Consider the following 144,179-nt stretch of genomic DNA (forward strand, 5'->3'; position numbering starts at 1 on the left):
TCTTAAAGGACCATTTCCTAAGGTTAATTACATTTCATCATCTTGCTTAAGGTATTATTTCCCTGGCATTAAAAAAGCAAATCTTTTTTTAAACAAAGGCAGTACAATTTCTTTACATGTCAGTGCTATATGGGAGAGACAGAGCCTCTGCCTTCTGAATAGACAGAGTTCCAGTTTGCTCTGTACTGAGAAAGAACTCCTCTGTTGTTGTTTTGTATGTTGAGAGTAAAAAAAAAAAGTTCTTTTTTTCATTCTTATTCAGTTCTGCTGTCTGAAGTGATTTTTTTGTTTAGTGCTAATGTGCCGTTAAAATATTCTGGCAGGCTTATGTTCAGTGGAAAAATAAGTATAAATATGGAACGTGGTTAATTTAAAACCAATATGGTGAACGAAGTATGCTGAATTAAAGTTGTTTTTTTCTCAGATGTTAATAATGGTCAAAACAGCAATATTACCTTGGCTGCTTATGCTGGGTTTTATGGAAAAAAAAATTAAAACCTTTTAAATCACCCTTCCTAAGGAAATCCGATAAATAAAATTCACTGAAGAAATGAAAGGTGAAAAACATTGAGAAGATTAAAGTTATATTTAAATGTACAAAAAGTTCACAATTTAAAACAAAATTTAATATTTTAAACTTATTGGTTAAAGAACTGTTTTTATATCGAGCTGGATATCTTTACTTTTAGATGTGATGCAAACTAACATTTTTAAATTACTTTAATGAGATACTGATGGAAAAAATGTTGCATAATTCTTACTCTGGCTTCCACTACAGATTTCTCTTTTCTCCTTAACAAAACGATTATTGTAGTTCAATATTTGGAGGATACAATATCACTGTATTATAATTGAGTTCATCAGATCTCAATTCAATTAAAAGTGATTAAGAAACAACTGATTAATGTTACTTTTTCTGTACTGCTAATTATAGATCATGTATAAATACAGTCTACATTTTCAATAAGTCACTGTTCTAATCTCACTCAGCTGTGTATGATGCAAAACTGTGTATTCACTTGCAAATAAAAGGCTTACAGACCACATTATTTACAGTAGCCAAAGCGTCAGTAAGCCGATACAACTGTACATTTTTACCAAAAAAAAAATTGATTATTCCCAATATACGCACTCTATTTCAGCTTGCTCTTGAGTACAAGTCAGGAAATATTTAGAGGATACAAATATGAAACTTTATTTTGAAGAAACACTACAAGGCAATCTTTTCAGTATCAGTCTAACTTTGAAACCTGTGCTAAAATGTATTTTCTTAGCAAATAACTTCCAAAAAATATGAGCGAACAAAGGGAAGATACTGTACATTTCTGTATATGACTAGTAAGAAGATAAACAATTAATTTAGTTTATGGAAAAGCTTTTGAAATACACATGGTACAGCAGTGGAACAGTTGCTAAGATATGGTGAATCCAAACTTTATTACTCAACACAGGTGCTTTAATACAAAACATGTGTTTCCACTGAATCCCCACTGATAGCTGAGAATCTATTCCCATAGGTGTGCTTGGAGTTCAAAGGCTTTCCCTGACCACTTTTTCAGATGGTGCTTCATCATCTTTTTAAAGAGCATCCCAGGGGATTGTGGGAACAGAAGCAGCTGTTACTACAGACGAAAAAAATTAAAAGCCACATGCTCGATTTAAAGATGGATCTGGTTTGGAACCCAAAGATTTAGAAAATCAGGTAAGATGGCAATTTGAGTACATTCACAGCATAAAATCTATTTTTCCCATTAAAACATGTCAGCAACTGACAGGTCATATATCTTGATGTACAGTGCAAATTAATGTACAAAAAGGAATGTTAGGTTTGCTTTAAAAATACTAAAGGTCAAAATCAGGTGTTTTTTTAAACTTTTAACCACTCTTTATAGAAAGTGTTCAGTGTAATTTTTTAATTGGTTATCTATGACTTTCTAACCTTAAGGATGTACTGTAGATGCCCATGTTTTCTAGAGAGGTTTTAATCATAATTGGATTCCCCATTTAAATTTTCAGTTTGTGTCATGCATAAGCTTGTATTTGAAAAGAGTCGCTGTTTATTCACAGGATGAAAAGCACAAATACACAAGTCTTTTGTGTATTTCACAAGAAGTTTGAATAAGTCCTGTCACGCTATCTATCTGAAAGCTACAAACATCATGCACAAAGGCAATAATTTTGAAGTAATATACTAGTCTTGAATAGTTTGCTCTCTTTAATGTGGAATTGAGAAGGTGATCTGTGAAGAAAATTTGTTTGATGTCTCATGATTTGAAAAAGATCACCTAAAAAGTCACTACAAAGCCAAGGTTTGCATTAATTTTAAGCAATAATCATCTATGAAGAATATCGCCAAAAATTAATAAGGCATAATTTTGTGCTCTGAAGACTTATGAAGAAGGTAAGGCAGACATGCAGGTATCTGAAGCACTGCATTTAATGGAAAACAGACATACACTGTACCAGACATCTGATATAGGGATTTAGACCCAGAGCACAGAATTAACAAGGCAAAATCTAAGGCAAAAGCCATAGATCCTATTTTCACTGCAGTTAACTCCAGCGGCTGAAGCATGCTTATCTTTGACCAAACTGAAATCAACAAGCACTTCTATGAAGTTTAAAACTCATCTTGCAGCAATTAGCAACATTAAAAGCAACTGTTATCCTTTCTCAGATTCACTGCCTGTACTTTTAAGGGTATTTTTACAGGTTTACATGTGTCTGTAAGTCAAGATAAAGTTTAAAAATAAACATCATATTAGCAAAGAAATACACCTGTACGTCTTTACTACTACTTTACTGTACTAAACAAACTCTGATATCTTTTGCTTTATGTAAATATGTACAGTATGCCAGCATTTGATAAAAAAAATATTGTAATATTTTCAGATATTAGGCAGTGTTCTTCACTAAAGCTCTAAAATAAAGTGACAATATGGCAATCAGCCATTGGATGCATAGCTGCTAGTTAATGGTTTATGGAAAACAGGCATTGTATACAACTAATTCTGAGAAATAGACTTTGTAGAAAATCCATTAAGTACTGTTCCCTCTTGTCAGTGAAAGAGAAAATTGTGTTAGACGCCGAAATTAAAAGACATCCATGAAACTTTGCTTCTCTTTGTCCAAATAATACTTTGGTGGAGTTTTTCGGAAAAAAACAAATTTGGTGTAAGGCGACCTGAGAACGAAAATCAATTACAGTAGCGCTACTCATACAGAAATAAGACAGATTTTAAGACTAATAATGGAAAAACCAAGGGAAATTTCCAGACAATATCATATACATGGCTGTATGCTAAATACGTATTTCACTCGTGTTAATTTAATAAAAAGTAAACAACATTGCTCAGGCAACAGAAGTATATGCTCCTATATTAACATAAAAAGATATGTGTTTTTGAATGTTAAAATCACAAGATTAATAACCAATTGTACTTGAGGCAACAAGAGATGCTATTCATAAGCAACTGAAACTAATCTTCCAGCAGTTGCACAAATAGGCATAGTACCCATGGATTAGAGATATGCTACTGTAGTACCCATCCATAATTAGGATGACAAAACTGGGTCAAATAATTATAAACTCTTGGGTGCGACTTGTGTTACATGCAAATATTAATTAGAACTAAAAAAGAGGGTCAGATCATCTAAAGAGGTATAAGATCCTAGTAGGTCTTGCTTATCTAATCATCTAATAAAGTTGCTCAATTAATTCTGAAACTACAAATGCATGGATTGAGAATTGGTTTATACAGTGAGTTGGAAAAGAAAATTGCCCCCTTCCAATGATCTCCCATTTTATTTGAGCTCAGTCTCAAATTCTGTTAGAAAGCCATTTCTACAGCAAGGTTATGAGAATGTATCAGTGTTCAAGCCCTTCAACACTTATGAATTCCTTCAGAACAGCTTAGTTTGCTGCGGTTTTTGAAGAATGTAGAGTGTGTTCAAGGTCTTTTCCCAAAGCTGCTTAGTATTAAGGTTAATCTCAAAAAGATACAGCACCACAACATGAATGGGGTCATAAATTTGAACTTGGAAAGGACATTTGCAACAGCTTTTGCATCTAAATGTGGTGTATAACCATTTGGTCCAGCTAAGGTAGTATCATCCATAATGGAAATTATGAACTGAAGTTTAGGAGGGATAACAACAAGTAAATATCGAACAGCTGCACCTACTGCGATCACCATCACTACCAAACTAGCTACATAAACTAAATTCAAATGCATTCATCTTAAGCATCCCTCCTCCAACCCATTTCCATTTTGCAGCTGCCCAGGAGGCTACCCATTAACAAAGCCAAACTCCTCTCACCAAGTATTCTTAGCATTCGCAAGCATTCAATCCTTGGATGTTGTTGTCTCTAGTGAAATGTCATTTAGGGCATCCTAAATTATATAGACGTTTTCTAGTTCATCGCAAAGAGGCTTCAGATCAATAGTTATTTACAACAACAACTAAACAGCACCCACATTACACAAGATACAACATAAAAGATCTGTAACCTAAAATCCTCTATAAATACAAATTCAGAAACAGTTTCTTCCCCCAAGCAGTCCGTGTCATAATCAGCACCTGCACTTTAAGGTACTGCACTGTTTGCACTATGTCCTGTCGCAGCTGTATTTTAATGTCTTTTGTCTAAATTTATTGTCCTTGTCTGTTTATCATTTGTGCCTATTTTTTTTCTCTAATGTTACTGGGTACAGTTGAATGAGTAAGAAGTCCAATACACTTATTGTATATGGCAAATAAAGAAATCTTGAATCTTGACATCTTAAATGGGCCAACAAGAGGAACACCTGGCATCCTAAACAAACAGTATACAACCCATTCCCAGATCTCCCTTCCTATAATCCTGGGTGTCCAGAAGTGAAAGGGACTTAATCTCCCTGTTCTAAATAAAACACCACCAAATCCAAAACTATAACAAGGTCAACTCACCTACTGCTTCTCCTTTCTGTTAACTCCATCTCCTTTGCCTGACCTTTCTCTCTCCTGTGTCTTTTTATGATGTCTTTCTGTATGTTAAATGTTTATTCTTCAGTTTTTATTAACCAGAGTAGAAACTTTCTTTTGATCCTCTGTCTCTCACAGCCCACCCACAGCTAGGTAAATAGCTCAGTTTCAACATATTGTTTTTTTATATATTATGACCTTTAAGGTTGTGACTACATTAATAAATATTTCATGACAATTTAATGACAAAGGCCCTCATTTCTTACACATAGGCCAGTTACAAGAAGAAAAGTTCACAATTACACAGCCCGATATAGCTATAGGTTAATAACACTTAAAGATACCTTCATTTTGGATGTCTAAATCTGAAAACTGCTAAATTGTATTACCGCTCTAGGGTAATGACACAGGCAGCAGTGGGGAAGAGGAGAGACAAAGCACGCAGTGACATTGAAATTCATGTTTTATGGTCTTGTTCGCTTACTGGACACATTCAATTAATGAACAACTAATAAATTCTCAGGAATATACTGAATAGGAACTAATTAGAATTAATATTCTATCCTTTCTCACACTTGAATTGAAATAATTACATCATCCTTATTTTATTTTGTAGTTTTGAAATATTTTAATTTAGTAAATAGTTTAAATACATTTTTTAAACTATCCCCTCAAATTTGGTGCCACATTTAACTCAGTGTCCTAGGTGACTGCTTAGTGCTGAGCTCAAAGGGATGTGGTCTTCTGACAAGCTAAATGAACTAAATCTTTTTACTCTTGAAAAGAGGAGACTGTAAGTATATAGCCAATAGTGTTAAAGGGCAGTGGGATGGCTGTGTGGCTACTGTAGCTCCCTCACAGTGTTGGGTCCGTGGGTTCAGTTCCTAGGGTGCTATCTGCATGGAGATTGTATGTTCTCCCCATGTTCGTATGGGTTTCTTTCCAGATGCGGCGGTTTCCTCCCACAGTCCAAAGACATACTGGTAGGTAAACGGGCATGGGGGAAAATTGACTTTGTTGTGAGAATCTGCGTTTGTGTCTGTGTGCCTGCCCTGCCCATCCAGGGTGTATCCTGTCTTGTTCCCAATGCTGGCTGGGATAAGCTCCGGCTCCCTGTGACCCCCATATTGGATAAAGCAGTTTGAAAGTGGATAGATGGAATAGTATTTTAAGACTACTGTGTAAAAATTGTACCTCTTAATATAATTCTGAATCAAGGTATTGGAACTGTGAAGCAGATGATGCAAATTAATAAATCAGAAGCACTCGTTTCATATTTGAAGTGGGCTGTCAAATTACCTTCAGATTAATTCTTTATCGACTGAGCCTCCCAAGCGGAGTTTCTGAGAAATTGTGCTGCAAAAGGGGACACTACAGTTGATATACAGTACAAGTTTAACAACAACAAAAAAACAGAACTATAGCGAAGAGTGATCAAATACCAGCACTAAAACTATTTTTGTCCTCTACAATCTTCAGCATGTTTACTAGCAGCATTTAAATGGGATAACATTGCAGCCAGCTGGTCACTGGGCAGCCTTGGCAGACATGCATGCTATCTCAAGTTATTTCAAAATGCCTTTTGGACATATTGCCCATACTTATGGGACAGTCACTGAGGTGACAGGGGGGTCACTATGATGGCCATAGCCAAGAAGAACTATTACTGTGATCTAAAATTAATTTAATCTTCCTCTATCATCACAATTGGTTTATTAAAAACTATTAGATATGGTTAATAGTTATTTGTATTCCTATTTAGTTTCCCAGAATCTAAAATGCCCCAGTGATGATCTGTTTCTTCCTCTTTATGATTATTTTACATTAATGGGTATTTGCAGTGGCATCCAGAGGACATTGCAGTATATGCTTAAGCCTTATGTTTTGGAGGGGGAACCAAATATATTTAATAGAAAATAAAATGCTCTCAAAGTCAATGCCTAATATGGTGACTAGCTCATCTGTATGTAATCCAGCAAAGCTAGCCTAGTTCATAATTTCTTTGGGTAAATCTGTTGCAGGACCCATTATTTCTTTACAAAATAGCATTTCTTCAATAAAATCGTCCTCCCCGCTATACGGAATGAAGCAGGCTAAGAGGCTTTTACCATCAATGTCGGTTTATTCATCCAGCTGAGGTAATTATTTACTTTCTTTAATCTAAAATTCTAAAAATAATTCTAAAATCAATCTCAAAATATAAATGGCTAAATACAGTGAGGAGATTGTTTTGATCCTCGACGTATTTACTGTATGTGGCAGACCTGTTACAAAAAAGATTGAAACTTGAGCTGGCTACACAGATTCTAATTGCTTGTAAATAGCCGGACTAGAGGGGAATTTGTTAATTATTAGTAAAATGGTTAAGGGTTTAGAAATGCACATTGTCACATGGGTGGTTTGATATTTAAAGGGTGATTCCTAGAGTTTATATTCACAAAATGTACAATGACTCCAAAAAGGAAACATACAGGAAACTTTATTGTAGGCCTTGGTGAAGATGTTAGACATTACTTCAGCAACTGAGTTCAAGGGGAACTTTACGGAGCACAGATTGAGCAAGCCCAAATTGGAATTTAGCCAAAACGCTCCTGGTCTTTTGAACAGTGTCAAAGAATTAAAGACCTCAGTTTAACATCTCATCCAAAGTAAGACATCTCCTACAGCACAGTGTTACCAGTCACAGGTCCAACTCTGGTCCAAAAAGAACACTGTTACTACTGGTCCAGTAATAACACTTATAGTGGCAAAATCTGTTCCAGTAGGGCATATTATTTTCTATGTCATGAAAAAAAATCCATGCCTTAAACACATAGATGGAATTACTGCAATGTACACCAGCAGCAAATTTACAATTGTGTTCAGTGAACTAAATTGAAACCTATCAACAGTTCCATACATGTGGTTACAAAGGCAGAAGAATCCACTTTTAAATACGTATGTATGTTTCCACTAGATGGCAACAGTATCCTGGGTGAATTCACACAATTTATAAGCTAGGATTAATCTTCTAACCTCCAAAAGGGAACTGATGGCTCTGTTAAGTATTTATGGCCAAAACTACTAGTGGCATGAGTGGAAATCAGGCATACCTCATACCGACAAACACATTAATTACTTTAACATTTTTTGGGATTAACACAGATCACTAAAACTGGAGGCCCCTATTATTTTTAAGTTTCTTTGTTGAAAGCCTATTATACATACACTAAAAGGTAAACCCTCACATATCTTCTACAATTCTGTAGCAAAATTCTCCAGAATTGGGCCCTCAGAACCTGGTGGTTGTGATGAAAACGAAGCTCTTGAGAACATAAAACGTAATACAGTTGTTTTAAATTTCACTTTGAAATATTTCGACTTTGATGGCAATTGTACTGTAACTTCAATGTCTTCTTTTATTATAATACTATCAAGTACTACGTTAAGAAAAGATAACCCTTTGTATTGTCTATGAAACAAAATTGAATACCTCAATTAACACCTAAATTCATATTTGAATAAAGCCACAGGTGTGAGAACATTAATAATGACAAAATATAGATTTAAAGAACATCTACAAGGATAAAAAAGTTGGAGTTTCTTTCATTCCAACTTCCATTGATCAAAAATCTTCCATTGATCAAAAATTATGTAATGTGTGTGTCTGTTCCCACTTTTTATTTCCACCTGCTCTATGTAAGCTGTAGTATTAATGATCGGTTTCTTCACGTTAGTGAACCAGTCCTGGTACTTTAGCCACAATGTAGGTTTAACTCACCTGGCCACTGACTTCCCATTCCATGCACTTCCTGTGTAAGATGACGAGCACAATCTAACCTGTCTGCTGACTGAAATTAGCATCTTTATATCTTGGAAGGGGCATAAAATACCACCTCAATGTTGCACCTTGTTATAATAAAGACATTTCACTCATAACTTTGGTGTAAAGTATATTCCTAGAGCCGTGTTTCACATCTTAACTATGTTCTTTAACATTCCAATAGCTAAAAGACCAAATGGCCACTCAAACCATTACTTATGTCACAGTTTCCTCCTTTGCTGCTATTTCCTTTGGTATTTATGGGGCCAGTTTTAAAGGCTTTGATGTTTTAAATTTGGAATTGTTAATTGTTTTCTTTTTGTACCCACCCAAAACTGAGAATTTAACCCTCTAATCCACATTGGTATACATCATAAGAATATCAAAACATATTTACCTATATGTGATTATTTAATGGTTGGGTATTAATCTAATTGAGCATTTCTGGCACGGTAATTCAAGGAGATGCTGGTAGAAAGTGAGTTCAAATTCCCAAATAATGGAAAACAGTTAAGAGTACCCTTTAAAAAAAGGCTGTTTCAGAAAACTACAACAAGTAACGTGTAAAGGTAAAGCATAATCATGGACTCAAATTATTAGTAATATCTTAGCACTTACTTAACATTAGCAATTGATGGAGCTTGTTTTATTAGATTTAACAGTAGAGCATACTGGAAAAATGAAATACAAGATGAGCCATATTTATAAAAAAACAAAACATAGCTGTTAACTTCTAGGAGGTATTAAAAAAAGATTTTTACATATCACAGTAAGGACTGCAACACTCAAAATACTTTAGGTTACATGAGACTACATAAATAAATTAAATGAGTAACCTCTACTTTAAAACATTTAAACAAAAACATCTCTGAACAAAACCAAAAAGCATAATACTTAAAGTCAACATAATCATTCTCACATCCATATGATATGACATCCTGTATATTATAAGAGTTTTGATCAGTCTAAGATAGGAAAATATTTCTATTATAGATGTGGTTAGTGCCAGTATTATCCAGAAAAATATAATGCTTTTTATTTTTACAAAAAATCATAATTTCATTTTATATTTCTAAATTACACCTATAATACAGTAGTTATATACACTTCCCAAGGCATTATGGGATAGAAAAACAGATTCTTCAGAAGAGAAGAATAAATTAATGGGTAGAAAATAATGCTTCCTGAAGGTAGTGGAAGGACTGCCCATATTATTTAATTTGCCAACCAAACATTTCAGACGAGTCCAACGGTTCTCCACTGAAACCCGTCCATCCATTTACTCTTGTGTTCTGCTTCAAACAGATGAGCAGTGGAGCTGGGAGTCTAGTATAGCTCTAACGTCAATGTGTGAGCAAATACTGTCAATACGAGAGTAAAGAATGACAAAGTAGAAGACGAGGCAGAATTCAGGCATGTCCTGATGTGACTGGATCTCCCATATCCCCGAGGTGGGGGCTGGACTGTGATGTATCCATTTATAATTCGGACCAGTGGAGGAGGAGGAGGTGCAACAGTAGTGCTGAAAGACAAAACAAGGATAAAGGACAATTAGGCCCATTGTACTGTATGATGGGCGACTGCTAGGCTATATGCTTTTTTTAAACTGGTGGTTCTTAGAACATGTCCTACAGTATCCCCTTATCCTCACATTTCCTTTTTTGGGGGGCACCTAATTATTTTGAAGAACCGATCCATTTAATTTACACTCTCGCTTGATTAGATCTTTTTAACCTGTTTTTGCACTTAGTGCTTGGTTTCAAGAATACCCAGCTGCAGGTGTGTCGTTGCCATGAAATGTAGTAAAGAATTCCTTTTATTATCCGCAAAACTGCTTATTAAACGTTTACTCCCCTCATGTCTTTCTAAACACCTCTCGGTAGACGACCCTGGTGATGAAGTGCAGGAGTGGGGGAGAAAAGCACATTATCCAAGTCCCATTACTCTGAATCCACACATCTGAGAGAATGGAATCCTGTGCAAATGCAACTCTAAAAGTGCAATAGGCTCAATACTAATCACTGGGATTTGAAAGCAGTTTTATTAAAAAATCTAAATAAGCAAGTACAGCTCAGTTAACCTCAGTGATTAAGAGTTCCGCTGGCATGAAGACCAGAAACAGACAATTGCAGCACTACTGCTCTAAACCATTCGGAAATTTTAGACATAAAGGTGTTTTTGTCCTCGAATTTTCTTTTTGTCCTCAATTTTGTATTTCCTAGAACCTACTTGACAAAATCACATAGGTGATGTACTTACATTTCCCTTTTGACAGAGCAAGGCTATGGACTGAGTGGTAATTGCTGCTCTCAGTGGTGATTAAGCACAGCGTTAAATCGCTGTGCTTTCCCCCACTGAACTGCTCACACGTGCTACATCCCCATCTGCCAGAAAGGTCACTGCAAACACTTTCCTGTTTGGATTGTAGATTCCTGGCAAGGGCAGACATGGCAGATTCTGACTTTCTTTTAGAAAGTCAATTTATTATACAAGACTGACAGAACCTTCACAGGCTACTAGCGACAGCCCTTCAGTTGAAACAGCTCACCGCTCCACTAAGCAAATGTTGTGCATCTGAACAGCCAACAGATATGAACCCTGCTGTGCCTGTGTGGTCTTTCCTTCACTGTTCCATGCTTAAACGGCAGAGCAAATTCACCTACTGGGATTTCTTGATAAATGTTCTGCACTAGGAGTTGGCTGCAATCCCATTGTTCAAAGTTGCTGATCTCACCCATGCTACAAATAGGCTTTCTGTTAGCCTGCACAACAAGGCGGGAGAAAAATGAATCACCAACATCTACCACATTTCCTTTGTAAAATGTGTGTGAAACGAAGTTGGATTTCGTTGTTTATTGTGTCTAATGCAATATGAAACACATTTGAAATATTGCCACTGATCCCCCAAAACCCTTTTTCTGGGAGCTGCTAGAGTTCACCTTATCTGCCAAAAATGTCTACATTCCTCTGGGATTGTAAAGCACGCACAATTTGGATGTTACAGTACAAATGGCTAGATCTTGCCCAAGAAACCATGTTTTTTTCTGAGCCTGAAGCACTAGCAAAAGATGCTGGTCTTTAAAAAAAAATTGTGGAAATAATAATGTGCTTGAAGCAAAAAGATACCTTCAAGAGCGCCACAGACAATTAAATGAGGTTTTGCTGAGACGTAAGTGTGTGCAGCATGAGATTTGGTCAAGGAGTGGAAACGTGCCAACTGGCTCTAGTGCTAAAGACCTGGAAGAGGGATGGCAAATGAATACAGGAGAGTAGGCCTCAGTCAATCCACCAAGCCTGCTGAGAATTAACATTAAATCATTTCAGCTAGGCCTTTTGATGTTCATACTTCCAAACCAGAGCAGTTGTGACTGGAACTAGGCCAGTGAAAACAAACTGACAGGTTCTTATGCTGTGACTGGCCAATGACAAAGACACAGAGAACCCAATTGCAAGCTAAAATGCATCTGACCCAATAATACGTTAAATAATTTAATGCAAAGATTATTTTTTTAAAAAAAAAGAAAGTTGGGTGGTATGCTATTGCAACGGCTGACCTGAACCTGAAATTAGCTTGCATATTTAATCAGCATGAAATCCAAATGTTTTCATCACTACCATATGTTTTTCATTAATAATATTTACTTTTCATTGATTGGTCTTGGCTGCAAAACTTGGATATGTCCCTAGATTTTCCACTTATTTTAGAAGTTAGAATTCAGAACGGTTGCTCATTTTTCTCTCACTGTTCTTTAAGTTCCAACACTGTAAGCCTGTTTATTTTTGTTTAACTTGCATCACAAGGCTTCGTTCTCTGGCAGCAAAATCAGACACATAAGGTGTAATACAGAATGATGTGTCAGCATGTGGTACCACATAAAGAGTAACAAGAAAATCTTTATATTTTCTTATGCTGGAAGGGATCATAATATACACTTCAAGAAGTGTTTTGACTACCAAAACATAAAATAATATTTGAAAAAAATATTTGGTACCATTATCTGGGCATTCTGTCATAACTTTAGTGAGGTTATGTTTTGTTTGGGAGGCTGCAGACAACATGATCTATTTTAAAAAAAATATATGATGTGTCCCAGCTGGTTAAGCAAAATCTGTGTTTTTCCATTATTGTCAAATATCAGGAACTCTAGGTGAAATTTTTAATCTTTAAACCTTTGAAATAGATGAACAGGCAATTTCTCAGAACACAATTAAAAAATAACATTTGGAGTTAAATAAATTGCTTTAATATTTTCCCTTGTAAATGACACTTTCTTCCTATGTCTGTGCCAATATTGTCTACTAAAGATGGATGTCAAACTCCTGGCTTCTAGTCACTTATACGTTTTTTAAACCACATTTCCCTTGACTGATTGTTCTTAACCCATATTCATTATCCACAGTCAAACACTTATCAAAGTGAAAAGACTGGGAAATAAGTATCAGGGGTATCTTTGCCTTTTCACTGCCAAGAAGCCCAGAAGCTGGGCCTGTCTGGAAATGCATCATTGACGTCTTTTCAATGATGCACCATTGTAAATAAAAGGGAATTAATAATGCTGACTTTCTTTGATATTCAAGTACATTTCCTTTGGTAAAGCACCAAAATGTACTTTTAAAAGAAAACATTCCCCTCTTACTATTGAAGAAACTTACCTATACATAAACTTTCAAAGGCTGCATTCAATAAAAAGATTTGCCCACTATATGGTCATTTTAAATTTTCTCTAGAAACGTAGCTTCTAATTAACTGATATGATTAAACTATACATTAGCTGGCCTTTCAAATCGGTTCTGTTTTCAGACTGGCTACATTTTTTAACCAAATGCCTTTTTTCTTCTAAATATGCATTCAGCATATCCACCGTACTAAAGAATTAATGAGCAGGTTTTAACAGAATCCTACAGTGATGGGACTAGAGGAAGCCGAATACTGAATTAGCAAAAAAGGATGTGAGGTGATGTGTGCTTGCCTCTGGCAGACCTACTGGAGCAGGTCTAGATCATACAGATAACAGAGGCTAGAGATTGCCGAGACTTGAAAATGAAACGTCATACCTGGAACTCAATTCAGAACCCAGCTGCAGCAGTTAGATAAACCTCAGGGAGGATCTCATAAGCTGTGCAATTTTAGCATTCTTAAGATCACTGATTAGTTAAGTTTGGCATATTTCCATTTTTCAACAGAGCTCCACTAGAAAAATTGGAATTGAAACAATCTCAAAAAAGAAGTACAGTTAAGATTCTCATTTTTGCGTTTCATACAGTCAACTTAGGCATGTTATGTCGACTGACAGGTTTCAAAAAGCAGAACAATCCTGTTCACCTTTTTGCTCCAATCAATAATGCCAAATTTTACGCTCCTGACAAATCACAGCTTGCTGGCTTACCAAACACAGCCCCATTTTTAGTTAATATATGTAATACAATATATTTAATTAAATACATTATAAATAATTAAAAATTATTTAAATACATTTAAATAATTGAAGTTGATATGCATTTCCAGTACAGTACATTGCTGTTGTAATAATGCTATTCTATAAACGTGTTTAAGAGTGCTGCTACATTGCTGGAGTTAATCGGTGCGTCAGTGCTCCACCCGTGCACTACCTCTCCTCGATGCGGACCCACAGGTCGTTGAACTGGCGGAGGCGCTGCTTCTTCTGCTTGTTCTTGCGCTTCTTCTTCAGCTTGCGCTCCACCTTCTCCAGCAGGTCCAGGCTGTCTGGGAGGAGCATGTGGGGCAGCAGCTCCTCCTCCTCGTGCTGGGGCTGCTGGTGCTCATGGAGAAAGGGCTCCAGGTGGGAGGCAGGCTCCAGCTCCTGGCCGGGGGAGTACGGCGTGTGCAGAGGGAAAGAGGGCGCCTTCGCCTTCGCACTGAGGGAAATGGGAGGAAAACAAAGCTGTGAGGGAGAGGGCGGCACCGTAGGATCCTAGGAACTACACCAAAAGTGGCCGAGGGTTCAGAACATGTTAAACAGAATTATAAATGGCTTCTGCCTTTGTAGCTCAGGCCATATATTCTAATTTGGGGGCGAAAGAAGAAAGCAAGTTGTATATAACATATATATTTTTTACATGGATGGCATGGTGTTGGAGTGGTTTGCATTGCTGCCTCACAGTGCTGGGGCCCTAGGTTCGCTTGCAGAACTGGGGTGCTGTCTTTGTGGGGTTTGTAAGTTCTTCCTGTGTTTGTGCTCCAGTTTCCTCCCATAGTCCAAACACAAGCATGTTGGTTAACTGGGTTCTGGGAAAATTTGCCCTGGTACGTGTGCCCTGTCTTGCACCCGTTGCTTGCCAGCATAGGCTCCAACTCTCCTGTGGGGCCTATACTGGCAATGTATTGAATGAAGCAATCAGAAATAAAGATATAGTTTAGGTGCTAATGAGAATTTCTCAAATTTCTATGTTCAGCAGCAATGTAATATGATACAGCTTAGGGAGCTCTGTAAAGAGTCTCATTCATAAAATTTGTCCTTTTAAATCAACAATTTTAAAGAAGTCTTTAAAAAAAATTTAATTGGCGTATGCCATACCCTTTTCTAGTATTGTACCACTGGCTATGTATAAGAAATTAGTTAGGACCTAGACTAAAAAGAAAACATATCCCAAGAAGAATGTTTCACAAATCTGAACTTATTTAGAAAAACGTATGTTTTTCAGTTGGACAGTATCCACGTACATACATAAAAATAATAGACTCCATATCAAGATAATTAAATCCGTCTGAACACTGGAGCACAAACTGGATTTAGGAAAATAATTTGGAATTGTCATTTCTCTTCTTTTAATAAACTCCTTAAGGTTGGGATAACCAGTTTTCAATCACCTCAGATCACCCCTACATCTCTCATGCTTCCCAAATATCCACTGTCAAGAGCCTTTCACCTGGTCTCTAATTCTGAGCCCTTAAGCAGCCACAATTAAGCATCATTAAAAGTTCTGATTCAGCTCTCCCTAAAAATTTAAGGTTACTGGCACCTTAAACACAGGGGTAAAAACCTTTTTTTTTACTCTACTGTTACTGGGTACAGCTGAATGAAAAAGCATTCCAATAAAAAATCTTGAATCTTGCACAGGAAGTGGGATAACTGGATTGACTCGATGAACAGATTGAACACCTTCAACAGTTTTTGTCCTCGGCTAACTGTACACAGTGGCTAGGGGACTCCCATTACAGTAACTTTCCTTCTAGTTTTAATAAAATAATAACCTCTAAAGAGACAATGTAAAAGCTTGTTCACAATTTTCCCTGCTACTTGCTACTTTGCAGGAAGTTTGGGAATTTTCTTTGGTTTATGGAGACACCTTTTCCCCTTGAACGTGCTAACCATTTTTAAAATGGCTCAGATACACATAGTGTGTATGTGTGTAGTGTTCAGAGCCTTGCAGAAATGAGAATGTAAAGCAGCTTTATTGCAAATAGTTTGAAAGCCAAAACCCTAGTTTCTCTCGCACAATTTCAGTAGTCAACAGCCTTTAGCTTGGTAGTATCTTCGTCAATCTGGGGTCGCATCTATTTTGTCACATGGAGATGATAAAAACAGGCCTACTCACACAAGGAATTTCTCCCGCATTCGCTGAGAAAGGAGTTAGAGGGATTTTTTTGTATGAACATATTTTTTCAGATAAATGATGTTTGCTCCATCAAGATGCCTGTCTCCTGTTCCTCAAGAGAACCGGAAGGCCAGGATGAGGGCAGATATAGACAAGGAGATGGATATACCGATAACAGAAAGATTGCCTCCTGGCCAGATTGGCGATGCATAGCTCCAGTTTACCCTGAATATGCACCACAATGCAAGTTTAGAATTTTAATTATGTACTGTATTTCTACTTGTGTCATTCTGTTTCAAAACCACAAAAAGGCAAATAAGTAAACATTTTATCAAATGTTTTGCATCAAATGATTAAGGGGTGCAGAGAAAGAACGATTTAAACTTTGTATTTCCTCAGTATAAGGATATAACTTCTAACACTGCTCTGGTGAAGTTCAGAGAATCTTAAGCTGACAGCTGAATAGAAATAATGGTATAAAGGACTAGGTGGTGCAGTGGGTTTTTTCACAAGCCTTTCAAGTATTTAAGCTTTAAATGCCTGGGTTCCAATGCAGATTAAGTCACAAGTGTAAACCTAGAACCAAGTGAACATCTGACTGTTACAAAAGTAGCATATAATTTGGCTAAACAAAACCTCATGGAAGCAAGCACAATAGGAGAGTCCAGGAATTGATGAAGATACTCTTTCATCCCCATTGAGGGTATTGCTCTAGGGCTGAGCTGAGGAAGAGTCACAGTGGAAACACACATGTGGTAGCTTCTCTACACAGAAATTTAGACTTTCCATTGCCCCGGATACAGCACCTATCATCACTTAAATAAAATAGTCAATAAAATAATCTCTGAAAGTCACAAGAGCCTATGTGTTGCATAATATTTAGGCCTTACCCAAAACAGAGAGAAGTCTGTGAGGCAATATAAAATGCAATGGAACCACTTCATTTTCTCACAATGAGCTTGAACCTAGATATATAAAATACAATTGAGGATATATAAATTCAAGCCTGATGTCTTCTTGACCGCCTTGGTTATGAGCTTAGCTTCAGTTTTCTATCACAAATCAAAAACGTTGAATTTATGTGGAAAACAGGGTTCCAGCTGTGCTTTACGATAATTGTGCTGTAATAAGTTTGGTTGAGGCCCTGTTGCCCACAAGGAGGCATTCTTATACAATAAAAAACAGAACCAAAGGTTTTCCCTTATAAGCACAGTTAGAACAGTCTGATTTTCAGGACAGACCCTGCCTGTACAAGTGGAATTCTCTGCTTTCGATGCTAGCACTGTGGGTATCAGTGAGCTAATTGGAAAGATAACATTACCCTACCATATCCTAGTTGGCTGTATATTTTCTTTTCAAAATCTAATAATAGAAATTAGAAAGAAGTTACATTAATCATTTGTTTATGAGTGATTGCAAACTGTAAAACTGCAAATGCTAATTTACTTCTTTGACTGTTTGAGAGATAGCAATGGGACAAACATTTATGCATCGAATAATGAGCTGTCAACATATTCATCTTGCAATAAACAAGGCCTCAAAAGAACAGAAAGACAAATTATTGGTTAATGTTTTACATTATCTGCAGAAGGTACATTTTTTTGCAATAATTTAAGCATAACTGAACATCTGTTTTTGGTCTGTGGTAAAATTACACAAACTAAGGGTGTGCTTACTTGGAAAATGATTTCCATTTGAAATCTAGTCAGTAAAAAAAAAAAGGCAAAAATAAATATCACACAGCCCTCGGGCTGAAGCTGCACTACAAGGGACTGAACGGCATATGTAACCTTATGCCAGTTTAAGTGATAAAATATGGTCTGCCAATTATACAGAGCCATGTTTTAAGAAGAAAGTATAATATGTAACAAATCTGCGGTCAAATAAGATGTCTGGGTTTTGACTCCAGGCTGAACACTGCCAATGGAATCTTCCAAAGATGAAGTTCTGTTTATAAAATGGCAGGTTATTCTAAATTACTGTAAGAAACATCTTAAAATTTCCAGTGTCTTATACTTTCTAAAACATTAACTGAAAATGGCAAACATGGATAGCCATTAGACCCCCAGAAAGTCACAACGAACCCTATAAGTACATTGTGAGTAATCTATGCACAAAAATGATTTCATTACTTTCAAAATTATAAACCACAACAGAGTGACCGAAAGGCTTCTGAATGTCACAGATTCAGACTGAGAAGATACAAAACTTGGTGATTGTGCCCATAGCTTGTTTTTCCCTCACAGAAACAAATCAAATCAAGGACATTATGAATCTGATTTCTCTTTGATGATGATAAAACAGAAGAAGAACTCACATCATATTTTTTCTATCTTTATTTTTACAGCAGCCATATCAACCTCCTGGGAAAGTTAAGATTGCGGCTCGAAGAACTGTCAGTGGGTCCAGTAGGGGGCGCTCACCGTGTGGTCTGTGTGGGTCCTAATTCTCCAGTACAGTGATGGCGATACAATACTGTAAAAAGGCCCTGTCCTTCAGATGAGACCTAAAACTTTGGTCCTGATTCTCTATGCTCATTAAAAATCCCAGAGTGTTTCTAGATAAGAATAGGGGTGTAACCCCAGTATCCTGGCCAAATTTCTCCACTCAAAGCGCTTTACAGGTAATGGGGTCTCCCCTCCACCACCACCAATGTGCAGCATCCACCTGGATGATGCGACGGCAGCCATAGTGCGCCAGAACGCTCACCACACATCAGCTATTAGTGGGGAGGAGAGCAGAGAGTTATGAAGCCAATTCATAGAGGCTTTACTGATCATGGCCTCCTTATAATCCCCACCTATAAATTGGCTTCATCACTCTGCTCTCCTCCCTCCTGATAGCTGAAGTGTGGTGAGTGTACTAGTGCACAATGACTGCCTTCGCATCATCCAGGTTGAAGCTGCACATTGGTGGTGGAGATGAGTCCCCATTACTGTAAAGTGCTTTGAGTGGAGTGTCCAGAAAACTTCTATATAGTGTAAGTGTAAGGAAGGCTACTTTACACCGACACACTGACAGCTGTGAAGGGAGGAGGGAACAGATTCGAAGAGTTAAGATATAAAAAAAAAAAGGAATATAACAATTTAAAGAGAGCACTTAGTTATTTTTACCTGTGAATGCGCTGCCCGGCAGGTGTGTGCTCCACTTCATAGCCTTGACTCCGTAACACGTCAATCACTGTGTTGTTTCCCAGGAAGTGACCTGCAATACAAGACAATTCAACTTGCTGTCTAGTTGGACACCAGGGAACCACAGCGGTATGGATCGGCACTCATTGAAGACATGTGGTGTAGCACCAACCTTCCCGTTCAGAGCATTGCACGATTTCGTGCAGGCTGCCCTCTCAAGAAATCTGCCACGGTGTACATTGTTTAGTCTTGCCTGCTTTGAACAATCACATCCTTATCAGATAAAAATGAATAGCCCTAACAAGGAGATAGTACAATTATGACACAACAGCCGGTGCCAAGAGGCGGCAGTCACAGTCACATCCAAACCTCGACACACTGCTAATATCCATACCACACCTGCAACAGTGAGATGGGGAATTATTAAATTTTCTCTGAGATGTCATGTGTAACATGGTAGGATTCTGTAAAAATGAAATGCACGAAACTGTGTCAAACCCCACAAGCCTAGAAGCACACGAGAGTTAAGCTCAAGGGTTCTCAGTGGTCAGGCTGATTGTTAAACAATGGAGAGTTGTAAATACCATCAACTGAGAGGTCTCACTGTGGCAGAAACATTCTTACTCTAAAATTGGACTAAAATAGGCCTGAAGAGCACGACTGAGAATTGGCTTCTGTCACCTGTTCCTATTCTTTAGCCCGTGTGCGCCCCTGTGACCTGGAAAGAAAAGGCCTGCACTTTGAGCTGCTGAACTCCCTCACAGCTCCTCATTTTCCCTCATAGTGAGGTGAAATGATGCATTGAGGGGTCGGGTTGCTATGTCAGGGGTCTCCATTCTTCTCCACTCATTCACAAAGGAAATGGGATCCCATTGTGTGCACTAGCTCAGCCATGTACCATATCGATGTGCAAACAAAGGCTAGGCCTTTAATCTATGCCTAATGGAAGGAGAGGAACACTTAGGCAAGATAATGCACTGATAGAGAGGCTTTCTCCTCCAAGATAACCAAAACTGTAAAAGAACTGCCCAGAGAATATCCCAGACCATAGGCTCAGTGCTACACTCATTGAGACTGAAGTACTCTTTGGCACAGTAAACAAATGTGATTCTCACATAAGTGAATTTCTAAAACAATAATATGAGGCTTAGAGACATGATTTGAAAGAATAAATGTTGGAAACTAATCTACTATGGTAATAAAAACACATAAAACATAAGACATATTGGATGTATACTTCCATAATAGCTGGAATGCTACATGTATTGCTAACGCAATGCATTGGCACCTATACAATCAGATGACATCACCCAAACCCTGTTTCTTATATTGCTCATTAGCAGCACAGAGCACTATAGATGGTATACCTTAGCAGTCCAATCTGTGCTGTTAGTATATGAATCATACATGTTGTGATTCAAATAATTATGATGAAGCTTAAAGTAATGGCAGTAATAAACGACTTCAAAGTTTTTTTTTAACTGCATAAAATTACAGCCATTTTGAGTCAATATTTACATAATAGCAATTTTTTACACTGGAATGTTAAAAATTGAGTTTTGTGAAGATTAAATTCGCTAGAACACCACCAAGTAAAATGGTTTTAGTGCTGTAATTGCATTTTTGCTCAAAATAATGAGCAGGCACGGAAAATGCTTTCTTGTCACATAAGAAATATTAAACAGTTCAACAATGTCCCCTTTGGCCAGTTCTTGAACTTTGTATTGAATATGTATATTTTTTAAAATTTATAACAGGAAGCTTGCAGTCCAGACAGAGATCACATATCCACTCAGTACCTTTTTTTTTTCACTGAACACATTAAATTTTGCGACGTGGGAGTGATAGTGAAACCCATAGCTTGCCAAACCTACAGAGAAACTAAAAGACCTGGAGATATTTTTTTGTTTTGTTTTGCAGATGTATTATACAATTAACATTAGTCTTTTTCTTATGATCTAAAATTAACTGTGTTTTATTGTATTGTATATATATTTCCTAAAACAGAAGACATGAAATGACCAAATAAGGAAAAGGTCAGTTGGTATACATTTATATTGTTTCATTTTTGCAAAGAACCATAAACAGAACAGATTCCCTTGACCTGACTGGGTGAAGTTTTGACCTTACTTTTAAAAGAAATGGGTAGATAAGCAGGTTGAGAAAACTCCAGAAAATGAATAATGTTTCTTCAGTTGCTTTTTTCTCTCCTGGAATTATTGAATTTTTTTCCCCAAAACATTCCCAGGAGAAACTTTCTCAGCAAGGAGTTCCATGAGGAAGAAAGAGCAAAGAGCAGAGTTAGGAAACTGATGCCACAATGATTTATAAGACTGGCGTTAATGAGGTAATTTAGGTACGACAAATGGAAGTGTTAGCACAATGAAACACACCTCTGGGAAATGGACATCAAAAGGAGACCCACAAACTGTTTCAGGCGGTATAGCAGTTAAGTACTGGGTTATGTTAGAAGTAGACAGTGCTTTGAATTAGCTATAGACTTATTTAATTCTCTTTTCGGGGCAGATCACTGTGCATCTCAGTGCAATCCAGTGCTTAATGTATTGTATTACATTTTTTTTTTAAGTTTGAATTATTATAGAGAGTACAGCAAACGAAAAAGTAGCATATGCAAATTGAATGTTGCTGCTGAAATTGTACTTACATATTTTAAGTAAATTAATACAAAGACCGACTGAGCAATTTTTATATAGTCTCAGAATCGGCAAAAGCCCCAAATCTGGAGATTTTAAACTGTAATAAAATTAGTTGAAAACCACTTGTTACCACACACATGGATCAAGTTTATCTTGACCAAATAACACACATGGATCAAGTTGATCTTGACCAAATAAGATAAGAATAATAAAATGTCACAAAAGGTTCCTTGGTAACAGAAATATGAGAAATATTTTTTATCAGAAATATGAAAGGATACATGTAGATTAAAAACTGACTTAAAAATCTCACTTTAATCCAACAGCATTACAAACTGTCTGAGAGGACTATAAAAAGGCAATTTCCCTTTTGAAGAGGAGAACCATGTTTAGCAACATACCATCAATGATTCTTTTTCTGACTGTTTTGCCACACTGTACCACATAGGCAATGCTAAATTACAGCTGGTATGCATGACTGCATCAGTTCTGGTAATAGTTCATCTCAAACACTCTGTTTATGTCAGTGTTTTCAGTGTACAATCGATGGAAGATTAATGCTATAAAGATGCTGGCACTCATAGAAGGTTGCCCAACCAACAAGAAAGTTATAATATGTACATGCATTATACACCTCACCATATAATAAAACCCATTTTAAAGCAAAAATTGACATTCCTCTATCTATTTTAACATCTGGCGTGCAAACTCCATTTTTTCAGTTTTATATTTTGGCAAAACAAAAGAAAAAAACAGTACATAAAAAATCCAAAACAACGCTGGGCTTAAACGCTCCTTCTTTTCTATATTAGAAACTAATATCTATATTAGAAACTTTTGGCCAGTTTGCTTTAATTTCAATAGCGTAACCATGGACAAGATGTGTTCTTAGAACGAACAATCCTACCAAACACTGCTTGTGTTTTAGAAACAAGAAAGAACTAGTATAATCTGTATGAATTCAATGGAAGGAAGGAAAAGGAAATGTTCCTTGCTTAGTATTAATTTTCATTGTACACAAATAAGAAAATACTGGTTTTATCATTTCCAGTGTTATTTTTTAAATAATGATTGGTATATCTGAGAAATTAGTCAGTTGTGTGCACTACATCTGGTCTATTCACACAGTCCCCTAAATAGAAATTCTATGCCTTTCATATATTTTGACAGTAAACCAAGACAGCTTCCATTACCTAATAGTAGGAAGAAATGTACCTCAAATACATACATAAAAGTAATGCATCCTGAAAATTAAATCTGGTTATCTATGGCATGTTTTTTTTTTTTAATGGAAGATTTTGGAGTTTCACCGTAGTACAGTGTGCTGTAGAAGAATAAAAAAACACAAGCACAAATGTGTATGGATTTGGAAACCACCTAACAGATTGTTAGCTTTCTATATTTAAGAAATTTGTGTAATTATGTTAAACCAGTCACCCTGACTTCATCTTCTTAGACCAGTTCAACTTCTGCCACATTAAACAATGGTACAAAAAATGTTCAAGCTATTTGTAGAAAATGAACTGTAATTTTTACTGTCTTCAAAACCAATAGCAAGCTTTCCAAAGGTTTACTGTGGTATGTCATTTTGAAAGCAGCCTAAAGCGTAGTACAGAACAATGTAAATACTGGAAGAAGTATGGTAAAGTGGGGATCTTGTCTGTGCTATGATCTAGGCAAAGTAAAACTATAGAAAACAAGGAAAAACTTTTCGGAAAATGTTTTATTTAGAAATGGTAACTGTCTTAGTACTAAATAACAGTCACCTTTAAAACCACCTATCTCCCATTTCACTCTTGAAGCAAAGACATCAAAGTTGCTCATTAAAAGACTTCATAATTACATGCACTAGGATTCTATATCTCCTGTATGTTATTGCCAAACCTGAATGTCTGGATTGCGAGATACTAAATAGTATCTTGAAGCCTACAATACACTGGACTTTCTCAAACCATGGACATTGTAACATCAATGTTCCAAAATATTTTCTCTCCAGTACAAAAATTGTGAAGCAGTCTAAATAGTGAGAATTTTTTTTGAACATGTATTCACATACACATGCATAAAATATCATCACTTGAATACAAGAATCCCACTTGCCTTCATAAATGCATAACAGGTGTTGATCCACAACACTTTCATTGTAACCTATAATTTAGTAAACACCAAGACCTTGATCTGTGGATGGCTTATAGGTCTCCCTGTTAAAAATGGGGTGAATTATGACAAAAGCAAAAGCAGATGGGGCTCCCAACTAGGGTAAAGAGTCCTAAGTGATTGCTGGTTTGAGTCCAGTCTGTATCACTAGTCAATTAGCATCCACAATTCCCCAAAGGCTTGGCACACTCTTGGGCAGACTGGGTAGATTTGAAGTCAGCAAAGTTTTTTCTTGGGTTCATGGGTGCATATGAGCCTTCAGTGCTCTCAATGAGAGTCATCAGTCTTTTATCTGGTACCTTGCTGTGCTATTGGCTTGCAGTATGTAAGAACTGGTGTCTGGGTTGTTCGGATTTAGAAGACGGATATACAGTAGGTTATCTTCACTTCTACTCTGTTTGTAGAGCACTGTTAGAGTAAACCCAACTAAGTATTATATGTTAATTCCCATCTTAAGGCATCTAAACAAGAAAAAAACACTACAAACTACTTTACAAAATCAAAAAATAATAAGCAGCGACTGTACACTTTAAGCAAAATGTAGTTAATTTCAGCCATATTGGCTCATCATGCCAGAATGTATCCTGTTTTTGTGGCATTGAGGAAATGAGAGAGCGCCCCCTTTATCATAAAAACCTCCTTAAAATCCTTTCTAGAAATGCATAATGTATCTGTATAGAACACTGACTGGCCATATACTAAGGGCAGTGCTTCCTGTGTGCAGAGGCATGCTTTTATGTAGCAGAAAGGTTTCTGGTCTGCTGTAAAATCAGAAGAAGCCATGTATACAAAGTGTAAATCATGACTTTCATGATGCTCCTTCCAGTACTGACCCGACCATTAAAGTTATATTCACTGAAGGGAGGCACAATATCATAGTGGTTAGCATTTTTGCCTCACAGCTCTGGGATGCTGGGATGAATTCCGGTGGTGCTTTCTGTATAGAGATTGTATGTTGTTCCGGTGTTTGCAGAGATTTCCTTCAAGTGCTCGGGTTGAGGTGCTCCTACAGTCCAAAGACATGCTGGTAGGTTAACTGGCATCCATAAACAACAAAAAAATTGGCCTGTGTGTGCATGTTTGTTCCTGTGTGTTCCCTGCACTGGACTTGGCATCCTGCGCCCACAGCTTCCCAGGATAGGCTCCAGGCCACCATGACTCTGAACTGGATCAGCGGTTATTGAAAGTGCTGGGATGATCTGATGTTCATTGAAATGGGCTCACATTTCACATTGGAACTCCAGTGAGAAAGACCAAACAGAGTGTTTCATCATTAAACATGTTGCCTATTTAGTCTCTAGTCAAAAAATTGTAGTCTTGAAAAAAATGTTTTTCTTGCAGTATTAGTGCCGTTGGTTTGAGATCCCACACTTTTCACGTCAAACCAAGTGATGTTAAATGTGTTCTGCGAGATTAAAATCTTTTTGGAAACACTGCATTTGGAACCCTTACTAGACATTCTTTGCGCATGGTTTATTTTGGATGGACCAAAACCACTGATGATCCTATTCATCAAGTGCCAAACTTTCTCTTGCCTATTGCTTTGTACACGGAGAGTCAACATTCATTTTGTACTGCACCACAGCAGCCCCTCCCTCCCACACACTTCCCTGTTGGGGGACGATTTCTGTGTTTGAAAACATTTAGTTTGAAACTCAGAGAGTGCGTTTTCCTTTTTATGACAGTATTTCCTCAGACAGCTGAAAATGTTCGGCGGCAGCCCGGATATTATGATCTAGTTCTACCACCCAATTGCAGTGGCATTTGGAAGTGAAACACACTTGAGAAAACTGTTAAGAGAGCATTTAAGAATATAGGACGATATGCCATACTGTATACTGGGTCTGTTGATTAGTCTCAATCTTTGGGCTTTTTAGTCTCACACTGTCTGTCATTTGTTTCAACGTCTCCTGTCTCAAAGACACTAAAGATCTGCTTGGGGCGGAGCGGTGGTTCTGTGGCTAAGGATCTGCACCTGTGGCTGGAAGGTTGCCGGTTCAAATCCCATAGCCGCCAGAGGAATCCTACTCCGTTGGGCTCCTGAGCAAGGCCCTTAACCCCAACTGTTCCAGGGGCGCCGTACAATGGCAGACCCTGCGCTCTGACCCCAGGATCTCTCCCTGTCTGTGTGTCTCATGGAGAGCAAGCTGGGGTATGTGAAAAGATAATTCCTAATGCAAGAAATTGTAAAGGGTTAATAAAGTGATGTTATATCTTATATCTTATATCATTAAAACAAACACTTGTCATTTTCAGGAACAGCTTTGATTCTAGAACTACACAGTCTATCATATTTGGACATTTGGAGTCCACTCCAGAATTTCCAAACCAGTGTGCCGGTATGGTGCTGTTCTGCTGGAAGTGCAGGAGCATGAACCCATTTGTCCTGACTAAATTCCACTCCGGGCTTGCACATTCTGGGATAGCTTAAAAAAAACATAAAAAGGTTACAAATGAGAGGAGGCCACTTGGCCCATCTTAACAGTGTGATTGTTAGCAGTGATGTGATGCAAGGAGCTCATCCAGATGTTTCTTGAAGAAGCCAGGGTATCGGCTTCAACAACATGGCTGGGCGGCTTGTTCCACACTCCCACACCTATTCTGTTTTACTCAAAACGTCTATAAATGTACTATTAAATCTAGTTTCATCTATATTATATACAAATGACATAGGAAGAGATGTTAGGATACAGTATTTTAATTTAATGAGCACTAAATTAATTTATAACACCTTTTCGGATCATTTCTGAGAAACTCTTGCAAACCCATCACATGGTCCAGTAAAAAAGGATTACACTGCTAATGCACTTCAATAAGAGTTAATTCCAAAGTAATTTAGGCAAAACACAGCCTATTAGCAGCATTAAAGGAGGAAACAGATGTTATGCATCAGCCACTTTCAACCTCCAAACCTAATATTTGTACAACTTCAGTGCTGAACATACAAAACAGCACACATGAACCACAAAAAGTCATGAGTTCTTAAGGCAAAAGTAAACCATGTATGGAGTCACCATTTGGGGTGACAATTTGAAAACCTCAGTTAGGTCTGCATGAACCTTCCAGGCTAAAAGGCTTTAGTTCTTTTAATATATATATATACATTTACAAATGTATTAATATTTTTGTCACCCTGCTCTGCAGTCTTTCCAATATATAATCTTTTTGATAATTTGCTCATCTTGAGCTAAATCTTGTATACATTTTTTCTGATTTAAAAACAAAAGGTAATTATTATTTTGGAGCTTCTGGTGTCGTTCTTGACTTGTGCAAAATTTGGGCTCCTTAGAGAGTTTGGCAAGAGAGTCTATCTTCACCATCTTGACTACGTCCTTGAACAGTAGTTGTTTCTCCAAGCACCGATTTACTGGAATAGTTTTGTATTACTTTGGCATACACCTTTTCCCCTAAACCTTGAGTTCACTAAATTAAAAAATAAGATTGAACGGTATAACAAATTATTTGGCTAGAGGATATAAAAAAGGAAGATATGTTTGAACAATTATATTACACTTGGAACCTACAGTATTAGATCTATCTTTGGCATCTGCAGTCCAATGTAGCTCAAGAGACTTGAGATTACCCATGACAATTCAGTCTGGAAACAGTAGCCTGCTGAACTAATTTGCTCTGCTGACCTGTAGAAAATACCATAGCATCTGTCTGGAGCCAGAAAATAGACCTGTGGTTTGTTTTTCTTCTTGAATGACTGGCCTGCCCTAAGGCATAGCAAAGTGTCTACTAATTAACACTGAAATGGGAGCTTTTGGGAGGAGTTTGGTCTCAATCTTACAAATTCTTAAGCTTTTCATTGCTTTTTCATTTTCATTGAATCGTCTAATGATGCACGAAGCGGCTGCAATGTTTAGACTCCAAAAAACACTTTAGCCAGATCACACATCTTATACTTTCTGATAGAAACCTACAAACCTTTTATAGATTTCCATAGATGTTATTGCACTATGCAGCAAATATGTGTAAATATAATAACTATTATATATATAATATTGTATATTCATAAATATAATCTATCTGCACGTATACACACAGTACAAAGCAAACCAAAATTAATAATTCCAATATTTCACAACATTTAAAAAAAAAACATTTTCATTTATTCTAATTCAAACAGTGAAAAACATATGATTTCGCCTTCTCTTAACTTTTTAACTATGTTAAAATGCTGTATTCATTACGGACATAATGCCTTACTTATCGTCTCCAGACTTTTTAAGAGAAACCTTTAAGGAAGTGTTTCTTAACCCCTTTTAGCAACAACCATGATGAAACAAGGTGCAAAGACCCCCAAGATGGTCACCACTAAATAGGAAGCTCTTTATTCAGTTTTCCCTAGTTAAAAGACAGTTTCATCATCAGTCTTAACTAGAAGACAGAAACTTGTGCAGCCTACTGCTGGGTTTGATACAATGGCTCTCAATCCTGTCACCTGTAATGAAACTATTTAATTATTTTGTTACTTTTTAAATAAAATATTTTATATCTATCCACTACAGAAGACTGTCATTATAAGAAAGATTCATAGTAAGAGTGATTACTAAGTAATAGATATTTAAGTTTTAAAAACAGTACAATCTTACTATCAGGCATTTTGAAATAAAAGTACCATAACTCTTTACATATCATTTATGTTATTTTAAATCATCTGAAAAAAAACTTTAAGAAAATAAATTCAAGAAAAGTTTTAAGCTTTAAGTAATTTAAAGCTTTAATTAAATGATAAATTGAATCTTATAAAGCAACGCAATACAGGTTTATGATTCACAATTGTCAGATTTTTCTTCAAAAACCTCAAGTATCATCAACTGGTAATGCAAGCTTTTCTGATTACAATTACACAACAGATTAAATTAAAAAAATTAAGTTTAATACACAAGTACTGTACTCATTAAATAATCAACCCATGAATTTATAGGAATAACTAAAGACAATTATCATAAGCTCTGATTCAGATACACTTTTAGATGTGTACTGTACTCGGTTCTGGATAAATATCAGGTTACATAATGCATCACAACTTTCTACTGGGCCAAATGGCCTCCTGTTGTTTGCAAACTTTATGCTCTTATGTACTTTCTCAGAGCTCTCAGCTAAAAGTTAATTGAATCTGGTCTGCTAAATGGAAATGGTGTCAAACTTGAAAGGGAATCCAACGGCTTGAGCTCGGGGCTTGCCTAATAAATACGCAGTAGGTGACTACTTTCTCCGATTTGTTCAAAAGCTGAGCTGCTTGCCTTCACAAGTCAGGGGGAACTCTTGTCTGAACTAGCGCCAAACTCTACATCCACACTCCCCTGGCTAACATGCAGGGTAAAACCCAACTCTCTCTTGACATTATCTTGGGGGGGGGTACTGCCTTCCAGCCTTCCTGCACTTTTAACATGATTAACAGCAAACCTGAGCAATTATCCGCATTACTCATGCTATTCACCTGTATTCCAGCAGCCCCCCAGAGGAATGGAAAGAAGCCAGACAGCAGAAACATACGTTTATCCTGCTGCTGTATGTTCTTGTTTCTGGCAAACGGAGTCCCTGAAATGCATTTGACAGCAATTTACTGCACGCCGATTCCCACACACTATATTGCAAATGTAACAATCTCTAGAACTCAATCCATCTTGCAACTCAAGACCAAGGACGAGTGGAATATTCCAATGGCTTACTTTTCCTGGCTGTGTAAAGTCATTAAGCAACATTAGCATCCCCAAGTTAAACTTCAGACATGCTTGGCCAACCTGCTAATCAAATCCAAGTAAGCAGTGCAGATGCTACATACGTCTTAGCAACCATACGTGAAATTGTATAAAAAAAGACAGATCACAGCTATTTGTTAAATCAGTCAGAACAGCCCTTACTGAACAGGCACAGAGGCATTAACCCTTGTTCTAGGCCTGTAAAGCTTGACAACACCTGTGTAATTAACTCAGTAAAGGACAAAATGGATCATAATAGTCTCTCACTTTTGTTTCATAGGACTTCAGCAAAGCCTGACTAAACAAAGACTTAACAAATTTGAGGCACAACAGCTAGAACAATTAGAACTGTAATATCTAATGGTGAGAGACTCATTACACATGCAATGCTATAACAGTTTAGGGTACTAACCAACATAACATTCTCTTGAATATTATGCATTGTTCCCAACTAATATACTGTAATTCCTACTTGTGTTGTGTTGTGTGATACAAGCATCAGTAACTACCCTCAGGCCCAGTGAGGGTAGTTACAATGAGGGAACATTTGAACTTAAATAAAGGATAATTATTTTATGTTGTTCCAAACTCTGAACTTTCAAGCTTATTTTCAGTATTATATACCACAAGTAAAAACCATCCAGAGCTAGCTAAGAGACAGCACACTAATGTAACATTATGCAACCCTTCTTATCAGTAGCAATGATGTCCTTTCAACATCTGCTTTTGTCTTTCATTTACATCAAAAAAGTTTTGACGGATGTAAAAAAAAGCATCTTCAAACATGCACTGCCCATCAATAAAAACTTAACTGCTTTTAGCTTAATAGGACAATACTTTTCTTTTTTTCTGTAATCATCTAATCAGTATCTTACAAGCTTTTCTCTTTTGCAGGCAACCCAAGCCACTGTGCTTGCAAGTATCCATTAAAACATACTTTTTGAAACAATTTATACATTTGTTGCTCTTTAACTTTTCCACTTCTGACAGGATACCCCTATTGTTAATGGTTTCCATAGATATGGATTTATAAATATAATCATTAAAAAGCTAGAGTACTGGAGCCAATACAGGGTGTTGCATTATTAATTCCTCTCCTTACGATACAAAACAGACACTCATTCAAGAATAATAAAAACTCAATGTAGAACATATAAAAAGTGTGGAAAAAAACCCTCCATATTTACAGTCCATCATTCTAGTTAGTAGAATGCATGGTGCATAAGTAAAAAAGCTCATGGTGCAATATTTACATTAGGTATCACAGCCGAGGCTGGGTAACAGTTACCAAAACATTGCACAAACCAAATAAATAAATGACAGAAAGATGTTCAGAGGCATCAAGCCTGCCAACACAGCTGTGTGTGTATGTGTGTGTACATCCTCTTCGTACACTGAATTCCTGACAGTCCATAATCTTCCCAGCTTGCTAGAATTAAGCTTGGCAAGAGGAAAATAAACTGCAATCTTCCGTCTCTTAAATTCCAATAAACACTAGGCCCCATATGCTAATACCTTTGTGTATTGTTGAGTTCATTACAGTCTATGCCTTACGTGAAGCAAACAGATTTCATCTCCCTTTGCTGAGACACATGTAATTAAGCAGCAATTAAGACTTTACGATAATACACCCGGTACCCTTTGCTCTAGGGAGTACAAACAGCGGGGAGACGCTTTTCCTACCAATATTCTGAGAAGGCAGCTTGCCTGGTGGTTTGTTGTCTGGGGATAACGTCAGGTCAAAATGTCAACAAGTGCCCCAAGCTCTAGGCCCTTGACAACTGTGTAAACAAGCATGCCTGTGTACAGCCTCTCTCGTCTACCAATCTTTCCTGCACAGGATTCAGTGCATTGAGCCCATTGAAGATTAAGCAGAGTTACGCCGACCAGAGAATACTTATTTAGTTTTTAAGAAGTATTTTTTTTTCTTAGTCACTTTATTTAACACGGATAAAACTGAGTTTCTAGGGAAGCCCTATATATGATTTCTTTGACAAAAAAATGGGGCATAGCAGTATGCTGGATATACAGATACACACAGAAGGAATTAAAGAGTACACTGTAACAATTAAGTCATGATGAAGTGGTGACTTTCATGAATTTCTTTTCAAGTGAATTTCTGCATGTGAACAGCTACTGTACATTCCATCGGCTTCTTGCAGGTGCTACTACAAAATGACTGATAAGCATCATCTTTGGGGTTAAAGAAAAAACAAAATGCATTTGACTGTTTTTTTGGAAGGAATAATGTCACTTAAACATGATATTGTTCTCTGATTGATCCCAGTGAAAGAAACAAATGAAAGAGTCATACTTGATTTCAAGTGAAATTAAATGAAAAGAGCTACAAAATACAGGAAGGTAAACAACAAAAAATCAACAAAAACAAAAGGTCTCTTGAAAAACATCCTGCAGAATCCTAAGTGAAAGTCGCCAAGCTTTTCAAACATCCAAAGTCTTTTCCGGAAATTCAATACAAAGTGTCAAATGACATTGACATGGTCACGAACTGATGGAGACAAGTACAACAACTTGCATAAAAATTACTTTTTTCCTAAAAGAAAAAGAAGAAAAGACGACATAACTATTCATAAACAGTTATAAACCTAATCACAATCTTCAGGTGGGTAGCTGAGTCAGCATGTGTAAGTCTGCAAATCATTCAGGATCAGGATCACACCTGAAGAAGGCTTCACAGCCGAAATGTTGTGTTTTCTCTCTTCTCTTTTCAGCATGGAATAAAACGTATTACTTGTTCATAATCACAGTCTTTCCTTCAGTCTTTCCTCCTGGTGTAGACAGGGTGCTTAATGGTTTAAAATTTAATTTGAAAACAATGAATGTTTTGTGTTTACTCTTTGTACCTATTACGCGAATCCCAAAAATGTTATAAACCGTATTTGCAGAAGTGAAATTAATTAGTTACTACCATCTGGTGTAATCCACAAGAATACTTCAAGATGGTGCAGGTTTGGCATGCACAGCACACACAAACTGCAACATGAAACTCACAAGCATTCATTTCAAGAATAAATTAATTTGATAAGCAAGCCTGTGTTTAGTGGCCAAGAATCAAACGCCTGTGTGCAACTCACCGGTAACATAGCAAAACTTCCTGTAATATGCTGGCATTTGGCATTAAAGTAAAACCCGTAGCTTTTAAACTGCTTAACAAAAAGCAAGCAGACAAAAAAATATGTCGGCATCATTCATTTAGCTTCCAAGTCCCAAAACAACTTGTGAGAGACACCACCCACATAGACCTCACAGTAACTAGCCATTTTCCATTTAACTGCATCTCAGGTCAGCTATTTAACATGATTAGTTAGGTTATAATAAATCAAGGTGAAATTTTAGTTCAGTCTTTAGTTACTGTGTTAAACAACACAGGCTGAAAGCTTTGTCAATTATCTAGCACTAAACTATTTCTATGACTATTGTTACACTGTCATATTAAATGCAAGAAAGAACACAGTGAATGATGTATCAAAATTGCGCTTTGAAATTGAACTGAATTGAGCATGTTTCTAGTGGTCAGAAAGGAACAATATTGACTAAGTTAATTTCTTATCTGTGGGGAGCAGCATACTCAGACAAAGGGAATTCCACGTTTTTTTTTTTCAGAAAGGATGACCAAGCCAATTCATTGGATTTTTCCAGGATTTGTTATGATACAAGGCAGGTGAAAAATAGGATATTGAGCATTAAGCATAATTAACAAGACAATGGACATGGAAGAACAAGAATGATGAAACCAATTCATAGAATGGGGGATTATTAGGAGGCCACGATTGGCAAGGGCCAATGGGAAATTTGTCCAGGACACCAGAGTTACACCCCTACTCGTCCCAACACGCCCTGGGATGTTTAATGACGACAGAGAATCATGACCTCGGTTTTTTACGTCTCATCCAAAGGACGGCACCTGTTTACAGTACAGTGTACCCATCACTATACTAGGGCATTAGGACCCACATGGACCGCAGGGTGAGCACCCCCTGCTGGCCCCACTAACACCTCTTCCAGCAGTATCCTTAGTTTTTCCCAGGAGGTCTCCCATCCAGGTACTGACCAGGCTCACACCTGCTTAGCTTCAGTGGTTTGCAGAGTGATATGGCTGCTGGCCATCGGTGGTACAATAGAAAAGATTTTCAGTTCTGTGCTTCTAAGAAAATGAAAGATGCTCGTAAAGCTTAACTTGAAAGGGTACAAAGTATTGGCCCTGTTTTCTGAATGTATTATTTGTTACACTTGGGACAAAAAATGAATTTGAAATAAGCATTTAAATAGTCATTTGAATAGTATTTTAAATAGTATATGAAAACAAATCTCTAAAAACATCTGCAGAATGTTTACACCATTGTTGAACTTATCACAGTTTACAAAAACTGTTCTGAATCTGAAAAAATAGATTAATAAATAGATTTTTTAAATAGAGGAGTGCCTTTTCTAGTTGTCTCCAACTCCAAGGCCACATTAATGGAAAGGGTCTCTCACTTTTCACAAGGTTTTACTTTAACTACATTGTTAACTGTTAACTGTTATTTTCAAAAGGCACTTAATAACTCCTTATGGTATTCTTGGAGCTCAAAACACCAAGTGAACTGCTCATAAAAGGGCAACAAATGTAAATCCAGGGCCAGGAAAAATGCAAATGGCTTTTTTTTTCATAATTTTCAACACATTTGAAAAGACAAGTTGACAGTCCCACCAAAGAAGCAGCCATCATCGTACACTAGGGATCTGTCAATTGCGTTTAGCAGATGGGTTGAAGTTCTGACTGAATTCAGACCTGTATTATATAAAGAAAATTATGAGATTTTCATTTCAAAGAGCTTCACAACCATCCATTGCTCGAGAGCAGCACCCATCTGGGTGATGTGCGGCTATCAGTATGTGCTACATAGCAGAACTGGGGGAAAAGTTTGAAATTACCCTAATTAAGGGGGCAGGCCAGATTGTACAATGTCAAAGTATAATTTAGCCAGGACACCGTGGCAACACCATTAATAATAAGAAGAGTTCCTTATACTTATATAGAGCTTTTTTTGGACACTCCACTCAAAGAGTTTTACAGCCAATGTGCAGCCAAACTGGATGATATGATGGCAGCCATAGTACACCAGTACGTTCACCACACATCAGCTATCAGTGGGAAGGAGAACACAGTGATGAAGCCAATTAATAAATGGGGATTATTAGGAGGCCATGATTAGTAAAAGCCAGGAGGAAATTAGGCCAAGGCACTGGGATAACGCCCCTACTCTTTCTGAGAAATGCCCTGGGATTTTTAATGACCACAGAGAGTCCCCACTTACACCTCTTTTAGCAGCAACCTCAGTATTTCCCAGGAGCTCTACCATCCAGGTACTGACCAGGGTCACACCCGCTGAGCTTCAGTGGGTTGGAAGTTGTGACTTTCAGGGTGATATGGCTGCTGACATTACTCTTACAGTTTCAAGAGATCAAAAAGTCTGGACCTCAGTTTAACATCTCATCCAAAGGATGGCACCTCCCTTGGCACCATTCTGGGACTTTGGTTCAAAACATCTCATCCAGAGGCAAAAGTGCCACATTCTAGTCTTCACTGTAGTATTAACCAAACCCAGCTTTGCCTTGTTGGCCTAGTTTGGCGTCCGAGATCTGATGAGAGAATGCTAGGAGGTGGCTGGATTATTACCAGTATAACTGCAATATCCTTTGTATTACATTAACTCTGATGTTTATTGATGTTTATTGTCTTGCAGCTGTTTGTTTTGAAGAGTAACGACATTGGCACACAAGGGTCAATATTATGCTGGGCACAGAGATAGCTAAGAGGTGGCACTGGGGGGAGGGCACTTGTGAGAGTTTGTGTGTGTTTAACTTTGAGATTTAAGGTCCAGAGCACCACTTCACTGTCTGGCCCCCACAGTGACCCTTCAGTGAACTGCAGGAGCACCAGTGAAGGCAAACGCAAGGCATCACTGTCGTGGGCCGTTGTTTTATTAGGAGCAAGCTGCTGCGGGTCAGCTCAGAGGCTAGATGCAGAGACGTGTGGCTACACTCATGTCTGCCAGCGCGGTCTGTCCTAAGAGCCCATCAGGAAGAGCTTTTGTTCAGCTCCATTTACAGGTCTCCCCTTCTGCTGTCTCCAACCCCCTGCTTTCCTGAGTCTGGGGGTCATCATGCCTGCCTTTCTACTCAGGACAACCTGTTGTAGTCACTCATTTTTGTATTATTTCCCCCATCCTTTTGTCATGATACAGATTTCTCTTACTTTCTATTTTTCACCTATCCTTTCCTCTGAAACTACGTCATCTTGTCCCCCATTGTAGTTTAACAAAGGCTTTCTACTTTTTTTGCAGCAGTTTATCTCTCTAAATCAACAAGGATACAGAAAAATGCCTAGCAAATCTATATAGTGATTTTAAAGCTGCACTATCTTAAAGACAGCTTTTAGTCCGGCTGCTAAAATGTAGCAAAGCAGAAGTGAATACATTGTATAAAAGCAAATAACTGCAAGAGCTCAGCTGGAAGAAAATGTAAGGGGAAGAACAGTGCAAAGTGCAAAGCACTTTCACAAGCTTGTAAGAATGAGGTTTTCTAAGTAGGAATGGTGACAATTAGAGCTTGTGGGTGGTAGCAGCTGATGGAGTCACATCAAAGGTGGAACTACTAAGCCAAAACCAGTCATTAAATAAACATAAACAACCCCTGAATCTGCTGTACGGTTTCCAAGCCCATTGTCTGGCAGGAGGGGCTGTACAGGTTGAGTATGTGTGGGTGTGGGTGCACGCGTGTGTGTTTCTGTTTGTATACCTTGATATGTTCAAACAGCAGCACAGTTTACAGTGCAAGGAAGACCACCTGTCTGGAATATCCCAGCTGAAAGGGAATGCTATGAAATCAGGAAAACATGGCTTACAATGTGACAACAAATTAATGTTCTGCCTCCGAATCTGAAAACTTTGGCTACATCCTATTACATACGTTCCTATCTTAGTCTGTAGGTACTGGTTTTTAGAACAGATATAGTTCAGTTGTTTTTCTTTTTCTAAATCATACAGTTTTTGTGAAACTTCCACTGATGATGAAAAAACAAAGAAAGATGTCAGAAAGCCAACATGCGTGTAGTCTAGACTTTTGACGCAAGGAAAGTCTCTGTGTGCCAATTAACACAGTTTATGTATCAAATTCCAATTGTTTGAAGCAATATTCTTCCAACAGAATTCCATTTGCTTCTTGGCTTAACATATGCTGAATAGTCATCAATTATCATCATCATCATCATCATCGATTACTGAAACTAGAACACTTCAGTGTTTATTAGTGCTTCAGTTCATACCTAAAGGCTCATCAGGCTTCGGAGTTCTTCCAGCTTTTAAGATTTTAGCAGACTAAGAGTGAATGACGCCGCCCCCCTGCTCTCCAGGTGGGATGCTTGTCCTCCAGCAATGCACATATCTACACAATTGGGTGAATTGGAGCAACTGGGAGTAAAGTACATTGCTTGATGATACACCAGTGTCTGCAGTAAGGAATTCACTTACAACCAGTTATGAGTCTAGAGCTGTAATATCTATTTTAGTCTACTCTGTTTTACAAATATTTCTAAGCAGTCAAAAGGCAAATATCTTTTGTTATTAGGGCTGCAACATGTGAAAGTAAAATATACACGCAGTCTTACATACATATGGTACATCCATCTTATTGACCTTATTATTGGAAGATTTACTTTAGTTTAACCTTATTGTTGAAATAAGCAATAGCAAAATTACTAATGAAAAAATGAGGACAAGGTTTGCCTGTTTTCGAACCCAGAGCAATATGAATACAAAGTCAAAAAGAACTCTTTTTGCAATCAAGAGTGGTACATCTTAAAAAACAGGAAAGTGTATACATTTGAGAATATGCAATAGCCTATTCAAGCAGAACACAAAATGTGATTTTGTAGTAATATTGTGATTTAAAAATCACAGGAGGTTTCTGCTGGCAGGAAGCCTTGAAATGGAATGCTTTGCAATGTGAAATAATTAAAGGATTACAGATTTCCATTTTATAAGCCCACATTTTATTTAATCTATATAATCCTACATTTATCTATTAAGTGGTAATCTAAAACATTAATCAGAAGTTGCACAAAGGGTTTATCTCAAATTACAGAAGGAATACAAAAAGAGAAAACCTAATGCTCCAGAAAAAAAGACAAATACCAATATCTTCAAATATATGATTTAAAAAAAATTTTTTTTGAACTACGACCTTGCAGGAAAATTAATTCAGCCTAGGTTTGCCTCAATACTAAAAAAATGTACCCATTTTTAAGAAGCAAATTTCGATTATATTATAAATGTCGGCTATGAGAGTAAACATGGGAGTGGAGCATTCAAAAACTTTATCAAAGTTCTGCTTCAGCACCCTTTAACGTGCTGATACAACATGGGATGCTGCCACTACTTGCCTCCGGATCTCAGCCTTCACACTTTCTCAGCAGCAGAATACTGTGCCCCTGTCAGGTCAAGAACATCATGTACTTACAGACCAGACATCATCACTTGAACCCCACACTCCAGCCCACCCCCCTGACTCCCAGCCCTAGCAAACACACATCCGGCGACCCACTAAATGCTTAAAAATGTCCAAAACGCTCCTCACATGCTACTTCATGTAGACATATTTAACCCATCAAAGACACATCTGTCTTCAAGAAAGCCAGTCTGAAAAAAGCCCAGCAAGACTCCAACTGGGCATCAATGAACTTATCAAACAAGCATCTCATTACAGTAGTCCACTCTGAACCACTTTAGGACTGCTCATGGTCCATGTCTTGCCATTCTCTGTAGACGGGGAATCTGTGCAAACCCACTTTTGTTCCTGTGGGATGGAGCAAACTATCCAGCACATCATAGTGGACTGTCCACTCCACAGACTCAGCGGAGGACTACACACCCTCAACACAGCTGGACCAGAAGCTATTGCTTGGCTCTGAGACTTTGCATTCACTAAATAAATAAAATAAATACATAGACAGGTGTCAGATTGGGCATGCATCCTTACCTGGTCCGCACTGTTTGCCAGGTTAGGTTAAGGCTCAGTAGGTTCCTGCATTGGACTAATTAATACTCTGTAAATTACTGGATGTATTAACCTGTATTGTATAGTCATTGAGACTGGATGGATGGTAGATGGCTTCAGCTAATGATCTGTAAATCAACATTATTTCACGAACAGTCAGTAGAAGAGTAATAGGACCTTCAGATAATTTCAGACGAAGGCAATAAAAAAGGATGTCAATGACAATAGAAGAATTTGGTTATAAAATGCTTTTCTGTGAAATTTCAAATAAAAAAAAGCTCTGCTAAAAGGCATCTGATTTAAAAAGAGACTTCATAAAGACCACATAGACTTTACACGGGCAAGCTTTCAAGTGTGCTAAGCAATACACTGTGCCAGACTGGCTTTACAAGTATAAACTGTCATCTCATATTGCATTTCTACAGAGCAAATAGCTCCCTCTGAGGGTCCAGTCTAACCTCTGAACTGCAGTAACTACAGTGATTGTGAAGTCTGTTAACCTTTAAGGACATCTGTATATGAATAAGGGATATAGGTACAAATAATAATGGAAAATATTTGGGACTTCAAGTACTATTGATTGTCTCTAGGTACAATTCAAGAGATTGGCAAAACACTCACCTTTACTGGACATAGCTATTTTAAAAATTACATTTTAACCTTGAGCATGCTGATATATAAAATGCCACTGATTTCTAAAAAACTGAGCAGAGAAGGAGCTGTATAAAACGAACGTTTACAACTAAGTCAAAGGTTGGGTATATGGGTATTGGGTATCGTTACATTTGTTCATAATCTAAAAGGGTTGCCTTTTTGAAGCATCCTATCAAAGTTTAACAAACACAAAAGAGGAGACATTTTACAAAGACCGCAAACTATGTAAAGACCACATTTGAATCAGCTGTTATATATCACATTCTTCCACACAATGTTTCTACCCAAAACGTTACTCACGACCCATAATTTCAGTTTTAGAACAAAAAAATCTTGTATTGCATACATTGACACAAGGAATAAACTGTCAGTTATAATGATGGACATGTGCATCTTATTTACAACTCTACTGAGCAATAAATTTATCAAAAGCAAGACAGGTGGTAAAACAGATAAAAAAGTTAATCTCAGAAAAAAACATATTTGCTCACAGTGTAAAAAAGCGTATACAGTGTACATATTAAATATTTTACTGGTAGAAATTTTTAAAACAGAAATGGTGTATGAAAAACAAACATATAATCAGCCAAACCTTTAATATTAGGCCCTTAAGCAGCAATACAGACTATGTCTGGTGTAGGCCTTGGCACTCCTTATACTGCCAATGAAAGCAAAGGAAAATTATGATTTTCAACGACAGCCAAAAATGCTGGCGGCATAGAGGTATTAATGACACTGACATAGATTTAGGAGAACTGAGCACACAAGCTCAAAGAGGACTTTCCAAACCCACCTTATTTCACAGCCTGTACATCAATTCTATTGGATTCTTATTACAAAGCCAAGTCTAGCTTCAGACGAAACTACAAAAATTTTGAATTGTTATTGTCTTTTTGTAGGTTTAAAATTTCTGCATTTTATTTTTACAACTGAATGCATTATTCAGCAAAACAAATATTTAACATGATAAAAATAATTCCAGACATCAAACCTTCTGTTTTCGGGAGGCATATCTTGCCTTTATATCATTTTGTAGACAACATGTATATAAATATATAAAAGCTCATTACAATTTGATTTTACATTCAAAATACTTTGTAAATGTTGAAATGCAAATAAAGATCTCTATCCAAGTGTATTATATAAGACCCCCTTACCAAGAAATATGATTGTATTTAATAGGTTTTTATTTTTAAAATAATTGTATAGGTTCGGTCCAAAAACAACATACAACACTTTATGAAACTATTCCTCTTAAAATGCCTGGTGTTTGAATTTTATTCACCCACTGTGACAAGAAGCTCCTGCTATGAACAAGTGAGCAAACTGATAAGGTCTTTACAACCAATATCAGCTTAAGTCCTTCTATTTAAGTGACGTCTTTCTCAGCTTGAAGCCTACTGGGCTCCTCATTGCACATCTATGACAAGCTGATTTAATGGTGACACGGAGGGGAGCCGTTAATCCTTAGCTTCATTCGGGATGGTTTATCTGAGACTCTGAAAAGCATGCAAGGGGTGTGGGGTAAAAAGCTATCTCAAAATAAACAGTGGACTGGAGCCTGCCCATTACCTTTCAACATTTTAATCGATTTAATTAATTCCTTTAATTGCTCTATAAAAAATCCTTTCTTAAAAAAAATGAACGTTACTTTTTAAAATATCCCCTCTTGAAAGCGAGATACTTACTTTATAACCCTAATAAAAATAGTTACATACTGCAAAATAATTCTATAACACCAAAGCTGGCTGAATAATTCCACCTTATTCTCAATACACTATTGCACATAAAAGGCTTTCAGATTATGAAGAATAACCTCTTATAATGAAAGATAAAGGATGAACAAACCAAAGAGCACTGACTTCTGTCCATAGTGTTTTCCTTTATTTAAAATTAGTTAAATACATACAAAGCACTTAATACTTGAATTAGAACTTGTTCAAGCTAAAATAGTTTAGTAAAACAAAGACAAAATGGCATTTTTTAATCAACAATGTTGTGGGAAGTTTTAGTGGCCTAATTATGTTCTTTTCACTTAATTCACACTTTTCTACCTGAATTTTACTGCCAACAAAGATCGTTATTTAATCAGTAGTTAAAATACTGCCTTTAATAACTCCATATATTAACTTATTATGTCTCTCATAAAATAAGATATAAAGTTTTAAAGTTTGTAATAAAGTAAAAATACTATATAAAGTATTTGAGGGCACATTGGACATGTGGTTTCATGTTGCAGTTTTCAGGAAATGTATAATGAGTACACATTCAAGACACAAAATTAAAAATGATTGAATTCCTTTAATAAAACTACTGTCATGAAGCATTGAAATTAGGGGCCCAACACCTACTTAAGAGTCAGAAGCATGTATATTTTCACCTAATCAAATCAGGTGATCTAAGTCATATTTAAAGAGATGATTGATACTTTAATTGATTTTCTGTCCAGTCTTGCTTCAAAATGGATGGGTAGCAATCGTTTAATATAGAGAAAGAAAGGTATAAAATGCAAAAAACACTGCTTTAAAACAGTAGCTATCCAAAGAAGAGAGCGTGTCTTCTGTTTTTTTTATCTTGTTGCTGAACTGATACTATGCAATGTTACTATTCCTTTTCATACCAGAACCTCTGTGATCAGACTAATTTGATTCTTTCTAAGTTTCAATCTTAAAAGGCAACTAATCGTGCAAACACATCTGTAAATGCTTTGCACTTGCAAATGAAGATTCAAGAGTACAGTATCTGGGATACTAAGGATGTTCCAGATGACTGCGGACTTACGCAAAGGTAAAAGAAAGAGATCAATCAAAATCTCTGGTACAGATATAAACAAAGACATTCAAAACCTTGGTTCATGTTTCAGCTTCCATGTTAAAGCTCTTTTAGAAAAGATACAAAAATTGATGAGTATGAAAATCTGATCTTACCCACTCAAGTTGAATTTGACATGAGCATTTTGATACTTAGTTCTTAGCTTAAAATAATAATAGCTAATATGTCAGTAGATTTGTAGGAGTAGTAGAAGATTGCCACAGTAGTGTATATCTGTCTGAAGGAAGAAAAACAAGTAGAAGAAAGCAAGATGTTTGCTAGGACGTACGCGTATATATTATAGATATATGTTTGTGAAAGGAAAGGGGAAGTATCCCAGTGAAATGTAAAAACAGTTCAACAGAAGTGTACAAAAGAACTGGTTAACAAAGCAAACACTTCATATGCTGTTCTTATCAGATAGTTACCAGGTTAATGCGCTCCGAAACCCATCTAATAAACAGCTTCACAGCCATTCACAAGGTGATAAATCCTCAAGACACACTACACTAAACCCCATTAAATACAAGCTGGTAGTCTCGAAGAGGAATTACACAGTGGACATGGTCATAACTTTTAACGCAGTGGCCAGCCATGATGTCCACGTCCAGATTTCTGCAGAAATCCAGTGCAATGCTTTTTCTTCACTTTTGACATCTGTATTCAATTTATATGACAAGTCGCTGCACAACTGTTGTTAAAAATTGCTTTTATTAGTCCATTAATTTTTACATTTTCTAGAGTTCTCATATTTTCACTGTTTTTGCAATTGACATTGGAGCAATTTGCGAGTTGTAATTAGGTGGTACTTGGAGAAACATAAAATATGATCTGGGTGGAAAGTCAGAGCTTAACGAGCCCTGAGGATCACTGAAAATGACCTACAGCAGAGGGAGCAAGAATGGACATGATGGATTGTGCAGAACTCAATTACTTAGTTATTCCAATTCATCTATCTGATACACATTTAATAAATACTGTACAGTTTAAACATCAACCATAATACACAGGCACCCCACTCCTTTCTACCTCAATAAGGTCTATAAAACACATTACACAGTGAAATAGACTGTGAAAGTATAAAAAGAAGGGTTGGCAACCATATTTTAAATTACATTCCCACAAATATTTAAAATGTATATATTCAACTGAAAAACTGCACTCGAAAAAAGGCTAATACTTCTCTGGAACTATGAGGCCACCACGTAATTCACATAATCAAATTTAGATGACTAACCTCACAGTATTTGGCCTACACATTTATGATTACTTTAATAAATATCAGTACTATCATTACTATTTCTTAGAATGCAGAGTTGCATTCAACTCTATATGAGTTACTTTTCATTTTTTAATTACTTAGTACTTACTGTGAATGCATACTTTAAAATTCAGCTTCCAGAAATTACTTTCTATGTTATTAAGTTAAAACAATATAACTGTTGAAGTGATAATGTTACTTGAAGGGTGTTTTAATACAATATCAACAAATATGCCATTTGTGAAACAAAAAAAACAAACAAATAAAACCACAACAATAAAACAAGCAATAGGATGGAATTAATTGAAAAACAAGTACTGTTCAAAATGTATTATTTAATTATGTTAAGTACATTTTAAGTACATTTACTTTAAACCTACTTTTAAAAAGTGAAATCTGTAGATTTTTAAAGTCTTCCCTCTTCAATATTATTCAAGAATGTGTTTTAAATATCCGGAGAAACATTACAAATGCAACAAATGAGTACTGGAGCCAATAACATTTGCTGGGTTTTTCATGAATCTCCATATATAAAAGCAAGAGAATTTCTTTGTTCACTGAATCTGAGAAAAACCAGGTGGAAAAATAATGTTGTCTGTGCCAAACCCTTTTTGATTAAAAGTCTGAATCTGCAGAATGTCTTTAATGTTTTGAAGTATGAGGTGGTTCAAAATTAGTGAAAAATTTCAAATCTCTTAGGCAATAAACAGCTCACTGATAATGGATGAATGTAAGGACTGTTAAGTCTCCTTGTTTGTTAATTTGTAGTTATATTCTTCAGTACATGCCCTGTGCTTCAAGACATCATCCACACACCTATTCACATTCAGAAATGTTGATTGGAATGTGTTGTTCTGTGAAATTCTTAAGGATCTATTAAGCAGCGAGAATGGAAGAGGTAAATAACTGGTCTTTTTTAACAAAGCAAAATAATTTGTAACAGAATGATTCTGGGACTTTTAATTAAAACCAGGGATTTGACTGTACATTGGCATGCATCAAGATCGAGACCTAGAAGGGAGTTATACTGTGAATCCTGTTGAGACTATTATGAGTCTGCCCGATGAGACACCCCTGTTTCACAGCCAAACTGTATTCCTTAAGCAATAAAAGACTGTACAACAACTGTACAAAGAACCGTACCTAAGTCAGAGCTGGTCGTGAAGAGCTAGTGTGTCTACAGGTTTTCATTCCAACTCACCTCTTAACAACCTTAATCAACTAATTAGCTAATTAATTTAACAGCTTCTCCCGGCTCTTCATGTGCTGCCGATTTAAACAGGCTTAGAAAGCTGCAGAAACACCAGCTTTCCAGGACCAGGGTTGGACAGCCCTGATCGAGGAGTTTTGAATATAGACCCCTAAGTTTTAATGATGCTATGTTACAGGTACAATGATTGGGGTATGACACAATGATTAGCAGTACTGTTGCACTGTTCTTGGGTTCTGGGATCAATTCCAGCCTGCAGTCCCTTCTGTGTGGATTTTGCATGTTCCCCTATGTCTGTGTGCATTTTCTCTGGGTGCTAGAGTTTCCTCCCAGCTCCTTAAGACATGATTGGTGTCTCTCAGTCATCCCGGTGTTTTGTGTGTGCATGTCCTGCAACAGGCAGGTCTCCTGTCAATGGTACAGTTTTCTGTGAAACGTGTGTGTCCAGGATAGGCTCTGGGTTGCTGTGACCCTTATCAGGAATAAGCAAAGATGTGATAATGGATGGATAGATCGATGGAAATGCAATTCGTGGTAACTATTTGATCAGTTTTCACTTTATTCTCCCTTCTTGAATTCATCTACATGCTGTGGTTAAAATTCATTTGATAACAAGAACAGTGTGCAAAGAATTTTGAGCTTCATTACCACTTCATCTCTCAGGCTGCGCACAAGAAGCTGAGCTATCTGAGCAACTTGGAATTCAGTCATCTGATTCAGGCAGTGGCTGAGCTGGGAATTTAAACTAAGCTGTACTGGCTTCCACCAATCCGCTCTTATCAGTACTGAACAACATGTAGAATAGAAATAAACATTTCTTTTTCGAACTGCAGATTTTTATAAAGAAATGATAGTTATGGTTTTGGCTCCTTTTGACTCTCACCAGGATAGACATCGAGAGCTGAATTCAGAGATGTGAAAAGACTTCAATGTCAAATCATGGACAACACACATTTTTTTCTCACCACAGACAGAGATAAACATAAGCAGGGTTCCCAGATAACCCTGTAGTTTAAATGCCAGAGCTGTGCTTGTTCGTGGTTCTCTAATCTTCAGATTAGGGGAAATACTATTTGCAAATATCATTGGTAAGCTAGTCTGTATGTTTTTCAAGGCAACTGTGGTATTTGGGGAGCATCTGGAAACTGGCTTTAAAAGTGACCGAATTAAGGAGAACAAGATAAAAAAAAACTTTAGATAAATTATATGACGGAAGAAAGATGTACTTGGATGGGAGACGTCCTGGGAAAAGCTAAGGTTGCTGATGGAAGAGGTGTTAGTGGGGCCAGCAGGGGGCGCTCACCCAGCTGTCTGTGTGGGTCCTAATGCCCCAGTATAGTGACTGGGACACTATACTGCAAAAAGGCGCTGTCCTTCGGATGAGATATAGAACCGAGGTCGTGAATCTCTGTGGTCATTAAAAATCCCAGGATGTTTCTCGAAAACAGTAGGGGTGAAACCTCAAGGCCTCTAATAATCCCCATCTCTGAACTGGCTTCATCACTCTGTTCTCCTCGACACTCAGAGCTGATGTGTGGTGGGTGTTCTGGAGCACTATGGCTGCCTTTGCATCATCCAGGTGGGGCTACACATTGATGGTGGTGGAGGGGATCCCCATTACCTGTAAAGCGCTTTACATGGAGTGTCCAAAAAAGCAATATATAAGTGTAAGCTATTATTATTATTATTATTATTATTATTATTATTATTTGATGAAGAACACAATAAACAAAGAACAATGACAGGTATTATTCTTAAATTCTTAAAGAAAATTATTTTTAAAATTTAATATACCACACAAAAGAGAATCAATCAATTTGGCAAATCAGCTTAATGTTAAGGGTTCTAATGTTTCATATGTGGGGAACAACACTAAAAGAAAAGTGGATAGGGTAGTGTGTTCCTGTCATCAAGCTTTTAAAAAATGGATAAAAAGCATAAATTGCAGAAGAAAGGGTTATATAGTTAGGCCAGTTAACTTGGGCCATATCATAACTGTATATATAATATACACTTAAGTTGTTAAGTGTTTTGAATATAGGACCCCTTGTATTTATCCTTCTAATTTCCTCTAAAGAGTGATTTCAACTAAGGGTAGTATTGACATTTTTGTTGTTAGAATAATTTTCCATGCCACTTATAAAACATTTACTTCCACAAGCAGGATGGGACATACGTTTCTAAAGGATCAGAGTAAAAGAGAGAATTTAGAACTCTTTATTACTCTCAATGTATATGTTACTTCACAGTGCAAATGTAATGCTGGTAAACCCATTAGGTGTATAACAAAAATAAAAAAAACACTGAATTTGTACTCCATGGTAGCACAGTAGTTAGCCTTGCTTCCTTGCAGATCTGGGGCCCTGGGTTCAATTCCTATGTAGATTATCTGTGTTTATCTGTATATATATTCCCTGTGTTTGCTTGGGTTACCTAAGGATGCTCTGGCTTCATCCCATATTCCAAAAATTCTGGTAGGGTAACTGGCTTCTGGGAAAGCTGAGCCTGGTGAGTGTGTGTTTATGTCTGTGTGTTCCCTGCGATGGCATCCTGTCCAGGGTGTATCAGGAGCTGTGCCCATTACTTGCTGGGAGGGGCTCCATGACGCTGAATTGAATAAACTGGTTAGAATATTTAAATATTGGTGTCTTTCTTTTAGACAGATTATTTCACTTAAATTATACCAAAACAGCTCGCTATGTACTTTCCCAAAACTATTTACACGATTAAAAGAGTTAAACCAATTCACATTGTTTGTCGCAGATTCTAGGAAAAAAGAGGGTTAAAGAATGGGGCCACCCAAAAAAGCAGAGAGCTTCATAAATATAGACAAGGCTCAGTGCCTTTTCCTTGATTTGAGCTTAGAAGGCTATGGAGACAGGAGACATGGGTTGATAAGCATGCCCTCACAGCTGATGTTACAAAGTTGGGAACATTTCTGCCATAAAGGCATCCATTGTGGCCTCACAGAGACTCTTATTTTTCTCCCCTCTGGGGAATAATTAGCACACGTTTCACTTCCACAACGAGAGCACAGGCCTCACAGTCCAGTCTAACCTTGTTGGAATCTCGGGGCTGCACTCAAGGGTGAAAAGCATATCAGTTTCACTCACCTTGGTGCACCCACCCCTTGTAAAAACCTACAGGGATGTGTAATGAAATTTATTCCTTGTTAGACTACCAGTGCCTGCCTGGAGTTCAGTAGACCTATTAGTCTGTCTCTGTTTTCACTCAGGGACTTCCTGCAGTCAAAGAACCTACTAGACTGTGAAACTCTTTACTTACACCTTACTTTTCCAGGTTGTTAGATACCATAAGCTATATCTACCTTTTAATTTTTACCAAAAGTAAAATCAAAGAACAAAATTAATAAACTGAGACTATCAGGAACATGCTAACCTAAAACCTGAATAATTCAAATACCAAAATATACCGAGATATGCAGGTTTTGATAAAGAGTGGTACTTACACACAGCCCCTTGCGATTTTCTCTAGGAAATCTGATTTGTCTTCAAAGGAGTGCAAGTTGATAAGACAGTACACAAGTGTGTGTGATTATCTGCAGAGATGAGGAAGAAAGAGGATTTCTGAGGAGCCCTCCCATGATTTTAACTGATAGGAAAAGCTCTGTCTTCAGACCACCAGTGAGTTCAGGACCACGTGGCTCTTGAAGAAAGTTAATGTTCATCTGAACCACATGAAAGCAAAAGGCAAGGGGCTAGTTAAAATTGTTATTAGCTCATTTCCGTTAATGTTATCTGGAATAGACTTGGAGATTTCAGCACCAATAAAATAAATATCATCCTTCTAAGCACTCCCATATACAGGAATTTGAGTCTACTTCTATTTAAAACTTTTACTTCAAACAACAGAAAAGAGATACATTTTTTTCAGGGCAGCAAAATGTCTTTTTTCAGATGTGGGTTTTCTCCCTTCTTTTTTATCTTTTGAAAACAAAACTGCCTGACTTTCAATGGCTAAGAAAATTAATAACTTAAGATGTTTCTCTGAAATGTCTCATGGCTCTGCTGTTGCGACTTTGGCTTTATGTTCAGACACCGGCTTAAAACTAAACATGTTCACTAGCTGTCTCTACCTTGGTTGACCTGCCAAGCATTTCCCTCTTTACCTGTTTACAGAAATATAGATGTAATCTTTGTTTGCAACACTTTTTCAGTCACACTGCAACACCCCCATCTCCAGTGCGCCAAATTCCAAAAACACTCCAATGGGCTTTCTATGTCCAGTTTTATTTAGTGTCTGAGATATTTTTTTCTAGCTCCCCATGACAGTTAAATTATAAATACTTGCATACTGCAATCTAGTAAGAGGGGTATATATTGTTGTTGTGTTCTCTGTTCTATTCCTAGTGTTCTATGGTCCCTCATTCATTTATCTCCATCTGTTCCAGATAATGCTACTCAGATAATGCTAATGTTTCACCTCAGTGTTTTTTCTAACACAAGAAACCCGCATTACAAAAATCAGAAAATAACTTTTATCATCACAATTGTGTTGTTAACAAAGTTAAACTACCAACATAAAAGTGAAAAACAAAATGAAATAATTCAAATAGTTTCCCGTGGCATTGTGCCTTGCAGCTCTGGGGCTCTGGGTTCAATTCTGGACCTGGGGTGTTATCTTCATGGTTTTTGTTTATTCTTCCCCTGTTTGTGTGGCTTTTTTCTGGATGCTCCGGTTTCCTCCCGCAATTCAAAAAATACTGGTAGGTTAATTGGCTTGTGGGAAATTTGGCCCTGGTGTGAGTGTGTATGTTTCTGTTTGCCTCGTCCAGCGTATACCCTGCGTTGTGCCCACTGCTTGCTGGGATAGGCCCGGGCTTCCCCATGACTCTGAATTGGATGAAGTGGTTAAGAACATTGAGGGATACAGATTCCCATTCTGAGAAGTTTCTCAGATTTTACAATTTTACGTGCTTTTTGCATTCTGAAATAGTGTTTTCAAAGTTTAAAAAAAAAAAAAGGTTTCGCTTCAGGTTTTGCCATACTATTCCAGCAAATGTGCAGACTTTGACTTGGGCAATCCAAAATGGGAAATTCCTTCTACAGTCGTTCAGTCTTTTGTAGATCTGCTTGCCTGTTTAGGATCAGTGTCTTCCTTCATGACCAGGCACACCTTCAGTGGATGACTGGGTGTCCTGATATTCTCTGCCGGAATTGGCAAATACAAGACCAAATTCTTGTTTCCATCAGTAATGATAAGCCCCCCAAGTCCTGGGGGAGCAAAGCAGCCCCAAACCATAATTCTCCTACCACTAGGCCTGACAGTTGGGATGGAGCTTCCGAGTAGTAGCAATTTTCAAAAAAAGAACCGGCTAAAATTCCTACAGGCTAACGTGAGAGACTGACAACCAGTTACAGCAAATGTCTAGTTGAAGCCATTGCTGCTCAAGGACCTGCCACATGTTTTTTAATCTTAAGGTCCCCATGATTATCTGCAAAAGCATATTTACTGACCCATTATGTCATTAATTAAATAATCCAAATATATCTTTTGCCATTATGCATTTAATTAGACCGTTGTTATCTACTGTTATCTGCTATTATCTACTTTTATTACTCTAGAAACTCCACATCCCCAAATCTAAGGCAAAAACAAAAGAATGCTAAATGAATTCATTTGCTATAAGCATCCACCCATTACCAGAATGGAATGCAGCTCTACCAAATGTGAAATATGATTCATCCTGATGCAATTCTTTTGAAGTTTCCAGAAGGAGTGATCTCTAAGCCAAGTGTCTAAGGTACAGACTTTGTCACTTCCTTTGATTTGAACTTTGAAAAACATTACGGGAATGTGGGGTACTTCACAGAACACATTAGTTGGCACTGTAACAAAAGTGTATGGAAAAATTGTCTAACATCAGTATTCTGGAGCGCTGTTACAGATACTTCAGTGAGAAACTATAAAAGAAAACAGGTGCCACATATTCTGATTTGTCTACTGAAGCACGAGACAAAGATCACAACATTCAAATAACCTCACATGTGTGTTGTTTTTTTGTGGTCATCAGCATTTCACTACCATTGCTTACTGTATTATCATCAACTACCATTATAGTCACTGACTTCTAAAATGTTTGTCTTTATGCTATTAACACAATTATAAAGATCACACTATAAGCATACAAACAAAAAGTCATTAATAAAAAGACTAAATCTAATCAGTATAAATCACCAAAGAAAGCTACTGAAATATGATTAAATCAGTGCTAATAACATCTTTAAGACATTTACTGATTCATGTGCACTCTTGTCAGGATTTGTATTTTAGGGACTATTCAGAAAAAGTAATTATTCTGTTATGAACAACTATTTTATTTTGTGCTACCTGATCATTTATAGTAGAACGTTTGATCTATTTGATAAACAAAATATAGACAATAACGAATTTAGGTGTTTAAATACGTATTACGTATACATACATATGTATTAAAGATGTTTGAACAAATGCTTGAAGATCTTAAAAGGGCCACATGAACTACAAATACATATCATATGTCCTGTAACAAAAATAGATTCTTGTGTATATTAAATTGTAACGCATGTAAGCCTCAAGATTTGTGATTGCAAATACATTTTATTTTCTTTAGGATTAACTCGTCTTAAGAATTTAAAAAATGGAATCATACTGTACTTCAACATTTCTAATTAATTTATAGCGTCTGAATAACTGCTGAAGAAATCCTAGTGATATCGGTTTTTGTATGTACTATTGCTATCTCATGTAAGCAAAGTTGATTAAGTCAGTTACACCATGTCCCCTGTCAGCCACACTCACACTAGCTTTGATTAGCGAGAAACACTACACCGCCTAGCCTTTTAAAAGCAATGCAACAGGTCAATCATGGTGTTACAGAAAGTCCATGTTTTCTTTCACAATCTTAACACTGATTCCTGCTGGGTGTTATCAATTCCTCCCGTGTCTTTTTAAACACAGGGTAAATTTGATACTTGGGAACTCACAGGGCTGTAGCGGCACCATGTATTACGTTTAACTGATGGCAGCTTTCCCTTTGAATCTTATCTTTCTAATATTAGCAAAGACTTTTTGAAGTATGAAGTACGAACTTTGCTCTGAAATAAAATGCAGAAAAATGCAGGATTAATAGAATTAAATAACTCAGACAAACAAAATGCATTTTTTAAATACAGTACAATAATTCACTATTCATGTTGGGCAAATAATACACTGTAGGCATTTTTTTTTATGTAGAGCATTAAGTCATTAAACACAAAGTAACTGTAACTACAGAAGAACAGTCATCACTACTAATTAATGGTAATGTTTTTCAGGGAAGTTAAAGAAGAAGTTTTTTATGACCATCTTTAGTCATTCGCTGCCAATGTAATGTAGTTTCACAGTGAAACTATGAAAACTATGAAGGGCACAACCCTTGCTTGAAGATATACGTGGAGGTAACACCTTCTACTTCACTCCTGGAAGAGACTAGCTATCAGGGTTCTTTCCTCCTTTAAATGTTTACCATTTTACAGAAAGTAGTGAAAATAAAAAATCAGTGCTGTTGCATGTTTTCTATAGCTTATCTCCCAAATTGTTTTGTTGAGAAGGCCAACAGCCAGAGACTTTTTAAGGGAAGATGCAACAGATCCAGAACAGAGACCTCTGGATTAGACCTACAACTCACAATATTGATATGAGCCACAGATTGATTAATGATTAATTAATGATTAATGTTTTAATGAATAAGAGACGGTCAATGGTCTTCAGCTTAATAATAATAATAATAATAATAATAATAATAATAATAATAATAATAATTGCTTACACTTATATAGCGCTTTTCTGGACACTCCACTCAAAGCACTTTACAGGTAATAGGGACTCCCCTCCAACACCACCAATGTGCAGCCCCACCTGGATGATGAGACAGCAGCCATAGTGCACCAGAGCGCTCACCGCACACCAGTGGGGAGGAGAGCAGAGTAATGAAGCCAATTCATAGAGGGGGATTATTACGAGGCTATGATTGGTAAGGGCCAATTGGAAATTTGGCCAGGATGCCGGGGTTACACCCCTACTCGTCCTTTGTCCCTACTCCTCGTCCCTGCTCGTCCCTACACCTACTTTGATTACTCGTCCTTCCTTAAATCAGTTACATTAGTTATGTCTGCTTCCCTCTTCAAATCAGTTACTTGTCTACTTCATTTGAGTCTCACACAATAACATGATCCATGACAAAAGCTGCTTTCTGAAATGTAACTGTGCAACACACAACATTTTTTTTTACTCTGTCATCAGTGGGTAGGTGTAATCTCCATATTTAAAATAGTAATGAAACTAAATCTCCAGTACTATGGCATCTGAAAACCACATCCTATTTTTCCTTAAGACATATATACCTATACTATGATCACAAGCTTTGAAAAAGGTTAGCTGTCAAGTCTAATTTGACTTGGAAAGAGGAGTGAAATCTGAGGATGAGCGGCAGGGAAATTTGAATGCAGCCAGAAAAAATACCACTGCGAGAGCTATACCGTTCAAGAAAATCACTGTTGATGGTAGGTAGGCTCCATAACTGTTCACCATTACAAAGTGGCTCTGCTTTTTTTAAGATGGGCAGAAAAGGTATTTAAATAAAGCGTCACCTCCTATGCCACTGCATACCATCACATTCACATATGAACACAAAACCATTCCAGGGCTGAAATCATTTCATATCAACTTCCGAAGAGTAAAAAAAAATAATTTTCTTTAAGGGCTGAATATTGCAGTTAACATGACGTTGTGACACATTTTTAACGGGAGGAATACAGACACGAAGGAACTGTTGAAATACTTGAATCAATATCTTTGTACAAGATTACAAGCACAAAGATCAGTTCTACAGTAATAAATGTTGTACTTTACGAAAAGACCAGCGGGAATTCCAGCACGTGCAGTTTGTAACTGAAATAAAAGACGACAGTGAGTTTAGAGAAAGATAGAGATATATGTATATATATCATTTATTTGTAGGGGTTTGCCCAGGGGCCGCTGGTAGTTCCAGGAGATTATTAATAATAAAGCTCCCCAATTTAGATCTCTCCGAACATGAGTTCATGCCACACTGTTAACATATTGTTATAAAGCCTAAGCAGAAATATCAAAACCAAGGTTTGTTAAAATTATAAAGCAGAGTTATTTGTTGAGTTAGAACAAAAAGAAAGCACTGGCCCCAATTGTTTCTGCCTTAGGTATTTTGATTCCGACTTTAAGTATTTTTTTCTTTCTCTTTCAAGCACCTCATGCTTCCTTTTTGGTCCATCAGCAGCCTTTTCTATGGCAGTTAGTAGGTCACTCTTCACTTTCCCACACACACCTGATACCACCTTCCTGTGGGACATTGTTTGAACCGGATTTGTTTGAACCCAAAATTCCTTGGGCACACTAAAGTTGTCCTCTGTCACGACTGAAAATGTTATCAAATATGGAATAAAAATGTACTTCCTCTTACATTTGAAAATTTCAGCAAACTCGACAATGGGTGGTAGGGCCCTCATCCCAGCCAGCAAAAAACACAATCATCTGCATGTTCCTGCAGCAGTATATTTTGACTGAGGTGCAGCAGATTTTTTAATTCTTTGATTCACAGGCAGTAGACGAGACTGCCCCCCCCCCCACACCTTTCACTGAAGTCTCCCTTCTGCTAATCTTAAACCCTTTCCACTAATCTTTATAAGCAACCCATGCTTAGTTACAGAGGAATTCTAATTGGTACACAGCCTAACACACATTCTTAGTTGACTTTATCCCCAGAAGTTAATTAAATGTATGCTCTTGCTGACAGCAAGCTTATCTTATCAGAATTTTCATTAAAACAGTTATATGAAGCATTGTCCCAACATACACCCGCTCAGATCTTAAGATAAGGAAACTGGTCCAAACCCTAACCTGTGACACTCAGTTATTTTCTGAAAGGCAATCTGCAGCAAGTAAAGGCTTTAAATTTTATGAAGACTCGGCTTCAATAAAGACCACCTGTCTGTAGAAGCTACCTTTCAAAAGACTGAATGTCACGCAGCATTTAGAGCAACCTGGGTATAAAGACCATCTGTCCACATGGATCACTTATTTCACAGTCCTTATGGAGAGAGGGGAAGGGCGGCATTCTTGTAAACCTTCTTTTTACAGTTAAAATTGCTCAGCACTTTGGTCATCATTAACTGAAAATGTGATGTAATCCCTCTTAGTACTAGATTGCAGCACCTATGGGAAATACATTCCATATAACAACAATGTTTTATAAACAGCTGTATCAAGCATGATTAAAACTGCCAGGGTGTGGAGTAAAGCAGACTCCTTGTCTAAAGTATGTTCTGACAAAAGAGAATCCTCCTTCTGTTGCTTATAAAACAAGATCAATATAGACTCCCAAACACGTACGAGTCCTTGTTTTTATCTAGTCAGCTCCTGGGTTTTAGCTTAATGAAGCATTCAATGTGGAAATAAGTGGATTTTTGGATTGTTGACATAAATCTCAGAATGGATTTTTTACGGATCACAGAGAAACTTGAAAGAAGGATCCTTTGCTTATTAGTACGACTCTCAGTTTTCAGATTTTGTCTTTGACCAGTCGCTCTGCCTTGAAAGCTGTAATGGGCAGCTGTTAAGCCCTCTCTGGTTTTAATTACTGTGTTCATAGCAAAATGAGTTCAAGTATTTTTTAAAGTAGCTTAAACAAGGATTTAGATTATTGTATTCATTGTTGTCTACAGATGATCTTGTGCCTCTTTAATGAAACGGAAATCTGTCTGGAAATCCTATTGTTATGCCAATGAATAAATAAAATTATAAAAAAGACAGGAGTGAGGATTACATGGTTTTAGACATGGAGGCAATTCATGTGGGGTAGGAGAAGAGCAATTAACTCAAGATATGAAATGACAGACTTATCATAAAACTATGATAATCATATTTAAAAGGCCTTTTCAGGCAGACTAAAACATTATTACCTATGTTGAAAGGCAAGTTAAGGTAAAAACAACAGGCAAGATGAGATTATGTTCTTCAACATGTCAGATCTTTTAACTAGTTTACATCTTCAATGACTGAAGTGAAAATAAATTAGACAAACCTACGGTACAATCTTTAAGCAAGACTCTTAATTCTCTATATCCTTAAGAAATATGTTCTTGGTTTCTAGGTAGTTCTTTGCAAGTGAACTGTAACTAGATAACATTTCCTATCTATATCCAGTCAAAACAGTGACTGTACTGTATTTATGAAACGTCAGAGTGTTCTATCACAGGTTCTAAACAAGGTAACCAGCCAGCCCATTCCATGTCTTTGCAACATGTTTTTGATGAAGCCATCATTTTTGTAACTACGGAGCTGGTTTTAACAGAATCCAGCAGTGCAATAGACTGGAAGGTTCCTTTGTCAAGAAGTCCTCTGTGGCAGCCAGACAGCAACACAGTACGTGTTCCTTGTACCAACTCACCAGCCCCAAAGGCAAAGAAGAAGCTCTTGTGTGGATGCTCCTCCAGAAGTGCTCGCACCCGTTTCCCCATCCTCTCATTACGCTTGTAGATCAGCTCTTGCCTGAAGTAGCTGTCAATCTCCTGAGCAGTCACTTGTTCATTGGGGGGCAGCGTGACATTGTTAAAGTTAGGAACCTGGTAAAACAACATTGATGGAGCTGTTGGAGGATGCTGATGTCATCGTATTTTTCTGTTATTTTCACGACCGGGAAATTAGATTACTTGGGACTCACTTGGGAGGTGTCATGGTTGAAAATGATGGAGTTCAGGTCTCCACAGTTGTAGTGCTTGATGAGATCTTCTGTGGTGTAGGGCACCTGAAGGCTGCCGGCTCTGAGACTCTCTTGCTGGAGCAGAGTCTGGTTCAGAGCGAAAATCACCTGTCCAAGAAAAAAAAAAGGATAATAGAAAAGTACAGTTAAAATGCATATACCTTCAAAATTACTTATTTGCAGTAGAGATATCCATTTCTTTTTGCAACACAGAGCTCTACACAACCTCTAATATACAGCACATATTTTAAGTTTGCTTTAGAACTCAGGGGTATGAATATAGAAGAAAAGATCAAACAATATAGTCTGTTTTTACATTTATATCCACATATAGTACAATATTTAGCTAATTGCACCACCAGAACACACTTAAATCCACACTGCCCTTTAACAGGAATTTCTCATAGGATGTATTCCATTAAAACAACAAACTTAAGTTCAAAATTAATTTTGTATGTTCAAGTTCGCAAAACAAACCCAAAGTAAAATTCTAACAATGAAGTATTACCACATCATTTGTACTAAGCATTTATGTCAGTTTATATGTTTAGAACATGGAAAAACTAATTTCACATGGCCATTGCAACACACTGCCACCAAGGTTAATTATACCTCTGCTTTTAAAAACTACTACTATGCAATGAGGAAAAAAACCTGGACTTTCAAGAGACTTTTATAAGTCTCAGAATAACACAGTTATATCTAGTTACAGCTCACTTGTAAAGAGCTGCTAACAAACCAGTTTCCATGAGATTAGATAAGAGTTGTCAAAAAGTCTCTAATTTCCTTTTTTTTTGGGTTGTAAAACATTGACTAATGAGGACTAGAAGAGAACACAATCCCAAATATTTGTGGACCCTTACAAGTGCAAGAAAAGCAAAAAAAAAAAAAGCCTCTATGTCTTGGTACAAGTGTCTTTTATTGAGCATATTCTAGAGAGAACTCTGCAATTATGGGAGGTTAAAAGTACAAGAAATTTAAAGATACATCATAAGCTTGGATTTAAAATGGAAGGATGTCCTACCAGTAGTGATTTTTTCCATTCTATAGAGTATTTGTTAAACATATAATAATAGTAAGACCTGAAAAAGTGAAAAAAAACATGACATATGCCATACACAATACATCCACTGTGTACAGCAGAGGGTAAGTGGAAAAAAAAAACTGGATATGAATACTCTGAATTGTCCAGTCACTACACAAGGTACAGAGAGAACAAGGTGCAATAGATTGTCCAACATAATATAATGTGACTGTGTAAAACAGCAGGGGCAGTTGGGTTCAACTGGAAAATTTCAAAATACCTGATGTACCACTAACTTCAAAACGTTTAGTGTTTAATTGCAAAGCCTAACCTTCTGAAGGGATGTCCAGGATGTCACGTCAAATGGATTCATCCCCCTGGAAACTCTGATGGGGAAAATGTCCTGTGCAGCAGCAATGAGGCCCTGAGCAATACCATGCTGTACCCAATCAAACTGCTAAGGTCAGTGTTATCAGGCCTGCTCATAGGTACAATATAATCTGAATGGGGTCATTTCACATTTTCAGTAGAATCTAATTTTTCAGAATATCATTCTACTGTGCACTCTTTTCAACAGAAGTTATGGCAGTGCTGCTAATTATCAAAAAAGTATTTAGAAATATTTGAAAAAAGTCATAAATTGTTATAAAGTGTAAAGGGAATGCTCACTGCTGTGGCATAGATTCCTAATATGAAGTACTACAGGAAAAGGTCTGCAGATAAGATCATAGATATCATTTACTTTCAGAACGTTCCAAGCCAGAACTCAACCTCAGATGACCACTAAAATCGTGAGAGAACAGCGGAGAAGGTGGTGGGTAATTAGTCCAAAATCCGAAGAAGTTCAAGTTGGTAGCTGCGTCAGCATGACTAGGCTGCAAAGGAATTAGTAAAGGTTTATTCCATGCTGAAAAGAAAAAGAAAAGAGACACGACGTTTTGACTGTGGAGCCTTTTTCAGGTGTCATGGAATAAACCTTTACTTGTTCCGAAGTCCGAAGAGACATCCTCATTAGTGTCTCTGATCACTTACGGTTTGCAGACTGCCAGGACTACCTTAGCAATGTTGCCAGTGCTTTATCCTAGAAATAATTTAAAATCATGGATCTGCTTTCCTCTGTGGTGCTCTTGTGTTCAACTGGTAGACAGGACCTGGGCAGGAAACAAGAACAGGGGCCCCACTGACAGCCTGTCAATGCATCAGTCCCTTTGGGCTTTCTATGTTAAGTAAAGAGTGCCCAGGGTTTTGTTTTCAAAGTAAACAATCACGTGTAAGCCTGAAATGGTTCCTTCTGATCAAGGGCCATGATGCGTTGTGTTATTCGTTTTGTTATGTTTTGTTTTACTTCTCCTGTACCTCATCTTGTCCCATTATCAAAGTATCCTGTGCTTATTCTTCGGCCAAAGCTGCTGCCTGCTATTCTTTATCAATGCTAAACCCGTCCCCCCTCCTCTTTTTCCATCCCTAATTCAGTCCCCCCAAAAAATCAAAGCCTTTGTGGGGGAAAAAAGTCTTTTCTGAACAAAAGTAACAAGTTTATCAGAAGAGGGTGCTCTCTCTCTCTCTCCCTCTTTGTGTTTCTTTTCCTACTGAAGAAAATCGATTTAAGCCTCCCAATGTATACTATAGTTATGTGTACATCTATACCATGCATGCATATATATTTATACACGCACACATATACACATTACTCTAGGCTCCTTTTTTGTTTTCTACAGTGGTCAGATGACACTTTTACTTTCACTGTCATTGTTGGAGCAATCTCATAGGATAAGGGGGCAGAGCCCAGCAGATGCCTTGTTGTTTGGGACAAAGGAACTCCTGCCATCCTCTCCAGTCACAGCACTTTCATCCCCCTCTGATCAAAGCGCCACTCTGCATATGAAAGAGGGCTGGCTTTATGCTGCTCAAATTAGCCTATCGCCACCCCGCCAGCCTCCAAACTCCACAACAAAAACTCTCACATCTGTTCAATCTGAGCCTCATCTTCTGGGTTTTTTTCTCAGCCCTTAGCTTTGAGCGCTTTTCAGCCCCTTAAATTATGGTCGGGGAAAGGGGGTGTATGGATCACTCGTACAAAAAAAAAAGAAAAAAGAACCGAGAGAGAAAGAATAAGAGAGAGCTGAACGAATTACATTTCTTCCTGTGATCCCCTCTCTCTTGTTTCCAGGCTGTGGGTCACTGGATGCGTTTTCCCAGTCTGAGCTCTCCTTTTCAGTTTGCATAAACTGTTTCTTCTGTTTGCTGCACACACACCTCAAATCAAAGTTGGCTCAAATTAAAGCCTCATCGCCTATGAAAGTCAATAATCCTTCTTTGTCATGGAAATTGTGGCTTTTGGAAGGGGAGAGGGCCCAGGCAAAAAAGCTGGACATCTTAGAGATGAGCATGCGTCTTCAGAAGTTTATATCCACAACTCCACTGAGACTAATGAAGTGGAAGATCATAAGCTCAATGATCATACACTTGAAACCAGAACTTCTTTTCCATTATAAGGGAATGGGAGAGATGGTGGGAGGGGGGTGTATTTTGCATTCTCCGATTATAAGAGCTATCTTTCAATTTCCCCGTGATTGCTTAGGAAAACGAAGGAAAAAAAAGAAAAAAAAGCAAGCATGTGCAACTGGCAACCCAGCTTTTCCTGGAAAAAAAAATGACAAGTAGATCTGAGGTTGAGTCTTGGTAAGCTGTTTCTTTTCACAGCAAGGCTTTTTGCTAAAGCAGCTTTCCTTAACAATGCATGCTGTGGCCAACATGTACTGTGCAGCAGAAGCAGAAAAAAATAAGCAGCAGGCTCTTAAGGCATCACAGGACAGTTTGCTTTTCACAACACACATTTTGATCACAGTTCAAGAGGCATGCCGCACAAAGAAGGATGCAAATCAAAAGAAACAAGCAAAAAGATAAAAGAAAGCTTTCAGTTTTGCCATCTTTGCAAATATCTAGGTCCTTTTTTCACAAACTGTGCACCATTGAAACGTGTAAAGACAAAAATACTCCCTTTCAGTTATACTATATTTCACCAACATAGCACCTTTCATTAAAAATCTTAACACACTATCTGAATAAATACAAAAAGGTACAATAAGTTGTGAAAAGAAATAACCAGAAAGTTACAGGAACGTTTTTTGGCTAGGTAACCACGCAGCAAGAGATCTGTCGCTCTTGAAGTCAAGTCTCATTTATGTGGGTAAAGACAAAAGACCAGAATCAATATGATGTAGATTTTAAGATAATGCTTAACTGTAAAGTAAATCCATAAGTTATTATGGTGTCTAAAATGTGAGTTTATGAGTCAGAAGAAGCATGTGTTCTGGGTTCTGTCCTTAACAGGCAACAAAGTGAAAGAGTTGTGTGTTCACAAGTACAATTTGCAAATTGTATACTGTGCTACAATAATATATTATTGCTTACTATGAGATAATGAGACTAACTTCTCAGCTAATCTTACACAAATACAATTTTGAAAGTATATGACACTAATAATATCACTGACATGGGTCATAGATATTAGAATTCAGAGATTTCTGGGAAGGGAAAATGTCTTCAGATTTTTGCTGTAAAATACATGTCCTGAAAACAGTACTTATTTTGACAAAGCTTGAATCATAAAAAAATACTCTGAGTAACAAAAACACAGAGTTAAAAAATGTACAAGATAGTAGATGAATAATACAACAATTCATACTAATATAGCTGTTTAACCTATATACCTTTTATGTGTTTGAATTGACTATCATGTTAAACAGCTGCTTTGTGTTAAAAATACCTTGTGTCAAAAACCCTTCCAGTATTGTAAGGGTTAAAAATTTCATGTATTTTCACTCTGATTTCCATTCTTACAGCCATGCTCAATAAAAATAATTTTAGCTATGTACTTAAAAACCCAAACAAACTAGTCTACCATATTTGAAGTCACTGCCCAGTTTCTGCCAGGCTGAATTTTCAAAATTCAAAACTTCAAAAGGCGCAGGTGTTATGACCACATCAAATATTGCTAATCTCAAAAATCCTGCATTTCAGAAGGAAATCTTACTTTGCACAAGTTGAAACTTGGCAAGTAAATGCCAACAGTATCACTTTTCCTCATGAACATGTCTTACATCTCGTGTCTAACCAAAGCTTCATCTAAAAGGCAAACTTCTCCATGTTTCCTTCATTCTAGGTTAACCTTTGCATCTTCATTCATTAGGTCTTATCACAGTCACTGACTTATGCTGAATTGCTTAACCCACTTATCACTGTATGTTTATTACCTGTTACCTGACATGAGAAAACCTTTTTATAAGGCCGTAAACAGCAATACCTTTAATATAATGATATAATTATATAAAATGAAAAGGGGTTATGTATTTTTAAATGAATAATTAGCTATTAATTTACCAATTGCCAGGAAGTGGTATTAAGTTCAAATGAATGATAAATTGCAAATTGTCATGATCTGCTCTGTCCAATGTGTAATTGGTATGCTTCATGAGGACAGGTGGATTCACTTACGAGTAATGACTTCTATTAGAGCTACACCTCGAAATCAAAATAACTGCATTAAACAATTTGCTGATGATGACAGAATCTCTTATAATACAGAAAGCAGTGGTAAAAGCTGCCCAATGATCATCTGGACTGGACTGGACCAAAGACGTTCTTTGGGGTAGATGTTCTGGACACTTGGTTTTTCTTTTTGGCTTTTTGGCAGTATGAGGTAACAATGGCAGTTTTCCCATTTTAAACGAGGGATTTAAAAGAAAAAGGAAATACTTTATTTAAATAGATGCATCTGTCATGTAAATGTTTCATAAAACACAAAAGCAACTGACTGCTTAAATTCTACATGACATCAGGGAATACGGAGGCAGATACTGGCTTTTTCTTTATAATTTTATTGATATACAACTTGTCTGTTGGGTTTTATGTATTTTAATCATTTAATTTTTTTAAACAATGCACTACTTATAATTCTTTCCTTCTTTTGCCAAGTTTATTTCTCCACATGTATAATAATTTCCATTGTTTATACCTGACAGTTTTTAAGAGAAATTTGTGTTTCACAGAACTGAAAATCACAGGAATTGGAACCTGTTGCATCTGACATTAAAATTAACCCATTTCTAATATCTTACTAATTTTATGGTGAAATGGGACAAAAAAAGCATTTTTATTCTTTAAATTAGAGCAATGACTATTTTAGGAATACAATCTGTGTACTCTACTCTTTTCTTAAGAGATAATCAGGAAACTCCCCTTCTCACTGTGTTTCTGCAGCATGGGCAATGTGCAAAAAATTATGTTTTAGAAATGTCTGTGTTGTGAGAAAGAAAACTTTCTGTAGTTTGGTCAAATACTAAGACACTACACACAATAATACTACAGACACCCACATGCCAATGAATATGAAGAGACAGCAATATCGGATACCAGCAATCTACCATAAATTGTCTAAGACATGTCTTTCCGCAACAGTTTGCATTATACTTGTTGAGATATTTGTTTCAGCAAGAACAAGCCCTCTGACTGCGGACTATTCACAGAAACACCTTATTATAAGTATGATTGCCAGAGACTAAGAAAACATAATCCACTAGATAAAATTTCAGACTTAAAATGCACAAAAGGCCAGGTGGATAGGAAATGTGGATAAACATTTACAGGGAATGGTGAGCCACAAGACTTAAGTTTCTTTTTCTTTTCACTTTGGCTAAATTAATGCAGCTGTCACAAAATCACGGAATGTTAACTATTCCATGGTCCAGCTTTATTACACAGAACTACATTACCACTATCAGCTAATACAGCGATTCACCTTTAGGTCCCATAGGAGCTCCAATTAAGCAGGTGCACAGGAAAGAGCAAAGGCTGAGCTTGCTGACCCACAAATCCTTACATGTGGGATGGAAGTGAGAAGGTTAATCTGGGCTTTTCAACAACGTTTAGGAAGAAGGTAGTGTTGGCAAAAAGAAAGAATGAACCATATTCCCGAAAAAAAAAAGATCATGCCATTTCATTTAAGAAAGCTTGTCAGCAAGCTCAAAGTGCTGTGCTGTACAATAGTAAGAAAAATATTCAAAGATATTAATAGAATATTCCGGGCATATGTAAGGGATACGTGTAGTTTTTGGACATGTAGTATAAACATGACCAGTTCTCTCACAAAGCAAGAATGAAGGGATTCTCCCATAACTAAGGTCAATCGGATGGCCAGATATGAACTGTCAAAACTTCTTGCCATTGTTATTGAGGACAATCAAGGAAGCATGTTTTTTTTTCCAATATTTGAACCACAACGGAACACACAAACAATACACAAAAGGAAGGTCAGAAAGAAAAACAAAAACAAAGGACCCTAAGGACTCCAGGCTGAGTTTTGTTCCCCCAACACAATTTGTCTGTACTCTTCGGAATGACAATTTCTGCGAATGAATACAACCAACCGTGAGACAAGAATAGTTCAGTTTTCCCTAAGCTTGCAGAATAGATTTTTTTAGCAGAAGTCAGACCCCTCGGCAAAAGATAGTGCCTGAAGATTGCTAGTAACCAAGGAATCATTACTGAGCACGAAGGCTTAATGGCACAGTCGTACCAGTCACATCTAAAAGCTCAGTGCTTTTAAGCATTGTGTCACAGGGCACTTCTCGGGACAGGACATTCAGTCATGCATTGAGTGAATTGGTGACAAAGAAGGTTAAGAGCAACCTTAATCTGGGATGGCTTGTGTGGTATTACGTAAATTCTATCAGAAGGTTTGAAATGGGCTAGCTGGAGTGCAAAATATTCAGAGGCATAAAAAGTCTTCTTTTTTACTTCTGTTCTACAAACGTAGCTTCTCCAAGTCTGTATTGCATATATACATAACTAGAAGGGGACTGATTTTAGATGAGAGAAAAAATAAATACACAGGATCCAAACCTTGTCCTTCGGGGGTACTGTCGACTGCATTTTGATTCAACAAAACTCGAAATTACCAGTGCCACCTGATGCCTTTAATTAATAGATCTGCTTGTTTTGTCTGTGAGGTTTAGTTTACTTTTCTCTCTACTCAGACCCGAGTTTCAGTAATGCCCTTCTTGAAGCTCTTTCTTTCCGACAGATTTTAAATTTTCTTGGCCTCTACTTGGTGGTCAACTTATGGTGATTAGTCACAGATGAGACTGACAACAGACCTTCCCACAACAATGTTTTATGCAGGTTACGGTGATGTTGAGTCCTTTAATCTCAAGACAATAATCCTGGCCTTTAAATCACCTTATCCTAATGTTGTGCTTTGCACATGAGAAATGCGGCTATATCAGCAGTCCTTATAATGGATAAGATTCTGAAAGTGTACTTAAACCCTAGTATTTCCTGAAAACCCAATAACCAGTATTCATTCATTGACAAGACAATTTCTCTCACAGGCACAGCCACTTTAAAATAAAATCTAAAACGCTAGTTGAGGTAACGGTAGCAGGCTCTTGCAAATAAAAAGCATTTCAATGGCTAATCAAGCAAAGCAAATGGAAAAAATACGTGTCCAGCTATTCAGTAAGAATGGTATCTGTTCTTCTGTATCTGAGAGGCAAAATGAGCTTCTGTCACGGTATTTTAAAGAAAAATAAACATTTACAGTAGTCTGGGATCTTAGGCGTCTCCCAGGATTCACTTCAGTTGAATACATACTTGTTTAACGGTAGAATGGGCATGCATTCTCTGGTGCTGGGCAACACTGGAAAAAAGAGGCAAAGGACTACACCTTGTTTCTTCTCTGATTTCGCAGCCACTTACTAGTTGACCTCAGCTGCTTCCGTTCAGCCTTGGAAAGGCTGTCTGACATTACATCAGGTTCAGATCCCTTCAAACTCTCTAAAAAATGCTCTCGAGGGCTGAATTTACCTTGGCCCCCAGCCACCATGAAATATTTAGGATGTCGGGATGAATCAACATCAGAAACAAAAGAAACTGGAGAGTTCAAAACTGACGGCTCCTTTGAGCCTCCAAGCATGTAACACAAATGTTAACAGTTCTTCTAGCAAGCGAGCTGCTCCCATGGTCCCAACTCTGCAAAATGCCAGCTCAGGTAGGCAAATGGTGATGAAAACATCACATGTTTGTGCTGCGGAAGTTAAGTAAACCAATACCTCTCCAAAGCTATCTGACCTCTCAACTTCAGATAAATGGCTTGAGAAAAAAGTACAATTCTACTGCTTTTTTTATTTGCATTGATTGTTGACCTGTGAATGAACAACTATAAACATCCTTGAATCAGGGTAATTTTTAAGCCACACATCCTGCTGAATTAATTACTAAAAATACTTTTACAACCAGCTGTGTCTGATGCTTTACCTTAATAAATTCACAGAGAATACTGTGAGTTACTTCATATTAGCTACTATCAGAGAGAGAAGCCTGAAAACAGGTCAGTAGGCTATTTCAGTTCATTCACGTTCAAACAATGCTGATAATTTATGTTATGACTGTGATATCAATATTGTACGGTCTTTGCATATAACTGCAATTAGATATTTGAGACAAACTGGATTTTCTTTCCCATTATGTTTTACATCATGCTTTCACAAAAAGTGTGGTTTTACTGTAATTTATTTGTAAAACTGCAAACCTTGTGGATTCTTCATGCTTTAAGAAAATGTTCCCATGTCAATTTGTCTCCATCTTTTTCAGTTTTCCTGCTTCTTCGTGTTCATTTTTTTCATATGAACCCCTAGCATGATCCATGTGCCTTGGAAATGCTAAACATTCTATGGCTAGTCTGAAGTATCAATAATGTTCTTTGAGGCTTGCAAACTGTTATACAGCCTTTAGCATTTGATGGACATAAATGATCAAGCTTGGAAGGCAGCAAAGCCTACCCCTAATTAATAATATCCATTACTGTCATTTACTGCATTTTTTTCCGGATTCTCAGATGTGAGCTCTGCCAACACAGGCGGTGTCTATTAAAACGTCAACAAAGAGCAGGAACATTATTGATGAAGGAGATTTCCTAGCCAGACCTTGTAACTGATTAATTTGCCGCAGACCCACCTTTTAAAAGGGCATTGTGAGATCAAAGGATTTAAAGATCCAAGGATTGTTACCACTCAGCTGCTATAGACAAACTTGTCTGTTCAATGTAGGTAAATAGCAGATATGAGCACTACCTAACTGCTACATACAGTAGAACTGCCTAAAACCCAAGGAAATATTGATGCAGAAATCCCACAGAATCTAATAAAACATCGATAAAACTGAATACTTCACTTACATTATTTGTTTAATGCATTATCTGCCATTGGCCATTATTTAAATGAACTAATTTTACGTTTGCAATAGGGAAAATGTTGTATATGGAATTGAATGGATCATAAAAATCATACATTTCATATAATAAACATAATACATTTTAATTTAATTAAAATGTATTATGTTTATCATATGAAATGTATGATTTTACAACCATTTACAACCATTTAAAACCTCATTAAGGAATTTAAGAATGGTTTAGTTTTAAACTGAATTTTATCCATCCTTTGTTAGAAAAACATTTTTCATATAAAGGTTAAAAGGTTTTAACCCAAGAGAAACCCATCTGCTAAAACAGTAGGTCACTAATATGCTTCCTTTGTGAACCACATGTGTGTGCAGGTTAAATAAATGTTTCTCTGCCACATATTATGGGCAGTAATAATACTGAACATTTGTTTAACCCAAGACCATGGTTTTCTCAGGAATCTATTCTCTTATTCATGTCAAAAGACACACAGAAGATTTTAAGAACTCGCGTTGGCACATTCGGAATTTTGGCTCTTCTGAGGTCAAGCTAAGAAATGACATGCCTGCAGGCTCGTTTACCATTCTTTTCTCATAGACAACGAAGCTATTAATTAAGACACATCATTCTTACAAAAAAAGTGGGAGCCAGATGTCTTTTTTTGCATTGCAGGTTTCCAAGCCCCATATTCCCAAAGACATGCCAGTTTCATAGTCTCAGTCCTACAGGGGGAGGAGTAAATGTCACACAAACAGTTTGAGGTTTTCAAACCTTAGAACTATGTAGCCCTTCAGAAAAATCCCTAAAGCACTCAAAATCCTCAACACAAATAAGAATGATACTTAAATACTTACATGAATATTATTTAAGAATTATTTTTTAAAATAAATGTATCCATGTCACTAGTAGTATAATCATCTATCATGTTTATTTTTATTCACACTAGCAAAGCAGGAAGAACTGACAATAGTGGTAGATGCATACCCTAATTCATACTATAAAAATATTATATTTTAAAGCGAAAAAATCTTGGATTCAATTTAAAAATTACATTATGGCTTTTAAATGAGGTGAAAAAAGCAAAACTCATTTATAGAAAAATTATCTTATTACATGTACTGTGTGACCAACTAGGAAACTGTGATTCCAAAAGCAAAACATGTTATCTGGGGGTACCGAGAGGTCCAGCTTCTGATGGCTAAGAATCCATGTCCAGTTCTGACACGAAGGTAGCGCACAGCACAGTAATCATTTGAACCACAGTCAATTCTTGTTGTACCCACAGCACATTTGACAAAGCATTGATTTGGGAGGCAGTATAGTGTTCTATATATAGGACACACCGTACAAAATGGTATATAGCGAATATATTATATTGAACATGTAATATATTGTTATATGTTGTATATTATATACTTTGTATTACTGAATTAAGGCATATTCTAAGTGATTCTCAGTCTTTTCAACCTAACCTACATCTGTCTAACAATAAGCAACTACGAAACTTCAGAGAAAAACAGATGTTCAGTAGTGTATTATCTATCTGTTCAATAGTGTCATTATTTTTCCAACAAGCATTAAGAACACTAGTTTTAAATATTTAGAAATGCTGTTTAAAATAAGATAACTCATAGAGTAAGATCACCTTACGGTCTAAGTCTGTAGAATGTAACAGAAGTTCTTAGAATGCTTTCATATTTTAAAATATACTATTTTTCTATCTAGTAAATTGTAGTTTGATATTGCCATTTGTCTGCTTCAAGAGACTTCCATCTTACTGTACAAGGCTTTTCCAAACCTGTATAATTATTATAAGGGTAGGCACTCATTTTTTATTGCTTATTTCATTAAACGTTTATGCAATAAATTGCATATAGCAGCGATTTAAAGGAAAGCTCATCAAAAGAGCACTTATGACTTATGTATACAAACTGCTGTCTAAAGCTCACTAGAATGGCCAAGGTCACTACCTCAAGCTAAACCCCATGAAAAAGGAGTCTCAAAATCACAACTCTACCGTGGCCTGGCCAGTCACTGTTTAAAAAACTCCCAGTAAGGATTGACCAGCTACTACTGACAAATCCCAGCAAACATATCCTATAAAAGACACTTCCCATTGCTGGCTTGTACCAAGGAGGTAACAAACAACATGAATGCTTCTCCAGTGCTGCCTAAAGATCCATAAGAAAACAGTGTTTCTTAAACCAGCATTTCTTCCGAAAAACGATTGCCTGTAACATCCCAATGTTTAAAGAAAGCCCATTTCCTTTATTTTTACTTTTCAGAGAGCAAGTAACTACTGCTTGTTCCTTTGCCTCTCACATGCTTATACCACTACCTTCCCACCTTGACTCAAATCCAGTTCAACATTAAGGCTGCTTATCACAAAAATGACTGCTTGTTTTAAGACACAAAGACGAAAATCTTCAAGAAAAATCTGAGTCTGGATTGAAAGCATAGTCATTTCATACGTTTTTTTCTTCAAGCTCACAGAAGTTGTTAACCTGTAGCAAAAAAGAACATACCTACATATGTTGTTGATAAAACAAAAGGTCAGTTCTAAAAATGCCTATAGCAATATTTTCTACAGTAGTTCAATAACAACAATTAGAAAGTAATCCCTAGTATTTCCTCTTCAGATCTTCACAGACGGGGCAAAATTTGCTTTGGATTAACCAAACTCTGAATGTAGCAGCACTGTTCGGTACAATCCGTTTTTTACAGGATATGGTCAAATGAAGTGTTGTTTTCCTAGAATAATTTAATGAGACCCACAAATGCCTGACAAAAAAAAAAGTTAAAATAACTCCCATTCCTCCTATTTTGATTTTAGATGTGTCAATGTGTCTTCATTTTTTAGCTAATATTGGAACTGTGATGGATACAATTAAAACCACAAAAACAAATGTCGGTTTGAAGAGCTAATAATTAAAGCACCATGAATTAGTGCAAATTGTGTGTACATTTTTATTTACAGCCTAAATACACATCATTCATCTAATTAAAAAGCATGCAACATGTTTTCTTATTTGGAATGCTTAGCATCAGGTTTTCAATCATCATTTTGAGAAAACTTTCAAACACTATCACTAGTAAAAAGCTATGAGAGATTCTATATCCCAGAATCTGTTACAAACCTTTCGAAACTGAAAAAAAGAGAATGTAACATTGCCACTGGAGGCCTCAAAATGATTTAAGATGAAGAGATTTCATAAGAATGGAGAAGAATGAAAAAGAAGACATGCAATTAACTTTGAACAGTGAGGAACAGTAAGCTTCTTGTCAGGGATCCACAGCTTTTATGAGGTCAGCTACCAAATCCCAACAATCCCACCCCCTCCCCAAGACAAACACTCTTTGGGCTTAAATGACCCAGAAAATGCAGGCTATTTCACTAAAGTGTGTGGAATTCTTTGCCGAGCAGGGAAAAAAGTAAACAATACAAGGAAAAAAAACAGCACTGGCTTTTTTTCCTGAAGTAGCATTTAAAAACAAGGACACCTCATAAGCAGCTATACAAAAGATCAAGAATTCCACAAAACACAGACTAACAACAATATAAGGGTCTTCAGCAGTTGATATACTGGACACTAAAACACCACTTAAATAAAATTCATGGTAAGAATTTGTTCCTGAAATCTGAGCTACAATCGATGATGTAAATTAAAAAAAAGAAAAGGTTGAAAATACGTATAATGTTCGATAAGAAAATAATAAAAAATGGCACACACTTTTTAAATGTCATTATTGTGAATGACAACTCAAAAGATTCTATACAGAATAAAAGTGCTAAAACAAAATGTTTAGAAATCACAAAACCATTAAAGTGCTCCTCCCTTTGGGTCTTTAGACAGAGCAATCATTTATAAGCTTTCAAATGATTCCTGGTGATTGGGAGTAGACCTGCTGAATTACAGTAGTTGTTTTCTTCTTTACCCTTTCAAATTTCTGTCTTGAGTTTAGGTAAATTATTAGTTACTATTTTTATCTGAGCGTACAACTAAAAACTAAACTGGAACTCCTGAGAAATTTATAATTCTTAATCGGAAACAACAAAGTAGAATAAAATTGACTTGTATTTGTCAGTCTCTACAGATGAAAACACACATGCCAAAGGGAGGTTTGTGTGCTCAGGAACACATGTATTTTTATTTTCAAGAGAGTAAATAGAAGAAATAGGCTGAGATAAAACAGAGTACTTTGTTAAAGCCAAAACCTTGATCAATTAAGACTGATGGCTACAGGTATTGTCTTGAGACATCTTGGAACTGTGTTCAAAGCCATTTCAGATGACCAAAACGCAGAAAGTGCTTCCATCAACAGCTTGAAATATGCATTGAAATATGCATTGATAACCATCCTCGGATTTTATGCAATAAATGTCAGAAGATGAAGAGAGTAGTGCTTTAGTCAAAAACTTCAAAGGACTGAGATTGTTATCTGAATGAAATAAGATTTTAAGGTTTTAAAACCCCCTCCACAAAACAAAATATTAAATGATCATAACTTATCCAAACAAGTCAGTTGAAGGTATGAGTTTTTTTCAGTTTAGTAATTTTATATGTGCAAGACTGAATTTGTTGGGCTCAAGTCAAGGCAACAGACCATCACATCCCCAGTATTCTAAAAGCTCAATCGCCCATCACCCAGGTAGTGAAAAGATGGCTCACATGAAAAACAGTCTTTAAATTAACTTGACTAAGATCCCTACTTCAGTTCCCTAAATTTGAGCAATAGTCACTTTGTTACTTTAACTGCATTTCTACCGATTCTTTTTATAATTCTTGCCTTAAAGAAAAATGAGCATGCATTCTTTTCACCCCAAAGCTGGAAAACTAGTTTGTTTTAGGTACCTGACACAGCGCCGACAATGTGCCACGAGTACACCCATCGTCCTGCAAAAATCATATTCACACAGAAGCTAAGTAGAGGATTTGTTTTTTCTTATAATGTACACTCAAACATTGAGCATAGACACTGTACAATGATGAAATTCACAGGCAGAGACTTACCACAAGTCCTTTGATGGCCCGTATGGTATTAACATTCACCAACTAAACTGGAGAAATGTTCTATTCATGAATGAAGCAGGTTTTCTAGACTTATGATAAATATCCTGGACACATATCAGCCCTGTCTTGTGCCTTTATTCACTGTATATTTCAGTCAAATATGTGTGAACTTTTTTTTACAGTCAATCTGATAACTGCACAAAATGTTTCATAATGAAGGTTTAGAAAAACATTTTTAATATTCAGGTACAGTGCCTTGAAAAATTATTTAGATCTCTCATATGGCACCTCACATTGTGAAATTACAGACGCTATAACCTCTTTTGCACATATTATGTCATTTGGGCATGTTATTATAATGTCTTGTGTAGCAGATATAAAGGGATTGTGTAACCATTACAGTGCACCATTAAAATAAACTAAAGAGAAAAAGGTAAGTTTTACAGAAACATATTGCATATTGATTGCATAACTATTCATACCCATTTACTCAATATTTGGCGGAGGTACCTACGGCTGCCATTGTAATTGCAAGTTTTTTTAGGTATGTCTGTACCAGCTTCACACACTGTCTTGGTTTTAGCTTATTCCTATTTGCAGATTTGATCAAGCTCTTTCCAATTGCCTGGGGATCTCTTATAGACAGCAGTTTTCAAATCTTTCCAGAAATTCTCAATAGGATTCAAGTCAGGACTTTGACTGGGCCACTCAAGGACATCCATCCATTTTCTAACAACTTTATCCAATTCAGGCCATGTGGGGGGGACCAGAACCTATCCCAGCAAGCAACGGGCACAAGGCAGGATACACCCTGGGCAGGACACCAGTCCATCACAGGGCACACAGACACAGACATCAGGGCCAATTTTCCCAGAAGCCAATCAACCTACCAGTGTGTCTTTGGATTGTGAGAGAAAACTGGAGCACCTGAAAAAAACCCACATGAACACGAGGAGAACATACCCCACACAGATAATATCCCAATGCTTATTTAAGGACGTTCACCTTCTTATTCTTAAACCACACCAGTGCAGCTTTGGATCACTGTTCTCTTCCAAAGGAATTTGCTTCCCAGTCCCTAATGAAGAGAAGCGGAACTATTAACACAACGCTGTCACAATTCTTGACAGTTGGGATGGTGTTGAAGTTCTGTTAGGTGCGAGTCAGGTGTAGCATATTGCATTTAAACCAAAAAGCTTTAGTCTTGTCTTGTCTGACCACAAAACCTTTTGCCGCATGTTTGCAGTATCAAGCAGGTGCTTTTTTGCAAACCCCATGTTGGACTTGATATAATTGGACACGGATGAACAGATGCTTTCTCCCATCTCAGGCACTTAATTCTGTCAAATTTACCGCTGACCTCACAGCAGCATCCCTAAACACTTGGAGATTTTAAGTGTCTTTTAATTTTTATACCCTTCTCATAAGTTGTGCTTTTATACAACCGTATCCCTATGTTTTTTCTGAAAGCCCGTAGGTAGTCATGGTTGAACATTTGCTTGAAAGTTACTACCTGTCTGAAGGACCTTACAGAGACCTTACGGGTGTGCTTATTCTGAACTGAAGTGAACCACTATTATTAAAACCACTCAATTAACTGTGTGGCTTGTTGAAGCAATTTTAGAGTCTGAATATTTATGCAACCATGACGTTTCAATTTTGTTTTCATGTTAATCAGCAGCTTACTTAATTCAATTTGCTGTTATTGTGCATATGTTCCAACAGGTGTATTTGTTACGTGTTCGAGCTCTTTGTAGTACTCAAATATGCAGTGCAGATGCACTGTACAAATGTGGGTGAAATAACATTAAAATTAAAGTTCATTTAACGCTTAACGCTCAAACTGCAATGTTTAATAGTATTTCCATGAATGGTGGCAGGAAGTACTTAGTGGAGATCTCAAAGCCTTCAATGAGTTGTAATTGCAATAAGAACCACTACTTGACACTTGAGAAGCTGGAGAGCAGGTAAGACATTAAAAAAGCTGTTAAGGCCCAAAATAATGCAGGGAAAGGTTCCATTTATCACACTAGTATTATAATTTAATTTATTCATTGATTACAGTAACAACACTATTGTTTTCAATAACATGTGGTAACTGTCATGTTAAAACAATCATGCAGAGGATGAATGATTCATTCTTAAGAACATAGAATGAGCATAAATGTAGTCCTCATATTTTGTTGTATTGATGTGATTTGTATGATTCTCCATAAATAGTTTCCTACTAAATATATTCATCACCAGTTTCCTACTAAATACAGTATATTCATTTTTGGGGCTTGTAAAGGAATTGTATTGAAGGAAAAAATATCTGTGCCAACACATTATGTTTATGATAGTCTGAGATTCTGATATGGGTGTGCATATTACTACAGAGGAAAAACTAAAAAATAACTGGTTACTTGAATATTAGAAAAAAAACACAGAAACCTTTATTGAACAATATCAACAGTCACACTGTAGTCTTTGCTCTTGTGTACCTCCTTAAATGGAAAACATGACTAAACTCTGTCTAAGCTGCACCATCTCTTTCAAATTTTGTTTGCATAAACTGGAAAATATGTATCAATACCAGGATTCACCCATCCATGAGGAGTCCTTATTTGGCATTCTATTCTGATTCAGTCTGGTATTGCTTTGCTTATTTCTGCTCACACATTTGAATATGGCACATCTTTAATGAAACAACAACATTCTTACTTTCTAACAAAGTATTTACAAAAAGTACAAAGTGTTCGTCTAAAGTTAAACATTTCAATCACCACCGTTGATGTTAGGTTATGTCCTACTTTGTGTGTTGTGTTAAATAAGAAAGTTTTATTTTAACTACTGTATGTCTATGACTGAATGGAAAGAAGATGAGAAAATAATTTTACTCACCATGACAAGATCTTAAATGAATCCCCAAATTGTAATGAAGATCCTTGTGTAGAGTCTGTATATGTAGCTACCTCTGAATTCCACCAGCACTAAATTGTTCCATTATCCCCAGTGTGGGACTCATAAATCTTGGCAATGGATTTGACAAAAAGCCCAAAAACCTTCTCCATAGATTAAAACTATAAACCATAAAGCAGAAATTATCCTCTTGGAGGCAAACAGTTTTGCGGATAGTATTTGTTGAGTATTTCTTTAATCACTGTTAGTCAGGAATCTTTTTCTAAATATGAATATAAATAAATTGTGTTCTATTTATAAAACACCCAGAAGTCTGCAATACAAACATTCATCAGGTGTAATAGAAATTTGTATGCTTTACCAGAAGTATAAAATAATTCATGTTCAATGTATTTCCTCTCACATGCAATTAACAAGTACCGTCAATTAGATGTTTTCGGTTAGTTATGAAATATTTTTGTGGTACACCTACAATATGAAAATACAAATGGTAAGCATTGCAAATGTATCTAAATGTGAACGTATATATATAGCTCTATACGTAATGCTCCTTAGAAATTATTTCTTCACAAATGTAAAGAGGCAAAAGGCCACAGGGAAACTGTCAGTATATTACAGGCTCCTGCTACAAAAGTATTAGCACATCATGAGTTTATGTGTATCTGCTAATAAAGGTACAATGCCCTTGTAATTGCTGATAGCCATTACAAACACATGGTAATTGCAGGCTGAATGTAGGTTGGGTGCAAAGCAATTGTTACATTTTCCCAGCTGCACAATCTACAAACAATAGAGCAAATGATGGGCTTTTAACAGCTTACAAAACAAACTATAATTAGTAAAGCAGCCACCATGATTGTTTGGGTTTGGGTTTTAGGTATATCCCTATTATTTCCTATAATAATTGACTGCAACAACCCAAATTAACTCAGCCCAAAAGTGGCAAACCTGTTGACTTTGCAAAGAATTTTCAATGTGCCCTGGTAAATATCTAAAGCAGCTTTTCCCATCATAAAGGTCTCGCAACCACTCATCACAAAATGTAAACAGTTATTAAAGCCTTGTGGTTTTCCATTTGATTAAGGCTCCATGATTAAGTATTTTTCTAACTTTTCCCATTCAGAAACCTCCAAATGTTTTTGTGGTATATTATTCAAGGTCCTGTCCTTCGTTTTCATTAATTTACGGCCAATCATAAATGTACCACTAGAAACAGCACTGACTAGGCATTAGTGTTACTCATTTACAAGCACAGACGTGTGCAGAATTTTAAATTGTTAATGAGACCCACAGGTTTGCTATGATCTGCTTCGCAAAGTCTGTTGAATTTACAATGAAAAGGGGTTTAAAAATCTTGCTGACAACTGTATTTCCTTTGTAAGCCCCTCTAGATATTTTCTAGAGACATCAGTCTTATTACGATATGCTTTTTTAAAATATGCCTAACTGAAGCAAAGGAAAGCGTTGATACATAGAACAGTTAAAATAATAAGCAAATGCAGACACCATGCTTCAGTCTTTGTAATGTTGTAGTATCCAGGACATCTTTCTTACATAAGTAAAGCTTGTTATGAGAAGAGGTCTTTCAGCCCATCTCTTCCATTAATGTGAGGATCTCATACTGAAATTTATTGCCAAAAACTAGGGTATTTGTTTCAGAAATATGACTGTGTAGCTTGTTCCATGCTTTCACAACTCTTTGAGTAAAGAAGGTCATCATGTTTCTCTTTTAGCTTGAAATCCCATGTAGTTTCCATTTGTGTGCTCCAATTTGTATTTCACTGTGGATTCTGAACATGTTCATTGGGTTTACTTTGTCATCGCCTTGAGGATTTTGAATACTTGAATCATTCACCCTGTAGTTTTCTACTCAAGACTAATAAGACTTAGATCTTCTAGAATCTAGCCTGTTCATGTAGGACATTCTTTTAAACCCAAGAATGTATCTGGTTGCTCTTCTCTGGACTGATTTCAGAGCAGCGATATCTTTTTTATAGTGTGGTGACCGAAATTGTATGTAATATTCTAAATGAGGTCTTACTAGTGCATTATACAATTTTAACATTTCATCCCTTGATTAAATTCTGTAACTTAAATATAAATCCCATAATTTATGTTTGCCTTATTACTGCAGCTCCACATTGTCTAAAAGGTGCAAATCATGTTTCAACAAAGACACTTCAGTCAATTTTCTTTCGTATCTTCAGCAAGCTTTCCATTTCCCCTTTTGTATTTATATTTTGCTATCTGCACATACTTGCATCAAGGCCAATTTCCCCAGAAGCTTTGGACTATGGAAGGAAACCCAGAGGAACAGGGAGAGCAGAAAACGTCCATGCAGATAGCACCCTAGGAATTGAACCCAGGGCCCTAGAGCTGAGAGGCAGTTATTCTAATCACTGCACAGCCATGCTGCCCCCAAACCTGACCAGGTTACTAAGAATAGCTAAGAAGACCAATGAATCTAGATCATACATAGGAATTAGGAAGAGCAGTGGTCTGACAACAGGTATCTGTAGTACTCGACTAATTACATCATCATCTAAGCAGCCATATCACCCTGCAACTCAGAACTGGCAGCCCACTGAAGCTAAGCAAGTGTGAGCCTGGTCAATACCTGGATGGAAGACCTCCTGGGAAAAACTAAGGTTGCTGCTGGAAGAGGTGTTAGTGGGGCCAGCAGGGGGCGCTCACCCTGCGGTCCATGTGGGTCCTAATGCCCCAGTATAGTGCGGGGACACTATACTTTAAACAGGCGCCGTCCTTTGGATGAGACGTAAAACCGAGGTCCTGACTCTCTGTGGTCATTAAAAATCCCAGTGCGCTTCTCAAAAAGAGTAGGGGTCCTGGCCAAATTTCCCATTGCCCTTACCAATCATGGCCTCCTAATAATCCCCCTCTATGAATTGGCTACATTACTCTGCTCTCCTCCCCACTGATAGCTGATGTGTGGTGAGTGTTCTGGCGCACTATGGCTATCCAGGTGGATGCTGCACATTGGTGGTGGTGGAGGGGAGTCCCCATTACCTGTAAAGAGCTTTGAGTGGAGTGTCCAGAAAAGCGCTATATAAGTGTAAGCAATTATTATTATTATAATCACCAATTGAGCTTTCACTACTTATTTGCACTCTGTCTTCTGTTATCCAAATAAAAATCCTGTCATACATATTTTATTAAATGCCTACCGCCTTTAATTTGAGAACAGTGTTCTTTTCTTGCATGGATATGTATTGCTGATGGTGCGGCATGGTGGCTCATTGATAAGCATTGCTGGGTCCCGGGTTTGATTAGGAGTTTCTACAGTAGGTTCTCTCTGTGTTTGCGGGGGTTTCCTCCAGGTGCTCCGGTTTCCATCCAGAATCCAAAGCCATACCAGTAGGTTAATTGGCTTCCGGGAAGATTGCCCCTGGTGCGAGTGTGTTGCGTGTCTGTGTGTTCTTGTAGAACACGTTATGTTGGAACCACATGAAACTCCATCTGTATGAGCTTATGATGTCACTGTAAAAGCACAGACCTTTTTAGAGTTAATAAATAGCACAAATACATATGCTTGGAATGTATTAATTTAAAAGATTTATGACTGGCCGCCAAGAAGTTTTGCGAATGTATACCATAAACCTCTGTGATTTATTTGGTTATCTCAGAGATCTGTTTTTTGGGGAGATTTCCAAATGGCAGTTGGAGAAAAGAGCATTATTAATTAAATCTTAAAGCTTAACATGTCAGAGAACATTATCTAAAACGGCACATTTTTTTAATTACATGTGTTGATCTCTTCATATTTAAAGTTACAAATGTTAGGCAAGAGTTATTATTAAGTAATACATCTCACTGCAAATGTCAACAGCCAAACTCACCATGCCAACGCCGATCTGTTGTACAATTTACAAAGGGATTAACAGTCTAACCTCTTAATTTCCTGCCACATCTCTGACAGGTTTGATGTTGATCAATATTCTCCACCAGGCCTACAGCCAAGTCCTCCTCGCCCGTTTTACAGCCCCACTGCTAACACAGCTTTGAGCTTCACAGGGTTGAGTTACAATACCTGCAGACAGCCTGAAGCGTGTTTCAGGAGAACCCCATGGAGAAGCTGAAGATAATGTTACTGTGATTATAAAGACTGCCTGGGATGTGTTTCAGTGCAGTTTCTAACCTGGATTGTACAAAAAGCTAGAAATTATGCAAAAAAGTGTCACGACCTCTTATGTGCGTTATATCATTTGCGTATGTCCCTATAAAATATTATGCACGGGATTATAATGTCTAGTGTAGCACTAATGTAGGGATGATGAAAACATTATGCGGCAACATTTAAAAACACATTCAGCAGCAAGTATTTAAATGTTATATATTTTAATATATAATATAATATAAAGGCAACTATTTTTGTCACCTGAAGAGCAGGACTATAAGACAACTTTCCAAAATTTCAGATACTGAGAGCATTTTAGAAAACCTAGCCTCCACACTAACACTGCCATCCAGACAATCTTCCCCTAAGACAAAACCTGTGGTATGTGTGGTATCTTGAGATCTGGTGTTTTGGTCAACGCTGACAAATTTCTTACAATCCTCTGAGTGACTTGAATCCTGTTCTTCCCAATCCAGGTGCAAGGACATGCCTCATCTCACCTGTCTTTACCATTATCATTTCAATTTTAGAACGTTCATTATGCAGGAGGAAGCTCATGTTCTTCTGGTACGCCATGTTGCAAATGTCCAGTTGTATATCTCCATAGTCGAAAAAATTAAAGCGATGAAGTAAAATAAAAATTGGCCTTAAAGTACAAATACTGACCTTCTCAAATGAAAATGTAATTAATAACTTGTTTTGTGTTGTACTCTTAACTCTTTCCAATGAAAATAAGATCTCCACAGGGCCCATACCTGAGGTACTCACTCCAAGTGTAGGTCAAGCTCTATGGCCCAGATGTTGAGATGTTATATCCCAACCCGGAACAGGATTCCTAGGCAGCAGTGCAAACAAGCTAACAGAGGGGTAGGATTTACCGTCCAGGACTCTCCTGTGACACATGGGGTGCCTGCAAACCTGAACTACTGTCAGAGGAAATGTGCTTCTCCTCAAATTGGTACTACCTCACCAGTTGGGGATTTTGTGAAACCTGTATCATATCAAAAGATTAATGGATGGATGAGTAGGCTGACCAGATATCTGCCTATTCTCATCCACTTATACAAGAGCGGTTGGTGTGCAGAGATATAAATACACAGTAAATACCCCAAATGTTAGTGGATATAAAATGATGCATACAAAAAGAACCTGTCAAAAAAAATCACAAATGAACGCCAAATACTTTGGACATTCTGTCACACCAACCATGTAAGCCACTGCTTATTTTACTTCATGCAGTTCTAATTATAAAGAGTTTATTTTACTTTTCAAGTCATTTATATTCCATTTCATTTACTCAAGGTGTCCGTTTAAGGACTGCATCATGCAGAAAAACAAACTTTCCTCCACAAATTACCCACCCAATGAAGCTGCATTTTGTAAGTCCACGTCAAGAGTAAGCACAAGTTTTGTTAAAATCTTTGTCTTTCTTTTATTCCTGGCTGTGTTTTTGGTTTATATTTTATTCAGAAATTTTAATCACACACTGGCTTTGAATGACTATGACTGTCAAATCCATGCACAGTAGCACAAATAAAATCTCAATTGGTTAAGTTTCTTACTTATTGACTTTCATAGGGAAATAAAATCTTACATTTTTTATAGAAAACAAATGAGTGCAAGTTAATAATAATACAATTATTCACTTTGTATTACTTTTCACTTTTCACATTTTCACTTTGTATTATTTCAGGCTGCCTTTCCCTTGTCAATTCTAAATGTTCCAACACCAGGCACACTTTGGGCAAATTTACTGTAAACGTTAGCTTGTTCCTTTTAAGTATTTTCTTAAAAGTTCACATTGAAAACAGGGTTTTAACAATATCTACTAGATAAACCAAAACTTTGTCTTACGTTCTTTCCTTGTTTTCACCTTTCTGATTTAATTAAGGTAAACAATTTACAGGCAGCAAATATGACGCACTGTGAAAACAGTACTCTTAAGTTTAATAAATGCTTAATTACTTAAGAGGGTGGCATGTTTACATTACTGGTTGGTGGTACCACATGAAAAACATGTATTCAAGTGAGAACAATACTCAAACACAATAAAATTCACACGTAAGGGAGCAGGGGGCATTTCTCTCCGGCTGGAAATGTCCTGCTATTTGCAGAGCGAATTACAAATCATTGCCATCTATCTCGACCAGAAAGTGTTCAGACAGAATTTTAAACCCAGCAAACAAAACAAACATAACATTTTCTATTTGGTTACTTCTTTGTGTCTTCCTGCCCTGTTACCTCATCTCTAAACTCTACTGTAAATTACAACACCTTGACAAATTCAATTTAGCTTCATTTCATGAAAGTTCCTGAAAATAAACAGCTGATGCCTCATTGTAAAAATCATACTTTTAATTATTAAACATTTTTTTCGGTTTTGCATGAATCACCCAAAAAGTGATTTATACAACCTATTTTGAGTTGTACTCTCAAATGTTGTGTACACGCATTGGTATCAGTATATCTTTTCTTTTATTAAGACCGGATTTTGATCAACAGTTAAATTTACAAAATAACATTGATAATTGTTCTTGCAATACTGAAAACTCTTAAATGTTAATTACTGTTTCAACCTTCTCCTCAGTACTTTAATACTTACTAGTATAATTAGTTTCAAGAATTTATTTTTTCGTTTTATAGCTTGGTTTTAATATGGATGCGTTTACTGGCTGTTTTAGCAAGTCACACTGAAGAAGATGTAGATGGGATTGCTCGCTAGTTTTGTTTGTTCGATTCATCCATGCGATAATGGAAGGAACAAGCACATTTCAGCTGCAGTAACACTTCACATGCTCATGAAAGGGTTTAGGCTAATGTGCTTTCATCTGTGTGAAATGTAATTAACATAGTTTAAAGAGCCACGGTGCTCTCTCTCTGTGTAAGGATCATTCATCTTGTGAGTGTCACACATTGTAGTACTCTTATTACTCTAAGACCTCACTACAAATCTTTTTCCTTCTCTGCTTTTTCTGCTCAATATATTTTGAAAGAAATACACGACAAAACCTTTCATAAAGGCCTGTTTTTACAAAGTTTCATAATTAAAAATGGCCTATTAAGCATTTAATTCACTGTCCATTTTACGCATAACATTTTCCTATATTTTAGCTTCTTCATGCATTGAGCAAAAACAAAAAAAGAAGTATAATTTTTGGTATTAGATGGCATTGGGGGGGGTGGGATGGGGTGGAATCTTGAAGAGATAAGTTGCATTATTTCAGTTTTGAAAACCACAAACACCAGAGACAAAAATGGATGTTCCATTATATAAAAAAACTTCTGGCCTTAATTGAAATGGAATTTTAAGATCTACATTCAATTCTAAAATAAGTTCACTCAGTTTTCTGAGGTATGGAATTAGATAGCTACATCTTAACATCCCATTTATTTCCTTCATCTCCTCGTCAACCACACACTGATTTACACATAACATACGTGGCATTGAAAAATGAGAGCAATTTTCTCTTTCTCTCTTTCTGCCATTTAAATACAAGTTGCGGAAATTTGAAAAATTCCCATTTTGCCATAGAAAATTGAAGCACTTTAGCTGTGGGCTGGGATTATTATAATTAAACTGAAATGATAATAATTTCTTAAGACTATTGAGCTTGGTTTGGTATGGTGTAAAAGTATGTAGTGTCTGTTTCATCTAAATGTTGTTTACATGTCTGCCTAGTGCCAACCCTTCTGTCCTGGACTGTTTCAATGGAGGCTTGGAGGAAGTAGCTGTATTTTTTCTTTATTGGGGTGTCTAAAAATATAATTCTCCTTAATTGTGGCAGTCACTAAACAAGTTTTACATTGTTGAGGGTGTTCTTCAATTTTTCAGTTCTTTTCAGAATTCTTCATTTTGTGATCCTAGTAATATATCTGGTAGATTATGGTTTTCTGTGAAAGACATTTAAGACCAAAATGCCTTGCAAAGTGCATGCATGACAAGTGCATTCAAAAATCAACAACGTTGAGCCATAACTAATGAAGCATTTCCAAAGCCATTTCAGTCTTTTTCACACGGAACTCTCTCACTTAAACCCAGATGTTAAAGTTACATTTTCCTGCAATATGGCAGGTGGGTAAACAACAGCAATAAGAAGACGATTTAGAAAACCGGTAACCTTGGATCTTCAAACATATTTCTTCTGTAATTAATAATAAAGTTTAATTTATTAGTGTTTTTCAAGAAATATAAACTGCACCAAAGTACACAACCAGATGTAAAAGAGAAACAGTACAAGAAATTGTCATAGTGAAATCAAGAGCAGGACCACACATTAAAAGAGACAGTAAAAAGACAGACCTTCAAGCAAACTTTGAAAATGTCAACCTGTCCAATCTCTGATGGATTTTGGAAATGTGTTCCATGGTAGTTAGTGGTGATGCACTTGAAAAGACTCTATAGCCTGCTGTGTGGAGCCTGGTCTTTGGCTAAATAAGAATGCCAGAATCAGCTGATCTCAGATTAAGAGTTGAACTCTACTCTTTTTCAATAAGTGTTAATTTAATCTGTAGCTAGACCATTAAGTCCACTCTAAAGTTCACAGGGAGCCTTTACAATTTACAAAGCATAGAAGTTATGTGCTGATGCAAGTACTTTCAGCTAGTACTACACAGGCTGCTGATTTCTAGACACAGTGAAGGCTATTTAGTACTATAGAAGATTTTTTTTCGTCATACTTTCCTGATTATAATCTACACTTTGTTCTTCAAATATATTGATCGTAAAAGTATGTTCATAATTGTCTGTCACAAGAGCATTCCATGAATGAGGTTCCAAAGACGGTTATGGTAACGCCCTTACCATTACTTCTAGCATGACATTTTGGTCTGTGTCTTTGGATTTTTGTCAGTAATGATGTAGAAATTTATTTCTTAGCATGAAAAAGAATGAAAAGACTATTAAATGCTTTGTTTAAAGTGGTGTGTCATGGCTTCTTTCAATTCCCTCACCAACTCACCCTGCCAAGGGAGAACAGTTATTGTCAAAGTAGTCAAACTTATCCTATATGTTGCTATGTTACGATTCCTTATCAGTTCCAGTGATGTGACCAGAGCTGTCTAGTGACACTTGACATTCTTGGACACATGAATAAGGTGTTTTGAATATACAATTTATATATATATATTTCAATGAATGAACAAGTGATAGGTTTATTCCATGCTGAAAAGAGAAGACAGGAAACACAATGTTTCAGCTGTGGAGCCTTCTTCGACTCCACATCCGAAGAAGGCTCCACAGCCGAAACATTGTGTTTCCTTTCTTTTCTTTTCAGCATGGAATAAACCTTTTACTTGTTCCTTTGCAGCCAATGCATGCTGCTGCAGCTACTGTACCCAGCTGATATATGTCAATTATACTGTTATATACAGATTTTTTTAATCCGTTCCGGCACTGTGCTCTCTATCAGGCAGTCATTTTTGAAGAACTGGGCAATCAGATTTTCACATGATTCTCTCCTTTGTGTAAGCTCACGTTTTGAAAGACTCCTATGGCTTTTTATGGGGTAATAATTGAGTAAAGGAGGGAAAGTGTCCTTAAAGTGTATCCACATTCATTTCCTTTTTAATTGAGTGATACATGTTTTGTGTTGTTTTTCTTTCTTCATATTACTTCAACATGACTTTAAGGTAGGTCTATTATTCAAACCACATGTAAATATACACCTTCAAGCAAGTAATATTGTGTTTTTAGTACAAACCTAATGTGCACTTTCCCCACCCACAAGGACCCAGCACAAACACTTCTATTTTTTGAGACATGATGAGCCTGTGGTCATATTTCACAGTGCCCCGCTTTCTACCAGAAAGGTGAAGGCCAGCCTGTTCTTTGATAAAGGTTTAAAGGACCATAATCTTGACTTCTTGTCCTACGTCTCAGAGCTTTTCTATATCAAGCCAGCCTGTTATTTGATAAAGGTTTAAAGGACCATAATCTTGACTTCTTGTCCTACGTCTCAGAGCTTTTCTATATCAGCCACCTGAATAGAATCACTGTACATTCCTAAACATATGATTTAGCCTTATGTTTCCTGTTGGGACAATAAAAGCTGCCAAATGATGAGAATTTCAAGTTTATGTAAATTCTCATTGCTATATCCATTATAGTGTTCAGCTTCGGAGTATATTTATCCTCTTATTCACTTGCACTGTATGACATACTAATCTTCAGTGACAGGATGCTTTTGGTAGACAAGATGAACACATTAACATATATAATATTGGATAATTGCTGTTAAAGTCATTTTTCAAGCATTGCTTTTTAACAGTCATCTGACAGAAAATCATTGGACTTTTGATGGAACCAACTGTGGAAAATATAACCTTTGGTGTCTCAACCTACTGAAATAATGCAATGAGGGATGTTCACTCAAGTGGAATCAATTTAGTAATGAAAGCTGCTGTAGTGTGCTATTAGAAAGTGCAATTAAAATGCTGAAGTGCATGCATTTAAAAATAGCCACATTTCAATCCCTTTATCCCATACTTAAAAAATAAGAAGCAACAAGACAATAATTCATTTTTCTCTGGATGATGATGGCAACATTAAAAAAAACAAAACACTGGTTTGGCAAGAGAGATATATAAACAAAGTTTGAAGAGTTCAGTGAAATCCAATGTAAACAAAAGTTATAAGTCATTTTTCAAATCAAACCACTAAACAGAATAGACATAAAACAAGCATAAAATAGTTTAAACTTATGTGGTTAATAAGGAATTACCTGTTCCAATGAAGGCAAGGAAAGTCCTTTAATGTTGAGTAACAGACTTAAAGAGCACATAATATACTCCAGACTAGTCTGATCAGATTCTGCATTCTTTTAAATTTGTAAATTGTTGAAAATTATAAGCCTGTTTTAAACAAAATGCATGCAGTTCTGTTGTCTCATATGATCATACCTGCCAGAAAACAGATTCTATTTGGTTTTAATTAAATATGCTGCCAACTAGTTGTAATATTATTATATATTAAAAAAAAAGATCTACACTGTGGGACCATGCAGCTGTATGTGAATGATGTGGCACATGGCTATAGACCTCGGGCTGTTCATATCCATTTTTGCTGACATTTATAACAAAACAACAACTAAGAACATTAGGAACCGACAGCTTTGATGTCGTATGAATGGTGTTTATCATTCAGGAAAGAAAGATAATACTTGTATGTTCTATTGTTTTCAACATATTCTAAATATTTAATGTTTACCTTCCATTTTCCACATTTAGTTCCCCCATTACAAGAGAAACAAATGTGATGCTTCGCACACAAGGAGTCTTGATAATATAAATATGTTCCTTCCTCGGATTCACACAAGTATTTTCTAAAATATTACTTGTTTATACAGCACATCAAAACAGGCCAAATGTTCCCCTGTTTAAAATTCCTAATTTCACCTTATTTAAAGAAGGCAATGTTTAAAAAAGGTGTATTACTTGTAACAAAAATAGTAACTACTGGATACTGGTATGAAGAAATCATATAGAGGCATATAATGATACCAAATTATTACTAAGACCGACAAAGACAATGTCTGTTTTAGGTATACGGTTGCTATACATCTGAGTGTTGCATGAAAGTGCTGTGTGTAATCCCCTTAGTTCCGACTGAGTATTAGTGCAAATTCCCAAAACTCAACACGTTGTTAATGAAATCGTCCGCTTTGAAGGACAGTCATAATTACAAGGATTTTAACGTGACGATCAACACAGTTTTCATCTAAAGGCAAGAACAAGTTAATTTCAGATGTAAACAATTACGGTCAAATGCAACGGAAGAGACACTAAAGTAGACTATTTGTTCAGCAGACACAGTCTCCACTTATTTCATTTTGCAAACTTCCCCAAATGTCTGGGACACAAGTCTGCTATTTTTGAACTCCGCATAACAAGCAGTTGCAGTCTCAAAAATGCCATCTTCAATCTGCCTTTGTAAACAACATTTGATCTCTTAGCATTTTTACCTTAGCATTTCACATTCTATTCATGTGGAATGAACAGGGACCAGAAACATCTTTCATGAAAAATAACAAATGATCTCAAACTATCATTGCAAGCTATATGTAATAGGGGTTCACTGCTCTTAGGAAAGTACAAGAACAACAGAATGCACTCTTCCTGGGGGCACTTATACACAGGCAATGGCAGTGACATGCCAGTGAAACAGACTATTTGACAAGTATGTTCACACAGAAGCAGCAGAACATATATTTTGTTTCATTAACAGGATGATTTAATTTAATTAACTTACGCATGCATTAATAATCATTATATGTGAAATATCCCAGAATTCAGCTCAAGAGCTGTTATTCATAAAAGGTATATGAAAAAATATTCTGTATGAACAATTGTCTTTGATTGGTCAAGTCACTTGGTTTTAATTGATGCAAAATTACCTAGGACTGTACTTGAAAGAATGAATATTCCAAGCTCATGTACATACTGTTTAGGACATAAAGGTAACGGAATACATTTATTCACACATGGCACACTCCAATGTAATGCAGTGTATAGTCTGACTGGACAATCTCAGAACGTGACTGAGCAAAGTGGGGAGCATTGTGAATGTGTTTGGATTGCTCAGTTGCTAATTAGACATGTCCTAGATGAATTTGCAGAAAACAATAATCAAAAGGTATTATAACTATTCGTTTTTGTCAGACAATAAAAAACACACACCTGGTACTAATATTCTGAATATTTAGCAAGGAAGTTAAATAAATCATGTGAGTTAAGGGATTTGGTCTTATATGCAGGCTTATATGCAGCAAAACCTTAGCTCCTAATAATTAGATTACACTACTGTGGCATTCATTGTGCATTTTTTGAATACATTCATTGAATGTATGTTTATTATGGTGTGAGACTTAACACCCTCCCACATATACTCACCTGAGAGAAATTCAGCCCATTCAAAGGGTGACACTGCTCTTCCACCTTCTCCACGGCCCCTGTGGTCTTTCTCATCCGCTCGGCTTCTTGAGCTAGGTACAGATCCAGGACAGGCACTCCCCTCGTCTTAATATCCGCCTCCGTGAGGGAATTCACCATCAGCATCACCCAAACCGGTCGCTTTCGTTCCCAATTCCCAGCAATGGCGTTGAACAAGTAGTCTGCGTACAGACCCTTGCCCCGCTGGTCGGGGGTCATCCAAGAGGGCATCATCAGTTTGACGTACTCCAGGTGACGTTTCAGCCTTCTGTAAATGTCGCGTGGTAAAACATCCTGCAGGTTCTCCCCCTGAGGCAGCAATTGGCAACTGGTTAGGGCTGAGATGGTGTAAGGGTCAGTCAAGTCCAGCTCAAAGTAGACAATGTTGCTCTCTTGGAAAGCTTTCTTGGAATTGTCTGGGATGAAATCCCAAACCCGGGTATACGGAACATGGATAGTGCCGAAAAAGTAAGATGGGGGATCCCTCTTGATGGTCCACAGGAAAGAATTCAATTCACTTTGCTGTCACAGCAAAAGGGAGAAGAAACAAAAACATTTTTACAAGGCAATCTTGTCCCTTAACCACTCGGGAACTAGTATAGAGCCGCTGACTTTCTTGATTTAAATCAATTTTTATATTAGATATCATTTTAGACATGAAGTTTCACTTTTCAAAAAAAGACCAGAAAATAATGGAATGCATCATCGAATAGCTACCTTTCTTAACTGCTCTATTGGAAGTCATGAACTGTTCTCCCAGATTTAAAGGTTAAGGCAAAGTATCATTAATTTTTAGCAAGATAAACTTTTCGTTTATATCGGTTACGCCTGATGTGGAAATGAAAGGAGAACATTTGATTTTACGGTTAACAACACTTGGCCTTTTTTGCTTTTATGTAGACTTTGCTTCCATATATGACTTAAATCTTGAACGGAATTAGTGTGAACTGCACTTTCAACTCAACATCTTAATTCTTTCACAAGATAAATCCCAGACCACGAATTGCACATTTCAAGTTAACTGAATGTTCAATCTGATGTAGATAACGAACTACAAACTTTAAAACAATCCAAATAACCCGGGAGATACTGACAGGACCAAATAGGTGCTTTGTTTAAAATATATTTGAAGAGATAATATGTTGCAGAACACTGCAAGTATATTAGAGACCAACGCTCAATTATCCTGGGAAGGAGTTCAATTTAGATAGGGAATTAAATTACCGTCGCTCTTAAAATTCACTTTGGAAATTTTGTTTTTTAAATCACTAAGCACAGGAACATCGCTGCGATGACAATTGGTGCAACGCTTTTCTGTTTGGCGTTGTACGCTGAGAATACGAGAGGACATGGAGGTACTTTTAATGAGCGATTGGAACTAGGGTGTGGGCAAGACCAATGTAAATACACACAAGCACAAAGCAAAAAACAAACATCGGATCCTGTCGCACTCCAAGGTGCTTAATAGTCTTCACAGGAACTAATCATCTGACACTTAAGAAAAATCGCTTTACCTAATCAACATTAAAAAGGGAGGGTGCTCGGGAGGAGGTCAATATCCAGCCTTAGATAATTACTTGTTTTTCAGGTAATACGGAAAGAAATAGGAACATACACAAGACCATTTTAAGCGTTGGCCGCTTAAAATACAGATGTTTTGCCTGCGAATCTCTGAGGAAAGTTTTTTTTTTTAATTTAGCGTTGGAAGCACCTTGCTATGTTCTCCATAAAAAGATGGTTGCAATCCTGCCTCAACCTTGTTGCCTTCACACTATAGCGAAAATAAAATATAGCACAAACATGTATTTAAAACAACACTAAAATACATTTATTGTCACTTTATCTCCTTCCTAAAATGGCAGTATTTCTTTCACGAGAAAAAGACCTGCACTTCTCTCATTGTAACTCTTCTGAGATGGATACAGAAGTTACAAATCTGTTACAAGGTGGGTAAAATCAAAGTCCGATCACTAAAGTCACCTTGACACTAAGATGCAGAGATCAATTTAAATGGAAAATATTGAACAAGGTGAAATAAAAATAGAGGTAAAATAAATGTGGTATAAGAAAATCCCAAAAGCATCACTCCCTATATTACTAGAAACTTTCAAACTCGCAAAAGTTAATATACTGCTCAGATTTTGAAGAGCACCATATAAGCCACCTCATATTACCAAGTCAAAACACCTTAAAATGGTCCTGGAAGAAAACAAAAAATAAGAACCGCCAAATTTTAAACAACGCGAATATATCACTGTTCTGAAATAACCACGATTCTGATCCTGATGTATATGAGTATCAAGTACCACCACACGTCAAATCCGGAGCATCAAAATAAAATATGTTGATGGTTTTTTCGATTGAAAATGGCAAGCACGGAAAAGAGAGGTTCTAAAATTGTGACCTAACACAGAATACCGAACTTGGATTTTTAAGTAAGAAATATGGATTTTTAATATATATCGATGACCATTTGACATACGTGGAACTAAACGTACTTCGCTCATACCCTGGTTTGAGAGGGCAACTCGCAACTCCGCACAGAACTACATCCATACTCTAAACATACTTTTTGTGTAGTAGGTTTTTAAAGTACTTACTTTCTTGTTTAGTTCGCAGTTTGTAGGGTCTCTTGCAATCCTTTGGTTGGCTTTAACTAGCAATATTAGAAATGCGTGGATAAATGTACCCCAAGTGAACAGCATCGTAGCTCCAAACGTGAAGGGAAATGATCCAATTCTTCGGTACCTAAATTCTCCCAAGAGAAACTTTTCTTGCACGCCTTCACCTAAGGTATCAGAACTCCGGAATTTATCGGATGTGCATCCGCCATCCTGACAGGAGTCTTTCAGGGTAGGTGGAACTGTTAAGAATTTATGTTGCGATTTATTGTGTGCATGAAGTTTAAATCCTTGATGGGATAAGTGAGTGCTTTCATTCACATGCCGCAAGCGCCTCGGTATAAAATGCCCCCTTTTTCCCCTTTCCGGATGTGGTACAGCTAATGATCAGGTACGTTTCAGTTTATATCATCACGGTTTCGATTCAGGTACAACCGTATCTCGGTTTGAGAGAGAAATCCGTTCTTAGCCCTCAGCTAAACTTTTCTCTTAGTTATAAAGTCTCTTCCCTCACTCCACATTGCTTCCCCATTGGTCCGACAGCCCAGTGGTATATCCTGTGAATAACCGTGTGATTCCAGAAATCCGTATGAACGGTGAGGAAAACCGTTAATTTTCGTTTTTTTTACCTTCTCTTTGGATTGATTTTACAAACATTGGAATGAAACGTATTTTGCAGTTCCACGCTGTGCTCCTACATGGAGGCGAAGCCTTTTCTTGATTGAGGCTTGCCTAACCCTAAATCTTTCAGCGGAGCTCAATCTTTCTTGTCCTGGTATTTGAATCTGGCTCCTACAAACTGCTCCTACACCATCAAAGCGGTGTCACCCAAACTGCAAGTCTTGTCCTTGTTTCCCTGGTTTTATGTCAGTCTCCTTGTCTGTGTTGTTTGCAGTGCCTGCATCCGTCCTTGAGGCTGCCCAAGAGCAAGTTTCAAAAGTTGTGTGTTCATCTCTGTCAGGACAGAACAGCAGTCTACCTAAATCCCAAATCTCTCCCGCACACTCCCATTCTGTGCAATAATCTGATTAAAGCATCTCATTCACCGCGGGGCTTCGGAGGAGGAGCGCAAGCACTCATTGAGAAAAAAAGGGAGGAGAAACTCGAGAGAAAATATATTAAAAACAAGTCAGCGCAGCACTCATTGAAGTAAATATAATCACATGTTTATCACTCGCAAGTTGGTGAGTTTAAAGTTTGTAATTTAGCTCTTAAATTACATTCATCATCTGCACCGAAGATTACATTAAAATCTTCATTAAATATTGCACAAAAAAGACTCGGTTTATATAAATACAAAATTAGTTGCAGATATGATGTGAACACATTGAATAGTTGTTTTTCCATTTCGTGAATGTCAGCAACTTTATAAAAAGGAACACGTTGCTTCATTTTATACCTATAGCGTCTTATATTTGGCCTAAATCGACGGAAAGTATATAACAGTTTCTCACAAAAGAACACTTTTGATACTCATTCAGATAACAAATGCAATTTACACCTTCAGAAAGGAAATTATCCCGTTTTGCCAGGCCAGGCAGGTAGTTACTTTAACTGGATCTGTTTTTTTGTCTGCATATTGAGTCTAATTAGAAAGTTTGTGAAGGTTAATTAATGAAGCTGTGAGAATGACTGCAGGAGGTACTGATTTCTTAATTTCCTGTTGTCTACATGATCTTGATGCTCCGCTAATATGCAGCAGACAATTAGTATGGAAATGGAGTTAAGACTTTGAGACACCTTGTTTTCTGGTGAAATAGTCACACTAACTGAACCATGAATGATCCTGTTTTCTGTAGACGATTTGTAAACAGCAAATGTTAAAAATTAGGTTTCTGTAATCTCTTAAATGAGCCAAAGTCAGCATTGTGAACGGATGTCTTTCAGATTAGCCTTAATGTTTAACTTTAAACCTTTTAGAGAGGACTTCATTCTTGACATTGTTCATTGATTTTGTATTTATTTGTTATAAAGATAATCCCTGCTTAAGCCTGCATTTGTAAAGGTGTTTTAAAGCAAAATATAGCATATTACTAAATTGATAATGGATATAAACCATAAATAACATCACTGTGCGTTAGAATGATATCCTAGTTAGTGTCATTTAAGATATACCCAAAGTAACCGGGATTCTACCACGGATTAGTCAAGGCTCATCAGCAAACAATTAAAATACCACGTAAGGTGATTAATTCTATTCATGAACGATAATGTTAAAGTAAATTATTATGAATTCCAATCCAAAACTTTCAAAACTAAAATCTTTATTTCTTCAGGTACATTAATCAGAGCTGGTGCTCATTACCGCTAGGAGGAGCTTCTCTCAGGTATTCTTCGTAAAATAATGTGTAAAGCAAAATAAACTTGGAAGTACTTCGTCAGCAAACGATATAGTGATTCATTCAAGCACATATGTATGCTTTTTTAGATTTTATACATAGCATGTTGTTTGAAAAATATATATACTGTAATGTTTTACAGTTTTACCTCAGGAAAAGCTAATCACTATTACATTAAACGTGATCTTTTTATTCCCAAATTAAAGTCTGACAAATTTACTTCAGAATCCAAGGAAGATTGTTATTACTCTTTCAAAATTTCTGAGAATTTGTTGTATGTAGGTCCCAGATTACCCCCTTTTCAGTTACAAATGGACAACGAAGGCAGTGAAAAAGAATATATTGACTATCGTGTGACACCCGAAGAAGGCTCCACAGCCGAAACATTGTGTTTTCTTTCTTCTCTATTCAGCATGGAATAAACCTATACTTGTTCCTTTGAAGCCAGCATATGCTGACACAGCTACCCACCTGTGTTAAGACAACACATATACCAACTCATGATCATCTTAGAAATTATTTTTTTTATTTTAAAAAGGCTTATTTATGTGTTTACCATCCTATTGAGTTAAGAAAATACCAAGAAAGTGTTTTTCCATAGCAAATAGTTTAAGAATTTGTGGTAAGTGACTGGCTATGCAGTGAAATTAGGAAATCACTTACCACAGGATGTTTCTTCAAATACTGTAACTCACAATGCAACAGAAAAGTCCAAGAGTATTATTATCATTCACAATTGGTCTGGGCTTGTTGGTGAGACGTCTCCACAGAGTCCAGCCACAGAGGAAGATCTGCAGACTTGCATCTTCCTTTTGACAAACAACATTTTTATTAAAAAAAAATACTTTATCTACTAGGTTTCCACAAACTTTCAATGTGGCAAATTAAACTACAGTTTACTATGAGCTAGACATAGGGTTATTTAATACAGTATTTCAACTTGTAGTAATCATAGTGCCATTCCACTGTATTCTGGAATCTTCAAACTTAGTATGTTAATTTCAAGTCTGTAGATGTAATTTTTAATACATCAAGTATAAATAATGTTGACTTGTTGCTACATCAACCTGTAAATGGATTTTTAGTATCGGTTTGTGTCTGTCCCAAATACTGAAAGGTGAGAAGAATATAGTTTGTCAACTGCATGCTTTGGAATCAAATATATCCTTTGCATCTCACGCATGCTGACGAACCTACCCACCTAAATTAACCAATGTTGTGTGAGGAAGATTGGAGGCTTTATCACACTCATCACTTTGTTCTTCATCTAAATATGTTGTGTAACAAACTATACCAATGCATTGATGACATTTTGACCATAAGTAAAAAGATATGGTTTTGTTTTCCTGGTGAGTCAAAAGTATAAAATGCCTTAATTATTTCAGGCTCATGGTCAAGAATTTTTCATTTTACTTCCCTGCCATATATGTATTACTGCCTTTTATACTCCACATCAAATTCCATATATTTCCTAGTGTTGTGTTTATGTACTGGAAAAAAAATCTGTGCTTCCAATGATGTTGATCATGATCGTTAATGTACATACAACACATCAAAGACATTTATCACTAATTTCATGTAAATATGTTTTCTAGAAAAAATATGTATTCTGGTTATTAATTAAAGGTTTTGTGTAGACCGTCATGATGTTCATCATTAGGTACTCCTGACATAAGTCCAATTGAGCATGTGTGAGATGAGCTGGGGTAATGTGTAGAATCTAGGGCTCAGAAACCTGTGAGCAGACCCACAAGGCAACATTTGCAACCCAGTGCAAAACATCCATCACAGATGTATAGTTTGTATTGCTTCCAACATTGGCCACACTTGATACTAGCCTGTGGCCTTCATAGTAGGATACTACTCTCTTCATGGCAAATTTGAATTAGCATATTCAGTTTACCCAGATCAGGTCTGTTAAATAAAATGTCTATGTTCCAGCTAGAAAAAAAGGTAACTGTCCTCATATTAGCTTTTCAAGAAGGGAGCTGCATCAGCATGCGTAGGCTACAAAGGAACAAGTACAGAAACATGCTCCACAGGCTCCACATCCGAAACATGGTATAGGTAGGAAAGGTTGGTAAATTGGTCCAAGTAAGCCAGTAACTAGCTTTTTCAAGTCATTAAAAGTTGGGCTGAATAATAGACAGTCAGCAGAGACACCAGCTCTCTGAAGCTTGACCACCCTGTGTTACACAATTTCAAACATTCTTTTCAACAGTCCAGTATGAGATCTACTAGACATCTTTAGATACCTTCATATATTATGAGTGGAACATTTTTATGAACAAAGTCGATTTCTTTCGAGAAAAGTGGTATTTGTTATTTAGATAAGAAGTGATATGAAGTGACTTTTAGATCTTAATTAGTTCCTCACTGAAAAGTACCTGTAAAACCTATAGAATTATGGCAGAATTATGAGTGGAATTGCGCATATCTGTGTTAAAATATTAAAGATGACTTTTTTGGTTGAGTGGAGATATTCAACCTGTGTCCCCTCCAATCAACTCATCACAAAATCTAACTAAAAAACAGCTCATTAACATTTAGTAGGGTCAACATAATAATTGAGGGTGGCACATTGGTGTAGTGGTTAGCATTGTGGCCTCGCAGTGTTGGGGCTCTGGTTTCAATTCTTTGCCATGGGTTCTATCTGTGTGGAGTTTGTATGTTCTCTCTACTTTCATGTCAGTTTCCTCCAGGTGCTCCTCCAAATGTCCAAAAACATATTGGTAGATCAATTGTCTCCTGGGAAAATTGGCTCTGGTGTGAGTGTAAGTGTTAGTGTTAGTGTTTGCCTGCACCACAATGGACTGGAATTCTAGGGTGTACCCAACCTTGTGCCCATTACCTTTGGCTCCTCCACAAACCTGAACTGGAAAACACAAAAAATGGATGGATGAATATAAAAGTTGAAGAGATGGGTGTATTGGAGGGCCCAGATGTCAATAGTGTGTAAACATTGGTAGTGAAAAGGGTCTCACAGAGAAATATTTCATTTTTATTTTTATCCTATAACAGATGAGGTAAAGTTTTGCCACATTAAATCCTGTGATAAAGGGGTCTTACATTATACGTCCACAAAGTGTATCAGGGTGCCACCTAGTGGCGAAATGTGGAAAAGAAAATAATTCGGAACAGGTTTCAAGAAAGGATGTCTTGACTGTGGTTCGCTGTTTGGTATTTATTGCTAAACCACAAAACAGAAACAGATAAAATTTATTAAATCAAGAAGCTGTTTCCCCCTTATTTTCTACTGATAATTCCTTTAAAAAATGCAGCGCCATTCTAAACATAAAAGTGCTGAACATTGACAGAAGAATGAATATCCATATTGGAGCACCATGCATTCAATATACCTTTATTTTGTGTTGCAGTGCAAATAAAAACATATTAATATGATAGAGTGAAGTGTATTTGACACAAGATCTTAATCATCTTTATTGATAGTCGCCTGGGTATTATTTAAATTGCGATCTGTTGTCAAAATAAAGAATTCCAAAAATATTGTAATCAATTAAGGGCCTGAACAAAGGTGTAAAATCATAAACATAAAAAATATATAGAATTTCACAAGAAGGTGTTTTATAACAATTCAATCATGCAGGCATAATACATCTAGAAGAATCATTTTGTATCGTCACCCTGAAAACTGTGTACCCCTAGGTTCATTCAAGTGGATTCAATGAAAAAGTAGACTTTAGTCTGTATTTTCAGTTATGTGCCAAAGATACAGATTTGTGGGAGTTGTTTTATTTATGTGTTGTAGTTTACAGTTATCTTTATAAACTCCTCCATCCATTTTCTCACCGCTTCATCCGAATCAGGGGGATGTGGGGGAGCCGGAGACTGTTATGGCAAGCATCAAGTCAGGATACACCCTCAATGAGACGCCAGGCCACCACAGATCTATAAACTCTTTTCTGTTATATCAGTTTAGCTTCTAGTGTTATCCTTCCAGTTATCTCCTCCCTACATCCTTATTAAAGTCAGGACTTCTTTGCGTGTCAGGTAGACAGTGATATACAAAAGCATATAATAAATTTGCCTGCATGTCTTGTGCAGTGTGTGTAGTTAAATCGTTTAAAGTCTTTTATAAAGCAATGTTGTTACACTCATTTCCAATCACCCCTTGATCACTAATTTAGTGCCCTTGTCTGTAACTCTTTCATACTTCCCATTCTCATATTGGATTGGATGAAAACACTCTTCAAACAATGAAAGTAAGTTAAACATAACATCATCAGTTTCTAATGACTTGGACCAAATAAATTGTAATCCATCAAAATTGGTGATTTGTTCAGTTAAGCAGTTTAAAGATAATAAGGAAAAAGAGTGTGAAAAGCCTTCAGTCCTTGTGGACCAGAGGTGCTTTAAAATCAAATGCATTATTTGCTCCACCCAACTTTTAGAAACAGTTGATTTAGGATGACGTTTTAAAACTAGCTAGACTGGGGCTCACAAGGCCCAAGCTTGGGGTTCCCTCATGTAGCCTGTACCGCTGGGAGAAAGGACTAATAACTAGCTTAAGGGTGTGAAGGGATTAATGCGCTAAACCTTATTTGTAAGCAGTGTGTGTTGAATGAAACCACATAACGCAGCAGACTCTGATTCAGATTAAATCATGAACTTGGATGAATCTGTCAGTCCTCATTTACAGACCCATCACCTGATGGTGAGTTTTCTTTTGGTAAGATCAAAAAGCCACAGATAAACCAAAACCTGGCGTCAGGAATTGAATTTTTTTTTTCCGGGCAGGCAGGTTAATCCTTTGATTAAGAAAGGCACCATATCTAGCTCATAAAAACAAAAAAAGTCCAAATCTGCAAGCAATGTGTGATCCTACAAGTAAACATTTTGTCTGTATTCTCTGCTGCACACTGCCTGGCTCTGTCCTCTCTATTTATACTGTACTTCCAAATGTCTGTACCCCATTGAATCAATTAAAAAAGAAACAGACAAAACACAGTATTGTAATCCTGGAGTTTTAGTGATGGGGGATGGCATGTTTTGTGCAGAAAAAGATATCTTAAATCCTATGCAACGATCAAGAGCATTTTATAAACAGTAACTTTGCAGCCCTAATTATTCTTTTTCCTTAAAAAACTTGAGGCTAGAAAATCACAACTTTAAGCTATCAAATACACTTTGTCAAAAAGAAACGTGGCTTCAAATCAGATGGAATTCTTGATAAATTTGGTGAGTTCACGCAATTAGTTTGTCACTCGTCTAAACTAACAGAGAATTACAGATTTCTGCTTGAGAACTCCATATTACTATCTTTGTCTCCTCTAAGGATCTGCTCTATGGGCCACATTTAGGTCTTTGTGAGTAACCTTTGATGAGTTGCACTGTTTTTCAAATCAGGGTAACAAACTCCCAAATGGAAAAAAGCAATGAAAAAATACCAGGCAGGCGATGAACGGTCACCAACCTATTTGTTTTAAAAGAACACCCCATGCTGGTTTCCTCGGCTGAAGTCCAGAGTCTAAGGCACGTAGATTTTGACATGCCTAGCCGAGGTAGTCAAAAGGATGCTGTGCAGAGGGGATCTGAGAAATAAAAGTCCAATTAATATATTCAGGGGAATTCAGTCACTGCACCTTTCAGAACACTGGATTTCTGTTAGTGTTGATCTTTCTGATCCTGAAGGAGCAAAGACGTTTAATCTTTTTTCACACATTTTACATCTACAGTTTAAATAGCAATTGTGGTGGAAGAGGGGTGTATGAGAATTTTTTTGGACATGCTGTAAAATATTTAGAATATTTCTAGATTTTAAACATGCACATTGCCACAGGGTCCCATGTTGGGTGTTACACGTAACAATGTGGGAGTTGGAAGAGCCGTAGCGAACACCAATAAAAGTTGACGCCCCATCTGAGGGGGCAGAGGCACCAGAGCGAGGCTTCTGAAAACTGGAAGAATGAAACAAAAAGGGAAAAGCCAAAAAGAAAAAGAAAAATGTGCCGCAGTGGCGTCCCTATTTAGAGGGGTCCAGTCCAGTTGGGGGAAAAAAGGAGCACGAGGCCCAACACAAAAGCTCAACTGGTCCCGGTGAAGATACACAGTGGGACAGGGGAGGAAAGGTTCAGCCTGCCCCGGTGGGAGATTCACGTTGGGACAGGAGAAAAAAAAAGAAAGAGAAGAAAAAATGTGGTCTCAATGCTCACATCACATTCGCCTCCAGGACTGTTGCCGGAAAGTTCTCCCCTTGCGGAGGTTTGCTTGTCCCTCCGGGGAGGTGCTCAGTGTGTCTTAAAGGGCCCCGTCCTTAATCAGCCAGGGCAGCTGTGGTTGCTAAGACAACACTGAACACACCCCCACATTATGCCACATCTAAAACTTTACATTTGTATTTGCTGTTTCTACAATGTTTGTTCCTATTTTGCCTGCCAACTTAACTGTTCAACTATAATTATACCAGGATATACAACAGATCTTTGATAGCACTGGCACTACATTAGCTATTTTCCAGCCTATGGAAAAAACCCTCTCTTAAATGAAGTATAGTTGATAGGATACTGTCAGGCCCTTCAGATGATCCTGAATTCTTCAAGTACACTAGATATTGTACTTTTGCCTCAGAACAGAACTTTGTTCCACTGCTTGAGGCATGTTTTTCACATCTTCCTTTGTGAGTGAAAATGAGTAAAGTACTCATTTAGTAGTTCAGGCATTTCCGTTTATTGTCTAGAACTTTCTCATCATTGTCCTAAATTACAATAATGAATACAAAATGAATTTTACTTCATTCTTTTTTGATCTGTTACCAAAAACCTTTTATTTTTTATTTTAACCTCCATTTCTCTCTTGGCCTTTCTAATTTCCTTTATATCTAAACTTGCAGTTATGGTCTTTTTCAGTTTTTTCATTTCCTTTACACGCACCAACTCCTGCTTTCCTTCGGAGTTCAGGCATGCTCAGGGTGGTATGACCGCTTTACTGGCTCCACATGTCTGAATGAATCTAGTTCAAGATTCATGTTTCCGCTTAACACTGACTTTCCATGACTATACCTCCTTGTACTGTATCTCCAATCTCACAACCACTCACTGCTACCTTAGATTCTGTCTACCGTCTCTCCTGCTGTTCTTGTGTCTCTTTCTGTGGTGGAATCAGCTACTCTAGTTCCACAACCACTCCATTAGTGATCACCATTTCACTCCTTCTCAATTCTCATAGTTTCAGAATGCATCTGTAAGTACTGCACCTGTCTATCCCTATGCCTTTCTGTCAGCACTACACTCCTTGTTGTGTACAACAGAAGCATCTTCATGTAGGACTATTGTTTTTGTTTTTACTTGATCACATTATCTATTACTTATTCTGTATCTTGCATTGTACTGTATTTTGTATTTCACTACATCACACCATTGGTATTCTTTAACACTGCTTCTTCCACTATGTACCTTCACATGCAGTTACTGTACAATCGACTATGAGATTGTTGTACAATATTGTTCAAATTAAATACCTTTATGTAGATTTTGGGGGGATAAAGCTACCTGCTAAATAAATCAGAACACATAAGTTGATCAGATTTTAGAAGTGGAAGGTTTTACATTCTTCACACAGTCTTCTTCAGGTTGCAGAGTACAATCTACATTCCACCGCAATGGAGCAATGATGGGTGATTATGAATTGCCCTGGTTCTGTGACACATGCAGCACATTAATCATACTCTACTTACCTTGGGTTTCCTTCTGGCAGTCCTGCTAGTAATAGTCAGTTTGTAGGATAGGGTATATCATAGCAGGGAGAATGAAAAACAAAACAGTTTAACACACTTCCAGGCTCTTCACTGCTAGCTTAGATGTTGGTCCATTGCTTTACGTCACTTTTATCATAATACATTTGTTATCAATAAACCCAATTAAATTTACATTTCAGTGACCTAAAGCTTAGCGTACAATAAAATAATATTTCATACTGGGAATTAAGATTTTTCCTTAAACACTTCTATTAACATGGCTAAGCAACCTGTCAAGACCTGACATTTTCCAAAGCTAATTACCACACAATTTTGCCCACCTCTGTCTGATCATGCATCTACTTAATGTTCTGACTCAGCTGCAGGCATTTTCCATTTTTTAAGCATGTACTGACAGGCATTTCTCACGAGGCCTTAAGAAGTGAGTCTTCCGCTGCGTAGTGTTTCTTTGACAAATAAACAAGAACAGAGAACAAATTAGCCCATTTGCTAAAAAGTAATTACATGAATCAGAGCCTCTGAGATTCAATACTTAACATAAACGTGAGGGACTTGTTTTTTTTTTCAAACCAGGCACATTATATAAACAATGTAAATTAATTAAGCACAGGTGATGGAATCCAGAGTAGGAAGTCTCCGATTTTTATTCTCTGGGATTCAAATTAAAAAGATGTATTTCTCTTGCGAAACTGCAATCATTTGCCATGTGTCTTGTCCATGAGATGAAAAGAAGAAAATGTTTAGGTATGCCACTAATTGAATTAAGAGCTTTGACACCATTATTTCATAATTAAAGCACAGAGACAAAAGTATAGGTGTTGAAAAGCCTCTTTTAATCATATACAACGAAAAGCATGGTGCAAAAAAAGTTCCTTAGAACCTTCTGACATTTCCCTGAAGGTGACAGAGAAATGGTCAAAATGTTGCCAGACCAGAGCTGGCAAGCATGCTGTTTCTATCCCATGTAATAGCAGCTCTTACAAGTAGCCAGGTCCCCAAGGAAACTGTCCCATGTCTGGTGAGTGTGAGTCATATCTTTCCTCTGGTTAGAACGTAAGCTCTCCAACTACTGTTTTGGAAAGCTCTGCACAAAGATGCAAATGGCCCCAGCTACACATCCCTTGAATAACTGTGCCTTCAGATTCATAGGTCACTGCGGCAGTTCAGTGGTAAGACTGGTTGAATTATAATTGGCCCTTTCTAAATTAGGTTAGAAAGATGGAGAGAAATGGTGTTTGTAAACTGGAAAACAGATATTAGCTTAAATGTCAAGAAGGCTTCTCAAAAGCTATTTTTACCAAACCCTTTCTATGTCAAGTGGTAATAAAATAAAATAAAAACTGAATCACTTAAAAGTAGTGGATCAGCAACTAACAGTCACACCTGGGTGAAGCACAATTGCTATTTTGCACTAGTAACCCATGACACAGCAGGTCAGAAGGAGAAGTAAGACAGTGCTTTACCATTGCATTTAAAGGGCGATTTTAAGAAAGCTGTGTTGTACAGGCTCGGGGAGATTCATAGCCATGACACTATGTCAAATGATTATAGTTAAATTTCAGTTTAAGTGTGTGGTTGTATTTTTATTTTGTTCATATAAGTTAAAATAGATCCTAAGATTTTTGTAACCCCTACTTGTGTTGTAATGACAATCTTGGATGTTTTCAGCCTATGTGTCCAAGCTGGTAATGTTCATAATTGCATGTCTCACAAATCTATTGGTCAAGCCTAAGCATTAAGGAAAAATATCCCTTGTATGGTGGCACATTCTGTTCAGAATGAGCACAGTGTCTGCGGTTGTTTTTTATAAGATATGTTGATTTTTGGTTGACTTATTATGACAAGTCAATTACAATTCTTTACATAAAAAAGCTATTTTGGTGTGCCTGTCTAATGCCCATGGGGCTGAGGTTATGACCTGAGAGATTTAGTGACTTCTGGATCCCATTGTAGGGAATTTAAATACAGGTGTTGTTTTGAGGTATTTTTGCACCATGGGTTTACAGAATACAATGTGCTGTGAAGTTACAGTATGCTGTTATGTTAACATATTAGCTTGTAAAGGAAAAAAAAAGAGGTCAGCCCTCTTTGAATAGAAAATTTAAAATCTAGGAATAAATAAGGTTCATGACACACACTTCAAAAGGCTCCAACATAAACAGCCTTGAAAGCTAGAGTCTTTAGCACCTCTGACAAAATCCTGACATACCAAAACTGGGTCAGCTCATTTTAAAGGAAGTACTTCTAATTCAGTTTCAGAAGAATTTGTTTGAAGGATGTAATTCAATGTTTTTCCAACTCTACAATTTCCTTCTAGCCTTCACATAGAAAGGGTTTTGTCTTTGTGCAGAAATGAACCTTAATCCAAACCTATTTACAGGCCATTACGGTTGTCTGTGGTGATTAAAAATCCCAGGGTGTTTCTCGAAAAGAGTAGGGGTGTAATCCCGGTGTCCTAGCCAAATTTCCCATTGGCCCTTACCAATCATGGCCTCCTAATAATCCCCATCTATGAATTGGCTTCATTACTCTGTTCTCCTCCACACTGATAGCTGGTGTGTGGTGAGCGCTCTGGTGCACTAAGTCTGCCGTTGCTTCATCCAGGTGGATGCTGCACATTGGTGATGGTGGAGGGGACTCCCCGTTACCTGTAAAGCGCTTTGAGTGGAGTGTCTATATAAGTGTAAGCAATTATTTTTAGTATTATTATTATTTAAATGGATGGTATAGGAAAAAAATGTGGAGTTTTCTGATGTTTTGCTTTGAACTTCCACTCCTGTGGTGAAGGCCCATTCTGATGTGTGAGAAACACATCCTGCTTCTCCAGCATCCAGAATAAAATTCCCGATTACATTCTCTTGACTCTGCATGTGAAGGAGCCTTTATGTTTTCATAACTTCCACCGGAGTCTTTCGTGGGGAGAGCCTACCAAAGTCTGGCTTTTATTTAGAAATCTAAGCAGGGTTATAAGACTTTATCCGTTCAGATGATCCCAAGAGAAGAGCTTTATGAGCACTGCCTCAGCTGGAGATACAGACACTGAAAGCACACACCAAGCCTGGGAAATGTGTTTGAGCCGGTCTTTGTTTGCTCCTTCGGAAAAAAAAAAAGAAAATATAATTTTTTAATTCATTTTGTAGCACACCATGAATCAGATCATATCATACAGCTATTCACAATGCCCAGTTTATTTTTTTCCTTACATTTTACTTTTAGTTTTAGAATGTGAGTCTTATATTCAGGAATGTGAAGTTGAAGTATGATCCAAGATACACGTCAAACAGTTGATCTGCTACGTTTGTGCCATTGGTTAAATTCATGAATACATCCCCAAAACACACTGACTGGATGTCATTTATCTAAGAAAATATGACTTACTATGATCAAGGTTAAAAATTTTCAGGCCATTAAAGACGTTGCAGTGCATTGTATTTGCTGTAAAAAGAAGGTTGCCAACATCTACCACACACAAGGTTGCTTGTTTCGTTTGTGACAGATGATTCATTTGGGATATTAGCATGAGGTGCTTTGAGATCCTGGATCGTTTTAAAAGCAATTACAGCATGCGTCGTTTGTTTTTGTTGGGTACTGCAATATGCTTTTGGAATGCCAACAATGTCAGTCCTCTGCTATAATAGGTGTGTATATTAGATGTCAACCTTCCAATCCATGCAGCATATTAGTGAAGCCAGAACCTTAATTGTTATACTGTACAACATTCATTCTGCTAATTATCAGCTAAAAATGACAAACTGGTCAAACTGGCACAATTCTACAATGTAGTGGGCCAAAAGGACCGCTGGCTAAGCCAAGCTCCAACAACACGAATAGATGGCATTAGAAAAAACGATAAAGACTACAAATTGGTTTCCTTGTCATAACTATAGGTATGTAAATCAGCTCCTGTCTGCAGATCTAAAAGAATTTGCTATATTGGAAACCTCAAGTGAATTATCTTATCATAATAGAAACTGTTACAGTCTAGTTTTAAAAATGGTCAGGATTATAAAGGAAGATTACCCCCTAAATGCAAATACTGTACGTACACAATTTAAAACTCCAGGACAAGGTGCTCTGTAGGCTTCCCCCAATGCATAAATAAGTGCAAAATATATCCATTCAAGTTGTCCTTAGGCCCGAAGGAATGTACTAAGAGGTTCTTTTAAACTTAGCCGGCCTATCCAAATAGCTCTAACAGGAAAGCTGTGCACTGAGCAATGAAATCTGATTCATACTAAGAAACGAACATGAAACATTTGATCCTGTTGGATAAGTCACCTAACTTTATAAACTTCTAACATTTGTTTGCCTTCCTTTTTTCTGAACATATCCGGCTTCTTATTTCTTATTCAGGAAAATGTTTATATTATGTACAATGCTTATTTCTAAAGCAAAATACCTCCCAATTGTGTTTTACTTTGGCCATGAGGACATTCATTTTCCTACACAGATTCTGTTTTGATTACAGGGGAGTTCATAATTACACATATGGAGTTTAATAATATAAAATGGCATTCTTTCAGACTATTATTTTGTAAGGAACCGTGACTATATACACATGATTTAAAATCATGATTAATTCATGTTTACTTTGTGGTAAATGGTTCATGTTACAGTATGTGAAGCAACAAGGCAAAATGAGGTTAGTGCACCTGCCACACTAAATCATTCCTAACAAATATGGAAACAAATTACAACTGATCCAAAACCTATCAGAGATTATATTGAAAGGCCAGCCATATTTGCACATAAATAAGAGTCCCTGTTTTCCTAGACAATTCATTAGCGGTTTTGCATACTTAACAAAACGTTTCTTAAAATAGTTTTCAGTTTTAGATGAAAAGAGTTTAGAGATTGCCATTGATACCATGAAAGGAATGAATTCAAATGTTAGAGAAGAAGAGGAAAATGCACTTAACCAATTTCATATACTGTATATGGAGAGCTTTAGATGACTGAAATAACTGACTGTCTTGTGGAAATTATATGAAAACTGAAACAGTTGAGTGTCAGGCAAATGTTAACATTTGAAAATCCCTTTAAGAAGTATTCTTGCAGTCACACCACCTAATGTTTTAAACAAAAGGTCAGAAGGAATGACAACAACCAAGGCCTACCTCACCTATTCTTTTTTAACTCATAAGTCTCTGTGACACCACTTCCTGAGGAACCATAAATATAAAAATAAAAACATTGTAAGCTCTCTCTTGCTCGTGGTCCTTTTTCTGCATCTCTTCTCCAACCAATCTCCACTTTTGCAACTACAGCTTGGTTAACTCTTCTCTCTGTACGGGGTTCCTAGCCTCCTTGTTCTACAGCCAGGTGGTTGGCCCTCAGCCAAACACGTTAAACCACAATTTCTTAGACTTAACTCTTCGAAAAGCATTCCTAAATACTGTTTTTTATAAGGTGATGCTACTCTTTGTAAATTAATCATTAAACATGCTTAATGGCATAACAGGCATTTGCAGGCCTATAAAGAAAAAAAATATGGAAAAATTGGCAGTAGCAGAAAAAATAATTTTGAAATAGTTATTGAACAGTTTAGCTCCATTTTTAAACTTTTGGAAAAGACCAGACTAGAATCAGACATACGTGTAAAAAAATACATTACACCCAGTTCATGTGAAGGATAAGCATCTGAGAAGGTGAAAGTGTTAAATGATTCAGTGATCAGAACGATTTTGTGCAGTGAACCTTTGAGACAAACCCTAGAAAATGATCATGTGGAAGCCTAAATAAGCAGTACAAAGCAGAGGATTAAAGCAAGAATATGAAGGGATACTTTCTTGAAGTAGAAAGCAATTGTGTCTCTGAAATGAAGTTTTAGGAGATACTCAGGTTTGATATTGGTTATTTTTTGCACAAGTAAGAGAGGTTGATGATTCAACACTGAAACACTTCCTTTGCTAAATGTTATATTAAATGAAATTCTTTAATAAATTAATACACCTCGTTAATTTCCAGTCTTGAGATTTCTGTGCCTCAGTTCTTGACACCTTTCATTTTTATATTGATCCCATGAAACAAATGATATAGGAATCATTATTTTGAGCTTTTGTAGGTTGTAGCACCCAATCAAGTATGTCACATGTAGTAAATATGGATTTCTGTACAGCACATATAAATATAAGAAAAGGTCTAAGGTTCTGTCCTAATTTCCCTGCTTGATATTTGAATTGATGTGTTGCCTCTGTTTTGAGAAAATTTACGATATGCTTTTTTAAACAATTAGAGCTGTGTGGAAAAAGCAAGCAATTCAAACAAGGATAGAGTTCTCGATGGTTTGATGAATACTGCCTGAGGCCTCGTTGGCCGTCTGGTACCTCAGGTATACCTTTGCCATACAATTGGGCGGAGTTTGTGCCCATTTAATGGCTTTTCAAACAATTTGAGACAAAGTGATGTTGTGTAAAGGCATTCCTAAGGGGATATTGCTTGGATTGCTTGGAAAATAATGGTACACAGACTAGCCGATGCTGTAATGGTCAGTGCAGTGTTAGAGGTCTGTGCTGTAAATGGTCTTCTTTCTTCTTCGTCTCACATGGTGATGCCAGCGTGATGTTGGTCACGTGGTAAAGTCACTCAGCACTCTGTGCAGTTACTGACTTCTCCCGAGTTGAGGGCAACGGGGACAAGGTAACATAAAAGGTGCTACAGAGTCAATAAACTGACAACAAACAGTCTTAGTACAGTATATATAGCAGCAATCTGTTGGTTTATATTAGAACAAAACGTGTAGCAAGCCAAATTTTTGTCATCAAGCCTGCTTCCAAACAGCCCACCATATGTGGGCACCCTTAGGGAAAAATCAAAAACAACATTTACCGTGATCAGATTAACAAAAAAAAAATATTAGTCATCAGCTCTAATGACTAATTTCCTTAAATAAAATTAAACTGTCACAGCTGTTCCATATGACCTGTTTTAAAACATGGAAATCACACACAGGCATTATCTATACAATAATTCAAATGTGCCTGATTTTTTGGTGTGCTAAATTCTTTGTGTATCATGGTTTTAATTTACACTACAATGCCTTTCATAAACATTCAGAACCTTGCACTGTTTTCATATTTTGTTGCTTTAATGTTTGTTGGCATAACACTTTGAAGTAGCAAATACTATCTGGTGTATACACATTCATATACTACATTCATAGCGAAAAGAAAAAGAGAAAAATAAATAGATAACATGAAAGGAAAATGTAAAAGTCATTATTCTGTAAGTGTTCACACCCTTTATTGTGAATAACTTTAATTAACTGAGGTACAAAACGTGGCCTTAACAAGTCACACTCTTAATTGTTTGTACAGTAATTGGGGTTCACACGATTTCAGAATAAATACTCCTTTCTGGAAGGCCCCTTAGTCAGTGAAATTCAAGCAAAAGTTGAACCATGAAGATCAAGAAGCTTTTAAAACAAGTCAGTGATAAAGCAGTAGAATGGCACAAATCAGGAGATGGGAATGAATGCAATTCAAAGATCCCTAATATCTCTTTGTGCATGTTGAAATTGATCATTGAGAACTGCAAGGCATCCAAACACTGCCTTGATCAGGCAAGGAGGAAGCTGGTTAGGGATTCTACTGTGAGGCAATTTTGGAATGAGTTAGGTGGCTGAGATGGGCAAAAATGTCCAAAGATCCATTATCAGTGGTTAATAATGGAATGATTATTGGAATGATTATTCCATTATCCTGAATCTCCACAAAGGGAGCTTGTATGAAAGTGAAAAAAGCACCTATGCAAATCTGAAACATATGGTAAAAGGTTTTGTGGTCAGACAAGACAAAATTGCAAAATTGTGGTCTAAATGCAACCTGTTACATCTGATGCAAACCCATACTACATCACTCAGTCAACACCTTCCCCACTGCCAAGCATGGTGGTGGCAGCAACATTATGTTAAAGTTCTGCTTCTCATCAGCAGGGACTGGGAAGTTTGTCAGAACTGATGGGAGAACAGATGGAGAAAAGTCCTGGGAAACCATAGAGCAAAACCATGTTTAGACCTCAAAGTGGGACACAAATTCACATTTCAGCAAGACAGAGACCCAAAGCACAAGGCCAAAGCTGCACTGAAGTAGCTTAAGAACAATAAAGGTCCAGTCAAGGTCATGACTTGGACTTTATTGAGAATCTGTAGAAATATTTGAAAACTGCAATCCCTAAGTGATCAGCAAGCAAATTTGCCAAATAGAAAGGGTTAAAATGTGCATAAATCTAGAGTGTAAAGTTGTTACAGACACCAAAAAAAAAAGCATTAGTAATTTCTGCCAAAGGTGCTTCCACCAAATACTGGATCATGGATATAAATATGCAATCCGATTAGTTTTTGTATTAACTTTGCTTTATCTTACCCTTAGAAAGCTCCCTTGTGAGCATCTAGGTTTTTTGAATTAAACTAAAAAAATGTATATTGTTTTGTAATTTCACAAACTTTGAACACCATAAGCAATTTTTAACAAGGCACTGTACTTTAGATCTAAAACATTCAGACATAAATATTCAAACTTTAATTGTACCTACAGCAGTTAGAAACCTGCCATCATATATCGATTTTTGCAGTACTGTGTATTTCTTCAAAAACTTTTGAATACTTTTTGTTAGTTTTTTTTCCTGCTGGTGGGAATGATTTTCAATGAAAACTAAAATACTCAAAAATCTGCAGAAGTACTGGCATTTATAGACGTTTTTTTTTAAGTACTGGTTTGTCTTCAGCAATCCTGTTCTCAGCTGACTAGTGACATAGTCCACAACTGAAACTAACGATGACTGGAATAAAAGGCCAAACTGCACTCCAAGCTTGTTGTGCCACTTGTTAATAACGTTAATAAAAATGCAAACTGAGCTTAAAGGAATTTTCAGATAAACTCCAAAGTGCCTACTGTCACGGAAGCCGGAGGCTATCCGTAGAGAGACCGGCAGAACAGGAAGACCCTATGCGTAGCGGCAGGAACAGAGCAAACGCAGGGTTTGCTCAAAGTATCGGGTGGAGTCGGGGAAAAGAGACAAGAGCCCTCAGGCCGTGGCCATGGGACGACCTGGTGAACGGAGCCTCTCGACATCCAATCCCAATGCCGAGCCAGGAGGATAGGGAGACCCCGAAAAAACTAGCCCCAGACAAAGACACACCAGAAGAACAAGTAAAGCACAGGGAAACTAGGAACAGGACAGAGAAGGAGTGCCCTCTAGATGTAGTATAGTATTTTCTGGTGAAAAAAATGAAATTTTCTTTAACACCTTACATTGGTCTCATTCAAAGGGTTTATCATAGCTCAAATAGTGCTGATTCTTGAAGAAGGTTCACAGTTACAGTACAAAAATTGGCATGAAAGAATAATTTGCATTAGAAAAAGTACAAAGCTATTAGTTTTTAAAGTAATTTCTTTATTGATTTATACTTTGTATTCACTCTTCTACTAGAGAAGAATTCCAGTATAGACTTTCATGGGAAAAGACTTTGGATTTAGGTCATAACCATGGTTACAACTAATGTTAAGTGGTTACAACTTATGTTAACTCATCTATGGAACATCAACACATCTTTAATTTTGTTTATTGTTAGATTGTGTCTTGTGATTATTCCATTAAAAAGGGAAAAAAAGTATTACTGAATAATTTATAATAAAAACCGTACTGCTTAATTTGTCATTTTTAAACAAATATTGAAATTGCTGTTCATTTTATAGTTCATTACCAAGGCAGATGAATTCCTTAATGATGCTTACATAAAAAAAATGATGATTGTTTTGGGAAAGACTCTTCTTTCTGTTGGAGTACCATCAAGAGAAATCAAAAATGGATATGTAGCAAAATATAAAAATATAACAATTTATAATATCTTTGCAAACTGCCAAAATCTGTAATATGCACTAATTGGCCAGTAGATGTATATTTTCAGAAGTACAGTAGGAGATTATAATAAATAAACAAGCTGTAGTCATTTTTTCTGTATATACAGTGAGTTGTATGATCATAGATTTCAAGGCAGAAACATAGCCAAAAATGATTCACTGCAGGAAGCAGAGTGTTATCTTCAAAACATCATGACATGACTAATGCAAATGCTACACAGAAGGCTACTTAGTTGTCAGCAATACTGTGAATTTTAGTGGAATTAAAGCATTTGTCAATTTTTTATTTGTCATTTTTTTCATACATCACATAGAGAACACTGTACACATAAACTGTAGGAGTAGTTTTTAAAGAAAATTAAAATGATGTAATCTGTTTTACCAAAGGTAATTTAAATTAATGGCATCAATCTATTTTAAGTCAACACTTATCAACATTTGAGTCAGTAATTATCATGAACAGAAATCTAGTTGATTGGAGTAAATGAAATGATCAAAATGCACTTAATAGCTTGTGAAACATAATTGCCTTTTTTTCCCCACAAAGGAATGTACTCAATGAACATGTTCAGTCTTTAACCCACATGAAGGTTGGGAAAACATGGAAAATAAAACATTACAAAATTTCTAAGAATCCCAAAATTGTATGGTCCAAGGTATGCTCAGAACAGCAAGAAAAGTCAATCAATTAAACAAATAAGCTTGTGTAAGAATAACTGTAAGTCTGTGAATTAAGACACTAAAACTGGAATGAGCAGAATGCATACAGTAGCAAAAAGAGGAATAAATCATTTTTCTTTTTGACCAAAAAAATACTCAAGTGAGTCCTTAGAGACTAAAAATCATCCGATAAAAAAGGAGGAAGTAAAGCAGAAAGACCCTTGATAAAGAAGGCTTTCTATGATGAGGATGCAAGTGAAATATATTATTAATACTGAGTATCCCCTCACAGTCAAGAGCGATTGTCTTCTATGAATATGACAACGAGTGATAAAGTCGATATTGGGTTGGTCCACTCTGTGACAGGTTGAGCAGCTGTTGAGCAGTTCAGTTATAGTGGGCTCTCTTCAATGATCTTGTTTTCCCTTCTTTTTCTGGCATCTGGGATTGTTCCCAAATATTCTTTTTCCATCAGCTTCAGTCAATGACCACAGTCAGTCTCTAAAGAGTCTAAAATAAAAGCTGAGGAGGAGGACAAATACCAGTTTCACCCACCTCTGCCACCCTACTGTACATACTGTATAAATATCACACTTCTTTCTTACTGTCATTTTTACCATCACTCTTTCCACTCCGTCTTTGCCCAGAAGCTCACTGGCTCATCCCTCATCAAAGGAGGAGAATCTCTTCAGCCATGCAAGTTTTCCCCTCAAAGTTTGTTATACAAATCATGCCTCTTCTCCTCCTTAATTAGGATTTGATCACACCTCTGAAATAATATTATCTTCATAATGAATACCAATTACATACCAATAATACCAATTATATGGTGAAGATCATATTACCTTCACTTTTCATTTCAACATTTCAAGCTAGAGCTGTCTGAAGTTAAGTGAAGACTAAATTCTGTGTAGTCTGGAAAAAATTTAGAAATGGAGTTACAATTTTAGTTCAGGCAGTAGGTATTTTTTGGCAGTTTCAGAGGCTGTTGCAATTCACAGTTTCATTTCGTCACATCGTAAGAGACAGAATGCAAAAACATGTTGCAGAGATTTGGGGCACTTTTCTCTTGCTGCCCCACGCATTGATTAAATTCAGATATTGGGAGAAATATTTTCTTCTCCTTTCAAGTGAGAACTTTATTCTCAAAGAGTTCACCAGAGTTTCAGTAGATGAGTTATAACTTAGTGTGGAAACGATCAAGTGAAGCTTCATTTCAATGCTGAAAAGTGGAAAGAACAATCATAATGCCTCAGCTGTTGAGTCCTCTTCAGGTGTTCAGACTTGTTTTAACTGTGATTTAGTGCCTCTGTTATATTTAAATAATATCCATTCATAATGAAAACGACACATATTGTGAGTGATGTGGTCATGATATGGTGAGGATTATGGCAATTTAATTGTGGAACTATGGCGGGCTAGGTGAGACTGCTAGTCTTAGAGACATCAAGTAACCTAGTCATCAGCATGACTGTAAGAGGGGAAGGAACTGAAACACACACATGGGGAGAAGAGAAGGTGCCCCAGGCTACAATCAAACACAGGATCCAAGGGCTATGAGGCAACAGCAGCAACTGCCGGTCTATCATGACACCTGGATACACAATATGAAGATAAATGCAGTGTATAATGATCATACTGAAAGAGCCTTTTAATTTATTACCGACTGATTTCGTCATATTACTCCTTTTGTGATACTTGAATAGAAATTCCAAACTTAGCCAATGCCCCAAATCTGTAAGTCAATTAATTTAACTGTCCTTAAAAAAATATTCGAGTTTCTCCGCTGAGATAAATGAACAGATACAAAACCAGCCCTTCTAATGCATGAACGTCTTGGTGGGAAATGCCATTGTGTCTTATTAAGACCACCCAATTCTGGTATGTGTTATCTTCTAAAGCATAATTAGTTGGGAAATACTTTTTATTTAAGGACAAAGTTCTGTTGTATGGGAATATGCAGAGCATGACTGACTTGCAGTTCCAACTCCTAAACAAACAAGTCTGGGAGATGCAGACAGTCATTCACTGAGGCTTTCTGACAGCTGCACCACAGAGGCTGTTGCTGCCTACCGATATCTGAAAGATCCTTAACTTGGAGAGGCTGCTGTTAAACAAGCGTGAACAGGGACAAACCTAAATACCACTTAAACACACTTACAAATTTTAAATGTGTGTGAAAAATTGGTTCTAGTTTTGTAAGGATTGAACCTATCAGATATGCTTCCCACACCTTGAAATCTTTTATAAATACTATTCAAAGGAACGGCTTGTGGCAGAACATCGAGAGATTTATCACATCTGGTAAATATTAAAAGAAAACTGAAATGCTTAGAATATTATCAGACCATAAGTTTTCATCATCATTGTACAGATCTCCCTGTATTTTGGTGCATTGATTTAGGATTCATTTCCTTTTTCTATTTTAAAATATATATATATATATTTTAAATTTCACTGGGTTGCAATAACAGTAAATAAAAAACTCTTCCCTGCTCAATTGTTTTGAAGGAGCTTTTTTCCCTTTCTTCCATTCTCCATGTCCACCATGTTACATAGTAGAAGAGCACTTGCCTTTCAGACAGAGGGTGCTGACATAGAAGTGAGTGCAGGTAACACTGCATTACCCACAGCTCAGTTGTCATGCCTGTTCCCGTACTAATAGAGAAAATGTACTGCAACATTTTCTTTTAAAAATGTACTTTTAAAATGAATTTAAAAGGTTCAAACTGCATTCTACTTGCAAGGGTCACGTGTAACATTTTGTAGAGGACTGAATAGATCATGAGTTTCGAGTGTGAATTGTGATGCCCTGGGTGGTAGTGTGGTTTCATAGTGGTAATTAGATTGTAATTATTACAGGCTGTTAGTTTAGGAAAATAAAATGAGGACTATGGTGCGCTTGATTGAAGTCTATAAAGACTAGAAAGGGACTTCATTCTTCAAAATCCTCAGAGGTGTTGAAAAATAACCCAAAGGACTTCTTCAAGATCATTCCTGAAATATGAATCAGAGGACCCAAGTTGACAGGAGACATTCTTTTCCTCAAAGGTTTGTGGGGAGTCCAGGAGAAGCTACTCAGACGTGCTGTTCAATTTGATACCCTATTTTTTTAAGGAAAGAATGAATGGGATCCTCTTGTTAATTACCTACTAGCAACTGAAGGAATAAAATGGGCAGAGTCGTAACAGCACATCCATTTTTAGGTTATAATAAACAATCACCTCTGGACATTAGACAAGAAAGACACTTAAGATATTATGAATTAGAAGATAGGAGTTATGTCAGTTATGTGAGCCCTTTCTCTTCTCATTCGTCACTCCTCCAGCCAGTGTCCACCTGTTCAGCTGCAGGGGGTCCCAGGGGGCTGGCCCTCAGCCAAGCAGATTAGGTTCAATCTTACTATGACTGATCACCAAAGAAAGATTTTTCAGTACAGTATTTTTAATTCTTGGGCGTCGTTATTCCTGTGAATAATATTATTTTTCCTTCTAAGCGTCTAGTAACGTGCAGATCAGTTTCATGGCTTACAAATTCGATCCTATCAGACCATGAGATTAAAGGAAATGTAATTCCTATTTATTCTGGTTATTTGTGGTATCTAATTACGTTGTTATAGACATTTCAGAGAAATGTGAGGAAAACTTTGGATTTACCACATATTTTATTAAGGAAAATATGCATAACAAAGAGGTCCAAAACTTAATCACTTTTTCTTTTGTGATCGTTATTTCATAAACCAGAGACCTTTGATAAGAAGCCTACTACAGTGTGATCTCATTGTTTGTGTACAAAACAAAAAGCTTCTTTTTCATTTTTTCAATTGCTAGATTTCTCTCACCTACACATTGTTCCACATTACCAATCTTTTAACCAAACTCTGTGTGTGGCTTTCTCATACGTAACTGAGTCATTTGTCATAATGACATACTCAGCACTGTTCGGTCAATATGAAACGAATACACTTAAATTAGTATTAATGCCTGTTTAAAAAACAGTTCTGATAAATCCGCATTTTATGTTTGCTTTTCTGTAGCTATGGTCTTCGATAGAGCGCCATCACACATTCTAATGGTTTATAGCTCTGGGGGGTATTCAAAACAAGACATTCCTTTCAACATGTCTACAGACTGGTAAAAATAAGAGCGACAAGGAGGGAAAAAAGTATTTTCAGCACCTCTAGAGATCATTTCTCTCACTGTTTATTTAAACTACTAAGCACACTCAGGCAGTCATAACCTTTAAGCCATTAATTAAGTTCTTTAACAATAGAATGGTTTGTTATTGCTTATGGAGGAAACTTTCCTGCAGTTAACCATGACACATGTATCATAAAAGATGAATTGCTTCATAGAAACTGAAATTAACGCCATCGGAAAACTGCTCTTAACTTTTGCTTTGGTGTAATACTATTCTTAAATATAGAATTTCACAAGTTTTAGATATTGTTGTGTATCTTCACTTCATGAAACCATACCCCAGTCTGTTCTTTAGCTTTAGCTACAATTGCTGTGCAGTTCTTAAAATGTTGTATTTTTGTAAGGAAACTTTAATAAAAAGGGCAAAGGAGAACAAACCCTTCTATAAGTAAACACTGTAGTTGTCAACAATAACTCACATCAATCTATAAAAGCTGGTTCTTTAACCTTTTCCCCAAATGTATAAATGCATGTTCACTGAACTGTGGGAAGCAGCTGTAACTAGCTAAGATTTAAAGGATGTAAAGCCTCAATTAGCCAAAAATAAACCGAAAACAAGGAAAGCAGGGGCAAAAGAGCACCAGGCATGATCCACTGAGTACTGGGCAATGGTGCTTTGATCAGATGAAAACAATTATGAGATTAGGAAAAACAGCCTTCAAGCAAATAATTACCGATTAAATCCATAAATGATTTAAAAATGTCCTATATGTTTCAATTCCTTATGCGAGCATAGTGTTTTTTTAACTCCTTGAAAGGAGAAGAGCAGTGGGAAAGGTTAGAGTGTGTGTATGATTCTCATTGCATTGTCCCGTTAAATATTTCAGTAGAAATATTACGTTATGGTCCTGGGGTACATGCTAGTGCCGGGGATTAGCATGTTTCTTGTGAATGTCAATTACAAAATTGTTGAGCAACAAAGCCCTCTTAAATTATTTTTCTGATTCTATGTTTTTTGAAAACCTGTTCTGTACTATACATTACTGTTAAGAGGGGATGTTGTGCTGGAAAAGTAGAATCACTTCACCATTTGGAGCAAGTAAAGGTTTAATCCACACTGAAAAGAGAAGAAAACTTTCGGCTGTGGAGCCTTCTTCAGGTGTCAAAGTGTCACTTCATCATTATGCTCTTCATACTCTTGTCACGCCCTCTGCAGCCAGGGGGTGCTCCTACTCTGTCCTGTCTCTTGTTTCCGTTGCTTTGCTGTCCTTCCGGTGTTTCTCTCTCTCTGGGGGTATATATTTCCGGGTCTTTCATTTGCCTTGGCTCAGCATTGACGTTCGGATGTCCTGAAACCTGCCTAGCACCAGGTGGCCCCACGTCCGCTACCTGAGGGCATAGGTTTCTATACGGCATTTCCTGAGCAGCTGAGCCCGGGCTATACCCCGTCTCACCGCTAAGCATAGGGTCTATTTTTGCTCTCCTGCCATTCCACGGTTCGTCCCTTCCGACATCCGTGACAACTCTAAAACAAGCTAAGCTGAATGAGAAAATCTGAAGCAAACTTGGATGAAGCATTACATATGTACACTGTCAACTGTCAATGAAACAGAAGGGGAAAGGGAACAAGATCTTCAAATTCACGTCACTGGAACACAAAAGGTCTCTACATTAACTGAAGCAGATGGAATTCACAAAATAAGTTAATATTGTCTTTTTTTCTACTCAAGTAAGAAAGCCATAACATATGGATTTTGGAGGGGACCCTGCTCTGTCCACCACCTTCCAACAGAAATGAGGTGTGGAGCCAGCTCACCACCCGTCGCAGTCAGAGATCCACTGGAATAATCAACATGTGGCAAAGGGGGTCATATTCAAAGGAACTGCCCACAATTCACTACAAGGAACTTCCCTTTAAACTGGGGTGTCTGGCCACTATAGGGTGGTGGATGTTGAGGTGGGGTAAGAGTTTTTTTTTTCAGAATTGACTGTGGAAGAGAATTGTCAGAAGGGCAGAAAAGATTCCTAAGCTGAAACTGAAAGCAGGAAACAGATTTGGAAGCCCTGTGTAAGGGACTATACTATACTAGCAGATTTTAGGTGGTTAGGTGTTGGCAGACGACTGTTGTCTTATAGTAGGCCTATGAAATAATCTCCCACCACTCACAGAAGCAACAGGAGTGAGACTATGGAGAGAAATTCTATGATTGTCTCACTGTGCAGTTTAGACTACTGTATGTGTTGGTGAGGAATTGTTAGCGCAGAGTAATGGGTGCCAGTTTAGATAACCAGTTTAGATATGTTGGCTTCCCAGTGGAGCCCTGCCTCTTATGTGTTAGTGGTCCAGCCCGGAACGGGGAGTGTTATCTATAGAATTAGGCCTGAAGGTAGGTGGTGACATAAATTATGAGTGTGAGTTATTATTATGTTATATATCATATAATGTTGTATTATTATGTTATCATTATGTTCGTTATTATTATGAGTGTGTTAAGAATATAATTCCACTTTCTGTGTTCTCTTCTGGTGTGTGAAACAGGGACAAGACAGAGAGGAGCCTGGTTCCAGGAATTTTTCCCACCACTTTTCTAACATACTGTTGGTGGGAGTAACATTCTCCCAAATATTGTTAGTTCGGGGTCTCACAGCAGAGGGTACAATGCCCTCCCTCTGACTCCCTCTCCCCAGATTGAGGACTTTTATGGGCTGCTTGTAGTTAGTTTGGCCCAAGAGACGGGTCCAAGGTGGAATTTACTTCTTTTTTATTAGTTGGGGAATTTACTATTTATTTCCTTTTGCATTACCTGTTTCAACACTCTGTTCCTGCACCTGTATGAGAAGGTGAAAATAAATATCTTTTTAATTACCTCTGTATCTTTGTGTTCATGTGCCCCGGGGATCTGCAAACCTGTTAAGGGAAAACAAAAAGAAATAGAGAACTTACCCCTCTATAAAAAGGTGGCATAGTATAGTTATAAATTAATAGTGAAATCTACCTCAGCTGTCACCATCATAGCCTGACTGACCCTGTGGCAGTAACATATATGCTAGCTGTATTACAAACCAGGTATGGAATGTGTGATTTGTTAATGTTCTGTCAGTTTAAGTTAGTAGGGAACTTAATTAAACCCAGTAAAGAAAGTACTGACACAGAGAAATGTGAGCTTTAAACTAAAATGTATCCTGGCAAGCCTCATTCTTTGTTTTATGCAAGAAAAACAAATATTGTGCAATTATTTCCAAAAACTGTAAGAAAAAAAACATTTCTGTATTACTGTCAAAGGTGTTCCTTGTCATATATAATCTATTACGGTAGCGTGCTTCCAGTTCTTTGACATTTTTAATTGAAACCTGCAAGGACATTTTTCACAGTCTTTTCGACATATTTCACTTGTTTATTTTGGTTTTCTAACTACAATACCTAAAGCAAGACATGTTTTCTTAGGTTTTGAGCAAGTGGTTGGTGCAACAAAACTGCAAATTATCCTAGATTAGAAGGCAATAAAAAAACAAATATGATAAAAGTGCTCTAGTTATTTAGAAATGGATAAATGCCTGTTCTATAAAGCAAACAGATTGTATTCAGATTGTGTCAGAACAATAAATCAATTAGAAATTACGATTCACATTTGGGTACAAGAAATAAAATATTTTTTCCTCTACATATTGTACCAACTCCATCCATTCTCAGTCTTATCCTGTCTTATCTTTACAAGGCTGGGATGAGCCAGAGCCTAACATAGCAGGCAACTGGCACAAGGCAAGACTACACCCCTAGACAATACAGCAGTCAATTGCAAGGCACACACACTATTTAGAGATATCAGTTATCCTACACAACATGTGCTCTTGGGATGCCAGAGGAAACCCAAACACCTGGAGAAAACCCAAGGAGACACATGCAAACTCCACGCCAAAGGCAGCCCAGGACCCCACTCACCATTCTGGCATAACATCATAATGTTAGCATAGTATAATGATTTTGTTTTTCCTTTCTAGAAATAATCTTTTTATTACGTCCCTGTCTTGCCCCCCAAATATTCATTGTTTGGGAAACACATGTCTCTTATTTCAGGAAACATTGGGAAACATAAAGATTTAAAATGTTTGCCAATTTTAAGAGCCACCATTCAAGGTTATTAGTGGCCAGACACTATTGTTGTCATTTTTTTGGAGACAACTGTGATGTTGTTTTTTGAGGTTTGCAGTTAAAGGATTTTTTCCTTTTGTCTGCCACCTGGAGGTGATGAGGGGTACTATGTTTTGTTTTTGTTTTTGTTTTTAATTGCCTGGGCACATTTCATCTTTGCTGATTTTTTCTGAAGCGTCTCAAATCAATTCTGATGTTAGACGTACAACACAATCAGGAGCTGGAATCCAGAATGGCAGCAAGACGCAACAGCCAAATAAATCTCTTCCATTATGACTGATCAGCTATTTAATAATAATAATAATAATAATAATAATAATAATAATAATTGCTTACACTTATATAGTGCTTTTCTGGACACTCCACAAAGCGCTTTACAGGTAATGGGAACTCCCCTCCACCACCACCAGTGTGCAGCCCCACCTGGATGATGCGATGGCAGCCATAGTGCGCCAGAACGCTCACCACACATCAGCTATCAGTGGGGAGGAGAACAGAGTAATGAAGCCAATTCATAGAGGGGGATTATTGGGAGGCCATGATTGGTAAGGGCCAATCAGAAACGGGCCAGGGGTTACACCCCTACTCTTTTCGAGAAATGCCCTGGGATTTTTAATGACCACAGAGAGTCAGGACCTCGGTTTTACATCTCATCCAAAGGACGGCACCTGTTTATGGTATAGTGTCCCCATCACTATACTGGGGCATTAGGACCCACATGGACCACAGGGTGTGCGCCCCCTGCTGGCCCCACTAACACCTCTTCCAGCAGCAACCTTAGTTTTTCCTAGGAGGTCTCCCATCCAGGTACTGACCAGGCTCACACCTGCTGAGCTTCAGTGGGTTGCCAGTTGTGAGTTGCAGGGTGATACCAATCAAAATCTGAGGGTCAAGAGTTTTAGATTTTCAAAATACTTATCATTATTCCTACCAGCTTTCTATGTGATGTTACTATCATACAGAATGAGACATAGCATTCTCTGTCTTTTAAACAAACAGAAGGAACACAAACAAAAAATTCAGCTCACTCTGTTATAGAGCTGGACTTAGTTGGTCTATAATGTCTTTTGACTTTTTGTCCTCCATCAACAGGAACAGGAAACTCATGCGATATCATGAATTCAGAGACTTATTTCACAAACGATAGGCATAGCTTGTTTTCAAAATTGGTTTCAATCCATCTTTGAGACAGCATGACAAAGACATATAGTTCTATGTCTTTGACCTGATAAGCTCCCTTTTCAACATAAATTAATTCTTCACCCAGAACTCTCCTGTATTCTCTGCTCATGCCTTACTTTCCATATCCCGTAAGGCATTAAATCATAACATTGTTTTAATTAGCTATTTTCTTCAATAGCTGTTTTCAGCTATTGTCTTCTTTCTCAATATTTCTGGTCAGATTTTGAGCTCAGATTTTGTTGTATATGAAGTATATTGGTATTTGTATGTATTTAGACTTTGATGCAAATGAGATAAATTAATGTACCAAAGCTGAAACATATATGTCATACATTACTGTACAGAGGGCAAAATATATTCACTAATTTATTAAATACTAGCTCATTTTATAAATATTTTATACGTTCCTAAGGATAATAAATTCAACTAATTACAACTTGACCTGTGAAAATAAAAAAAATAGTTTGTTCAGATATATGTCCTTCAAGTTGGTGGTCACAAAGTTTAATTATAAACAATTCTTTGATGTACAAAAATTATATTTATTTCTTAGCTTTGTATGATAATATACACACATCTAAAAAAACTATCATTTAGTTTAACAGCTCATCGACACCTACTACAAGAAATCTGTAGTGATATCCACATGTAAATCAGTGAAAAAAGCTGATCTGAAGTAACTGATGATTTAGTTATAATTCTATCCTACTTTTATTAATGCTCAGAGATGAACACTTTTATATAATAACACCAAAAACATAATCTGTGAAGAGATATTTTTGGGAAAGCTCAATATGTTCATTGAACAATGACATACATTTGTCTTTTAAAACTAAAACAGCTGCTTTTTTATACTTTTGCCTCTGGCTGTAGAGACATCAAAGCATGAAATCAGCCCTTCCACAGTAAAATACTCAGTTCTTCTGGCAGTATTTTACTTGCATTTCTTTTTGTGTCTCTGTATAATATATTGCTTCTCACCACCAGGGGGCAATGTTTCACTGTTAGACATTATTTCAAGATATTACAATTAATACTTGAGAGATGGGTATACTGAACTTCCAGAGTGCACACCATTATGGAGAAAGAGTTTTAATAATCACTTTGTATTTATGGCCACCCTTCCCATCCATGTTTTTTACAACTATACAACAAACCAGGAAACATGACGAACAAGGTTATAAACAAAAGAAGGCTTGGGCAAGATTTCTCAGTGGTACCTAACTTCAGCCCTAGAGGAAGAGTAAATTTAGTTTGGCCTCAAGAAAATCTAACTATGAAGGACTGTTCACTGAAGATTGAAAAACATTTATATTACTCTCCATTTCCTCTTACTGAGCACCTCAAGAACGTTTTACAATTACTATTGGTATAGTTTTTCAGTATAATAAATAGAAATAAAAAACAAACAAACAAGGAAAGTAATGAAAATAGTCACAGTTGGGTGACAGAGGCCAGCAGTTACAATAGAGCGGCCACTAGAAGTTGCACATCTGGCTGTCTAGAGGACTCAATTAAAACCACTGTATACAGATAATCTGTGAGTCAATATTGCTCTTGGAAGCTGATAGGTTTGTTACAATGGACGTCGGTGTACTCATGTGGTACTTGGCCTTTTTAAAAAAGTCAATTATAAAAAAGAGAAAAAAGGGACAAAGAGCAAAAGCTGTGTTATGATCAGTAAAAAAAAACTGTAAGGGAAGTAAGTACAATTGTGGAAACCAAAAGGAGAAACCCTGATCTCCAGTCTCCCATGTCTGAGAGAATCAGTGTAGCCCCACTGGGAACCTGTCACAATGACAAATAAATTATATCAGATCTCTATAAATGTATATTTCTCATGCTTTTTATTTTCTCTGTTATTTGACTAATTGACTCATTTTTTTCTTGTCATTTTGTTCTCTGCATTCGCAATTATAATGTTCCCAATTATATAGCTGTAAAACATCTGTTTCACACACCGACAACGAATCAAAGAGTTATGAAGTGAAAACTATTAGAATGTATGAGAAAGTTCTCGAAGTTTGTTTTTTCAAATATAAAACCATCTGTAACTTGACAGATGTCACATAAACGTGTTCTTGTTTAACAGCCAGTACCTCACAAATAAGGTATTAAAATATGATAAAGGCAAGCCACAAAGGAAAGAAAAATTCTGTTCAAATATTACTGAACATCAAATAAACATTTCACCCCATTTTTTTATTCTATGCATTAAATGCACTCTCTGATAATAGGTGTCACTGAAATAATCAGTGTCATTTAATGCCTTAAGTATTTAATTAACAAATCCATCCAATTTCGAAGTGTTTTATCCAATACAGAATAGGCACAAGGCAGGATAGATCCTGGACGGGACACCAGCCCATCACAGGGCACACACATGCATTCACACTCACACCAGGACTAATTTTGCCAGAAGTCAGTGAACCTACCAGCATGTCTTTGGACTGCTGGAGGAAACCTACACAAACACAGGGATAACATACAAACTCCACACAGATGGCACCCCAGAAACTGAATTCAGGGCCCCGGCGCTCTGAGACAGCAATGCTAACTGTACTATCGTGCCACCTCATTTCACTAATTATTTATTGAATGCATGGGAAATATGATTACAAGTACTTGTATTCAGCTGACGCTGTCCCTCTGTCCTAGGAGGTAAGACAAGGATGTCTAATTCTCGCGTCCTATGACATGCGTACCCAAAAGTGAATGTGGATCAACCAGAGCAACCATGCATGACCAAACCCGCAGAGAACATGTTACTCTGAGGTTTGCACATTAATAATTCATATTGGAACCTGATTTGTTTACCATGAAATGTCACTGTGAAATAAAAATGAATAATTGGTTTAAATATGGGATTTCATTGGATTAATAAACCATCAATTTTTTATAGCACTTTTTGGAGTTAGACTGGCCAATCTGAGACTGGCAAAAAGACAGAAATAAAGAAAACAAGGAAAGTGATAAAAATAGTCACAGTTGGGTGACAGAGGCCAGCTGCACATCTGACTGTCTAGAGGACTCAATTAAAACTACTGTATACAGTTCATCTGTGGGTCAATATTGCTCTTGAAAGTTGATAGTTTTATTAGATCACTTTAGTGGCCATATAAAATGTCTTGTATTTGGAATTTGATTTCATTGGATTAATAAACCATCAATTTCGTACAGCACTACTTGGAGTTAGAATGGCCAGTCCGAGACGTTCTTTGTAGGCTATACTACATGAAGGATGAGCAATTATAACCCTCTGTACTGGCTATTCATGTATATTTTACATTGAGTTCTCAAGATTCTGTTCAATATTTGATAACCGACAAGCTTGATTTCCTCTTGCCGCAACTAAACTGTACTAATAGCAGTCAAATTAATTATAGTGGTAGAATTAGATGTCTAAGAATTGTATACAGTAGTGGTTATTTTTGTCTCTTATACATCAAACATTAAATGTGCAGCGATTGTTATTGTGTGCTTAAATCATTTACAATAATGTAATTGTAATTGTATTTTCTGGTTCCAGTGTTCAAAGCTTCAAGCTATTCAGGTTGAGAATCCCTTATCCGAAATTCCTGGGACCGAAAGTGTTGCGGATTTCGGATTTCGGAATATTTTTATATTTGCATCTATAAAATAGGACAGCTTGGGGATGGGACCCAAGTCTAAAAACGATATCCATTTACATTTCATAATATAGCTTATACATAAACCCTGAATGTAGTTTCATATAAACGTTTAATATTTTTTTAAACATAATACCATCAGAAAGGTAAGATAGTCTCCACCTACGATGTCATGTTTTGATTAAAAGGTTACAGTACACTTACGCCATTTGTATTTTATTTTTTACTATACAGGTATTAAGTTTTATGTAAGGTATAAAAACAAAGCATTGAATATGATTACAGGTAAATAAAATGAAAACTGACAAAAGTCAGCATTTTATTTTTAAAGTAATGTACAAGTAATGACGCTAGTCAAGTTACACTCATACGTGGAGATGAAATTCAGATCTCACGTAAAAATAACGTTTTGTACTTACTGTACAAAAAAAAAAAACATGATGATCACTGCTTACAAACTTGAAGATAAATGCAGCCCCAGACATTACAACTACATCAGGTCCGAGAAACTTGAGGGAGAGGGTACGTCATCGACGACATCACTGTGAGCTGTAAAGTTCGGTAAATTATCAGTATCCACCTACGAAGTCGTGTCATGTCAGCATTCAGAAAACCTTCGGATTTTCGAATTTCGGATAAAGGATTTTCAACCTATACTATATTATCAGTACACGATATTCAATCTGGAGGGATCAGGGAACTATTTATTCATTTTCCCCTATTATATAACTCCTCCTGGGGTTATCAGCATTTTTGGTTTCATAGCCTTTTATATAAATTGTCAGGTTTCCACTGAGAGATCATGCTGGGTTTCCTTTTTCCTTTTAAAACTTTTTTCTTGTCTATCTATATGTACTTTCCACCATGACCTTATTTCCTGTGTGGACAGCTTTAAGCATGGTGAAAGAAAATTATTTTAATTGATGCGGTTCATGCGCTCATACCATAATTATCCCTTGAATAAATTTAATACAATTAATGTTCAACTTGATGGTAAGGATTAGTTACCTGAAAGGGTATTTGTAGGTTATGGAGTGAGCTGTAGCTGAGTCAGCTGAGGCTGAAGAATTCCTTTTGGCCCTATTAATGTAAAACGTGAAATCAAGTACACTGCTTTGCTGAAGGCTAAATAAACACAACAAATTTTAGAAAAGTGAACAGTGAAAATTGTACTACAAATACTTATTTTTGTCTTTCACATAGATACCTACAAAGCAATCTTGGATCTGTGAACAGGTAACAACAAACTCTAAAAAAATAACTTTTCTGGTACTGTAGGTTTAAAATCTTTCATAAGAAAGGAATCTCATCATCTCAATATTTATGCAATGTTGTTAAAGACTGAGTTTTGACGTTTTCAACTTCACTGCATATCATGGTGAGTTTAAAATTCCATGATGGGTCTAATTCAACTGGTGAAAAAACAAAATGAATTAGTGCCTGTATAGCAGAACTTCAATCTATTTAATAGCTTCAATAGATTTAATAACTTGATTCATTAGATGTTTTAATGCCTGAAGTCCACCATGCAAATAATCCATCTGTTTTAGCATTCAGTTATTAACTTGATGCCAAAAGCAGTTAACTGTCTTTAAATATTACATTAATGGGGGCATAACAGTAATTACTATCCTTATTTTTGGTTCACCTTCACCATAACAAAATGCATTTCAGAACACTGTATTAAAAATTAATTAAAACATTAAAAATGCAGAAAGGGAGAGGTCCGTAGTAAGGAAAACAGATTTTTTTTTTCAGTCAAGTAAAAACCACACTTTACCGAACCACTGCAAAATCTAATAACCTGTTTTTAGAGAGGATATAGAAAAAAAATACAAAATGACTCTTATTCAGATATATATGCAGACATTTCTTGTTTTGTGCAAAGTATGTCATTGTACAGCAGATAATATAGAGCAGGGACTGTAAGAGGAGCGTGATCTAATCTCCTGCTCTCCCTGATGTCCTGTGGGTCAAACAGAGTGCAGCAGGAGAAGAGCTTCTAGAGGAGACTTCATCTGACAAGCTCTGGGAATGATCTGCAATTAGCCTGCTCCAGTAAACTCCATCTTGAAAACAACCTTTCCTGAGTTTCCCAAGACACTTGTGTGTATCATCTTGGTATTGCTGTGAATGTGGCAATGATTGCTTTGTTGTGGTGAAGGGAATGAACTGTGGTTGAGTTTCAATTGGTATGAATTTTCTTTGAGCAAACAGAACAAGATAATTTGTTGGAAACCATAATGACGTTGCCTTCAGAACCAGTATATTTCTTTCACATTTGTCTTTCAAGAAAGAAAATGACAAGGATCTTCGATAGTAGAGCTCCATCTATACAGTATAATAGAACTCCATAATGTACTTTTCATCCCAAAGCACTTTAGAAGATAAGGGGAACTTCCTTCAGCTACCACTGATGTTTATTACCCAACAGGCATCAGAGGTTCACCACAAAACATGAGATGAATGAGAGAAAAAGTGCTTTCCAAGGATGTAACATGGGAAATAAAATATTGGTATATTCTGAACTTGAATTCCTCCTGGACATGCAATCATTAGTTTGGAAATGTTCTGCTACCACCTGGTCTTTCAGTAGCTATCAGTAAAGTCCTAAAAAGCAGACAAAATGGCCACCTGGAATGGAATATATTGGCCATTTCCATAGGACACATAGATGAGAGGTTTTGGTGACCCACAAAGTGTACTTCAAGTGTGTTGTTCCAAAAACATCAGCACACAAATCTTTGTGTAATGTATCCTCAACTTCAAAAAAAAATTCCCCTTGTTTATAAAGAATGAGAGAAGTTCTATTACCAACATCATTGTCATTTTTAAGATTTGAAAGGAAATTTAAAAAATGTTCCTTTAAATAGAACATTTTAATTAATTTGCCTATTATCAATAACTCACATGGGAAAGAGGCCAGGAGTGTAAGGTTTAGGATTTTGACATTCCTATTTCCTATTTCTAAAGTGGTGCAAGATGGATGCCTGAGTGTGTGGCGTCTTCTGACGCAGCCTGATCGTTCTTCATTTCTTAATTCTTAATTTGCTTAATTTACTTTTCAGTCTTTCTCCTATGCATATCAACATATTTTTATCCACCTTGAGTATGTATGGCTGGAATAGGGAATTTGGACTGTCTGTTGATCTCTGCTGAGAATTACTCTGACATGTTTGGACAATAGGGGTGACATTTGAAATTAAATTCTTAATTTCAAAACCATTTTTGGAATCTAACATTGCTTTTCTTTGAATACTCACCTCAACTTTGCAATAATTTATTGTCAATCAACTTTGCTTTAGCACTATAACTATCATATCAGCACTGGATTTCCTGAAGACTGCAATGTTGGAGCAAACTGATGTTGATCTCTGACAGGTATACTCAGTATGATAGAAAACCAACCTGATTGCCCCATCAAAGCCATATAGCCTCAACACATTTGGCTGGATGCTGTCACGGACGTCCAAAGGGACTAACCGTGGGGAGCAGGAGAGCGGAAAAAGACCCATATGCGTAGCGGCGAGACGGGAAAAGGCCCGGGCTCATAGTGCAAAGAGTTCAGGATTGCCGTATAGAAACCTATGCCCTCAGGGAGCGGACGTGGGGCGCCCTGGTGCTAGGCGGGTCTCAGGACATCCGAACATCAATGCTGAGCGAGGACCAAGTGCAAGACCCGGAAATATATAGCCCAAGGGAAAGAGAGGGACAGGAAGGACAGCAGACCGGAAACTAGGGACAGGACAGAGAAGGAGCGCCCTCTGGCTGCAGAGGGCGTGACAGATGCATTCTGTTGTTGAGGGGATCTTGGTCAAGTGTACTCCAGACTTAGTAAGGGGGTATTTAGACTATAGTTCTTAACCTAAGCTCAGGATGAACACCTTTCCTGATTCGGACACTCAGAGTTTATTGTTTATAATTGATATAATTTGTTGTACTCTGAACATTAGGATAAAAACTATAGCAAATCAGCACGAAGAAACTTTTTATGTAGAAGTAACCAACTACAATACCCTACTATAATGTGCTTATTCATCTTTCTTATTTTTAGTGGTACATATTTGCTAAACCTCCATTAAGGATGCTTGGATTTTGTTACAACAAGACATTTCATCTGCCTTAGTTGTGCAAGTGGCAGCCTCACTCCAGTTGAATACAGTATTTTACAAATTAACTGTAGTTTTAATTATGTCCTCTTCGACAGGTGCTTTGGTTGTGGTGAGCACTCTAATCAGCTCTCTTGCTTATGTTCATGTCCAGATTCAAATGTCACTTGTGGCACAGTGATGTGGTTTCAAGAAGACTCAGTCTGCTTTTAAAAATAAATAATCCCACATTCAGGAGACAATCATTCAAATTGTTTCTAACTTTAATTAAAATGTAGCTTTTACCAAACTTGCGTGCCTATAATTAAAAAGTAATGAAAACAGTACACCTGTTTTCCAGGGGAAAGGGTAAAACTAGTTAACTTCTATCAGAAAACTGTTTGCAGCTGAAAATATTCCAGTGTTAATTGATATCTCAACAGTTGGTCACCATCTGGTTTTTTGAAAAGGAAACTGTGAAACCTATAGATCTTTTTTTTTTCAAAAGTATATTTTAAACAGTCTCATATTTTCTCATACATAACCTACAATTTAAAGCATCTGTTTGAAACTACATTAAGGAATTGTCATTATTTAACCATACTGACATATTCAAACATATTTAAAATTATACTGAAATCCATATTTGACTTATACCAAGCTGTAGTTTACCATCTTATTTTCAGTTTTTTCATAAAAGAAAAGTAATACATGGATCTTTTGTTTTATTCTTTTTTAATTTTATTTTTAATTGTTTTTTATTACATTGTGTTTATTATGTCAACTTGTCTAGTTACTTATTCTTTAAAATCCTAGGCCTTGTTGTTCATAATTATCAGGATATAAACCTTAAATCAGTTATTTTGCTTTAAAGTAATGCACTTTATGTATTTTATCATAAGATTATTAAGTAAAATATATATCTTAGTTTTTATGTTTTCCATGCATATACATTTGATACACTTATTTTCAGAGTGTATAAGTTAGTATTTGGTTGTATATCCTTTTGAGGTAATTCAGTTTATAATTGAATTCATAAAGCCAATGCTATTTTTGTGATATTTAAACATAACTTTTTTCTTTTTAATATCATAGAAATATGCCTTTTAATGTTTTTTTTATAGCCTACCATTCACTTACTGCAAATCATTGCCTTTATACTTTTCCATTTTGGACTTAGATTAGGCTGGGATATTCCTGCTTATTTTTTTTAGCAGGTCTTTATGCTTTACCATTTGCAGTGAATTAAAAAAATCACTCAAAGTTGTTGTGTTGTTGATGCCTTTTTGTAAATATTTATAAACTCATATTCTTTCAACCACAGAACCTTTCAGAATAAATTGAAAAAAGAGCTGAATGTTTATACAACACAATTAAATAAGAAAACTTTTGAACTTCAGTCAGTATGTGATAGTTGCATCTGAAGACTGCTAAAGATCTGTCAATGTTTAGTTTCTTGGTATAAAATTTGGAGATGGTGGCCTGCATTGCCTTGCATGATATAACATCTTCTGTTTCAGTGCTTTGAACCAGAAGGTTGTTTTAGAATTGTTCCTCAGTTCACAAGATCATTTACATAATATGTTATTGTTTTTGCATTCATTTTCATTGTCATCCCAGACAGGTAGGTTAGGATGCTACATTAATGCTGTTCTGTTTCACTATTAGGCTAAGGTTTATAATAAGCACCTTTAGCCTCCCAGTACTGTGAATCATTGTATTGAAAAATCAGCACATAACTCCACAGGGTATAATGCCAATCAACATACACACAGGAAAAAAATGTATCCCCATGCACACACATAAAAGTCAACCTTACTTAAGTGGCAAACCAGTAAACTAAAAAATTGTATTAGGCTTATGTCATCGCTTACAGAGTAACTTACATTATGACCTAGCCCCGCAGCAATGAAGCAGACATATTAAGAAAGGAAAAGTGGCATTACCATAATTATATCTGACGCTAAAGAGTTTTGCATTACGTTAACGATTAAAGCCTAACCTGTTCCACAGATTTGAAAGAGAAAGCAGATTTGTTCAATGTTTAGGTCAGAGTGCATATGAATGCATATGGAATCAAGGATCTGAAATTTCAGACTGAATCCAAATCTACCTGAAACATTAACACATTTTCTACATATTTTCTGGCCTTTTAAACAGGTATCGAAACTAAGGCAGAGCAAGGGTATCTGCCATTCTAGATACTTAAAGCAGATATCATTAATTACAAACATAATACAAAACTAATATCAACACTCATTTAAACATGAAATTATCTGATTCTTTTGTACTGTCAGGATCCTTGATCATCTTTTTTTGTAATAGCTCAATGCTCCAGGGTTAACGTATCTGTGGTATTAAACAGATGACTGCCTGTGACTATGGGATTAGCTTCTGTAATCATTAAGCACACCAGCAATCTGATTACTTTTGTGAAAAATGAGGTCTTCAGCCAGCATTAAAACCATTAAACGCCATTTGGACCATTTAACCTCTTTGGTAGTCAGTAGCCCATTGATCTCAGAATCTCATCTGGCCATTTCTTGAAATTAGCCAGGGTATCTGCTTCAACAAGATGGCTGAGTAACTTGTTCCATACGCACACAACCCCTTTGAGTAACGAAGTGCTTCCTGTTTAAATGCACTTCCATGTAGTTTCCACTTGTGTCCATAAGTTTGTGTTTCCCTGTTCATTCACAGAGATCCACTGGGTTGACTTTATTAATGCCCATCAGGGTTTTAAATACTTTATTCAAATCCCTTCTCAGTCTTCTCGGTTCAAGACTAAAAAGTTTCAGTTCATTAAGCTTGTCAGTGCAGCATAATCCCTGGATTGATTTCAGAACAGCAATATGTTTTCTCTAATGAAATGACTAAGTCTGTACATAGTATTCTAACTGAGTCCGTAATAAAAACGGTACAATTCAGAATCGGTCTTGCCTCAGTCAAACACCAGCCGGAGGCAATCCCCGCAAACACCGCCGATCAGACCTGTTAACCAATCAGGAAGGCTCACTGGTTACCACACCCTCCACATCCAGACATATCTAAACCCTCTCCCATTCTCATCCGATCAGGCGGTATTGGTAGCTCCTTAGGAACGCCTTGCCTTGCATTTATCAATCTCTTATATTACTAGTGGCCTGGAATTCATTTCTCGTCGATTTGGCTTTGGTAGTACCGATAACTTTCCCAGTTCTCAACTTCACGTAGGGTCCATTATACTGCATCAGCACTGCACGCCCTGACAGTTCTTTCTTAACTACATATCGTAACATTGTCTTTTAAGTAGCTTCTCCAAATTATCTAGAACAGTAGTTCTTAAACTTTTTGGACCAAGTACCACCCCTGATCAAACCAAAGCATCCAAGTACCACCTACAAGTCATCTTCTCATAGGAACCCCAGAAAATCTCAATGACCAACATGAGTGCGCGTGCGAGCACACACTCACATACACGTATAATAAATATTGTAATATTATAAATATTATAATAAACTTTATTTGATATATTTATTTGCGCCTTTGAAGGTGGCTTCTCAAAGCACTTTACAGAATGACAAAAGGAACAACAACAATTAAAAATAAACAATAAAAAAGCCCCATTTCAGTGAGAGAGGTAAGCCTGTTTAGTCGAGCAATGCAGATGTGAATTCATTGGTTGAGCCTTGATACAATTCACAACAGATTTTAAATCGTAAGGCATTTTCTTGACAGCCGAGGCCTCGCGGTGGATGCTGCAGTTAATTTCTGGAGCAACCTCTCTAATTTGTGCAACTGCACCGCTGTTTCAGCTTGTCATCGCTCTAGCACCGTCTGTACAAACTCCGACGCATTTTATCCATTCTCTGCGATAAATTCATTCAGAAGCTGAAATATGAGCTCTCCTGTAGTTCCTGTTGGTAGCGGCTTACAGAACAGAAAGTCATCATGGGACATGCCCTCAAACTCGTATAGAACGTAAGCATGCAAATTGGCCAAATCAACTACATTTATCTTATCTAATTGCAGTGAAAAGCATCTGCTTATCTTAGCGCGCTCTTTCAATGTACGTTTGACATCATCCGCCATATCAATAATTCTATGAGTGACTGTGTCTTTCAGAGGGGGCAGTGGGTCGAGCTGTTCAGCAGCTTGTTCTCCACACATACTACGTGTCAGCTCTTTTGCCAACGGTAAACAAAGTTCTGCACAAGTAGTGTGGGGCTTACCTGCTTTAACAGGTAAGCAGGCTTGCATTTTTCCCCGTTTCCGTTTTCAGGTTTGTCTCAGAAGTTAAAAGACGTTTTTATTTCATGCGCATGGGAGAGAAACAGAGACGCTCGGTGTATTTTTCTCAAATTAACCTAGAACAGTTCATAAATATTTTTCTGTTATCTATCACACTTTCCTGTGCTCACAAGATTGCCAGCGTTCATAGTACGCATTTCTATGCTTTCCTGTGCTTACAACATTGGCATTGTTCCAAAATCACACACATTCTCCTACCTCCCTATTTGCTGGAGATAACTTACAATTGGTACACTTGCGTTTGTAGCACGAATTCCTATAGAATGGTATAGAATTGCATAGTAGCTCTTGTGTCCACTCAAGTATTAGTGGTGTATCATAGTACGTAGGCTGCATATTCGACACAAACTAATTTTATTAAAATAGAAAATATGAAAACCCGTCCCAATTTTTCAGTGCACACAACAAAGTTCTGGGGTCATACGGGGTACCGCCTGTCGGCGCTCCACGTACCACAGTTTGAGAACCACTGCTCTAGAAGATGTACTGTAAACGATTTGTTAGTGTTAAAACCTTTTTGATTAATGTTTATTTCTGTGCTGATGTTTTCCATCCCATTTCTTTGAATTGTGGACATTTCTGCATTTACCACACCATTTCTGTCAATCCATTGAAGGATTAAAGGTTAATGAAAGCAGTCGATCGTATATGCTAACAGATATGGCCAGCAGCCATATCACCCTGCAACTCACAACTGGCAGCCCACTGAAGCTAAGCAGGTGTGAGCCTGGTCAGTACCTGGATGGGAGAAAAACTAAGGTTGCTACTGGAAGAGGTATTAGTGGGGCCAGCAGGGGGTGCTCACCCTGCAGTCCATGTGGGTCCTAATGCCCCAGTATAGTGACGGGGACACTATACTGTAAACAGGCGCCGTCCTTCAGATGAGACGTAAAACCGAGGTCCTGACTCTCTGTGGTCATTAAAAATCCCAGGGCGTTTCTCGTAAAGAGTAGGGGTGTAACCCCGGTGTCAGGGCCAAATTTCCCATTGGCCCTTACCAATCATGGCCTCCTAATAATCCCCATCTATGAATTGGCTTCATTACTCTCTGCTCTCTTCCCCACTAATAGCTGATGGCGCACTATGGCTGCCGTCGCATCATCCAGGTGGATGCTGCACATTGGTGGTGGTGGAGGGGAGTCCCCATTACCTGTAAAGCGCTTTGAGTGGAGTGTCCAGAAAAGCGCTATATAAATGTAAGCTATTATTATTATTAATGTAAAGCAAAATATTAAAACAAATAGATGATGAATCATGCCCTAAATTGATAACACCTACAAATGGACTTTTTGTTTTTTAAGAGTTGAGTTTTGAATTCACATTACAGTCCGTATTATTAAGTGGTTGACAGTGTGACTGGATTGAAATGATGCAGGTGTAAAAACAATGAATAGATGTTGTTTATAATTGCTCTAAAATGATAAATTTTGAACCAAAACACATTTCATTCATAAATATGCTTAACACTGAATTAATTCATTTAGCTTTAGCTTTAATATCGTATTCAATCATATACCTTAAGACTGTAATTGCTGTCTAAAGAAAAAAAAAGAAAGAAATTGCTTTACATCCCTAGACAGAAATTTCTAATGTTATTTTCAATACAGACTCAAGCCTATCTAGTTGCACATATAAGGCTCTTTGATGGAGAATAATAAATAAATCAAGAAAAGAAAACAACAATCTAGATCACCCGAAAGATGTAGCTGATTAAAGACACGTTTTGCTATCTTTGTGAGATGATACATAAATTTACATTTCACTTCAAGGTCTGGGGGTTAATTGGTAAGCAAAGTATACACAAGCATTTACAAAGGAGCTAGCATTGTGCACTGCCAATAAATGTGGCTCTAGGCTTGAAATGGTTTAGCAACCTGCTGTGGGTCACAGACTAATGAGTTTTCTCTGGCATCAGACTGGCACGTTCTGTGAAAATGTATTGACATTCTTGAGGCAAATGGTTCGCCTGTTGATTCAGGACTCCACAGAAGTGTTATCGCTCTAATAATGCTTATTAATTTAGGAGAAGAAGCCTAATTATCTCAGTCACAAAGCAGAAATATGTAGATTTAGTGAGGAATGAAGAAGAATAACAACAGAAAGCAGTGTGAGAGAGGGAGAGAGTTCTTACAGGGCAATTATACTTAAAGCTCAGAGTGTCCATCAATCTTGATCTGACTGTCCCTTGTCATTGCGATTTACTGCCCTCACAGGTAAGTCTGATTATATTCGCAGCGGTTCGTCATACAGATTAGATATCGCTTCTTAGCCTGCAAGATGTGAAATGTAAGGCTCCCAGCTGGACAGAGGCTACTGAACTGCCTGTCAAAATTCATTAAATTCCAGAGATGTTTCAGATCTCCATAGTCAAATAAGTAATACAGTGAGAGGTAATTCAATCTTGGTCTTACACCTCATGAAGCCATCAAGAGTTTTAGTCTGCAAAAAGATTTTTAAATGTGTATAGTTTTGTTTAAGGCCAGATTTAATTTATGTCCAGAGAGCAAAATCATGTTCACACTTGTGCACAAGGGATGGTCTTGATTTTGACTGAATACTATTGATCAGGCTGCCACACCTGTAAGGTTGATTTGGGTGATCTGGCTGGGCTGGTGTCCTCTTCTCTCAAAACTCCACATGTGTCCCTCCTGAAGCCCCCCACTCTGTGAAAGAGTAAACAGTTTTATATGTGAACATGCTGCTGTTCCCCTGCTAGAATCCAGCAATGCTTTTTCTGTGATGCACTTCTCCAATGTTAGGGTTCTTTACTGACAGCTAGGGGCAAACTTTGAAGGAGCCCTGTTAAATTGTCACTGAAAGTAAAAAAGGACAAAACTAATTTTGATATCAAGTTTTTAAATTGCCTCTGGTTTGCTGGTTCTCAATGTGAGCCAACACCATGCGCTGTGCTCTTCTTTTGAATGTTTCATGGTCTTTGTACCTTTGAATTAAAAAAAAAATGAGCCCTGGTCTTTTTCACATTGAATTATGGACGAGATGGACTTTTTACTTGGTGGTGATGTTATATACATGTTCTGGTTCTGGTGTATTAACCACACTTGAATAAATCCATGCACTAGTGTTGGACATTTTGGACTATGGATTTTCTCCATTGCTTTTCCCTGTGATCTCCATTGCTGTTTTCCCTTCTGAAACAGTAAGTCATCAATCCATTTGTTAAGACATCACATCCCATGTCGGACACCTGTAATCTGATCTAAACTGGTGAAACAAGATGAAGACGGCCTTTGCAATAAAATGTTGAGTTAATGATAAATACAGGTGAGATCAGTAGTAATGCACAATTCATACTAGAGGACAAAGCGGAAAAACAGTCATTTTAAAGAGATGCAAATACAGGAACAATCATTAGTGTTTATGGGAGACGTTGGCAAGAATCAAAATAAGAAGTGTAATTTGATATAATTAACATAAGAGCAAACAGGAAAACACCTGAGCGAACATACATAAATAAGAGGCCCATCACCCTATCACTATATTGCTGGGTATGGATTCTGCATTGAAGTTGGAGAAACATCTCATTACCACAAATACACACTTTGTGTATTTAAAAAAAACCCATTTATGCAAGAATCAATATTTTTGTCATATCTTTATATGCTGTTTCACATCGGGGTTTATTAATTAAATAATTATTTACTTTTTTATTCATAAAATAAAACTGTGGTATTAAAGAGCTTTTAGCTATTTAGGTTTTTAATTGGAAATGTTGTTTTTATCTCAGAACACCTTTTAGGAAGAGTCTTTTTCCTTACAAAGGAGTTGCATTGGTGTAATTGCAATTTAATGCTTAATTCAACACTATGAGCACAGTAATATTTGATATTTCTATTGAATAAATATCTTAGGAAATATGCAGTGTCACAGCAGCAAAACAGCATACACACCTAGGAAGTGCTAGTATGGCATTATTTTTGGAAGACCGATGCTTAGTCCTAAACACAGTTAGTCAGCTGATGATTGATTTCCTCTACAGCTGACTGGATGGTGTATGAGCACCATAACATGGTGTTGGCACTCCACAGGGGGTCAGAACCAAGTTCTGTCTGTGACTGATGCTTAAAGTTTCTGACAGAAGTGCATTAAGCTTTGCAATGTTTGAGAGGAAGAGGGACATCACGTGTGACAGCCCACCTGCAAGGACTACAGCTCCAAGAGCTGTTGATTGAGATGTACCAGCAGCAAGGGAGCAGTAGTCCCTCTCTCTGGGGACATGTGCAACTGTGGGAAGCAAGGGAAGTAGGAGGAGCCACGTAGATGAAGTGCCATACTATTGAGAGGTCATGTGGAAAAAGATCCCCTGCATTATTTTCACTGTAGATGTCAAGTTATGTTGTCACCAAAACTAGAAAAGGGAACATCAGTGTTAAACTAAAAGACAGAAGCCACTGGGAGTCTGTCAGAGCATTCATTCTTACTTGCTTGCCATTTCTTTCTTTCAGTCCCTCAACCTTCAGCTTTTATAACAACGGCTTAGGTGCATATCGCAAATTTAGAGCACGTGTTTTTTGAGACTGTATAAAATATTGAAACAAAGGCAGTTCCTCCGGATTCTTCAAGGCATTTCTAAAACAAGTTTTACAATGCAGCTGTCCTGTTGGCTACGGGAAAAAAACTATACCTTAAAAATAGGTAATGGCCAATGGGACTTTGTCATTTCAATAAGGTGCAAAAATGGTTAAAATTAAAATGCCAGATCTTAACAAGAGTTAGAAATGTTGATCCCACGTGACCAATAAAAACACTTGCAGCTAACAATACCCATCTTTTTATATGGTATTATAATCACAATAATTTTAATATGCAATAAGTCATTTCCTGCAGATGTACTGTATTTTGCAGATAAATGCTCAGATGATTATGTGAGATCAGTAAATTAAGATACAAAATACTTATTAAACCATTGTTTTGTGAAAGGTAGAAAACCATTGCTCTATGGCATGGAGAAGTATTACCACATAGTGTTGAACACTTGAACAGTAAACGCACTAAACCTTACTGACAGTCTAATCCAGGAATGATCTGTATAGTCAAGGGGTGGTCTAATATAAGTAGACATGAGCTAAGTGAATGGCTTTTGGCACATGGATGCCCATGAGATAGGGGATTTCTGTCTGTATGTCTGTTATATGTATGGGATCATGAGTTATTTCAGTATACAATGTCTACTTTTGCAGTAATAGTTCAATCTCAACAAACTATTGGCCTTTAAGTTTAAATGCATGATGTGTATATGGCACTGATACAGTTCCTTAAACATCAACAGGATTTTTTTTCCATTGATTTCAGAAGTGGTGAGAAAAAAAAACACCAGCCATGTGTGGGTGTTTCTAGACAGACATAAAAGTGTGATGAGTAACACCTCACATAACAGTGGAGGTGTACAGTATATGACAAATGTGACACATGACAGGTTTCAAATAAGTATTTGAGCACACATTCATGAGGAAACAATTTTTTGTTACATTTTTAAACTGTCTAAATTGTTTTAGTTTTTTACTAGCATTCATGCATTTATTGCATGAATAATAATACATAAAATTAATAAATATTTTCTATGATAAATAATATAATATAGAAAAAGAGAATAAAGGAAAGATGCATACCAAAATGAGTACAAAAGAGAAATGGGTGGGCGTTTCATTAAAATAAGACTAATGCAGAGGCTTTTGTATTTGTAGAAAAAAAAAAGAATTAAAAATATCATATTTGGGATATTTTTTAAAAGTATCCTGTTTTTCTTTAAAATAATCTTTGTGTCTGAAATCTGGGAGCTATAAAGCAAATGCTGACTTAAATACTAAAACAGTTAAATTGATTAATGAATGCTGTTTTTCTCTTTTCCAAGTGTCTTACAGTTATTTCCAGAACAATTAAATTCTAAATTCCCTCTCCCAAATGCATTGTTCACAAAAAAACATCTGTTACCCATTTTAACAGCACCAATGGTTTACAGCATTATCCATTAAGGAACCTAAGAATATATGGTTCAAAAAATGAATTAATTGAACCGCTATGTTACAAGGCTGCAATTAATGAGTTACCTATGGTCTGTTTAGTTGTGCCAGCAGCTATACCCTGCAACTTCCAACTGGCAGCCCACTGAAGCTAAGCAGGTGTGAGCCTGGTCAGTACCTGGATGGGAGACCTCCTGGGAGAGCTAAGGTTGCTGCTGGAAGAGATGTTAGTCGACCCAGCAGGGGGCACTCACCTTGTGGTCTGTGTAGGTCCTTATGTCCCAGGATAGTGATGGGGATGCTACGCTATAAAAAGGCGCCATCTTTCAGGTGAAACATAAAACCAACCTCCTGACTCTCAGTGGTCATTAAAAATCCCAGGGGGTTTCTCAAAAAGTGTAGGGATGTAACCATGGTGTTCTGGCCAAATTTCACACTGGCTTTTACCAATCATGGTCTCCTAATAATCCCCATCTCTGAATTGGCTTCACTACACTGTTCTCATCCCCATTGATAGATGTGTGTGGTTACTGTACAGGAGCACTTTGGCTGATGTCAAACAATCCAAGTGAATGTTCCCAGTGTTAACAATATTCCTATTTATCTCAGTGTTCCCAAAGTTCCCAATGTGTTCCCAATACTAACATGGTTTCCAATTATCTCAATGTTCCCGAAGTTCCCAATGTCCTTATTGTTGCTGAGATCATTTGGGAACATTAGGAACATTAGGAACACTGGGAGCTTTGAGAACAATGAGAACATTGGGAAATCTGCGAAGATTGGGAACGTGAGGGACATCAGGAATATTGAGAACTTTTGGAGCATTGGGAAGATTTGCAGTACATTGGGAAAATGAGGAACACTGTGAATATTAAGAATATTGGGAACACTGGGGCACTGAGGGCATTTGGAAGATTAGGAATGCCAAGAACATTGTTATCATTGGGAACTTTGGAAAACACTGGGAACACTGGGAAAATTGGGAACATTGAAGACATTGGGAATATTGGAAGCATTGGGAACATTGAGAACCTTGGGAACATTTGGAGCATTGTGCACTTTCGAAAAAATGGGAATATTGAAACATTGGTAACATTGGGAACATTGAGAACACCAAGAACATTAGGAACACTTTGAACACTGGCAACATTGGGAACATTGTGAATATTGGAAACATTGAGAACTTTAGGGACAGCGAGAACATTTTGAACAACAGGAACATTGGTATCATTAGGAACATTGTGAAGACCAGGAATGCTGGGAAAATTTGGAACTTTGGGAACATTGAGAACACCAGGAACACTGAGAATATTGAAAAGAGCCACCTCATCTTAGACTCCTATGGCTTTGGCTTTGGAGAGAGACATCTTTGCATCTTTGACTGTAGGGTGACAGAGATTTGTCCAGTCCTCAGTTACGGGCAGTTTGTTCATCATACTGTAGGCTACAGGAGTAAAATTTAGGACGCACACTCTGTGCGGTAATTGAAATAAGTGTTACTAGTAACGAAGATGGGATTAGGGCTTTTTTAACACTGGAAAATCTGCTGTACGCTACTTGGTGGGTGTTGGCCCCCAAAAAGAAGAGATCACACATATCACTGTTTCATCATCCATGCTGGGCTGCTATAAACAAGAGTTTTCTTGTATGGGTTCAAACTTTATCATGCCATCGCCTCTGCTTTCCACACTACCCTTTCAAACCTTGATAAGAAAGGAACGTACGTAATGCTGTTTGTCGATTACAGCTCAGCATTCAACAGCATCGAAACCTCAAGGCTTATCACCAAGCTCCGGGACCTAGGATTAAGCTCCCCTCTCTGCAATTGGATCCTGGACTTTCTGACAGGCCGACTGCAGGTGGTGAGAGTAGGCACAAGTACATCCTCCACCCTGACTCTGAACATCAGCACCGCCCAAGGCTGTGTGCTCAGCCCTCTCCTCTACTCCTTATTCACCCATGACTGCGTTGCCAGGAACAAACAAAACAAACTCGATCATTAAGTTTGCGGACGATACAACGATCAACTTGATCACAAATGGTGATGTGTCCGCGTACAGGGAGGAGGTAGAAATGCTGACAGCATGGTGCCAGAACAACAACCTTTCTCTCAACTTTGCTTAAAACACTGGTGTTAAAACCTACTCTTTTTGAAAAACACACTGGGATTTTTTAATAACTATTGAGAGTCCGCGGTTATGTCTAATCTGAAAGACGGCACCTTTTCACAGTATAGTGTCTCCATCACTATACTGGGGCATTAGGACCCACACAGACTGCAGGATCAGGGTTAACGCTCACAAGCATGATCACGTTCAACAGCTATTTGCTTCCACTGATTTTTCAAGAATGATTAAATCAACTTTGGACCAATCCAGAGTTCACAGTGCTTTATTTCAAAATAACTGCAATAAAAAATACATTTTTCTGATTCACAGTCTTTTTTTCAGTTTTTAAAAAATACATCTGAATTGATCTTTTCTGCTTTTACACCAGCCCTTTCCTATAAACCAATTTTTTAGGATTATATTATTCTTTTGATGAATTTAGAATGATTTATCAATATAATAAACATTTTATTTGAGAAATTCATAGAAAGGGCAGAGGTAGAGATGAAAGATTAGAAGCTGCAAAAGACAAGAAACTGAATATTTGCACTTGACAAAAAAGCTGTTAATTTAAATAATTTCTAAATGTACATCCTCATTTACACTACATAAAAGTAAAATGTTTAATCTGAAAACCCTGTTTTTTGCAGCTGTTGCTGTTCGTTATACATTTGATTTAGCTGCATTTAGCACGGGGGTCTCGAGCTCAATTCCAGGGAAAACCTTGTCCCTGTTTTATTTAAACTCAGACCTCAATTACATAGCAGGTCTGATTATTCAATAAACTGCACAACTGTATATTACTATAATGTCTGTGTATAAAAAGCAATTGTACCTTTACTGAAGTGAATGTTTTAAATAACCAGCTTTTAATGACCTTGAGAAAAATCCTAAGTAATGAAAGAATTAGGTTGATTGTTTAAATTACTAATTTAGTAGGAACAAAACCCTGTAGGCACAAGACCCTCCAGAAACTGAATCTGAGTCCCTTGATTTAGCCTCTAGATGGCGACGTTTGACAGAGTGCTATGTCATCGAGGGCAACATTACATACAGTACACAGTTCTGGTGCTGTGATCTCTGAGTGCCCTTCATTTGAAGACTCCCCAGTCTAACAAAAGCCTTTGTAATATATTAGGGGCGCATACTGAAAATGCTAAAAAAAATAGATGTATAATTAAATGTGGAGGGTCAATACCTGATTTGTAAAGGATTTTTATCTGAAAGGGTGTTCTTTAATTATCAGGACAGGTGTCTTCCCAATCTGCAAATATGTGAAAAAAGCTGTGTTGCAAGCATGCAACAATTACTAATTACTATTTTTCCCTAAAATATGATTCTCTATGTTTGTACAAAAGGTTGTGTGGGCTTGTTTAAAAATGACAGATGAGGATGTCTTGTAAACTTGCTTAACACAATGAAATGCCATTTTGCTGTACTTTACAGGGGAAAAAAAATCCTACCTACATGTGAATGCACACATTATGTCAAAGCTATGTTAATTGTGTTTTTATTGTGGAAGTAATCTTCAGTTTATCCAGTTTGAACATTTCCTTTGAGAAACGTTTCCTTCGAGAAACCAAACGAATACACTATCATGCAGTTTCCATTCCTACCTTGCTGTAAGGGGTTGAAGCATAGAGGAGACACATCACCATTTGATGACAATTTTATGTATCAAGTGGGAGACACACCAAACAATGTTGTTTGAGAGTCCCAATCAGATATCACAAGCACTGAAGCTATGCCCATCCCATCTGTCGGTCTGGACATTTTGTCTCTCCAAAGAAAGTTCTCTGTTCCCAGTGTAGCCAAGGCAATCCCACTAGTGGGTGACAGAAGACATATTTCAAAGATATGGTAAAAACAGAGGTGAAGAAATGCAATATTGATATGAGTTCCTGGGAGACTACTGCCCTTGGCCAAACCAGATGGAGGAAGAATAACTGGGAAAGAGCCCAGCACTTTCGGGTGCAAAGGTGTCAGAATGAAAAAGCAAACTGAGAACGTTGAAGAGAGCTCACCATGAACAGATTGCACAGTGTTTGACCAGATACCTCCAGAGACAACACACAAAGTGTGTATGTTCCATATTGGTCTCATCATTCCCCTTCTGGGTTAATGGAGGACAATCATCCTCAACCACCAGGGATGGCCAGTGAACAACATCAATTTGAGTTTTCCCTTTGAGTTTTCATTTTGTATTCTAAATGTATATTATACTTTAGTGGTAAGTTGAAAGTAAGTGATATGTGCTTTGCTACTTATAGCATTTCTGATAATACAGTCCCCATGACTGTTAATGAATCCATACAGTAGTTAATTGGATTCATCTTGCTCAGACAAAGCCAGATACAGTGAAAATGTCAGTTTCTGTGTGGGACAGATGATAGCTCTAAATTACATGGGATTAATATCAGACATGACAAGGGAATTGGATGTCTGCCTTTGTTTAGCTGTTTTTATCTGCAGCTCTTGATGTTCTCTCCAAGTGGGAGAGGTATTGTCTACTACAGGATTGTATCTTGTGAAAATTAAGCACTACTGGGAAGAACCTGGATATTTCTGACTGCAATACAAATACACAACACAAACTGTTAGGGAACTAGAAACCCATAGTTCAACAGAGAAACATGAGAAACTGGGCATTTGTTCATATACTCATTCCCTCAATGAGTCAAGGCTTTATTGCCACCAACTAGTGTAAAATGCTCTATGGATTTCTGAGAACTGCTGTCTGTACTAATGAGGCAATTCCAAGAAAAGACACATCACTGTTAAACAGCATATGTTGTGTGATTAATCTTCCATCTCTCTAAAACAGGTGGTGCATTGTTTAAAGTGATTGTTTTAAAGCACAAAATGTAAAATGTTAAGTTAAATGTAAATTTAGTCAAGGTCTGTTATCATGTAGAGTATCCTTCTTAAACTGACAGTGCTTAGCAGTGCTAAAGAAACTCACATTATTGCAGGCTATTTCAGGAGACCTATAGTACATGTCTGGGTCTGTCATTCAAACATAAGTCTGGATACAGAGTAAGCATATTAGTTAAGCTCTTTTATTTGCACAGAAAGAAACAGTTTTAACTGCAGAGTCAAATTATATTTGTTGTGCCAAAACCAAAGCCCATGAGAGAATTTATTTAGGAATTTATGCTAGATGGCACCATTGCACAAGGGTTCAGTCATTTGTGACAGCTAGAAGCATCAAAATAATAATCTATTCCAGTACATTTTCATGAAAATAATAATCCAGTATGTCCAGGTGATATAAATCTAAATCTGTTTTGTACATACAGGTACCTGTATATAATATATACACAGTACCTTACAAAAATATTCAGACCCTTTCTATTGGATCCAATTTTGTAAGATTACAAAATAATTCATACACATTTTTAACTTAATATGAACAAGCAAAGGTTTATTCCATG

The 144,179-nt window shown here is 37.0% G+C and overlaps 1 protein-coding gene across 1 annotated transcript; it reads right to left on the bottom strand.

Annotated features, from left to right (window-relative positions):
- Nucleotides 1–9,385: 9,385 nt before the first annotated feature.
- Nucleotides 9,386–91,721, bottom strand: trabd2a (TraB domain containing 2A). Its single transcript, XM_088630327.1, has 7 exons — nucleotides 90,588–91,721; nucleotides 87,949–88,509; nucleotides 56,711–56,857; nucleotides 56,438–56,612; nucleotides 19,438–19,528; nucleotides 14,378–14,644; nucleotides 9,386–10,289 (listed from the first exon to the last, which is right to left on the bottom strand). Exons 1-7 carry the CDS (start codon nucleotides 90,690–90,692, stop codon nucleotides 10,094–10,096), a joined length of 1,542 nt encoding a protein of 513 aa, XP_088486453.1. The 5' UTR covers nucleotides 90,693–91,721; the 3' UTR covers nucleotides 9,386–10,093.
- Nucleotides 91,722–144,179: the final 52,458 nt, after the last annotated feature.

The sequence above is a fragment of the Lepisosteus platostomus genome, chromosome 4 (assembly GCF_059453375.1).
Source record: "Lepisosteus platostomus isolate fLepPlt1 chromosome 4, fLepPlt1.hap1, whole genome shotgun sequence".
NCBI lineage: Eukaryota > Metazoa > Chordata > Actinopteri > Semionotiformes > Lepisosteidae > Lepisosteus > Lepisosteus platostomus.

Bases quoted from the DNA above. Each gene is read 5' to 3' on its own strand.
- trabd2a (XM_088630327.1), bottom strand. From the start codon at position 90,692: ATGCTGTTCACTTGGGGTACATTTATCCACGCATTTCTAATATTGCTA. The intron at 56,858-87,948 runs GTGAGTATATGT...TTTCTTGGACAG, and splicing joins ATGGGCTGAATTTCTCTCAG to GTGATTTTCGCTCTGAACCA. The intron at 56,613-56,710 runs GTGAGTCCCAAG...TTGTTTTACCAG, and splicing joins TCAACCATGACACCTCCCAA to GTTCCTAACTTTAACAATGT.